This window comes from Oryctolagus cuniculus, chromosome 5 (assembly GCF_051225735.1).
Source record: "Oryctolagus cuniculus isolate XC-2025 breed Fujian yellow rabbit chromosome 5, ASM5122573v1, whole genome shotgun sequence".
NCBI classification, from domain to species: Eukaryota; Metazoa; Chordata; class Mammalia; order Lagomorpha; family Leporidae; genus Oryctolagus; species Oryctolagus cuniculus.
This window is the reverse complement of record NC_142871.1, coordinates 146,636,321-146,780,499: the sequence shown is the minus strand read 5'-3', so window position 1 is coordinate 146,780,499 and position 144,179 is coordinate 146,636,321. Positions and strand designations below refer to the sequence as shown.

The following is a 144,179-nucleotide window of genomic DNA, read 5'->3' as shown; positions in this document are numbered from 1 at the left end:
GAGAGGGAAGCTGAGAGCCAGGAACTCACTCCAGGTTTCCCACATGGGTAGCAAAAACCCAATTACCTGAACCATCAACTCTGCCTCCAAGGGTCTGCATTAGCAGGAGGCTAAAATCAGGTGCCAGAACCAGGTATGGAACTCACACCCTCTCATTTAGGATATGGGCATTTACTTTATAGTTGTGTAGCATTTTACTAGCACAAATGTATTTCCCATACATCAGTTCATTTTACTGATCAACAACCATATGTGGTATTATTTCCTGATTTAATTGCATAGACAACTGAAGCTTAAGGTATTAAGTCGATTTGTCCTAAATCAGAAAAGTAGTAGCAAGTTCTGGACTTGGATATTTTCTTCTAAGTCTATTGATTTCTTCTATCACAGTCATCTTTGCCACTTGTAACCAGAGTAACCTTAAATTCTTCAGTTTTCTGGGACCATTCTCAGCAAATGAATCTGAAATATTCTCAGTGAATTTCAATAAAATTGCTGGATGCCCTAAATCCCATACTCTGAGAAATTTGTTTCCCAAATACTCCAAGATTGAGTAGGGCTTTCCCTTTAGATTGCAGCTGTATTTTCCTATTTCTACAACCTTAAAACTCTGCTGTGCTTTATGGCTCATCTACCCAAGTCCTTCTTCTGGGGTGTGGATGGATAACTGATTTCTCACCATCAGAATGGAGTGCAACCGACAGGTGCCTCTGCCAGGAATGATCCATAGACACTCACATGTCTGCATCACCATGCTCTTTCTTCCTTGCAAAAGTTGGAATGCCACATGTTGGTAACCAAATCTTGAGGATGGAAGAGTTCATGAATAATCAAGTGGAGAAGAGCCTGGCTCTAAACTGATACAGTAGGTCATTATGCAAAGAGAAATAAAATCCTATATGTCTTAAATCACTGCATTAGTATCACCTTACCTCTTCTCATTTAACCTTTCTAATCAAATATACTAATTGAAGTGGCTACGTAACCATAAGTAAAGGTAAAATTACCGAAGATAAATCTAGGCTTACTTTAGCCCAGCCAGCTTTTTAAATACTTTTTTGTATTCCTAGTGTGCTCTGTAGGATGCTGTAGAATGTTGGAGAAAAGCATAAGCTCAGGGCCAGATAGAGTTGCATTCAAGAGTGGGTTCCATATTTTTAGTGTGTGCTGTTGGAGAAGAGGCTTAACCTCTAACCCCAAATTTCATTATCACCTAACAAGGTATCTTCTGAGAATTAAATATGATAATACATGTAAGCTATTAGATCTAGGTTTTCTGCATATATTTGGCACATAACATGATCAATAGACATTAGTTATTGTATTAGTCATGGAATGCAAGTTTTAGGCTTGCCTATGATAAAGAAATATATATATAAAAATATATATATACATACAAATATATATATATATATACATACAGTGAAATATTTCCAATAGGAGCAGAGCAGAGGCCTGATTCTCAGAAATCTCTCCTGTAATGTGGAAGATGTGGTTCCATCATTTATGTACTAGTTTCTCCCAGATTATGAAGTCTTTTGAACTGTGTTTCTACCACTGCACATCCTCTTCTAATCCCAAGAACTTTTGTTTCCAGCCCTGATACATTATCCATAGTAGGCCTTCAAGATTCTTAACTCAGTTATAATAAGGTAGGAATTGGACATTGACTTGGTCACCCCTTCATTTTCCAGCTCTAACAGGTAGGATACAAATTTGGGGGCCAGCACTGTGGCATAGTAGGCTAAGCCTCTGCCTGTGCCGGCATCTCATGTGGACACCAGTTTGTGTCCTGGCTGCTTCTCTCTCTCTCTCTCTCTCTTTTTTTTTTTTTTTTTTGACAGGCAGAGTGGACAGTGAGAGAGAGACAGAGACAGAGAGAAAGGTCTTCCTTTTCCGTTGGTTCACCCCACAATGGCCAGCACGCTGTGGCCAGTGCACTGCGCTGATCCAAAGCCCGGAGCCAAGTGCTTCTCCTGGTCTCCCATGCGGGTGCAGGACCCAAGCACTTGGGCCATCCTCCACTGCACTCCCGGGCCACAGCAGAGAGCTGGACTGGAAGAGGCGCAACCGGGACAGAATCCGGCACCCTGATCGGGACTAGAACCCGGTGTGCCAGCGCCCCAGGTGGAGGATTAGCCTATTGAGCCACGGCGCCAGCCCTGGCTGCTTCTCTTATAATCCAGCTCTCTGCTGGTGGCCTGGGAAAGCAGTAGAAGATGGCCCAAGTGCTTGGGTTCCTGCACCCATGTGCAAGACCCTGAAGAAGCTCCTGTCTCCTGGCTTCGGATTGCTGCAGCTATGGCCTTTGTAGACATTTGGGGAGTCAACCACCAGATGGAAGATCTTTCTGTCTCTCCTTCTCTCTGTAGCTCTACCTCTCAAATAAATAAATAAATATTTTAAAAACAAAGATGAGAATTTTGGTGGAGGAGGGAAATTGACATAATTCATGGTCAGAAGACACAAATGTGGAAGATGCAATTGTTATATGATGAACCAAATAAGGATACAATTCATTTCCTTAAAACTTTTTAATCCTGAAAATGTGTTTACAATGTTTATTTTGCATTTTGTATAGTAAATGCTAAAAAACACAAAAATTAAATAACCACAGATCATCTTACCACTCATTGTTAGTGTTTTGGTTTAACTACTTCCACTCTCTTTTCAATCTCCTCCTCTCTATCTGCCTCATTTTGTCTTTATCTCCTTTTCCTCCCAGATTATGTTCATATCATTCAGTTTTGTGTTTTTTCTGTTTCACTGAATATCATGTAAGAAACATTTTTTCACTCAAGAACATTTTTAGGATCCAATTTCCATTTCTACTATTATGCTGCAGTTGCCATTTAAATTTGCAATGAGAGTCAGAAGTTCTGAATTCTTAAATTTTCTTTTGTGGCAGCCCTTCTGCAGCTGTTGTGAGAAATATTGCTTTTGTCAAAATTCTCAGCTCCCATCACCTGGCCGTCTCTTACTCTACCAAGCTAGCAGTGCTACTAGCAAGATGGAGAACCCGTGCCAGTCACTGGTGTTTAACCTCAGGGATGTTCTCTGGATGATACAAGGAGTGCTCGTCATCAGTAGTGGACAGATTTTTAGCTTCCCCTTCAAATGCTCATATAACACACACTTTTATGTCTTATGTTTTCAGCTACCTTTTACTTTTCTTGCAGGTATCATGGTTAAAAGATAGGTGTTAACATCAAAAATACTGGAAAAAAACTGAAGGTAATATTAGAAAAAAGTCGCAGAACAGAGAAAAGACAGAATACAAACTCATAACCAGACCGAATTTTGTTCAGAAAAAATAAGTTCACAGATGTTGATCAACTGCCATCATGCTCACAAACGGAACGTATGGCAGAGGCCCGACCCCAGCAGGCTTGGCCCTTTTGTATCTTAGGTGGGCTAGGGGTGAGGGTGGGGAGCAATAGGCAGAGATGTGCTTCTCCATATTGGTTCTTCAGGTTTGGCCCACTGGCTTCCAAACCTGGGAAAGAATGTTGGGGGTGGGGTGGGGAAGAATACAGGGTGTGAGATGGAACTGATCTCTTGAAAGAAGGCTGGGGTAACAAGAAACCTAAAATGGCTGAGGCTTATGTCCTTGTTCCACCAAGTAACGTTATCGAAAAAGGGCAATAATGAACTCCTCATATAAACTGTGACTTATGCATTCTCTGGGGAGATGGGATGTGAATTAGTCCCTAGAAATGTCCGGAACCACAAATGGGATCATTTTTGCAACATGGAGAACTTCGAAGTTCTTTGGGGACATTGAATGTTTTGAGCTAAATGTGAAAATATTTACCTTATGAAAGATGAGTGAGGCAACTATTATGTTGCAGCTCAGAGGTGCAGGGTGAGGGTGGAAAGGAAAAGGATTTTGTATTTGTAGTCCATCCCTTCTCTTCCTCTCCCCATCAAACATGCCAACAGCACTTAGTGGATTCATAACACTGAATTGTTAACTGAATTTGTAGGAGGGGCTCTGGAGGGGGCAGATGAAAACCAAGGGATTCCATTAGAAATTGTCTCTGCTACCTCATTAATCTCTTAGAGCAAGTAATACAGGCAGAACTGAGGTCTCCAAAGAATATTATCTTTTGTGGGGTTATAGCAAATTAAAGAAATAAATTAGTCATCAGCCCAGCAGGGAAGTACTTGAAATACTGGGTTTTGTAATTTTTATTGCTGTACTGACATTAAAATAATAGAGTGGCCTTTTCATGAAATAAGAGCATATATATCTCAAGTGTATACACATTTCATGTTTATTTTGTATCTATACATGCAATCATGTACATGTAAAAAGCTGAAGTAGTTTTGTCATTTTTTTGTTATTAGCCTTCGTGTATTCTGAAAGTTCCTTTTAGGCTTCTAATCATAAAACTTGGGTCTTCCACTTATTAATTCCAAATAAAAAAATAAAATTCAGGATAGAGTAGAAGTGGAAACTTGGTGTTGTTTTACAAGGAAATAAAGGATGCACACTCCACAAAGACTTTGATTGCAATACACAGAGAGATGTGTGTAACACAGTTGAGAGCTGAGAGTTTGTGGCATGTGGTAAGATAGGTGAGTTGCTATAGTGGAGAAGTCACATCTGCTGGGGCATATGCTACGTCATGTCTGACCTGCTGTGTGGTACCCTTGGTCTTCAGTAACATCTCAGCAAAGTACCCCTTCCTTAATAGTGAAGACACAAATAGGCTAGATTCTTAAAATCAGAAGAAAGAAACGAATGGTAGAAGTGATATCAACTTTGCTCTGCCATTTTTTTAAAGAAGTCTCTGAATTTACCATTTAAAAGTGTCTGAATGTGTGTGTTTTTCTTAATTAAATAATAAAGATGACTGCCATTGCCATGGGAAAATGGCAGAGAAATTATTGTCACCTCTGTTCTTTGTCTCACATAGAAGAAGCATTTCCAAGCAGACAGCAAAGAGATTTAAAAGTATTTATTAGAGTCCAAGGCCTCCAGCCAGAGAGGCATGGAGGGGGGCTTCCAAGAGAGGAATAAACCCAAAGGGACTGGTGGCAGTGGACTTTTTAGGTATAATTTTGAAGTAAAAAATAATTTGACAATCAGATTGGCATTCAGTTACCAGGCAGGGACAAAAACCATCAGAAGACCTCGTTTACAATTCTCCATCCTGTCTGGCTTGCTAAGAGTCGGATAGGTAACTTGTTTTCACAATAAGCTGTGAGCTCCAGAAGAGCTCCCTTAAAAAATTTAAGCATTAAGGCTTCAAAAAAACTTAAGCTTTTTTTTTTTTTTAAAGAATAACTTTAAAAGTATGTGGTGGGCCGGCGCCGCGGCTCACTAGGCTAATGCTCTGCCTTGAGGCGCCGGCACACCGGGTTCTAGTCCCGGTCGGGGCACCAGATTCTGTCCCGGTTGCCCCTCTTCCAGGCCAGCTCTCTGCTGTGGCCAGGGAGTGCAGTGGAGGATGGCCCAAGTGCTTGGGCCCTGCACCCCATGGGAGACCAGGAGAAGCTCCTGGCTCCTGCCATCGGATCAGCGCGGTGCGCAGGCTGCGGTGCGCCGGCTGCAGTGCGCCGGCCACGGCAGCCATTGGAGGGTGAACCAACGGCAAAGGAAGACCTTTCTCTCTGTCTCTCTCTCTCACTGTCAATGGACAGTGCTTGTCAAAAAAAAAAAAAAAAAAAAAGTGGTGGTGAGGAGGGTCTTTGATCTAGCAGGTAGGCTACTGGTTAGGATTCCTCCAACCCAAATCCCAAATCAGAGTGTCTGGGTTCAAGTCCCTGCTGCAGCTCTGGATTCCAGCTTCCTTCTAAGGTGGACCTTGGAAGCAGTAGTGGTGGCTCAAACACTTGTGTTCCTGTCACCACGTGGGAGACCTGGATTGAGTAGTTGGTTCCCGACTTTAGTTATGCGTGTACCAGGCTTTTGGGAAGTGAACCAGTGGATAGGAACTCACTCTCTCTGTTTCTCTCTCTCTCTCTCTCTCTCCCCCTCTCTCTTTCCCTCTCTCCCTCTCTCTCTCTCTCTCTCTCTCTCATACTCTGATCCTTCTCTGTGCCTCTTTCAAAAACAATGAACAAGGTCTAGCATCATGGTGCAGCAGGTTAAACAGCCATCTTCAATGCTGGCAGCCCACATGAGTGCTGTTTTGGGTCCTGTATGTACTGCGTCTGATCTGGCTCCCTGCTAGTGAGCCTGGGAAAGCAGCAGAAGATGGTCCAAGTGCTTAGGCCCCTGCACTCATGTCAGAAAACCCAGAGGAAGCTTCTGGTTCCTGGCTTCCAACTGACCCATCTCTGGCTGCTACGGCCAGCAGAAGGAAGATCTCTCTCTCTTTCTCTCTCTCTCTCTCTCTATCTCCTTCCCTCTTCATAACTCTTTCAAAAAACAAAGATTTTTAAATGCATAGTTTAGATGTCTCCTCTGTATTTGTAATCTGTCCTGTTTCACTATCAGAAACTTCACCATGCTTATCTGTTTCATATACTATATCTTAACCATACTTAGTGATATTCTATGAATAGCTATCATGCAGTTACAGTTTCTCCATATCTAGATAAGTGAAAAGCTGTTGAGTGGAACTCACCAAATATCTACCATTCAACAATATAAAATGAATAGAGTAGCAAGACTATAAGTTGTAGAGTTAGCAAAAAACCTACAATTGAATCCTACTCTGTTTTTTTTTTTTTTTAAGATTTTATTTTTATTTATTTGACAGGTAGAGATACAGAGAGAGGGAGACAGAAAGAAAGGTCTTTCATCCACTGGTTCATTTCCCAAATGACCACAATGGCCTGAGCTGAGCAGACTCGAAGCCAGGAGCCAGGAGCTTCATCTGGGTCTCCCACATGGGTTCAGGGGCCCAAGCACTTGGGCCATCTTCTACTGCTTTCTCAAGCTATTAGCAGAGAGCTGGATCAGAAATGGAGCAGCTGGGACTCAAACCAGTGCCCATGTGGGATGCTGGTGCCACAGGTGGAGACTTAGCCCACTATGCCACAGCACCAGCCCCCCTACTCTGTTTCTTATTAGTTATTGATGCCTGGTCAAATCGCTTAACCATCTTGTACCTCAGTTTACCCAGTGGTAAAATGGAGATAATGATGAATATGAGGATTAATTGAATAATACATGTAAAGTGACTTACATAAAATAGTCCCGGGTAGATTTTCAGGGACTAATCAAGCATGCTCAGTACTGCAGTGGTCTGGAGTTCCATGGCTGTTCAAACTTGGAGAAGCAGTGTGAGGCAAAATTATCCCCAGTGACTTTGGTTCCATTAGCTTTTAAGAGGAGAAGCCAATTATAATGCCAGCAGTATAATAATCACTTCAGTTCTTTTTGTCCTTCATAATATGTTTGCTGAGCCATACAACAATAGAAAACTAGAAGCTCGTGCTGTCTGGGGCAGAGCTCTAAATGATTGCTTAGTGTCCCCAGAAGCAGGAAGATGATTGCATGAAAATAACTTGTGTTCCCTAATTTCCATGCATGCACATATAAAACAAAATCAATTTTCATTGAGTGCTGAATAAAGCAATGTGGACAACTTCCTTTGTCATGTTAATATCTTTCCTTCTTCACTAGGTAGCTCCTTATGCTAGAAACTCCCTATGGGAAGAGGTAGCAATTTACGCTTACTGTACAATGGTAGCGTCTAAAAAGTCCCTAAACCTAGAGTCAGATAGTCTTAGACTGTCATAGCTGAAGGCAATCTGCCTTCCACTCAGGAGACCTACTCCATAGCTTCTCTGGTGGGTTGGTTTCTTAGAAAAATGAAACACTGGGGCCAGTGCTGTGGTGTAGTGGGTAGAGCTCCCATCTGTGGCACCAGCATTCCTGTATGGGTGCCGGTTGGAGTCCCGGCTTCTCCACTTCTGCTCCCTACTCATGCACCTGGGAAAGCAACAGAGGATGTTCTATGTGACCCTGCACTGACTTGGAAGACCTGGAAGAAGCTCCTGGCTCCTGTCTTTGGACTGGCTCAGCTTCAGATATTGAAGCCATTTGAGAAGTGAACAAGTGGATGGAAGATCTCTCTGTGTGTGTGTGTGTGTGTGTGTGTGAGACTCCCTCTATCCAACTCTGCCTTTCAAATAAATATATACCTTTGAAAAAATGCAACATGATGTAGATCTCATGCTGAGTATCTCTAGTTATTAGAAAGTACTTTCCTATGCTGAGCCAAATATTTATTTGCATATAATTGTTATCCACATGCCTATCATTTCTCTGCAGAAATACTGATGAGCAAGAGAGGCTAAGGCCAATAGGAAATGCTAAGCACATGTGAAGAATACTGTCAGCAGCACTAAGATGGGTTACTGGCACCAAATTCAGGGAAACAAAGCATGTTATGCTGTGTTTGTCTCCTTTGTGTTGAAATGCAACTTGTTCTAATCACAGCTAATGCAATGGGCACTTTTCTTTCAGCCAATACTTGACTGGAGAAATCATTCATGTCTTGTGTCCTATCTTGTATTACTTGCTTTTGCCTGCAATAAGAGAAATCCAACTAAGAATGATTCAAGACAATAATTTTCACCTAGAACAAGAACTGTGGAAGCAGACAATCCACTCTGTCATGTTAGTATGCTGAACTTTTATGGTATTGGTACATGATGACCATCCTATCAAGGAAGGAAGGTGTGGGGAAGGAGAGTTGACTGCCATATCTGTCCTTTTATTGAATTAGTAAAAGTTTTCCCAGGAATCCTCAGACATTCTCTTGTATCTCCTTGACCAAGCAATGTGTTGCCTGTCAAACGTAGGGCAAAAGACATGAAAAATGAATACCTAGCGGAGGCAGGTTAAGAGGAAGGGGTTGGAGGGGGTGAGTTAGTGAGTAAGAAGGATCTGCCCCACATTTGAAAGTCTATCTCTGATCGCATCATTCAAGTATGCTGTCCTTCATCTGAACTTGCAAACCACTTACAGTCTGCATACAGATAAGGTCTTGCCTTCTTGGCAATAGTAGAATATGGTTCTCTTGTGTTCCCAACTGATTATATATCTGGGTCATCTCTTCAGGAGCTGGAAATAGGTTTAAAAATATCTTAAAATGGTGTGAAATTGCAAAATTTTCCAAGAGCTTCCAACCACATTTTATTATTTGCTTTTCTGCAGGGCAAGGACTTTTACTTCCATTTTACAGAGAATTTGAAACTCAAAGAGATTATATGATTTACCCAGTTTGGCATGATTTATGCCCAACACCAGAACTTATGTCTTCTGACTTTTAAATCAGTGTTTCCTCAATGATTCTAGATTATGATTTTTACACACAGACACACACACACACATAACCATAAACAACTAAATATATTTACAATGTTGTTACCTAAGTATGTACAGTTACACAATTGATATAAAAGAGCAGGGTCTACTTGGAGTAGTCTTATCTAAAACACTCCTAAAATCTATTCATAGAGGATGTGTAGCATGATAATTTAAGTTAATATCCAAACTGAAAAGAATTAGCTATCAATATTCCTTTCAGAACAATGGTAAGCTGGAAAGTTGTTTGGCAAATAAGGATTCAGTATCTACTACGTAAAGGAAACACTGGTATTGCAGCACTTGGAACTTATTAAGAGGTAAGAATCTAGAGAAAATAATACAGAATATACCTAAAATCATCAGAAAATGTTTTTTTCCTGAATATAACACTATTGAAATGACATAGTTTAATGGCATTGTGGCTATTTTAAAATTTACTTTATATTTGTGAAGTTGACTACCCTTTTATTTGATTATTATTTATAGCCCTTGTCTATTTTCCTGTTAGACTATGGTCTTTTTACTTTTTATTTGTTGAGCTCTTTATTTAGTGGAATGTTAAGCTTTTGACTATAATGTAAACTGAAAACATGTTATATAAAAAAAATAGTCAAACAAAAAAGGGTAAGGTTCATATGAAGTTGCTTCTTTGGCAATGAGGAAGTGATAAATTTCACTTTTTTTTTTTTTTTTGACAGGCAGAGTTAGACAATGAGAGAGAGAGAGACAGAGAGAAAGGTCTTCCTTCCATTGGTTCACCCCCAAAACGGCCGTTACTGCCGGTGCACTACACCAATCCGAAGCCAGGTGCCTCCTCCTGGTCTCCCATGTGGGTACAGGGCCCAAGCACTTGGTCCATCCTCCACTGCCCTCCCGGGCCACAGCAGAGAGCTGGTCTGGAAGAGGAGCAACCGGGACTAGAACCCAGTGCCCCATCTGGAACTAGAACCCGGGGTATAGGCACTGCAGGCAGAGGATTAGCCTAGTGAGCCATGGTGCTGGCCTAAACTTCACTTTTATAAAACTGTTCTATCATTATTTTCTTTGTATTAAGAAGTTAAAAAATGTAGGATGGAGCAGACATGGACTTTGAGGGAATGGTAGGAGAAGCTCACTTTATGAGGAAGAGTTTTACTATGGACCTGATTTTTTTCTCTTCTTCTTCCCTCCTTTATTCACTTCTGCTATCTGTCATCTCTTCTCCATAATTATGGTGTGCACAATGTTCCATGTATCATGAAGGAACTGAGCTCTAAAGAACACCCCTAAACAGCTTATCAGCTATCAAGGAAGACAATGAATGAACAATAGATTGACAAATGCCATAAATAGGGTTTCATGTGATACACTCAGGGAAGATAAGGGGAGTCTTCAAAAAGTTCCTGAAAAAATGCATATTGTAGAATAATACTATAAATGGATTTCAAAATTTTTTTCAGCAAACTAAACTTTTTTTAATTCAAGAGGTAGACATACACACACACACAGAGAGAGAGAGAGAGAGAGAGAGAGAGAGAGAGAGGGAGGGAGTCCATCTGATGATTCAGTTCCCAAATAGCTGGCCTGGCCAAAGCTGGGCTGGGGCTGGAACCAAGAGCCTGTTAACTCAGTCCAGGTATCCCATATGAGTGCCAGGGACCTAACTACTTGAGCCTTCACTGCTTTTGCTGAAAGCCTACATTATCAGAAAACTGGAGGCAGGAACTAGAACCCAGAATCAAGCCCATGTACTTCGACATGAAGGGTCTTAACCAGTGTCATGACTGCTAGGCCAAACATCTATGCTTGTATTCATTTTTTAGTTCCATTTTTCTATGAACTTTTTGAGGTCACCTCACATAAGATGACTTGAGAAAAAAAGATGTATGCTGGTAGAAAAGAATTAACAGATGTAAGAGTCCAAGACTATCGTCTTGGATTTTTTAAATGTAATTATTTAAGAGGTCGGAGAGAGGGATAGAAAGAGAATTCCCACTCACTGGTTACTCCCCAGATGCTGCATCAGTCAGGTGCCAGTCAGACCTGCAAAATCAATTCAGGGGTCTTACTGTCATCATCACTGCCTCCTAGGGTCTGCATTAGCAAGAAGCTGGACTCAGGGGCTAGAGCCAGAAATTGAACACAGAACCGCCCTAGTTGTGGAATGCAGGCATCCTAACCAGCAGCCAAAGACCCACCCTAACTCCATGTTTGATGTTTGACCACTGACAGCTTTTTAAGTTACAGTCCTCTCTTGTCTTCCTTCTGCCTCTCCTCTGGGAAAGCTGATAATAAATCTCAGATACCCCCGGTGCCTGCAAAACTTTCAAACACATAAGTCCCTGCCCTCATAGGAAAGCAGGAAAGAAAACGTTTACCCCAGTTCCACCTCCTAACCACAATAAAACACAAGCCAGTCTCCTGTCTCATCATCCAACCTACTGTCATTCAGACCAATGTGGGAAGCCTGCCAGGCCATCCGCAGAAAGCCTCATTATGAGGACAGTAAATCTTTTCATATTCTCTTGGTGTGTATGTGGCATCACCAGTCTTGACATCTGAATCAAATGTTAAATGGTCTTAATGTCTGCAGAATGGCCATGACAGCAGCTTTATTGAGGTATAATTTACACACCATAAAATTTACCCATGCTAAGTGTATAATTCAATGATTTTTAGTAAACTTGCAGAGTTGGACCACCATCACCAAAATGAATTTTAGAACATCTTTATCATCCTAAAAGATCCCTGTGCATGTTTGCAGTCAATCTCTTCTCCTCCTCCAGTCCCAAGCAACCACTAATCTGTAGATTTTCTTTCTCTGGAATATTCATATCAGTGGATCCATGCAAATGTAGTGTTTTGTGCTTAGCTTTTTCACTCAGCATAATGTTCTGGAGATTATCTCATGTTGTTGCATTTATCCAGAATCCATGTATTTTCATTATTGGATGGTATTCCATTGTAGAGATATACCACATTTTGTTTGCCCATTCAGGAGATGTGGGGGATGTTTGTATTGTTTGTATCCATTGGCTATTATGATTAATGATACCCTGAACATTCATAGGCAAATCTTCACAAGGCCGTGTGCTCTAGTTTCTCTTGGATAGATACCAATGGGTGAAATTGCAGAATCATTTTGTTTAATATTATGCTTATCAAATAGGTTATATTAGTTTATATGGTATATATTATGTTATATAAATGCATATTTAATATAATTATATTATATTAGTCTATTTATATTCATATAAGCTAAACTTATGCTTAACTTTTTAAGACACTGCTTCACTTGGGTATGTTATGAAAAGAGAAAAAGACCAACCTTTTAAGCATAACAGTGCACAGATTCATCCAAATGCTCAAATTCAACTTTCTAGTTATTTGTCTGTTTAGGAAAATCACCTGAAGGTGACTTTGAAGCCCAGAGATAATCCTTGTTTTAAGGTTGAAAGTTTTGGAGAGGACCCAGCCATCTTAATCAATTGTTGACTGAGAAGCATGTGGCATAAATCCAATTACTATGCTTCAAAGTAGTGCATCTGAACTAAGTCCTGCAAGAGGCCAATTTGCTTGAAGGCTTGTGAGTCATGTCCTTAGTTTGGATATTATTACCTCTCTTAAAATGAAGGCAGGTATAAATGAGCTAACTGAAAGAAGAAGGGAGGAGGCACTGTGGCTTAGACTGGACAGCTCTGTGGCCTACATAGGATGTAAGATTTTTCAAGGTAGGGATCAGTCCACATGGCCGCTTGTGGGACCTGGAAAGAGAAAGCTGTTGTGCAGAGGAAAGACTCTATCAAAGCTAAACTCATGTAAAGAGGTTAATATTCTGGGTCCTGCCACTTTTTTGTACCTCTTTTCTGTGATTATGCAAAGCAATTTAACTCATAGGTTTAGTCTGAGAACTGGTGATATTTGTGGAGATGTTTTAAGCAGTAAAGTATATATAAGACATCATTCTTATCTTAAAATGTAAATCATACATTATGAGTCCTAAATCAATCATATGTAAGTCAATATCATCTATAAGCAGTCACAAAGAGTTGGGCAAATTTATAGTACGCATGAGAGCAGAACTACAGCTGCATATATTTGATTTAAAAGCGGTTGCTTGAACAACTACTGGGGGAGAGGGGAAAATTTAGATTTTCATAGTGAGTAGTCCAGGGTAAGAGGTTTGCTTTTGTCATGTGTTTGTACACTGGCAGTACAGAAACTACTTGACAAATGCTAAGTATATTTGTTTTCATTAGGCAGACTTTCTGGCCTGCTGTCTGTTTTACTGTTTCATATACTAGGTGCAAGAAAAAAAATGCAGAAGCGAAATGTTATCATAACCAAATCTTTCAATAATCTGTTAAACTACTTGATCTGGAATGATCTCTGTGAGCAAAGCACATGCTAGCAAAGGAAAACATAAATTCAATATATGCTTTTGGGATTTCACATTTAAAGCAATTGATTTATTGTTCTGAGATGACACACACAAAATTTTTCTATCTAATTCTAAATAAACACAGGAAAAATTGTGTTTGAGAATGTTAATTTTATTTATTTTTAAAGATGTATTTATTAATTTGAAATGCAGAGTGATGGAGAGATGGAGAGAGAGAGAGAGAAAAAAAAAAAACTCTGTGCACTGGTTCACTCATGAAATGGCAGCTACAGCGAGCTAGGCCAGGCAGAAGCTGGGAGCCAGGAATTCTCTCTGAGTCTCCCATGGGTAGCAGGAACTCGGGCACTTAGGCCATCATCTGATGTTTTCCAGGGTGTGCATTAGCAGGGAGCTGGATCAAAAGCAATGGAGTAGCAAGGACTTGAACCACGTAGTCTGATAAGGGATACCAGCATCCCATGCAGCTGCCCAAACTGCTGAACCACTTCTGAAAAAATGTGAAGATGTAAAATTTTGAGCAAGTGATGACAGAATTTCCAAGAGACACTGCAGTTTCCTGTGTAAATACTGATGTGAACAAAAATAGGTTTTCTTGATATTCATGCTCAATGCTATTTTCTTTAGAGAATAAGATTTGGTTAAACTGGGAACAAAGGAGAAGGTCAGAATGAGAGAAGTGAAAGATACATTTCAAAGACTATCATCACAATATTGAAAGCCTTGTTTTGTTCCAAAATACTTTTAGTACCAATGCCCATATAAATGATGCTGGGATCATTATTATGAAATATATAAACCTGATGAGGTATTTTCATTATTATTGCTGCACATAAATTTGTATTAAGTTTAATATCTTGTGATACCAAGCCATGTCCTTAGATCTTGATAAAACATTGATCCTTGTTAAACAAATGACATAGTGAATTATTTTGGAGAGAGATTTTAAGAAATGGATGAGACCCAGATTATGGTCTTAGTGAGTTTATGAATTATGATGTCTTACATCAACAATAATAAAGAAATAACTGCAAGAGCTTCTGAGAAGTTTCAAAAGATTGATGGCTTTAAAAGAAATGAGTTTCTCACCCGCACTATTTTTCATTCTCCTCTCCGGCTTTCCCCTTACTCAGCGGCTGCTTTCTCCTCCATCTTTTTCCTTGTACCCCCCTCATTGATCTGCTGCACCCCAGCTCCTCCCAGACATGCTCTCAGCTTTTGCTGCTCTTTTTCCCTCTATTTCTGAGACTAAAACAACTAGATTCTGTGTCAGACTCAGTGATGGCCAGTAGTTATTAGAGGCCTCTGGATCTATTTAAAAGTCTCGATCTTCTCTTTATTGACCTGACTAGTTTCAACTTTACACTTTGCTTCGTTACATGTAAATCGAGTTATTAAAATAAAACTAACAGAAACATTTTTCTTTTTGGTTCTTCCTTTCTTTCTCTCTTCCCTCCTCCCTCCATGCTTCTCTCTCCTCCTTTCCTTTCCTGTTCCTCCCTCTCCTCCCTTTCCCCTTCCTCCTTTGCACCATTGCTTGCTTCTGCCTGGTCTCAAGTTGGGTGAAGTGATTCTTTAGTATCTATTAGTTTTCATTTCCAGCCCTTCACTAAGGTCTTTTCTTTGGAGTTTTACTCTATCCTAGGGCTTTGGGTAAACGTCAGAAGTCCCTACAGTGTCCACATGGAGTTCTGATAGCTAACAGATGCTCCTGGTGACACAGCTGTTTATCTCTAAGGGAGCAGAAGAGATGACTAGTTTGTATATCCAGCCAGGGTGCTAGACAGGGGAATGAGTCAAATAAAGAAGGCAATGGTTCTCCAGGCACTAAAGTGGTTCCAAAATTCTGAGAAGTCCTTTTAACTTTTCTTTAGTGGGTACAGCACATGAACCTTGACAAGGTTATATATACTAAAGACTGGAGTACAAGGTGCAGATGAGATGGGTTGAGGCTCATGAAAATTCCTTCCAACTGTACTCAGTGTAATCAGACAAAACAGATTATAACATTACTTAGAAATAATATTTGTCAAAAATATGACTTCTTTTTAAAACATGCCTTCTGAAATGATAAGAAGGAAAATAGATCTTGCTAAGCTTTTAGGTCACTTAATCAATATGATTCCAAGACAATACAAAAAGGTTAAAATTATGTTTAGATTTTTGTTATGTTTTGTGAAAAAAGGAAGGAGCTTCACTCAGTTCTACTCAAATCTTCAAGAAAATAAAAAAGGTTATTTCCTGAACAAGGAACACAGAGATACCAGCATCATCACCTCCAATTAGCCACATGAATCCATTTTCTCTAACCACAGCCTTGCACATGCTGGGCAGCCTCCTTTGCATGCATGCATTGCAGTGGACAGGGATAGAGTCAAGCAGTTGGGTTTCCACATGTGCATGTGGGATCACAGGCAAATACCTTGGTAAATCTCAGACCTAACATTTTTAAGAGGTGTGTGTCAGGGGAGAATAATGGATTGAGCTGCTACTTGCAACAGTGACATTCCATATGGGCCCTAGTTTGAGTACTGGCTGTTGCACTTTAGATCCTGCTCCCTGCTAACCTGTCTAGGAAGGCAGCAGAGGGCAGTCCAAATACTTGAACTCATGCAGCCTTGTGGGAGGCTCAGATGAAACTCCTGGCTCCTAGCTTCATCCTGACGCAGTCCTGGCTGTTGCAGTCATTTGGGCAATGAACCAGCAGGTGGAACATTTCTCAGTCTCTCCCTCTCCCTTTGTAACTCTGCTTTTCAATAAAGAAAATAAACCTTTAAAAGAGAGAGAGAGAATGGGAAGAAAGGAAAAAGAGAGAGAGAGATTAAGGGAAAGAAAAAGGGAGAGATTATAATTTCATAATCACTGATTTTTGAGCAATGTGGAAAAGATAATACATAGGTAATCCGTCTGTTTATACCTATATGCTCAATTGAGTTTTTATTGTTATGATATTAATGGCAAAATTTAAACGAAATATACAAAACATGTAATTTATTTGTGGACTTTGATATATTTGGGGAGAACAAAAGATATTGAGGGTAGTGCAGCTGAATGGGAAAGCATGGACATTGTATATCATAGGAACTTCTAAGAGGAGGTGCTGATTACCAGTTTGATGCAATAGAGAGAGCAAAACTCAGGGTGGAGAAAATCCTTCACCAAAAGGACTTGTTAATATCAGAACATGTGCTTCAGAGCCACACTCCACTAACTGCTCTCTGATTTATGTGCTTTGGCATTGGAGAATGTGTTCTATCTGCTGCACAGCTTCTTGGTGGGGGTAGAATTCTCTTTCAGGCTGTTTCATTTTAGGTGATCTGTATCCAACTTTCTTAGCCTAATTCACATCCAACAGCTTTTCCATAACAAGACTAACACAATGCTAATTTTAGCTGGACAAGTATAATAGCCATTTATGGTTTGGCATTACAGTTGGCCCGGGAAAAGAAATTGAAAATGAATTCAAGAAGATTGAATGTGTCCCAACACGTTTTTTTCTACATAAGGAGCAAATCTACTATGTAATAGTCTACAAGGAAAAAATAATCTTTCCAGATCTATAAATTAAGGATTTTATTTAATGATATCATTTGGTGCATAGCTGAAGTTGTTAAAATTTATTTAACATTTATAATAATGCCATGGAACTTACAGTATAAAGAAAGAAAATGAGGTTTGGAGTTTAAACTGAATTTCAAATCCAACTCTTTAAATTCTTAATGGCCCAACTACTATCCATCCTACCTTTTTCCTTCACATAATAATACATTATTCATACAGTTGTAGCAAAGATTAAACAGTTGAAAACACAGAAAATGCTCAGAACAATACTTATGGTAGTGTAGACATACAATCATGTTATAAACAGTAATTCCATTTTGTTTCCTAAGAATCAAGCTTTTTTTTTTTTAGATTGTCATTACCTCTTCTTTCTTTCAACGGCTCAGCTAGAGAGCTATGGTTCCTAATGGGGTCATGTTAAAATGATAAGCTCTATGAAGACATCTCATCTTAGTGTCTAAGGTGACTAAATCTATCTAATTCCATGTCTTAATCTTAGTAAAAGCTATTACATAAAACTTTCAGTTTCTGTTCTACAACTCACCAATGAAACTTAAACACATAAAATTTGACTGAATTTATTTTTGGTTTCCTAGACAATGGGACTGGCAGAATCAAAATAAATATTTGCTATTTTTTACTGTCTTTTCTCTCCCTATCTAAGCCTACAACTTGTGCATCAGAAATCAAGCTAAGTTCAAAGATGTGGCTCTTGGCAGCTCAATCGAGGATGGTGAGAGGTCTAAGCCCACTCTAGACCTGTACTAGTCCATTTTCTGTTGCTATAACAAAATGCTGGAGGTTGATTACTTTATAAATTTAAGATGGTTTATTTACCTCACAGTTTTAGAGGTTGAAAGTCCAAGATCAAGAAGACACATCAGTCTGTGTGTTGGTGAAGCACCCTCTGGCTCTGTCACAACGTGATAGAGAAGCAGAAAGGAAAATGGCTATGTAAAGAAAGAGCCAGACGCAAGGGGTGGCCTGCAGCCATGGGAACTCAGTCAATCTCTTCCAAGGACATCACTCCCAATGAACTAATCACATCCCACTATACTCCACTTCTTAAAGGCTCCGTAACCTACCACCCGTGCCACACTGGTGACCAAGCTTTTGGCATGTGAACCCTTCAGGGATACACTCAAACTGTATCCAAACCATAACAAGACCCACAGATGAAGACAGGAATGCATAGCTTTAGAAAGGCCTCAATCTTCATTTTGCTAACACTCTTCTTTCTGTCCTTTTTTTGTTTGTTTGTTTGTTTTTTCTGGTCTTTTTCTTATAGTAACATTTTTATGGTGTTTGATATAGCAGCTACATTAAACCCATTTTCAACTTATAGTATTTTCTTTTCTTTTTAAAGATCTGTCTTTGTTTGAAAGGCAGAGAGACACAAAGAGAAAGAAAGAAAGATCTACCATCAGCTGGTTTATTCCTTGAAAGGCCACCAATAGTCGGGCCTGTGCCAGGCTGAAGCCAGCAGCCAGAAACTTCATCTGGATATCCCACCTAGATGGTAGGGGTTCATGTGCTTGGGCCTTCTGCTGCTGCCTTCCCTCGCACATTAGCAGGGAGTGGAATCCAAAGTAGAGCTAGCATTAGGAATCAAAGTGGCACTCTGCTATGAGATACTACAGTGACTTAACCCAATGTTCCACAAGGCCTGCCCTGCTTATGGACATGTAATCCCATCATAAGCCAAAGAGTATCTGTTCTTTTCACAGCATATACTCCGTTTAGCTGTCAGAATGAGCCGTTTAGAAGGATAACTTAGATCTGAATGCACAGGACATCTCATTATATTTAGAAAAAGGTCTAAAGTTGAAGGTTCTGAGGCCCTGCACAATCTGACCTTTAGCGATCACTTGGCTATGAAAATCTAATTCTTTTTTATCCCCTCTGCACCAGCCACACTGCCTCCAGAGTGAAGTCAATGGCTTACACTAGTGGCTACCAACGAAGTTGATTGATTCGAGACATGTTGAATGAAGGACAGACAGATCTTTCTGGCAGATTAAGTGGGAGAGTGTAAGAAAAAGAGGAGTAGAGAAGTCTTTTAAATCACAATGGAGACTAAATGAATGTTGACTCTTTCGACAAGTACTGTCAAACAAAAATTACTGGATAAGGTATCACAAGTGAATATGTGGCAGCGATCAATTGTGCTTGCACTAGGTTATCGGCCCATGGTAAGATCAGGATGTAGTGTTCTCATCGTCACCTGTGAGGGAGCAGTCCTCCAAGTTTTGTAGATTGTAGTACTGCTTATCTTTGGAAGAGGTGCTACTAGCAAATTCGTGTTTTACTCAAGCACTTTCAATATTTCCTTAAGTTGGTTCCGAGGCCACAGCCAATGTACTACTCGTCTAAAAATTCAAGCTCACTTCATTTTCTGGAGGTAGGACCTGGAAATCTTCAATTCAAAATGCTCCTTATGACAAAGATTTATAGAAAAGTTTTGATAAAACACTGTATCTGCTGTAAAACTGATACATGCAAGCATTTGTTTATTTCATTTTTGTTCTTTTGTTTTTTTTTTTAAATTTTAACTCTCAAATATAAGGGAGAACATGTGATATTTGTCTTTCTCTGTCAGCTTATATCACTAGTTTTAATGATCTGTGACTATTTTAAAATTCACTATATGTAAGCAAATTGACATTTTTCATTTGATTAATTTTATAACCCTTGTTTATATTCCTGCTGAACTGTGGTCTTTATTTGTTGAACTCTTTATTTAGTGGGGCAATAAGCCTTTGACTATAATGTAAATTTAAAATATGTTATCTCAAAAATTAAAATAGGAATGGAAAAATGCTCCTAGTGAACCTTATAGATTTCAAGTGTGGGCATCACTACTTTAGCAGATTTCTTTGGAATATCTGTACTTAGTTTTTTCTATTAAAAGTTGAACTTGCAGTGCCTTCATGCCATCTTTTTTTTTAAAGATTTATTTTATTTGAAAGGCAGAATTACAGACAGAAAGAGGGATAGGCAAAGGTCTTTCCTGCTGGTTCACTCCCCAGATGGCTGCAATGGCTGGAGATGTGTCAGTCTGAAGCCAGGATACAGGAACTTTGTCTGGGTCTCCCACATGGGTGCAGAGGCCCAAGTACTTGGTCCATCTTCCACTGCTTTCCCAGGCCGTAGCAGAGAACTAGACAAGAAGCGGAGCAGCCCGGACACAAACCAGTACACATATGGCACCTCAGGTGGAGGCTAATCTTATTATGCCACAGCGCCGGCCCCTCAGGCCATCTAAATGGAGAAACAGCATTTCTCCAATGCACAAGACAACAAACGTTGAACTGGGATGCCTGGAGGTGAAGAAGGAGACTGAATTCCCTGTGGGAAATGGATGATTTTTCAGATCCTGCAGGAAGCCTGTTGATTCACTGGGAGAAGCGATTTGGAGCTTCAGAGGCCGCATCTTCAGACATTGCTGCTTTAGGTGGATAAACTATGTTCCTGGAAATTCTGTGTCAGGGCTCTCAGCATCTCTCCTCTGCAACACGAGTACTGTCTGGCCAGCTGTAACTTACACTGTCTTCCATATATGTAATTACAAAGTGGAATGCCAGGTACTGGAAAGCGTAAGATAAAGCAATAAAGCCAGAAGTCCCATCACATCTACTCTGTTTTTCTTTTCTATACTTCATAAAGTTCTAGGAATATTTTAGAGTTTCTTTCATATGTTGTATTCAAAACCAAAAAACGTTTTAAACTTTCTACCTGAAATTTAAAATTCAATACAAATCTTTCACTGGTTTAAAGTATCAGGGAGGCAGGTCCTGGTCACCCCCATTTCAGTCCTTACTTGGGGACTTAACGCACTCAGAAATTTGAATTCAATTTACGGCATTCTCATGAAAAAGAGCGTGGGTTTCTGAGCCGGGTGATGGGGGTGACATTGAATACACGATTGTGTAGCACTTTAAAGAAGTTTCTTTTTATTAGCTACTTCATAATCACATTAACTTAGGCTGAAAATTTGAACTAATTCTTTCCCTAGAGGCCTGCATGGTAATAATTGTAGAAATCTGTGAAAAAGGATAAATACAATTCAATAATTATATTGATAAATAAAATGAAAATCAACTAATTGTGTCATTCACTCAGATGCTCGCCTCGGCTGTTGCCGGCTTTCTGCTTCACTGGCTGCTAAACTTTTTCTGTCACACTTCAATAAATTTAATTGTGCAGAATAAATGAGCTAATTTTTGAAGTCACAGGCTCTGTTTGCAAGATAAGGGTGGTGATTTATTGACCTCTCCCAGCTCTGCAAGTGCGTCACCCTCCTTCTCTGCTGACAACTTGGCATCCAATGTCCCATCCCCGCTCTGTTCAGGCTCCCTCCTGCTCCTGCTGTGTCCTCTCCCAGCCTCCCCCTGCCTCTCCCATCGTCTTTCTTTAAAATTGCTTGCTGCCCATCTTAACAGTCCAGCAGGTTCTCCCTTCCCATTGGCTGCTGAAGAAAATTCTGAGGTTTTGTAGTATTTCTTCATCGGGTGGTTATGTTTCAATTTCTGCAGCTAGCAGAACCCACCATTCAGAAGTGGTGCCCCAGATTGTGAACATGTACCTCTCAACACGCCAAAGCGAGACCCAGCCCATCTGTAGGTGTGACATTGACAATGGGAGACAACATCTCTTACGCTGACAATAGTTTCTTGGGACAGGCACACTGAGGGTGCAACCAATCAATTTCTGATGAAACGCAGTTTTTAAAAGCCAGGCTGCTTCCTGCATGCTAAGGTGAGATATGATAATTTAAAATATAACCATTCAAAATGCTGAGACTTATTTGAATAAGCAAAATACAGTCTGTAATATAGAGGATATGCCTTAAGCCAAATGCCTGAGGATCTGAAGTAGATTTTACATATCATCTCTCCTGCCTTGTGACCAGCTTATTTTTTTTAAAGATTTATTTTATATTATTTGAAAGACAGAGTTACAGAGAGTTAGAGAGACAGAGGTCATCCATCCACTGGTTCACTCCCCAGATGGCCACAATGGCTGGAGCTGCGCCAATCCAAAGCCAGGAACCAAGAGCCAGGAGCTTCTTCTGGGTCTCCCATGCAGGTGCAGAGGCCCAAGGACTTGGGCCATCTTCTGCTTTCCCAGGCCACAGCAGAGAGCTGGGTCAGAAGAGGAGCACCTGGGACTAGAACCAGCACCCACCCATATGGGATGATAGCACTTCAGGCCAGGGTTTTAACCTGCTGCGCCACAGCACCGGCCCCATGTCCAGCTTATATTAATGATTTATTATTTCACATATTAGCCCGATACTTTTTTAAAGATATATTTATCTATCTAAAAGGCAGAGTTACAGAGAGGGAGAGATAGATAGACAGAGATTCCATGCTCTGGTTCACTCCCCAAATGGCTGCGACAGGGCTGGGCCAGAATGAAGCCAGGAGCCAGGGATTTCCTCTGTGTCTCCCACATGGGTACAGGGGCCCAAGCACTTGGGTCATCCTCTGCTGTCCTCCCAGTGCACCAGCATGGAGCTGGATCAGAAGTGGAGCAGCCAAGACTCGAACCAGCATCCATATGGGATGCTGACATTGCAGATGGCAGCATTACCTGCTGCACCACAATGCCAGCCCCTAGCCCCATACTTTTAATACACAGCAAAGAGCTTATGTCATTTATACTTTCCTACAGTATTCAGCTTCTAGTGCAATGCCTAGAATTAGTAGATTTCAAGCTTGGGAATCACTGCTATAGCAGATTTCTTTGGAATGCCTGTACTTAGTTTTGTCTATTAAAAGTTGAGCTTGCAGTATCTTCATGCCATCTTAACATAGAAACACCATCTCTCTGATGAACAAGACAAAAACATTTAACTGAGAGCCCTGGAGGTAGAAAAGTATACTGAGTTCCTTGTAGAAGTCCCTTTAAAATAAAATTTATTTATGTATTTATTTGAAAAGCAGAGTTACAGAGAGAGAGAGAGAGAGAGAGAGAGAATCTTCCACCTGCTGATTCACTCCCCAAATGCCCACCACAGGCCAGGGCTGAGCCAGGCTGAAGCCAGGATCTTGGAACTCCATCTGGGTCTCCCACATAGGTACAGGGGCCCAAACACTTGGGTCTCCTGCTGCTGCTTTCCCAGGCACATTAGCAGGGAGCTGGATTGAAAGTGGAGCAGCCAGGACTTGAAGTAGTATCCATATGGGATGCCAGCATCATAGATTACAATTTAACCTGCTGTACCATAGCTGCAGCCCCAATAAATAATTCATGATAGTACACAGTAATTTACTGATGGATGGCCCTCACTGGTATAAAAGCCATCATGTTAAAGGAATACATGTGGATATATTTCAGTCGCATGCAATTTATGGTGCCAATTTAGGGTTTAGAAGAATCTGCTGAAAGGAGAGCAGAAAAGTCACTCTATTTTTAATAGAGATTCAGCAAATAGAGATTTGCTGGAAACTGCAAATCATCACCAGGCATCTGCTAAGGTTTGAATGTGCTTTGTCCCCCACAAAGTTTCAAAGTGGTAAGAACTCAGTCCCAATGTAATAGTATGGAGGGGTGTTGGAACCTTTAAGATGTGGGTCATGGCAGGAAACTAGGTCACAGGGTGCTCAACTCCTGGAAACAGTTGTTAAAAGGTGAGGCTACCCATCAGTTTGGCTTTCTCTGTATGTACCACACACATTCCCATCCTATGATGCCAGAGCATGAAAAACTTGTCAGGTGTGGCCATACGAGCATGGATTCTCAGCCTCTGAAATCATGAACCAAGATAAATCTCTTTTCCTTATTAAGGACCAGCCTCAGGTATTTTGTTATCATAACATGAAATAGACCAAGACAGCATCTAAATTTGTAAATAAAGAAAATAGGGCCTGTAGCATTGTCTAGTCAAACGGCTACTGAAGAAGTCCCACAGATAGGCTCCCAACAGGTCTGTCAAAAAGCAGCCCAGAGTAGGTTCTGTGGTCTACCTCTCTTGGCATCAAGAAAAGGGGGAGGTTCTTTGTACCATGGTTTCACTCCCATGATTAGGGCAGTGCAGAGTTCTGATGTCATTTGTTCTCATCTAATTCTGCCTCAAGGCAGTTTTCAATGAGGTAAGTAAAAATGATGTGTGGGACAATTACTTGGCTCTCAGGAACATAAAAATAAATAAAAATGTATTATGATTTTTTTTACTTCACATGCACTTCTCTCCTTTTATATTCTGTTTTAAAAAATTTGGAAAGCAGAGTTACAGAAAGGGGGGAGGCAGGAAGGAGAGAAAAAAAGAGAGAAAGAGAGAGAGACAGAAAGAGAGAGAGACAGAAAGAGAGAGAGAGAGAGCCCTTCCACCTGCTGGTTCACTCCCCAAATGACCGCAATGGCTGGGGCTGCACCAGGCTGGAGCCAAGAGCCAGGAACTTCATCCATTCTCCCACATCAGTGGCAGGGGCCCAAACCTTGGTCCATCTTCTGCTGCTTTCCCAGGCACTTTAGAAGAGAGCTAGATGAGAAGTGGAACATCTTGGGCTGCCCATATGTGATGCTGGAGCTGCAAGCAGCAGTTTAACCCACTGTGCTGCAGCACCAGCCCCCAAAATCTCCTTTTAGTTTCAAATCTTGTGCTAACCTGTCTTTTCTCCTCCAAATCAGTGTGATCTCTTTGAAGCTGAGGTCTTGGCTTGGGTAATGGAGGAGCTGGCTGAAGAGCTCTCTCCGAGGACCTAAGGTGATGGCATTGTCCAGAGTTTCTAGGTGTTTGCCTGCAGGAAGTCATACAGTCAGTGACAACCAGCACGGACTCATCAGGTTGGGGAAGATCTTCCATGCACTGGAGGAGGTTCTTGACGCTGTCGTTATCATGGCTATTGCCACACCAGTCATCTGATGACACCACCTTTGAAGAGCCATTGAGTAGGTATTAGTTTTTAGTTACTTGCTGTCTCCATAAAGGGTAGAGGTAATCCCTTCTTTTATTGACCATCTTCCATTTTCTTCCTGTGAAAATAGCCACTGCAAAGCAGAGATGGAAGAACCACTAGGTCTTTTCTACACGGCTTTGCTCATTGCTGCCAAAGTGTTTATTGAATCTCTAACTAAAACCACTTGTGCTCTTGAACTTTCCTCGTGGAAAAAAAAAACATAAGCAATTATTGTTTCTTTCTCAGAGGCACACAAAGAGGGATTACCACAGGAAATGCAAAGAGGCTTGGAAGATGAGCGTGCGTTGAGATAGAAGCTGGAAGCCCACTTAGCTAACAGCCTCCACGGGACCTGGCACAGACACGGGCAAATGACAGTTAAACACTACAGAGCCCCCTTGTGAAAGGGAGAATTTGGCATTCATTCCCTCAGCCCCGAGTGCCTGGGAATTCTGCAAACCGTTGCCTGTGGCAGTGACACTGATTTGTATCTGGTATGAACTTCAATGAAAACATGAATTGAACTCATTACTTGAGGAAGGAAACTGCCAAATTTAACAGGATGAAATTCCAGCAGGGTGTAAGGTTTTATGGGGCTGCAGTGGAATACCTCATAGGAAGGTTTCCAGTTCATAAAACACTTTGAAAACATGCTCAGCCCTTTTAAGTTGAGGGGACATTATCATTTCTATCTAAGGCATTTCTCTGCAAATTGAACTCAAATATCCTTTGGGCTGACTACGCAGAGAACAGAAGAAAGGAGTGCAAGAAACTTGGACTAAAGATTACCTCCCTGAAAGGTTCTCTTCAGGAGGATTTAGGTGACATCGGAAAACAGCACGTCAGTGGACTGCAGCCAGCTCCATATGGCTTGCCTTGGTTTTCACAGGTATTTAATTAATTCAACAAATATTTATTGAGTTTGTGTCAGACGTAGGGTACTGTTCTGGGTATTGGAGGGAGGTACAGTGGTTGGTTCAATGTATCCACTCCCATGACGTAAACGTCTTAGAAGGAAAAACAAACAATAAATAAATGAACAGAAGATGTAAAAGAGTCAGGCAATGAGCACTGCTACTAAGAAGGAAGGGACAGAAGATGATGGGACTGTGGGATGACCTATTAGATGGTGCACTGCACAAAGACACTCTGGGGACATTTGGACGTTTGGACAGAAGCTCAAATGAAACGACCTACTGTTGAATCCAGAAGACAGACCTACATGTTGGATCCGGGAGATAATAAACTAGTAAAAGGGCTAGAAAGCTAGTTAAGTTGAAAGATACCCAGTTTAAAAAAATCCTAAAACTTTTTTCCCAGAACAGCACTTCTAGTCACCTTTTATATAGAGTTTTGGATATTTTCTTGGGATTTTTTGGCATGTGTACTGTGGTAACTAATACGTTCTCTGAAGTGTTGGGTGTCTGACTTTGTTTCATTTGATAGCAAGTAACAGAAGCTGCAGAGTTTGACATCTAGAAATGTAAAGGTATTGTATACCTTTCATTCTGGGCAGAAAATTGCAGAAAACAAGTAGGTAGGAATCCAAGAAAAACATCACCTAAGTGAGTTCTCCTTTTGGTTTTCTATGTGTATCTTTCCATTGCTTTCACAGCAGCTCTGCTAAAAAAGTATCTTTGCAAACTTCATTTCGTTTTCCTGCAACAGATGCAATAAGTCATGGTAAAACGTTTTCCTCTTCTGTCAGGTGCAAACTTCACATTTGGCAAGTATGAAATCTTTGACATATTCTGATAAGCAATGGAGATTTTAACTTGGCCAACATCAACATACACACCAACAATTACCCCACACATGCAACACTTGCACAGAACAAATTGATTATGAGGATGTTTGCCAGCCTGACTGCAAATGGTTTGTTTAGAATTATAGAATGAGAAAAATACACAGTAAATACTAACACCATGATAATGATTGACTTTTGTCCTCAAACTATTGATTAACTTAGATAGCAAGATCATACCACATGCTGAAAATATTTCTATGTCTTGGAAGTATTTCTTATCTAAACTAAACCTCACTCTTATTTCTAAAATGAGAATTATTTGAGGGAAGTGATAGCTCCGTGGTTAAGACATGACTTGAATGAATGGTTTGCATCCCCTATCAAAGTGCCTGGGTTCCCATAGAAAGAAATAGTGATAACTCAAGCACTTGGGTCCCACCCAACTGTCTGGAAGAGATCTGCCCAGCTTACTTCCAGGTACAAATATTCTCCTGAGCAACTGCCCCAACTTCTCTAACCCTCAATTTCATCTTCTGCAAAATGGGTCCACTTCAGTGAATTATTTTGGGTTATATTTATAAAGCATTTATTCAAATAGCTAACACTCAATAAGGGTTGCAATGAAATAATTCCAAATATTTTATAACAAATATTTAAATTTCACAATTAATGTAATTTGCTTCTTGAACAGTTAACATGGGCTATGGTGATTATTCAATATCTTCTCAGAAACACTGAGCAGAACTCCTGAATAATAACCATCACTATCACTTTGAAGATGTCTAACCTACCCTTTCCCCTGAGACCATCTTTTAATATCGATCTATCTACCTATATCAATTTGTCTGTCATCTGTCTATTTGAGATGCAGAAAGACAGAGACAGACAGAGTGACCCCATCTGCTGGTTTACTTTCCAAAGACTCTAGAGAGCCAGGATGAGCTAGGACATAGTCAGGAGCCAAGAAATGGAATTTAATGATAGTGTCCCCCTTAGAATTAAATCGTCTCAACTGACTTGATGTGAATTTTGTCTTTTAAATAAAAAAGTACAAAATCTACTTTCTGAGTTGGCTACAAGGCCCTGATTAAAGCAAACAATGATCATTTCCCGAAGTAGGAAAGAACAGCATAGTCTGAAACATGACTTGGAAGAAAATCCCAAATTCTTTACTTGTTTCATTCTACAAGGATGAAAGTAGTATTCTGAGGGATGGTGATAGTAGGGAGTTAATCTGATTCCACTTTGGAATCTTCAATTGACTGTGCATAGGCATGTATATAAGCACATCACACAAACAACCTTCCTGGAATCTGAGTGGAATTTATCTAAGTATCTACATCCCTGGGAGTCTGTAGATTGTAAATGTTGTTTAAAGAGAAAGAAGAATTCTCAGGTCAGTGATTGTGATGTCAGCTAGTGTTGAGAAGATAAAAATAAGTACAATGATGATCTGTTTTGAGAATTATAACCTGTTAAATTCTAATAATTTATAATAGCCCTTTTTTTTTAAAGATGACTGGAAGAGTTGGATTTATTGGAAAGCAAAAATATGGTGCACACTCAGATGTGAGTACAGGCAACCTCAAGAGAGACATTTACCCTTAGCCAGGCATCCTTTTACACGGTAGGGGTGGGGTCTGAGGCAGGGTCTTATTGAAGATTCAAAGAGGACAGGATTTGGGGTGGAGCTGCAGCACACATGGTAGTCTCCAGGAAGATGTCATGGTATCTGGAGTGTGAAGAAAAGTGAGGCTCAGCTGCTTGATAAAGGATGGGGGTGCCAAGCCTTCAGCCTTATTGAGTTAGCTTGGAGGATGATGGGATTTGGACAATGCACGTAGTTGGATGTTGGCAGTTCTTAGCTCCTTGCCCCTTCCTGACTCCTGCCTTGCCTACATCATTCTTCTCTCAGAGACTTTTGCCACTCATTACTTTTTTCTCAATGTATTCATGCAGAAGAATGCTACTACTATCTCTAAGTAGACTTATAATTATACCAAACCAACACAGTAATTTGCTGAGTACTTACCATGTGTCACAGACACATAATAGTCACTTTAACCTACAACTATTTAATTTAATACTTTCACCAACCCAGAAACACAGTATTACTATCTCTGTATGTAAAAATTCTGAAGGCCCAAAATGCTTAAGTAGCTCAGAGAAGATCAATTAAATAGTCAGACAAAAACCCTGTCTATGAACCAGGTCTTCTGATGTACAAACGTTATAGTCAACATACTGCCTTCCACATAAGAATTTGTAAGTATAATTTAATCATCATGCCTAGTGCTTTCTTCATTATTCCTTTAACATATTAAGTATCAAGAGCTCAGCTGCCATTGGTCAATGGAAGCTTTAAGATTTAAGGTTTATTTGATCCATGTATAAGGCCTTTGCTCAGTAACCTTTTGTTGAATAAATATTAGGAAAATAATTGTTCAATGAATTATTACTTAAGCATCTATAATTAACTATCCAATGCCCAAATCTCTCAATATTCGATGTCTATTTTTTTAAAGATTCATTTATTTATTTGAAAGGTATATAGAGAGAAAAGGTGAGAGAGAGAGAGCTTCCATCAGCTGATTTACTCCCCAAATGGCTGCAATAGCTGGAGCTGGGCCAATACAAAGCCCGGAACCAGGAGCTTCTTCCAGTTGTCCCACGTGGGTACAGGGGCCCAAGCACTTGGGCCATCTTCTGCTGCTTTCCCAGGAGTATCAGCAGGAAGCTGGATGGGAAGTGTAGCAGCCAGGATTTGAACTGGCACTCATGCAGGATGCCAGCACTGCAAGCTACCCCACAGCACTGGCTCCATCCTTCAGTATTTATTAAAGCTAAGCGGCAGTGAGAGCTTAAAATTAGCACCCAAGCAGAGCTTCTCCACCCCCAGAGTGCAAATCTTCCTACCAGTTGTCCATTCTTTGTAAGGACAGGTTATGTAATTTGCAAGGCTTAGTGCCCACATGTGGGGCTCCTTGCCAAAAAGTCCCAAGACTTTTCAGGCAGCAAGGGCAGAGTTTTAAACCGAGGTTTGGATCTTTCTGAGCAAGCGGCCCCTTGCAATTACACTGGTTGCAGGCACATGTACAACACCACTTCCATCTGAGGAGGGGGCTGTTCACTTTCGTACACTCCAAATGTACTCCAAAGAAGTAGAGCTTGGTGAAGCTCATTGATTCAGCATCACCAATTAAAAAAAAAGCTAAAAGAGAGCATATAAAAGCAGTTTAGCAAGAAATGAAAACCAACTGGAAGTCTGGAATCAGATTAATCTGCTAGAGATAGATGAAGAAAGCAGACTTGCTCTTCTTTTCGTGACCTTTGAGGGCAATGAAGAAGGTGCTGCTACAAACACCTCGCTGATTGATTCTTTTCTTTTTTTTAGATTAATTTATTTGAAAGGCAGAGTTACAGAGAGAGAGGGACACACACACACACACACGCACACACAGATTCCATCCTCTGCTTCACTCCCCAAATGGCCACAACTGTCAGATCTGGACTAGGCTAAAGCCAGGAGCTAGGAGCCTCTTCCAGGTCTCCCACATGGGAGGCAGGGGCCCAAGCTCTTGGGCTGTCTTCTGCTACTTTCCCCAGGCTATTATCCAGGAGCTGGACCAGAAGTAGAGCAGCCATGATTCAAATCAGCGTCCACATGGGATGCCGGCATTTCAGGTGACAGCTTAACGAGCTATGCCACAAGGCTAGCCCCAGAGTAAATTATTATCTTTGTTAGTGTTTGTTGCTTACCTCCTCTCTTATTCCCAGAGATGAGGCTGGCATTCCTGCATTATCTATCCCTGGATAGATGATGTCTACAATTGAACTTTTTGGGGTTTTATGGTAATGAATCTTTATCATTGTTTTAATTAAGACAAATCATCTAGATTTAGGAGACGGGGACTGTGTCTTTCCTATTCATTGTTATTTTCCCAGCACCAATTACACACCTGCCATATAATAAGTGCTCAATAAACATTCACTGAATGACTAAAACATTGAATTGTTGAAAAGAGGTGGAAGGGGAAGTAGTTAAGTTTGTCTCTCTGACAAAAAAGTATGGCAGTGAATAAAATGGTAGAAGGGTTATCTCTAGTCACAGAACTCTGCAAAACACCAAAGCCGTAATACCAGCTGCTTTTATCATAATCTAGTGACAGCAATACTATCTGCACATCCATGTATCTTATTAGTTTGCTCTTTTTTATTTTGGCTTTGCCACAGAGAATTGCTTCTGCAATAACTAAAGTCAATGAAGACAGTACGAGGGCTGCAAAAGTTTCCCAGTTGATTCTGTCAACTGAAGTGTTGTTATTGTGCTGCTTTTGAGTTAGTCTCAAAGCTAAGATCAAATCAAGGTTTGCATGCATGCATGTGCTTCTCTCTCTCTGACACAGACACACACACACACACCAGGGCATTATCTGAGGTGACATTTGGAACATGGAACAGATAACATGTCCTTTGTCAAACTGCAGAATGCACCATGGTAGATCAGAAAAGCAAACAGGCAAGCCCAGCGAACCTTGGAGACCTCAAAAAGCCACCAACATACAGCAAAGATTGAAGTGGATTTGTTTCTCCTCTTCCCCTCACATTCAGTCCAATAGCAACTAATCCTAGGGAACTAAAAATATACGAGGTGTACAGTAACTCCCTTCTTTGGCTCTTTCTATAATGTATACAAATCTGACTGATAAAAGGCTCAATTCACTCAGCAGAGAGCTGGCTTCTGTCTAATGGAATTTCACCATAGAATTTTCGCCGAGAGAGCCTTTGGAGCCTTTCTATCTCCCATCCTTCTCTGTGGGAGACACAGCCTCATGAATCCGAGCGATAGCAATGAGCAGTCTGGGACATGTTGGTCGCTGTGTCTGCAGGCATCTGACAGGAGGGGATCTGATTGTGGCAATGTGTTTGGGAAGTCTGGCTTTCTCCCTCAAAGCCCTCTTTATTCTAAGGTTACCTGGCATTGCATAAGAGCTGAGCAGACGAATTACATTTCTTCTATTCATTCTTGCAGAGAGGTGAAACTCCTCTCTCAGCAGGCAACGTTTGTTGCTGATTTGCCCTACCCAAGGGCAGTCTGTTGGCCACCTGATAGCCAGGCAAGACAGCAGTGAGGTTTTACATTTTTATTTATATCTGGACTCTTGAATTCTTTCAGAATTGTCCAAATTAAGTTTAGGACCTGCGTTTGTATAGTCAAACTGATTTCCATGGTACTATTCTATATGGTACCTTGCATTCCTCTGTCTTCAAAAGAACTTGCATGTGGGATGACCAGAGAATCAGGTGCTTCTGATATTTTGTGGATTTAATTTCTCAACTCTCAGATTTCAGTTTGGAGATATATGGATAACTGTCTTGTTATCTTTGAAGCCATTGACTTAATAACCACTTTATAATTTCTATGTGCCACTCACATTGCTCAGTACTGTTGCCTTTCACTTTGATTTGTTGCTGCAATGGGTAGGTTGAAATTCAAATTTCTTGAAGTGAAATTATGTTTCAGGAAAAAAAATCAGGAAATAGTTTCTTTTCTTTTTAAATATTTATTTATTTGGGAGGCACAGTTACAGAGAGAGAGAGACAGAAAGAGATCTTCCATCCACTGATTCACTCTCGAAATGGCTACAATGGCCAGGTCCAGGCCAGGCCAAATCCAGGAACCAGGAGCTTCTTCTGGGTCTCCTACGTGAGTGCAGGGGCCCAAGCACTTGGGCCATCTTCTGCTGCTTTCCCAGGCCATCAACAGGGAGCTGGGTCAGAAGTGGGGCAGTCTTGAACAGGTGCCCACATGGGGTTCCAGCATTGCAGATGGTGGCTTAACTCACTGTGCTTCAGCTCCAGCCCTGAGAAAGATTTTCAGACTTAATTCCAGTCAGTTGGTCTGGCAAATCTTTGTTGTACCAAGTATAAACGTTCTCATGGATAGGAATTCAGTGCAGTGGTTAGGTTGCCTCTTGAGATGTCTGCGTGCTATATCTGAGTATGCTGTTGGAGTCCTGGCTCATCCACTTCTCCATCCAGGTATCCCATGTGGATGGCTGGGCCCAAGGACTTGGATCATTTTCTTCTGCTGCTTTCCCAGGCACATTAGCAAGGAGCTGCATCAGAAGTGAAGCCGCCAGAACTTGAACCCATGTTCCCATATGGGATGCCAGAGTTAACCCACTGCATCACAATGTTGGTACCTCATCCACTTCTAATTCAGCTTCCTGTTTATATGTACACTGTAAAGCAGCAGATAAAGGCCCAAGTACTTGGATCCCTGCCACCCAAGGGAAAGACCTGATAGAATTCCAGGTTCCTTGCTTTGGCCTGGCTTAGCCCTGGCTGTTGTAAGCATTTGAGGAGTGAACCAACAAATAGAAGATCTTTCTCTCTCTCTTTGTCTCTCTCTTGCTCTCTCTGCCTTTCAAATAAGTGAACATTAAAAAAATTTAAAAATTGTATAGATTTGATAACAGCTGTAATTAAGCACTTAGGTTAGAAAGTAGGGCTGTTATAGTTAAGAAATCATGGGATGAGGAGAGGAGATGACAGCTAGGCAAGTGGAGAGAATGAGAAAGAGAGGAATAGAGAGGAAGATTGTGAGAGAGGAAAGGGGACAGGCGGAAGGGGAGGAAGGGGGAAGGTACAGAGAATGGGGAAAAAGAAAGAGAAGGGAGAGGAGGGAAGAAGGAAAAGAAGGCATGGAATTAGGTCCACAGGACAAAAACTTTCAAGGTGACATTTGTCCAAATGATTCTAGATTGGGTTATTAAAATAATGCTTGAAAACACTCAAAGCATTTAAACTGGAAGTGTGTCTGGGCATGACACTGCCTTTTATTCATATCACTCTAAGTTAGGGACAACAATAGCTAGGGAACAAACATACTGTGTGTGCTGTGTGTCTGTGGAGGGATGCCATGGTGTCTCCCCCTTGGCCCTGTCCTGTTCCAAGCCTTGACAATCAAGGAATGAGAATCTGATAATAGCAACGCGATTAAGAGGACAGATTCTGGAGTCCAAATGGTTCTGAACCTTGCCTCTGCCTTTGATAATCTGTGACCTCAGGCAATTTACTTAATATTTTCAGTACCTCAATTTCTCCATCTGTAAAATGTGAATTCTCATGGTATCTATTTTAGCATTTATCACGGATATTAACTGATTTCAGATAAATGAAAATTTATTTGAAAAATGAAAGTGGGGCCATTGCTGTGGTGTAGTGGGTAAAGCCACTTCTTGTGGCACCAAAATCCTATGTGGGTGCAAGTTTAAGTCCTAGCTGCTCCACTTCTGATCCAGCTCCCTGCTATGCACCTGAGAAAACAGAAGATGGTCTAAGTACTTGGGCCCTACCACCCACATGGGAGATCCAGAAGAACTCCTTGTTCCTGGCTTCAGATCAGTCCAGCTTTGGCTATTGTGGCCATTTGGAGAGTGGACCAGCAGGTAGAAGATCTCTCTTTCTCTCTCTCTCTCTCTCTAACTCTGCCTTTCAAATAAATAAATAAATATTTTAAATGCCTATAATGTATAGAACAAGGACTGCTATATGAAGTGCACAAAGCATAATCTGATATAAATAATGATAATAAATAAAAGATACACTTATCATTAAATTTATTGAAGAGCAGGAGGTAGAATGGTGTTGTGAGATACCAACTAATATAATAAACCGACACTAACAAGCTGGAATTTAAAACAGAGAAATGTGGGACTGCTGTTGTGGCTCAATAGCTTAAGCCACTGCCTTCAATACTGGCATTCTGGGAAAGATTGCTAGTTCAAGTCCAGCTTGCTCCACTTCCAATCCAGCTCTCTGCTAATGTCCTTTAGAAATCAGCGAAAGATGGCCAAATACTCCAGGACGGAGTTCCTTGCTCCTGGCTTCAGCCTGGCTCAGCCCTGGCTATTCCGACCATTTGAGGAATAAACCAGTGGATGGAAGATAGAACTATTTCTCTCTCTCTCTAAAAAAACAATAGTAATAACAATAAAACGCCCAGATAAACATGAACTCCCTCCCCTCAAAGCCAACTGAATTATTGTTGATTTCCAAATCAAATAAGTAATTTATTCATTTATTGGTCCGTAAGCACCAACCAGGTACCAGCCAAAATAAAATGTGTTAAGAGAAAGACAAAGAGGGAGATTGAATCTGAAGCTACATCAGTGGGATCAATGGTAATATGTTTTCCGAACTAAGTATTCTGTTCCCCTGGTCAATCACATCTTGAATACTGGATCCAATGTGAGTTGCAGAATTCCAGGAGAGACACTGGCAAATGGTGAGTGTCTGAAGAATGAGAACCAGGTAGCAAGGGCATTTGTTATTGTAACATTTATGAAAGGGTGAGGAAGCTGGGACGTGTGGACTGGAAAGGGTAGGCTAACAACAGCGTTGCTAGAACAGTTTAAGTTTATGGCTGTTGTTCCAGCATAATTGCAAATTGCATTCTGTTTCACTCTCAAAAGTCCCCTAGCTTGGACAATAAAACTACACTCTCTCTAATGATGGCTTTCAAACATTTTAAGAGCTGGTTTGAAGAGGATGAATTATACTTATTCCTCAAATAACTCTCGTACTTACATGTAACAGCAATGTCACTTGAAGTATCTTAAGCAAGCAAAAGGAGTTGGCTCCCATAACCACAATGTGGGAAAGAAAGAGGAAGTGGCCATAGAGAGGACTAGAAGCAGTCTCTTTTCTCTCTCTCTCTCTCTCTCTCTCTCTCTCTCTCTCTCCCCCCCCCTCCTCCCTACTGTTAGAAAAGACTTCATATTCATTTACGGCTGCACAGTTTAGTGGATTGTCATCCATCAAGCTTAGTACACAGAGAGAAAAGGAGGTTCTTTATGTTCAGCTCAGCTTAAAAAGTACTTTGAAATGACTTTGCCCCCTGTGTGCTTGGGTCATAGACAAGTTAAGAGGCAGAGTAGGGAGATATACAGGGACACTAAAAAAATCAAAATCAATATAATCTGCCGTCAGCTACTGAAAGCCAAAGACTCCAGCCCAATGCAAACTTAGCCCCATGAAGATGAGTTTCTGATCACAGAAGGTATTAATTAATTAGCAGGTGGGTGATGTGTTATATGGAAGGATACATGTTTTAGGTTGATAATTTGACTAGAAAGTTTTATATATAAATACTATACCAAGATGGTTTACTTCCATAGATATTCCTCTTTTTTGAATAATTAATTAGAGAGAATCCAAGTGTCAGGTATAAGAAATGAAATGATCATTACTTTAAAAAAATTTCATGGTGGGGCCAGTGCTATGGCATAGCAGGTAAAGCCACCACCTGTGGTGCCAGAATTCCCTATGCACACTGGTTTGAGTCCCGAATGCTTTGCTTTCAATCCGGCTCCCTGATAATGTGCCTGGAAAAAGCAGTGGAAGATGACCCAAGTGCTTGGACTCCTGTACCCCTATGGGAGACCCAGAAGAAACTCCTGGCTCTAGGCTTCGGATCGGCCCAGCTCCAGCCATTGCAGAGTGAACCAAATGTCGGAATATCTCTCTCTTTGCCTCTCCCTCCCTTTCTCTGTAACTCTGCATTTCAAATAAATCTTAAATACATACATAAATAAATTAAAAAATTGCATAGTATCCCAAAGAACCCAATGATGCCTAGGAAAGTACTGAAATTCACCAGAGCTACATAAGAATTTTTTCCTATTTTATTTGTAAGAGAAAAATCTTTCATCTAGCAGTTCATTCCCCAAATTCCTACAACAGCTGGGTTGGGTGAGACCAAAGGCAAGAGCCAGAAACTCCATCTGGGTGCACGGAAGATTTGATGAGATCTTTCCCCATGTAGTCTTCAGTCTGATATCAAAGATACAAAGCAGGGAGACATAACAGAAGTCTTTAATGCCTGTTCAGGAAGTCATAACAAAGTACTACAGACTGCATAATTAAATAACAAAAATTTATTTCCTTGGAGTCCTGAGGCTGGGAGTCAGATCAAAGTATTAGCAGGGTTGGTTTGTTCTGAAGCATCTCTCAGTGGGCATGTAGACATCATCTTCTCTCTGTGTCTTCTTTTGGTTCTCCCTCTGTCTTCATCTCTTCTTTTTTTTCATAACTACCAGTTTTTAAAGATTGATTGGTTGATTTTTTATTCAGGGTAACTGGTGGAAATAGAGATAGAGATAGATAAAGAGATGATAGAGGTAGAGACAGAGACAGAGGCGGAGACAGAGAGATCTTCCCTTCATTGCTTCACTTCCCAAATGCCTTCAGTACCAAGGGCTGGGCCAGGCTAAAGTCAGGAGACAGGAACTCCATCTGGGACTTGGATCAAGTTGAGGTGACAGAACTGACCTCATTGGGTGGTTTATGCTTTATAGATGAATGGGTATCTCCTAATTCAACTCTGAGATAGAATCCAAAATTACCATGAGTGGTTGGCAGGAACCCTTTTACTTGGACCATATTCTGCTGCCTCCAAGGTGTCTCAGCAGGAAGTTGGATCAGAAGCACAGAATTGGAGGAACTCAAACTAGGCACTTGAATATGGGTTATGTGTCCTAAGTGGTGGTTTAACCCACTGTACCACACACTCGATCTCCCTAATCTTTTCTTATAGGGACAGCAGTCCATACTGGGCTAGGTTCCACCTATATTACCCCATTTTAGCTTAATTAACTCTGCAAAGACCCCATCTCCAAATGCAGTCACATTCTGAGGAATTGGGCTTAGGACTTCAACATATGAATCATAGGGGACATAGTGCAGCCCCTAGCATATGCAGTCACCTTGTCAGATTTCTTCCTCATATTTCTTGTACTTTGCTTTGAGTCCATGTGTTTTTCCTATTCCTTCTTCTGTGGAGACGGAGGAGATCCCCAAATGGTTTCCTTTCATGAGTTTGCAGGAAGTGACTTAATTCACTTCTCAACCTCTCCCTTGGCTAACTATGTGTGTCCAGCTTCCAGTGAGGACAACTGTAACGTGATTTGCAAGGGCTGCCTTCCTGGTTATGGTGCCCAAGCTCGTACTTGTTTCTCATCTGTTAAAGCCACATCACAGCTTCCACATCATCTCATGGCTCACGATGACTCTTAACTTGATTGCTCTCTGTCTTCTTTTCTATTCTACATTATTCCACTTGAAAATTTAAACATATACTGTTCTTGAGTTTCTTGTGCAACCAGCCACTCATGGTAATTTTAAATTCTATCTCAGAGTTGAATTAGGAGACATCCATTCATCCATAAGCATAAACCACCCAGTGAGGTCAGTTCTGTCACTTCAACTTGATCCAAGAGTCTACTGAGGCCCAGGACAGTTAAGTACATTGTTAAGGTTACACATGCAGAAGGTGCCAAAGTTTGTATTGTTAACATAGTGTGTCCACACTTCAGTTTCAGAGTTTACGAACTTTCCAGTTGATCTTGTGGTATCAGTAGTTCCTTGCCCATTCCATATTTTAACCATTCCCCAATCTTTTAGAATTAATATCCTGAGGTCATCTTTCCTCTATTGCTCACCATGGTTGATTGTTTCCCCATGAACATTTTCAGTTTGCATCCTGTTTATTTTACTACCAACATGAAGTTCAGGCTCTCTTCCTTTCACCTGTTGCCTTTTTGTCTTTTAGTTGATCTCTCTCTTCACTAATCCACTTATATTTCTGAGGGTTCCCCCTCTCCCATCAGTCTGTTGCCTTTCCATTGCCTAAGGAAGAATGTAGGACTGATTGATAGCCCTTCATAATCCAAATGCTGTGAGTTCTTGCTCAGTTTCAAAATTCACATTAACCCACAATGTGCCTATATTTGAAAAGAAGGCCTTTAAGGAGGGGACAGAGGTTAAATGAGGTCATTAGAAGGGAGCCTGTATTTAGTAAGGCTAGTATCCTAAGCAAGAGTAGGAGCTATATGAGAACACAGTAAGAATGTGCCTTCTGCAAGCCAGGGAGAGAGATCTCAGGAGAAACCTGCTCTCAGATTAGCCTCCTAACCTCCAGGACTCCGAGAAATCAATCTGTAGTTTAAAAACATTCTTCCCCAATCACGAGCCTTTTTGCCATAATTCCATTTTCCCTGTAGCAACAAATTCCACCTCCCTGAATGTCAGATCTAAGGTGGCCCGTGCTACCTACACCTTGTTTATGGCTCTGCAGGGCACTGAAATATTCGTTTCTGGGAGAGAATTGCTTTGGGAATGGCGAAGGGATTTTTTTGTTGTTGTTCCTTTCAATTTTAGGGTTAAGATTCTTTGTCTGTCAAAGGGATAAGTGTGCTGTAAAAGGGTGGAAATGAAGCCTCATGCCCGGCCTTTCTTTCTTTCTTTCTCTAACTGAAATACTGAATGCTTAAGGACCTCAGCATCTCTAGGTGTGTGTAGTTAAAGAAGTTTATCAGGAGCTTATTACCTCTTTCCTCAAGGGCAGGGAATCAAATGCACTTTCCACTTCTCAGCCCTAACAAAGGAACCCAACCATTAACATAGCAAAGCTTCATGTTTGCATTTTTCAACAGCTGACATTTGTACCTTTTGGAGGAAAGTGAAGGGCATCTCATTGCTTCCTAGTTTAAATCAGCCAGGAAATAATGGGGATGATAGGGAAGCAGGACTAATTTCCTTTGTCTCCTATTCAGCAGATAATGGTGGTCTGCGGTGGGGTGCTAAAGGCCAGGCAGCTGCAGTGACCTGAAGATGACTTCATTCTTGGGAGGTTTATCAGAGGCTCCTGTCAGTCAAACTCATGCTGGGAGATTGGGGAATGGCCATCTGGCTGGCTGCTCATCAGCCAGGAGAGAGCAGAGTAAGGAGGTGAGAAACCGCTGTGGCTTCAGCCAGGTGCAAAGGTGATGCGTTTGGAGGAGGAGGGTTTAGTGCCTCCTGGGCACGCATGCATAAGAGAAGGGGGTGGGGATGCGGGCTTGGTTGGAAGAGGAAGAAAGACAGGGAAGCTGGGACAAAGACTTTTATTTAAGCCCGCGGGATCATCTTGCATCGATTTTGAGTGGGAAGACTGAAGGTCACTCATGCTGCTAACCATGCGGAGAAACCTCTGAATTGTTTCCTTGGCTGTGGCAGAGAAAGGGAGTAAGTGGCTCCCAGCAGGGAACTGATTTAATTTAAAGCACAGCATTTCTGTTCTGAAGCCAGAATTCTTTCATCCTAGCCATGTTGATTACAAGCACTAACAAGGTATTACAAGAAGCACTACCGGGATTCTTCCCCTCTCCCTCCACTCCAAGTCAACTGCTGGTGAGCCAGGAGGTCTCCAGGACACAGGCTAGGTCTCCCCACAGGCAGAGACTCAAAAAGCCTTTCCTGCTACTTCCCCTCTCGTGGCCTCTGTCACCCAGGTTTGGGTCTGCTTCTAGGTGAGAATTTTCCACCAGCAATTTACCCAGCCGTGGGAAGGAAACATGGGTTTTTACCCTGTGACCCAACAAGGAGGCTTTCACATCTCAAAGATCCGTGAGGACAAAGGCTTTCCTTTCTATCTTTATCTTCATGATAATTAAATCTACATCATATAAAATGGACCATTCTGTCTATTTTTAGCACCAGGGTTTAGTGGTGTGAACCCCACCATCAGTACCGTCTATCTCTAGAACATCTTCATCGCTGTAGACAGAAACCCTGGACTTACTTAATGGTCCAGCCACATTTTCCACTCTCTCCAGTCCCTGGCAACTATAATCTGACCCTCTGTGAATTTGTCCGCTCCATGTACTCTAAGGTATATGAGTGGAAATATACAGTACTTGTCCTTCTGTGACTGGCTTATTTGACTAAGCAAAATGTTTTTTTTTTAAACATTTTTAAAATTTATTTATTTGAAAGAGTTACACAGAGAGAGAAGAGGCAGAGAGAGAGAGAGAGAGAGAGAGAGATTGAGAAGAGAGAGAGAGATCTTCCAACTGCTGGTTCACTCCCCAGATGGCCGCAACAGCCAGGAGCTGTTCTTCATTTTCTTATGAAGACTTCCATGTCACATAAAATTTGTATCGAATAAATTCATATGCTTTTCTTTCATCAGTCTGTTTCTTGTTATAGGGCCACAGCCATAAAGTCTAGCAACAAATGAGGAAAAGAAATCTTTCCCTCCCTACGCGACCCTCTTGTTTTGGTGCCTAACATAAAATTAGGCCAATTGCCCACACATAACTATTTTTTGGTAGATACTGATAAAGAGAGAGAGAGAAAAGGATCGACAGGCCAATAATTTAGCTTCTGTCAACACAATTTCATTTCCCACTGCCCTTTCAGGAAAGTGGAACTGTAATTCTGGTTGGTTTCAAACTACTGAAAGTGGAAAGAGACAATCACCTAAGGAGAGCATGGAAGGAAACTAACAGAGGGGCAAAGCTGGAAATATTCTCATTTTATTAAAAATAATTTTCACCACAGAAACCTAAAATATGCAGAAGTGGATTAGTTTGGTGAGCATCCCATGAGCCTCTGAGCCAACATAATTAGTCACTGAGATGTGACCAGTGTTCTTGTACTGACTGTCCACATACTGGCTTCCCCAGCCCTGGGTGATTTTTATTTTTCCCCTAATTTTTTTATTTAAAAATTTTATACTAACAGAAATTTACTGAAAATGTGTAAAGAACAATTCCATTAGCTAAAACCTTCAGTTGTTAGCATTTTTCTACTTCTGCTTTATTTTTACTATCTTTTATGTTTGGGAATCAAAAAGAAACATTGGTTTCTTCAAATGCGATTCATCTACCTGATGAGAGAGTTCTTGCTAATTTTTTCAACGAGGATATTAAAACCAAAAAAAAAAAAAAAACAAAAAAAAACAAAGAAACTCTTCTCTTTGTTTTCAAATTCCCCACACTGTATACCAGAAGCATTAGTCTAAAGGCCTTCTACTTGTCATACCCAGCATTTTATACAAGGGCCTGTGAACTTGCCACCATACAGCATACCATCAGGGTTGTATGTCACAGAGGTCACAAAACACCATCAAAACAGTGCTAACAAGGCAAACTAAGGAGGCTGGGAGCAAGCAATGAGAGTATGTTTTCCCATAACCACTAGGATGCCCTTGTCTCCAACAGGGCAGATTCAGAGGAATAGTACTTAAAAACCAAGAGTGTGGAATCAAGAGTTTGCACTGAGCTACTTATGAAAACCATGTACTTGGACACTTTTCTTTTTTTAAAACAAAGTTTGCTTAACTAAGCCGTGGATTATCTAGAGTGATTTTATTTTATATTTGCTTTGAACTTACACTGTCAGACTTTCTGTCTCTACATCTCTTCCTGGAAAGCTTCTGGGAAAGATACACACTTCCTTTGACTTGTCCTGGGACGCTGCAGTGGCTTCTTAGTATTCTTTGACATACTGTGTTTTATAGTCTTCTGGCGCTAATTTAAAGATGCATGTAGCACAACGTTCTCATATTCAGGTTGACTTGGCTAAAAGATTTCCTACAGAGAAGGAGGTTGTGATGAGCTGAATATTTAGCAAATACAATTGGTCCTCTATGAGCATAGGTACAATATCTGTGTATTCAACCAATCATGGATCAAAAATGTAGAGTGTCTATAGATAATGATAATCTATGGTTTATTTTTCAAGAACAAGCTAGAAGAAATAATTTCAATGTTTTCACTATAAAGAAATGATAAATGTCTGAAGAGATAGATATATTTACCCTTATTAAAAATCACACAATGTGTTGAAGTGAAATGGACACTATGAGAAACGGTGACTTGATCAGCATAGCCCTGACTGTTAATGAACAACTTAATACATTATCCCTCTTAGTAGTTTTTTTTGTCTGTTCTACTTAATATGACTGGTTTAATTCTGTAATTAATACACAGTTATTCTTAAGTGTTGAAATTTAACTGAAATGTGATCCCTGTTAAACATAAGAGTGGGGATAAGAGAGGGAAGAGATGTACAATTTGGGACATGCTCAAGCTGACTTGCCCCAAATGGTAGAGTTAGAAACATACCAGGGGACTCCAATTCAATCCCATCAGGTGGCATGTACCAATGCCATCTCACTAGTCCAAGTGATCAATTTCAGTTCACAATTGATCATAATGAAAGGACTAAGAGTCAAAGGGAGCACATAAACAAGTCTAGTACCTGCTAATACTAACCGCTAGAATAAATAAAGGGGAGAGTGATCCAACATGGGGAGCGAGATACTCAGCAGACTCATAGAATGGTGGATGTCCTAAACAGCACTCTGGCCTCAGAATCAGCCCTAAAGGCATTCGGATCTGGCTGAAAAGCCCATGAGAGTATTTCAGGCATGGAAAGCCAAAACACTCTGGCAAAAAAAAAAAAAAAAAAAAAAAAAAAAAAAAAAAAAAAACCTAAATGAAAGATCTCTGTGAGTGAGATCCCAGTGGAAAGAACAGGTCTTCAAAGAAGGAGGTACCTTTCTCTGAAGGGAGGAGAGAACCTCCACTTTGACTATGACCTTGTCATAGAACTCAAGGGGCTTCCATAGCCTTGGAAACTCATGACTGGTGCATAGGGAGATTACTGATGCCATAAACAGGAGTGTCAATTTGTAAATTCAACAACAGGAGTCACTGTGCACTTACTCCTCATGTTGGATCTCTGTCCTTAATGTGCTGTACATTGAGGCTTAATGCTATAACGAGTACTCAAACAGTATATTTCACTTTGTGTTTCTGTGGGGGTGCAAACTGTTGAAATCTTTACTTAATGCATACTAAACTGATCTTCTGTTAAAAAAAAAAAAAGAAGAAATTAGCAATTCCCAACTTGACTCTCACTGGGATTAAACATGACAATAGGTCTGATCTGATTTCATCATCATTTTAAAAAATCATCTATTATTTTTCACTTTATGTTTCTGTGTGGGAGCAAACTGTTGAAATCTTTACTTAATGTATGCTAAACTGATCTTCTGTATATAAAGAGAATTGAAAATGAATCTTCATGTGAATGGAAGGGGAGAGGGAGTGGGAAAGGGGAGGGATGTTATGGGGGGAAGCCATTGTAATCCATAAGCCGTACTTTGGAAATTTATATCCATTAAATAAAAATAAAAGTAAAAAAAAAAAGAAATGAAGGGATTTTACAATCTGTAAATTAAAGTAAGAAGAAGAATTTAAAAAAAGACAAAAAAAATCACACAATGTATATTTGCATCAAAACATTGCATGGCACCCCATAAACATGCATAATTATTATATATCAGATAAAATTTAAAAATATTGTGGTGGACATTTGACACAGGAGATAATAAGACCTTGTTTGGGATTCCTGTGTCTAATATGGGAGCATAACCAGAGTCCCAGCTCTGCTTGTGATTCCAGCTTCTTGCTAATAGGCAACCTTGGAGGCAGCAGGTGATGGCTCAAGAAGTAAGGCCCCTGCTACCCACGTTGGAGACCTGAATTGATTTCCCAGCTCCTTAGGGCCTGGCCCAATCCTTGGGCGTTTAGGGGGTGAACCAGTGAACGGGAGCTTTCTGTCTTTATTCCTATATCTGCCTGCATTTCTGACTTTTAAAATATATATATATATATTTTAAAAAATACCACCTTGCTGCTCTTTGATCTTGGCTGCTGTATTGTCATCCATACTGAAAGACTGGGACCCTTGGGGCCATGTGGACAAGCACTGGAAGCACTCAGGAGATTTGGGTGATGCTGGTGGTGTGCATTATCACAGGACCAATTTTGAGAAATACTACCTGTGTTCTTCGGGGATAGTTTATACAAGGCATCACCACTTCAATAGGCACCAGAATTTCTGCCCGATCATCAGCCTTCATGAATTGTAGACCCAGGTCAGTGAGCAGGCACCAGTAAGTGCTGGCACAATAAAAGACTGGAGCTGCTCGCATGATTGACATGATGTGATTGGGCTACTACAAAGCTCTAGGGAAGAAGCATGTCATTGAGAAGGTTCAATTCTCCTGCAGAAGAGCTGTGAAGACTAAGGGAATTTGTCACAGGGACAGTCTGTGTCTGGTGGCTTGTAGGTTCATTAAATGCTAAAAAATGTTTTTAAAAAGTTATATTACTGGAGCCGGCGCTGTGGTGCAGTGGGTTAATGCCCTGGCCTGAAACGCCAGTATCCCATATGGGTGCCAGTTCTAGTCCTGCTGCTCCTCTTCCGATCCAGCTGTCTGCTATGGCCTGGGAAAGCAGTAGAGGATGAGAGGATGGCCCAAATCCTTGGGCCCCTGCACTCATGTGGGAAACTCGGAAGAAGCTCTTGGCTCCTGGCTTTGGATTAGCGCATCCCCGGCTGTTGTGGCCATCTGAGAAGTGAACCAGTGGATGGAAGACCCCCCTCCCCGCCACCTCTCCTTCTCTCTCTGTGTAACTATGACTTTAAAATAAATAAATAAATAAATAAATCTTAAAATTTTTTTTAACTTCCTTTGTATCTAGTCTGTTTCATTCCTTTCTTTTTCTTTTAACTTTTATTTAACGAATATAAATTTCCAAAGTACAACTTATGGATTACAATGGCTTCCCCCCAATACCGTCCCTCCCACCCACCACCCTCCCCTTTCCCACTCCCTCTCCCCTTCCATTCACATCAAGATTCGTTTTCGATTATCTTAATATACAGAAGATCAGCTTAGTATACATTAAGTAAGGATTTCAACAGTTTGCTCCCACACAGAAACATAAAGTGAAAAATAATAGATGATTTTTTAAATGATGATGAAATCAGATCAGACCTATTGTCATGTTTAATCCCAGTGAGAGTCAAGTTGGGAATTGATAATTTCTTCTTTTTTTTTTTTTTTAACAGAAGATCAGTTTAGTATGCATTAAGTAAAGATTTCAACAGTTTGCACCCCCACAGAAACACAAAGTGAAATATACTGTTTGAGTACTCGTTATAGCATTAAGCCTCAATGTACAGCACATTAAGGACAGAGATCCAACATGAGGAGTAAGTGCACAGTGACTCCTGTTGTTGAATTTACAAATTGACACTCCTGTTTATGGCATCAGTAATCTCCCTATGCACCAGTCATGAGTTTCCAAGGCTATGGAAGCCCCTTGAGTTCTCCGACTCTTATCTTGTTTAGACAAGGTCATAGTCAAAGTGGAGGTTCTCTCCTCCCTTCAGAGAAAGGTACCTCCTTCTTTGAAGACCTGTTCTTTCCACTGGAATCTCACTCACAGAGATCTTTTTGCCAGAGTGTCTTGTCTTTCCATGCCTGAAATACTCTCATGGGCTTTTCAGCCAGATCGGAATGCCTTTAGGGCTGATTCTGAGGCCAGAGTGCTGTTTAGGACATCTGCCATTCTATGAGTCTGCTGAGTATCTCGCTTCCCATGTTGGATCACTCTCCCCTTTATTTATTCTAGCGGTTAGTGTTAGCAGGTACTAGACTTGTTTATGTGCTCCCTTTGACTCTTAGTCCTTTCAATATGATCAATTGTGAACTGAAATTGATCACTTGGACTAGTGAGATGGCACTGGTACATGCCACCTTGATGGGATTGAATTGGAATCCCCTGGTATGTTTCTAACTCTACCATTTGGGGCAAGACTAACTCTACCATTTGGATGGAAGACCCCCCCCCACACCTCTCCTTCTCTCTCTGTGTAACTATGACTTTAAAATAAATAAATAAATCTTAAAAAATTTTTTAAAAAGTTATATTGCTGATACAGTATGTTGGTAGACTTATGATAATGGCGTCTATACTAAACATATACAAATTTCTTTTTCTCGTCATTATTTCCTAAACAGAACAGTGGAAGAACTGTTTACAAGGCATGCATATTGTATGAGGTATAATAAGTAATCTAGAGACCATTTAATGTATACAGAAGAATGTGAGTAGTTCACATGCAAATATGGGTATTATACCAGCCCTTTTATATAAAGAACTTGAGCATTCATGTCCTATATAAAAGATAACCATATAGGTCATAGGAAGCGGGACAGGCAAAATTGCCTTACAGAACTGGGAGTTAGTCTCTATCTTTCCTTTATCTGTTTTGGATTCTCCCCCACCCCCAGCAATGCTAGAGCTGAGTGCATCCCAGGGGCACACTCCTAGCCTGTCTTATCTTCCTCTTCCATAGGAAATTCCTTACTGATTTCTCTTCCATGATAAGTTTTTTCTGTTCCACGTCCCATTCTCCTCCAGTGTTAACCCTGGAAAGTAATGGTAATACATAATTATTGAATAAATGATCTCCAATAGGCCACTGATGGCTTAGCCACATTCTAAATTGTAATAGAACTGTAGGTGATATACTACTTTAATCTGAAGACATCAGTGTGGTTTAGTAATAGAAACTTTAAAAAAAGGTATTCTGTAAGACAATCACTACAGACAATGAGGGACTCAAAATATCACTAAACAGCTGCCATGGGATCCTTTTATAGTATTCTAGCACCAAGCTGGATCTCAGAGACCAAGGCCAAGTTCATCACACAGGGAGTTGTATGCCTAACTATGAAGAGCGCAGCCATTAAAATGGAATGTAAGATGTGGTGTCATTATCATGTTCTTCCCGGGTGCTAGCAGTCCTCCAGCTTTATTCTTCAGCATCCCATCCTTACACTACATGGAGTACCCTGGCTCTTGATTTTAATGGTGGGGATTAGCAGGATAATCAGTGTCATTGGCCTTTCCTGTCCTGGGTATCCTGTCCCAAAGGGGATCTCTGGCTCAATACTCTATTATAACTGGGGTTAGTTGTCATTCAGATAGATAACATGAGATTAACCAAATGCTAAGGGCCTAAATACAGCAGCAAATGATGCCAAGGACTGGAAAGTAGTAATGTGAACCTAAATATAAATATAAAAGTTTAAGGGGCCGGCGCTATGGCACAGTGGGCTAATGCCTTGGCCTGAAACGCTGACATCCCATATGGGTGCCGGTTTGAGCCCCAGCTGCTCCACTTCCAATCCAGCTCTCTGCTATGGCCTGGGACAGCAGTGGAAGATGGCCCAAGTCCTTCGGCCCCTGCACCCACATGGGAGACCCGGAAGAAGCTTCTGGCTCCTGGCTTCAGATCAGTGCAGCTCCGGCCATTGTAGCCATGTGGGGAATGAACCATCGGGTGGAAGACCTCTCTCTCTCTCTCTCTCTCTCTCTGCCTCTCTTCTCTCTTGTAACTCTGACTTTCAAATAAATAAATGAATAAATAAATCTTCAAAATATATATAAAAGTTTAAGCTGCAGTAGAAATGCAGATATCACTGCACAAAATCCAATTCAAACTCTGAAGTCAATAATCAGGCCTGTGAGGAAGATCTGGAAAGCAGGTTCCTAAAAGATTTCATAAATGTCAAAATCAGCAGAAAAATAAAACCACTGTGGGACCTATGGAAAAGACAAGAAACCAATGTTTTATTTTATTTATTTTTTTTTTTGATTTATGTATTTACATTTATTCGTGAGGTAGAGAGAGAGAAACACCCCCATCTCATTGGTTCACTCCTCAATTACTGTAGTTGGCCAGGCCAAAGCTGGAGCTGAGAATCCAATCCAAGACTCCTACATGGGTGGCAAGTACCCAATTACTTGAGCCATTGCCTCCTCCTCCCAGGGTGCATGTTAACAGGAAACTGGTTCTGGGAGTGGAGCTGGGACTCAAACCCAGATACTCAGACTTGAGATGTGGGTGGTTTTGTTTTTTGTTTTTTTTTTTGTTTGTTTGTTTTGTTTTGTTTTTGACAGGCAGAGTGGACAGTGAGAAAGAGAGACAGAGAGAAAGGTCTTCCTTTGCCGTTGGTTCACCCTCCAATGGCCGCCGCGGCCGGTGTGCTGCGGCCGGTGCACCGCGCTGATCCAAAGGCAGGAGCCAGGTGCTTCTACTGGTCTCCCATGGGGTGCAGGGCCCAAGCACTTGGGCCATCCTCCACTGCACTCCCTGGCCATAGCAGAGAGCTGGCCTGGAAGAGGGGCAACCAGGACAGAATCTGGCACCCCGACCGGGACTAGAACCCGATGTGCCGGCGCCACAAGGCGGAGGATTAGCTTAGTGAGCCGTGGCGCCGGCCATGAGATGTGAGTGTCTTAACCTCTATGGCAAATGCCCACTCTGAAATCCAACTGTGAATAAGCCTGACTACCATTTTGAGAATGGGCCTCCTGCCCAAGGAGCTCTTACTTTCTGCTCTCTCTGAGTTAAAGTTGAACCTGGAATTTGGTAAAAACGTGTGTTTGCATGCACTTGTTCAGTTAAATAATCTTAGTTGCTATGCTGGAAGCAAAGGGGTATGGGTATGATAGGGATACAGGCTTCTCTAAACAAATTCAAAGGAACAGATACAGAGATGAGGAATGTGTGCCTTATAGCCTGCTTCTGTGATAGGGTCTGGCTTTCAACCATCTCTGAAACTGTACATAATGGGTGAGAAATAATTTCTGCACTACAGACTTTCTCTTCTAATTAAGTTCTCTGACCTCAGTTACCCTGAGTCTCCTTCCTGGACTGGGTCTTTCTGGGCCCCAGGAGCAGCCTTATCAGAAGAATCTGCCAGAGACATGTCAGACCCGTCTTTTTTGTGAGTTGGTGCTGCTAGTCTCATGCAGGGTAAATCCTAGGAAGCACAAAGGGTCTGGGGATTCAGCAGTTGCCTTGGTTTCCAAGTAACGTCTCCATCTTCAGTTGATTCTAAAGCAACAGTCTGTTTCACTTGAAAAGGGAACACATGCTGCGTTCTCTTCTCAGCTTATAAATTATGCTGTATTAACACTGGCACCAGTTTCATTTTCCCTGTGTAAGCAAGAGGCAGCACAGGATGGGAGGGGGGTTGGAAGGGCAAGCTGCCAGGCCCTGCCACAGCCTCCTGAGCAGGTCTTTGAGTGCTGGGAGGTGCTCATGCTAACTTTAAGGCTGAGTTCCCCAACACCTATCTCCAGTGACTGGTTATTATGTCTCAGATTCTATTAGAAATCATGTGTGGGGGTTATGATACTGTATTTCAAAATTTCTTTGATTCATATAATTACTCTGTGAATGGGTTCACATACTTATTTCACTAATGTTTTTATTGGCCAACTAGACATTTATAGATCTTCTGTTTCCTGCAAGGTACTTTGGTCCCAAATTAAAGTTCCCATTGCCAAAGTTGCCCATGAAGAGCTCAGTCTGAATGAATTTATCAATAATTCCAGGTGGCCAATGTGAGAAGTGCAACACAGAGTAAATTTTAAGTGAAGATTGGGTACCAGGAAGATCAGGTAGCAGGATATTTATCTGTAGGTTATCTTTTTGCTGCCTCATCATTCAAGATCATGGCCAACACCCCTATACCAAAATACAGATTAACAAAGGAAAAGCATAGCAAATTTATGTCATCAAACTTTTATGTGTCTCCAGACTGCAGGCCTGAAGACTTGGGGTGAACTATTTATTTTTAGGCTTAGGTTTGATGAAGCATACAAGGCTGTAGAGAAAAAGAGAACAAGAGAGGAAGGAGGAGAAGGGTGGGAGTGTAAGCGGGAGAGAGGGTGGAGTGGGAAGTATCACTGTGTTCCTAAATCTGTATTTATTAAATACATGATGAAGTTTGCATATCTTAAATAAAATAATAGAAAAAGAAACATGATTGAGCAGAAAGTGTATGATCTCACAGTAATAGACCAGTAGGAAAACCCAAAACCCAACAATATTGTTCCTGCTGTATCTGAGCAACAGTCTTTCCTTTAGGTATGGGGAAGGATCCCTTGGTGTAGACAAAGGGAAAGAATGTTTGTGGCCCAGTGTCTACACATCCAATCTCTTCTGATCACAGGCCTGGTTAGTATTTCAATGGGAGCAAAAGAAAGGCTATCTTGGATGAATTTCTAAACAACTGACTCAGCCAACCTTGAAGCTCACCCTATGCTTAGAAGTCTTTTTATATACAGTCATGTAAACAGAATGGGGGGGCTTATGATCTTCCTTCAGACATGCTAGTAAGAAAATGTCTTCATGATGAGCTCTAAAACAGAATAGCAGGAGAAGAGCAGAGTAATATTTTTAGACTTTAAGGCTTGCTTTGGGAAAAGGGGTTCCAGTTTCTATGACTCCCTTTGTTAAAGAGAAATTCCAGTTTCTATGACTAGCCTTGTGGGGAGAAATGGGTGCAGGAGACATGAGGGTGGTAACTTTGCTTCTGAGTCCTTCACTTTGGGGTATTTGAGGACAGATGAAGGTAGGACTTTGATCATGGTGGTGGGTAGTACAGGAAAAACAAACATAGTGGGAGCTGAAGAGAAGGGTTGAGTGTCATAGGGAGGAAAGGGAAAAGAGGATGTAAGAGTAGAAAAGGAGTGGTGTTGAAGTGCAGCCACCACATCTCATATTGGTGTGCCTGGGTTTGGATCCTGCCTCTACTCTGATCCAGTTCCTGAGAATGTGCTCCTTGGGAGGCAGCATATGATAGCTGATGGCTCAAGTACTTGGGTCCCTGCATCCACATGGGAGACCTGGATTGCATTCTGGTCTCCTAGCACTGGTCTGGCCCAGCCTCTCACTCTTGTGGGCATTTGGAGAGTGAGCCCCCAGATGGAAAATCGCTCTCTTTCTCTCCTCTGTCACTCTGCCTTTCAAATAAGTAAATGAACTTTAAAAAAAAAAAAAAAGTAGAAAACAACATTTAGAAAAAAAAAACCTTATTTGCCACTGTTTTGTTTTAGAACAGATTTATATAGCCACACACTTGTAGAACAAGGAAGCCCTTTGAAACAAGGTCAGAGCTTGTAAACACAAAATTCACTGTATTAAAATCAGTTTTAAAAATTAGAATTCTCCTTTAGAATCATAAAAGCAGGAGTTGGAATTGTGGCTTAGCAAGTTAAGCCACTGACTGCAAAGCTGGCATCACATACGGTGCTAGTTCATGTCTCAGCTGCTCCATTTCTAGTCTTGCTCACTCCTAACATGCCTGGGAAAGTAACAGAAGATGGTTCAAGTACTTGGGCTCCTGCACCAAATGGGAGACCTGGAAGCAGCTCCTGACTCCTGGCTTCTGCGTGGCCCAGACCTGGCTATTGTGGCCATTTGGGGAGTAAACCAGCAGATGGAAGACTTTTCTCTTTGTCAATCTTTCTCTCTCTCTGTAACTCTGCCTTTCAAATAAATAAATAAATCTAAAAAAAATCAGAAAAGTAGAACTCTAGTTTTAGGAGTCTATCTGAAATGTGGAGTTCATTAGAAACTCTTCTAGGAGAGAATTCTTTAATCTTTTTACAGGTGGAACACTGTCAGTTAAGAGTGCCTGTTTCACGTAGTGGAAATCTAACTCAAACAGGCTTACCAATGGAGAGATTACTATATGTAAGAAGGCTTCTAAACATAGGGTGAGCTTCAAGGTTGGCTGAGTCAGCTGTTTAGAAGTTCATCCAGGATAGCCTTTCCTTTCCTCCCATTGAAGTATTAGCCAGGCCTGCAATCAGAAGAGATTGGACGTGTAGACACTGGGCCATCCTTTGTCTACACTAAGGATGCCTGTGTATCCCAAGAATGATTCTCTTAATGGTCATCTGATAACTGTAATTTTCCCTTGTTCATACCTGGTGGGGGAAAGAGTTTCTCTCTAACACAAAATTAATTTCCTTTCATTTGGGTCTCAATGGGCCAACCAGGTTCACATGCCTGTGAGGAAATGGGACTTCTGATTGCCTTCTGCTGGACTCCTAAAGCAGCTGCTAAAAGGCTTAATGGGATTATAGGATTGGCTTGAAGACCAATCACCAACTGGAATCAAAGCCTTATAGTACAGAAGGAGAGTTTAATAGAGAATGGGAAGGAATAGTTAGGAAGTCAATCTAATGTCCGCACCCTAATTAGTGAAGTGGCTATGATTAAGGTCAGAGTGGAGAGCAGAGAGCTCCCCTCCATCCCACCTCCAAGCCCTACCTCTCGTTCTCTTTACCTCTTCACACTCTACTTTGTACTTTTGGGGATCTTACAGTATTCCGGTCTGAAAAGTACTGTCTGAGCAAGGACAGGGTCACCCTAAGAAATTGTGTGGTTGTGAAGACAGAGCAACTCAGCCTTTCCCAAGGCTTAGAAATTCTGAGCTTATGTCAAAGGGTGTCTCATCAGATGCTCTTTCACTTTGAGTCTGTTAAATAAACTTTTTCTCATCTGTGCAAGGAAAGGTAACCCACAATAATGGTTTGGAACTACCCGGCATACACAAAAACCTAGCCTGAATCTCCTGGTTAATCATTTCTGCTTTTAAAAAGAAGAGATATTTAAGAATCCAAACAGAATCTTACATACATCGAAGTATATTCTGTTCTTCATATGAATGGAAAGCTTTTTTATTTGATTGCTTTTTTAATATTTAAATTTGTCAAAGGAATAAAAGAAGAAAAATTAGTTGGGCTTGAGTTTTGACACAATTTTGAGAAATTAGCTATACTTCTTTGAAATCATGTTTTATAAGTACAGTCACGATTTGGAGTGTCCCAGAAATTATATACTGGCAGCTTCACACCAAGAATTTTGCTTTTTGGTAAATTTTTCTGATATGCACATTGCAAATACTCAGTTTGGACCATTTCACTGTTAATACAGATTTTCTTTATGAAATGCCTTGTTCTTTTACTTCCTGAGAAATCACACAATTGAGCGCTAGGAGGAATTAAGTACAGTCAGTTTTAATGCCATGAATCAGTGCTGTTATTCTTTTGCCTACGCACCCTATTTGTTGGTTCCTACAATCAGACTTGTCTTGGACTACTCATTCTGATTGGAGATGTATTGGAGACCATTTGGTCTTTACTCTCAAGTGAATTCCATGCCCTGACGCCTATACTCTTGGATTGGATAGTGAACCTGCATCCACATTTCCCAGGCATCCTTGGAGCTTTCTTCCAGATAACATAACAGAGACGCTAGAGAGAGATTGGAGGATCGGAGGGAAGGAGATGCCAGATTATTCCCTTGCTTCTCTCTGCCTAGTGAGGTCTCCTCCTCGTCTCATAGCTTCAGCTCCCACCAGAGAGCTCCTCCTTTAAATTCCCCACTCCCACCAGGCAGACATGCGGTAGTCCAGCTTCCACCTGCTGGCATACTTGTGTGAATAATTAGTTTTAGTTCTCTGAAAATTGTGTTTGAAAATCCTTTTCATGGATTTCAGCTGTGAGGTCCCAATGCACATGTATGGGCAGCTGAAATCAGCATTGTTGTCCTGCCAGCCCTATCAGTGGTAGTAACTTAGTCGCTGCTCGTCTTCCCTCATTGCCTTTTTAGCTCTTCTGCTGCCTTTGAAAACAAACATTTTCTCCACTAGTTCATCCTTCCTGTTGAATTATCTGGCATGGGTTGTGTTTTCTTAGTTGATGCCTAACTATTGCTGTAGAGGAATATTTTTTTTGATATCCCACATGCCACTGCAAGACCTACACATAATGCCAATATTCTTTGAAAGAGAAAGAAAGGAACTCCTTGCTAATGGTTTTTAATTCTCTTTTGTTTCCTTTATGAGAAATTTAAAATTTCTATTTGCAGACTATATGTTTGCACTGATGCATATCCACATATTTGGCTGGTGAGTAAGTTTGTAAAGAATTGAAGCTCTCAGTATATCAAATAAGCAGTGAGCCTACCAATATGGTACAAGCAATAGTACATTGAGTTTTTCATGTTCCTTTATTTTAGTTTGGCATCAATGTCTTCCTCTTGTTAAATAGTGTGTGTTTTTCAATGTCAGTACTGCCAGAGGATTTTTTTAATCCAATTTTAAGTTGTTAAAACTGATCACGTTTTCCATTTAAAATACTAATACACTTTAAATTTATTAATAATTTATAGATTGTGAACAAAGATACATTAAACTAAAGGAAGATGGTAGTTAGTGCTAACCAGCCTGAAGCTCTGGTGTAAGATCCCCAGATGATCTCAAGTCAAATTGTTACCGGAGAAAGCAAGGGTTCTTGTCTTCACACAAGAAAGAATTCAGGCGTGAGACAGAGAGTAAGTGGAAAGCATCATAGCAAGGTTTATTAGGATAGGGACATCCATAAGAACGAATGGGCACCTCTCCAGACAGGACCTGAGAGAGAGAGCCCAGTTGCTCAGACTGAGGGAGAGTGAGGTTACATGGTTGAGTGGAGAGAATACACCCGGGCAGGCCAGGTGCTGACTCAGCAGAGAGGCAGAGGGCTGAGTGCGCAGTCCGGTTGAGGCCGGGGTTTTTAAGGGGATGGGTCTTGCCTTCCCACCTCTTCTCATCCTGGAACAAAGGACTTTTTGGATGTAAATATGAAAAATTCATTTCTGAGTTTCCCCTCTGAAGCTATCAGACAAGGGGAAGGATGGAGGGACAGGACACGGAAGTGCAGATACTGGGCTGCACCTGGAAGATTATCAGGATGACTCTGAGATGCAGATGCTGGACCTGGATGTCAATGTCTTAGGCCTTTGTCACACACACATAAGCTCATTTCTGACTTCCTACCTAACAAAATCACATGAAGCACAAGCAGACAATTGGGGCAGAGACAGACTCACTCTGGAGTCAGTCATCTTGAGCACAAAGGTGATTTTTTGAGGTCTGGTCTATGCTAATCACCACGTCCACCACTGGCAGGGAGTAGAATGTGCACCACTCAGAGATGGGCTTTAACTTCTATTTATTTTTATTTATTTGAAAGAGAGAGAGAAAGAAGAAGAGGAGAGGGAGAGGATGAGAGGAGGAGAGGGGGGCAGAGAGAGAGGGAGAGAAAGAGAGAGAGAAATATTTTATCCTATCTACAAGTTCATTCTCCAAATGCCCATACAGCTGGGGCTGGACCAGGCCCAAGCCAGGACCCTGGAACTGCATCCAGGTCTCCCACGTGGGTGGCAGGAACCCAAGTACTGCTGCGTCTCAGGTGCACATTAGTAGGAAACTGGATGGGAAGTGGAACTTGGACTTGGACCCAGGCACTCCTGAAATACTGGATGGGGGCATCCCACGTTCTCGCTTAACTGCTGTACAACACTCACTTCTCCAGGGGTTCTGATTGCACACAATTCCTTTGATCTTTTCAACAGAAAATGCTGAAGGGTGCTATAAAAACAATAACGTGTAAGTTCTGTTTTTTGAAAGAACAGATTAGTTATGTAATTTTTTTAATGAAAGAGAATTCAGAGTTTCCATTTTTGTCTTAGGGAGATCAGGAAAAATCTTGCTTTAGACAATTTTGCACAGAGGTGCCAACAAAATGCAAAAAGCCAAGGTTGGTGGGATATGAAGATAATTCCTCACTGCTTGCTCAAAAGCAAAACAAAACAAAAGAAAAAGAAAAAACCCAAACCCTCTAGAGCAAACAACAAACACACAAAAACCAAATTAAGCAGAAGTATAAGCATTCGTTGTGCTCCTACACCAAATAACAGAAAAATCTGTATTTTGTCTCTTTTTCCATCCTTGTTTTTCAAGGTATAGTAGAAAGAATTTTTTTTCTTGAATATGCTTTCAAATCCCCAGGGACTTTATAATTTATCAAGAAAGACACATTCTTCCTAATGAAAGGTTACTGACCTTCATGAATGTGACAGTTCAATTACAGCCCATTCATATGCAGAGTAGCGTTGATAAAGGAGTTGGGAACTGTGACTAGCATAGCAAAAAAAGCAAAAATGTCTAGGAAATTATTATTAGGTTTTTTTTATTTTAATTGTGAAGCAAGAATAATAAATAAGATTGCCCAGGTACCCGATGCTTTTCTTCTGGGGCCCAGCGGCCCATTTGATTTGTTTCAATGGAAATGCTGGCTCTTTCTGTTTTCTTTTCTCTTCCTAATATTTCTGCCTTTTTAATCCTCTAAACTGCTAAACCTAACAAATCAGAAAGCCCTTGGGGTTCTGAAACGCAGGGTTTCCATTTTTCCCCCCTTTTCCCTTTGACTGGCAGGGCAAGCTGGAACGTGTCTTGATGTTATTTTAAGTGCTTGACTACTATTTAGACGCTGAAATGGATGGAGCCATGAGGGGAGTATAAGGATTCTCAGCCACCCACAGGCACACACTCCCCCCACGCTGGCGCTGGCGGGAGATGGCTCCTCCAGGACAGGGAATGAGGAAGCAGGGTTCTGGCCAGACTCCCTGGAGCCAGGCTTGAGCCAGACTTGAGTGACACCTGCAAGCTGCTGTTGGCTGAACTCCCCCAGGTGTGGGAAGACGATCTGATTGCCACTTCATAAATCAGCAGAGAATGTCACTCAGCCATCACTCTCTGGAAAACCCAGATCCGAGATCTTTCTCAGCAACTGCTAGAAGACATTCCCCACCAAAACTACATCTAAAAAAAAAAAATTAGATGTATGACAGAAAAGGCATCAAACTGTAAATTCCTTTATGGGCTGTAGCCAATATAAATATTTTAAGCAATTTTGAAGTATAAGCATTATTTTCATTTTTAAGACTTTACCTTGGAAATTAATATTAGCCACATGTGTGTGGTGAATGGTAAACTTGACTGAGAGAGCTGAGAAAATATACGTGTTCCCAACACCCACCGTGCTGCTTGGCACATAGTAATCATTCAGTATTTGTGGACTTGATTTCTTTTCTACTCCTTCATTTTTGGGTAAGCTGTGTGACCTATCAGTTATTCCTTTAAGATATTCACCCTGTCCCAATTTGCCCTCATCAGCAATCTTCTTTGTCCACTACTTTGGGCCAAGTATTTGCTTTCAAATCACTTTCAGTCACATTGCAGTCTTGAAAGCAAATTAAACACAGAATCAAGAATGCATGATCAATTATACTTAAAGTTCTACATTAGCTTTTTTTTTTCCTCGAACTTCACTTCTATTTATATATCTTATTTATTCTTTTTTAAAAGATGCCTTATTCATTATTTTTTAAAAAGATTTGTTTATTTATTAGAGAGGTAGAGTTACAGAGAGAGGGCGAGATAGAGAGAAAGGACTTCCATCCACTGGTTCACTCCTCAAATGGCTGCAATGGCTGGAGCTGGGCTAATCAGAAGCCAGGAGCAAGGAGCTTCTGTGGGTCTCCCATGTGGGTGCAGGGGCCCAAGCACTTGGGCTATCTGCAGCTGCTTTCCCAGGCCACAGCAGAGAGCTAGACCAGAAGAGGAGCAGCCAGGACATGAACTGGTGTCCATGTGGGATGCCGGTGCCACAGGTGGAGACTTAGCCTACCTCTCCACAGTGCTGGCCCTATCTGATTCATTCTTGCACAACCTGAAGGACATAGCGATGCAGCAAAACATGGTCAATGTAAATTTCTTTCTATCAATATTTTTCTACACCTCAGATCTAGTCAGATTCAGAACTCCTATATGTCTTCTAAATACCCTTTCCTACTTTATTGTTTCTTTTTACATCAACCAGAACCACCATATAATTACTAACAAACTTTTTGAGCAAATATTAAGCACTCACTAGATATTAAATTATGGTTTTTATATTTCATGGATGAAAAACTGAGGGTCAGGCAGATAGCAAATGGTAGAGAAAGCCCTCAGATCCTGGTATGCCTGGCTGCAAAATCTCTTCACCTAATTATTTCACTAATAAATCACTGTAGATACTTAGCAAGAATTAACAGGAAATCTAACCAAAACAAGGTTAAATAATACATTTTTATTATCTCATATATGAATGAAATAGAGATCTGTCTTCTAACTCAGATATTCTTTCTTTTGCCTCCCTGAGTCTGTTGTCAAGGCTTTCCACATTTTTTATCTGATCTATTGAATTCGTCATTTCTAATATTTCATTTTGATTTCTCTTTAAATTCTCAATTTCATGGGGAAAATATTCATTCATGTCATGTATGGATTTCTTTGTTTTTTTTGGAATTTTTTTAAGATTTATTTATTTGTAACAAATAAATAAAATAGAGTTACAGAGCAAGAGAGAGCAGAGGGAGATTCAGAGAGAGGTCTTCCATCTGCTGGCTCACAGCTGGAGCTATGTGGATCTGAAGCCAGGAGCCAAGAGCTTCTTTTGGGTCTCCCACATGGGTTCATGGGCACAAGCACTTGGACCATCTTCTGCTTTCCTAGGACATTAACACAGAGCTGGATCAAAAGAGGAGCAGTCGGGACTCGAACTGGTGCCCATATGGGATGCCAGCACTGCAGGCGGTGGCTTATCCGCTGTGCCACAATGCCGGCCCGGTATGAATCTCTTTAATTCATGGATTTGCTTCTGATTACTTCTTAGTAATTCTAAAATCAATTTTTAAAGTTCCATTTCCAATATTTCTTCAGTCTCTTCATCGTCACATTGTGGTATTGAAATGCTGCTGTGTTCCTTGGTTTGGGACGTCATGTCGTCTTCCTTATTCTTGCTTTTGGAATTTCTGTGTTTATTTTTAGGCACTTGTGGAGATACTTGTTGGTTTGATTTTTTTTTCCCTCTGATGGTTTTTATCTTTGAACTCTATGGCTTAGTGGAGTGACTGCTCTTGCAGTCATTACCCAGAGGCATATGCTGGGTGTGGCCAGGGAGTTCTGTTCAATGCTCCAGGGTAAGGACAGTGTCCAAGGTGACACCCAAGTTGGGCATGGTAAATCTCTCTCTTTCTCGCTCTCTCTCTCTCTTTTTTTTTTTTTTTTTTTTATCAGAGGGGAGGGTTTGATTAGCTCTGTTGGCATAGAATCACACTCACCTCATCTCCTCCAAGGTGACCAATGCCTGGACACTAGCCCCAGTGGGTTCAATATTCATCCAGAAACACACAAAGAATTTGTACAGTCCTCAGTGTGAGCATGGATCCTGCAGTAATGACCCACCCAACACAATCAGTGAGCCCCGATTGTGTGGAGCTGCCCTCAGCAACTGCCCAGAGTCCCAGTCACACCCTGTGCTTCCCACACAGCCACAGTGTGCTCACAGTCCCAGCACACAAGGCTCCCACAGTCACAGGTACCCAGGCCCCTGTAAATGCGCCCAGCCAGACCCAGGTGTCTCCTGATTGCTGTGTGGCATACACAAGCTGGCACAGCTGTTACCTATGTCCAAAATGGCAGCTGCACTCTTCTCAGCTAGTTACAGGATGACTTTGTCAGGTGGGCAAGGAGAGAGAAACATGCCTTTCTTCCCCCTTCTAGGTTGGCAGGTCCCTCACAGGGCCCCAAGCCAGAATCATGCCAGGACCTCCCGCAGATTTATCACCGGTGGCTTGGGCTGCTGCAGTCTGGTCTCACCTTATCCTCCAAAGCTGGTGCTGAGGCTCCTAGCTGCTGGGGTCCTGTGTTCTCCCCATATCCACCCCTCCACGTAGTTCCACAGCATCCCTCTAACTTGCATGGAGTTTCCACTGCAGTTTTCTCCATAACTCTTCCCTGCGATTTCACTCTCTCCACTTTTTTAAACTATCTTCCCCTAGACTAGAGCAGTAAGCTCCCTCTCTATTCCACCATCTTGGAATCTTCAACTTATTTTTTTTTTTTTAATTTTTTTTTGACAGGCAGAGTGGACAGTGAGAGAGAGAGAGATAGAGAGAAAGGTCTTCCTTTTGCCATTGGTTCATCCTCCAATGGCCGCCACGGCCGGTGCGCTGCAGCCGGCGCACCGTGCTGATCCGATGGCAGGAGCCAGGTGCTTCTCCTGGTCTCCCATGGGGTGCAGGGCCAAAGCACTTGGGCCATCCTCCACTGCACTCCTGGGCCACAGCAGAGAGCTGGCCTGGAAGAGGGGCAACCGGGACAGAATCCGGTGTGCCGGCGCCACAAGGTGGAGGATTAGCCTAGTGAGCCACAGCAGGAATCTTCAACTTATTTTTAAATTCCATTTTCCATTAACCTTTGAAGTACACTGGCATATGTGTATATATCATGTATATCTCACATATTCCATGTAGGGTGGTTCTAGTCTAGTGTTAGACAATTCATTAGTTTTATAATAGCATAGAGGATCCAGATTCTCTCTATTTGCTTTCCTCCTAACTGCTGCCCTTAGATTTAGTGATCCATCATGGTTGTATGATAGCTGTGATCGCTTCAACATCACAGTCTTATATTTCAGTGTCAAAGGTCAAGATATGGTTTAAAAAATCCTTTATTTTCTTCTGGGCACTTATTAGAAGCTAGGAAATCCTTTTCTGAAGCCATTCCAGCAGTTTTACCCTCACATCTCATTAGCCAGAGATGAGTCTCATGGCCCTTGCTAAACACATCATTGATAACGAAATGAAATGACCACAATTGGTTAGATAAATCAAACTTTATTGGGGCTAGGGCTCTCATTTCCCCAAGGATATGGCTGCTGAGAAAAAAAAAAATATGAGTGTCTGAACAAATTTTGGTTTATTTAAGATAGTTGGAGAATAGCTGTGGGTAGGCAATTGATAGAGTTACTTATAAGAATACCACCACACATCAGCAGGGATTAAGGAGCAAGCAAGTGAAACATCCCAGAACGTTGGAAATCAGTGCAGGAAGAGAGAAGAGTAACTTTGTGTAGAGCAGGTGTCTGGTAACTGCTGATGACAGAAAATGAATAAAACACAATTCACACCGAAGCTGATCTGACACATTTAATGATTGGTGTTGTTTCACTGAAGTGCAGGTCAAAATTTTGTAGTCCACATAAATACCTGTAATTAGCACCACTTTTTGACAGACCTGTGTAGTTTTTAATCTTCTGTTAATTAACTAGTTTAAGGATCAGTATCGGTGATTCTTTGCATTCATCTTATAAACATGGGGCCTCCATCATATATTCAGACAAGTGCTGGGTGATTCCCCAACATATGCTGTAGCCCATGAATCCTCTGGCCTTTCCTACTCACTGAGTGTGCCCAGGAATGGGCTTCCCTGTGTTTCCTCACTGAAGTCTCCAGGGGTAGGTAGAAAACAGAACTTATCAGGATATATGAAAGTTGCTGACTGATTCTTTTCAGATCTGCAAGAAAAGTCTTCAGAAAGCATGACCATGAGTAACTGGTAGCATATCTTTGTCCCCATTTTGATAAGAAGGGAGGGACTAGAAAGCACAGTGAAATGGTGTAAGAAGCTTCTATCACAGGTAATGGAAGTAGCACTAGACAATGATTGGGAAACTCAGTTCTTTGCCTAAATAATTTAATGCTTAAACATTAGTTTCTAGGGCAGCTGTTGTAGCTCAGCGGGTTAAGCTGCTGCTTCCGATGCCAGCATCCCATATTGTGGAGTGCTTGGTTCAAGTACCAACTCTGCTCCCAAGTACAGCTTCCTGCTGATATGCAGCCCGGGAGGCTAATGGCTCACATAGTTAAGTCTCTGCCACCTCTGTGAGAGACCTGAATTGAGTTCCTGGCTCTCAGCTGCTGCCTGGCCCGGTCCAGCTGTTGCAGACAACATGGAGTAAACTAGCAAATGGAGGACACTCTCTCTCTCTCTGCCTCTCTCTCTCCCTCCTCCCTACCTTTTTCCTAAAGTAAATAAATAAATACATTTTAAAAAGGCTCTATTAACTTCTAAAATGTGTGTTAGTTTCTTGCAAAAAAGGTAAATCATTTTATGCTACACGTCTTGCTTTGTTATTGGAACCCTGCTCCCAAAGTACTTTAAGTTAGTACAAAGAAAACTGAAATCAAATATGACTGTATTATTTTGTATTATTGTTATTTTAAAAAATATGTATTTATTTTATTTATTTGAAAGGCAGAGTGACAGAGACTGATCTTTTAACTCCTGGATCACTCCCCAAGTATCTATAACAGCTAGTTCTGGGCCAGGCCAAAGCCAGGATGCAGGAACTCCATCCATCCTGGTCTCCCACATGGGTGGCAGGGACCCAAGCGTGTGAGCCATCCTCCACTCACTTCCCAGGCACATTAGCAGGAAGCTGGATTGGAAGCAGAGCAGCCAAGACTTGAACTGGCACTCTGATATGGGATATCGGCATTGCAAGCAGCGGCTTAACCCACTGTGCAACACCAGTCCCATTATTTTTTTAAAAAAAGATTTATTTATTTTCTTGAGAAGTAGAGTTATAGACAGAGAAAGGGAGGGACAGAGAGAAAGGTCTTCCATTTGCTTATGCACTGCCCATATGGCCACAATGGAGCTGAGCCAATCCAAAGCCAGAAGCCAGGAGCTTCTTAAGGGTCTCCCATGTGGGTGCAGGAGCCCAAGCACTTAGGCCATCTTCCACTGCTTTCCCAGGCCATTGGCAGAGAGCTGGATTGGAACAGGAGCAGCTGGGACATGAACCGGTGCCCATATAGGATGCCGGTTTGACAGGCGGAGGATTAACCTACTATACCACAGCGCTGCCTGCTCCATTTTTAACTCATCATCATCATCATCATCATCATCATCATCATCTGTCAGTGTCATAAGAAGTTTTGTTCCTTTGGTGCAATATTATTAGAATTGTCAGCAAATAGCAATCTCTGAGGAATGGCCCTCCTTGCCTTGCTTCTGAGAATGTAACTTCCAGAGAATTGCTGACTTCCCAAGATTAGAGTCTTCTTGTTGACTTAAATTCTCTGATAGACCTTTCTGGTCACTTGAGATGGGGCCACACTTGTCCTGGAGAGTATTAGCATGAACCAGCCCAAGTAGCTTGACCCACACGCCCTGGTGTGTGTTACCATTCTGCTGCCTTCCTCTCCTACTCCATGTGCTACACTAAACTTTTCACTGTTCTCCCTTTTCATTGACTTACTGACAATAAGTACGGTGAAGACCAGTGGGTACTAGTCCAGCTCACACTGCTGAACAATAGTGCTACTGGTGTCACATATGTGGTACCAGGGGACCTCTGCTGTCATCACCACCTATGCCTTGCCCCAGCCCACTGCAGCCTTGGCTTGTTCTCAGATACATGACAGTTTTACTGTCCTGGAAAGAAAGGTAAAAACTATATCCATGTTGTAACTGGATTCTGCCAGTCTTTGCATCTTCCTCTTGTCCCATCATGTTGCGGGATGTACTGAGAAAAGGACTCTTAAATGGCAAGTGTTTCTTTTGATGCTGCCCCCTCTTTCACTCTGATTGGAAGGGTGTAAGGTGATAATTCTAGCCTGCCTCAAACAAGAGCTCAACAACATTCATTCTTGTTTTGCATAAGCTAATTCAAGCTGGGGAATATAGTGTTATGGAGCAGATCTGGAACAACTACTTGAAGCTTGACTTTCAACACCAGGGTATTGGGTGCCTAGCCAAGTGTTTTTGCCACTCAGAAGGAGGGTTAGCTCCTTCTCACCTATACTCGGCCCTTATGTTCCGGGATCTATCCAGACTATGGGGCCATTCAACCAAGGTCAGCACTTACTCTGAGTGGTTCTCAAGTGCTACAATTTATATTCACCTTCTTTATTCATGTGATTTAAGCTAGGGAACTAATATATAAGCATGTAAATTTCTCTAGGAAAGTTAAGCCCAAGAGCATATTCCCCCCATCTTTACATTTTCCTACTGTTAGAATGTATGCTATTTTAGATCTCTATTGTGGAAAATCTGAAAGGACCAAATAATCATAAAATTTTGATAAAAACATATGCAAGAAGGAAAAAAAGGAGATATGTTATTAAATATTTGTTAATTTTCACACATTTACTGATCATAGTTTGAAATGTTTTGCTTGGTCTTACTTGATTTTTACTAAAATATTCAGTCTAATTGGAAGAAGATACGGTTCCTGTACCCAACCTCTATGTATGCTTTGCAAAATTAATTAGAAACTGGCTAGTGTGACTTGGTGAAACCAGGTTATATTTGCTGAACTTGAGATGGGAAATTTTCTTTTGTTTCTTTTAAGCAAGATTCAGGTGGTTCAATAAATGCCACTTAACTGGGGCAGGCTTGATCAGGGAAGTTGCTGAATTGGGAAACCAATTAAGTCTAATGATAATTAGCATGCACTGTTGCTTAATTGGGATAGGTGGTCCATTGAATCGGTATCACTGTAGGTAATTAAATGATGCTCTTGGAGGATAAGAGATAGAGTCTTCTTGATGCATTCATGACTGAAGGCAATTTATTTCCTCTTTTCATCATGCTATTGCTCATTGAGGAAAACTCAATTTCTAAATGATGTCTTCAAAAGCTCTATGTGTTTTGAAAGGATCTCTGTATTCATGTATACATATATATCTACATATCTGTATATATATGCATATATATACATATTCCAACAGTTCATGGAAAATTGGATTAAAATAAGTTTATTTTAGTGAGAAATATTTTTGAGATGTGTGCGTCCATACCTGCAGAGTGTCTTCCAGTATCTGGCATTGTTTGATTTCAGGACTCCCTGTCCAGGAGGCTGTAGTACTTGTACTTGCATGTAACCCACACATATCCTCCTGTATCCTCTAGGTAATTTCTGGATATCTTATAATACATAATAAAATGTAAATGCTATGAAAATAGTTGTCTTACTGTATTGTGTAGGGAACAATAGCAAGAACAAAAGTCTACACATTTTCAATACATGGTTTCTTAGAAATTTTTTTAGAAATATTTTCAATCCACTGTTAGTTGATTCCATGTATGTAGAACTGGGTGGTAAGGAGGACTGAATATATCCATATCTATATCTATATCTATATCTATATCTATATCTATATCTATATACATTTCCTCTGAATAGATGGATGAGGGTTATACACTTTGAAAATGGAAACGCTGAGATCGAGTTTTAGTGACTACCTCAAAGTTGTCACCTTTTAATGACTGAGCCTGGGTAAGAACATGGGATACAGAATTCCTCCCTAGGGACTGAGCACAGGCGTGTTCATCACTTGGCAGCTAGCTGCTCAGAGGGGCTGAGGGGACAGTGGGGCCGCTTTGCTGGGGAGTACAGGGACTTGGCTACAGCGTTGCCACTGCTATACAGAGATAAGACCCTGGTCTTTCTGGGCTATGGATTCTTTTATTAAATAAAGATGTGCAATGAAATAATCACTAAGACACCATCCAACTGTAAACACAAAAGTGTCTCAATTCCATATTTTTATTTAAAATTTGTTACTAGGGATAAAATAACTCATTTTTATTATTTGACCAGGTCACTGGCAAATAGCAATGGTAATTTCTGGCTTCACATTTGAAAAAACTCATATTGTGCAAGATTTACCTGGGTTTTTCTGAGGGAGGGGACTGAAATAAGTGGGGAGGGTATTTGTGGGATGACTTTTGTTCATGCTATAAAAAAGCATAAATTCAAGCAGGGGTAAAGAAAATTAAAGAGATACACTACAATCTGGAGAGCCTGAAAAATATATGGAAATGAAGTAGTAAAAGAATGCAGAAGAAAATGAGATACATAGGGCTGTGTGAAAGAGGAAAGCGGAGGTGAGCCAGGGGTGTAGAACACTGGCTCCAAGGAATCAGGCAGGACAACGGTGGACTGACCTTGAACCTGGGCTTTGGGAAACTGCAGTGGCTAATAAGGCTGGCAGATGTATCCTAATGGCTAAGACAAGACATCATTGGTAGCTGTTAGTAGAATCTACTCCGGCCGGCGCCGCGGCTCACTAGGCTAATCCTCTGCCTTGCGGTGCCGGCACAACGGGTTCTAGTCCTGGTCGGGGCGCCGGATTCTGTCCCGGTTGCCCCTCTTCCAGGCCAGCTCTCTGCTGTGGCCAGGGAGTGCAATGGAGGATGGCCCAAGTGCTTGGGCCCCGCACCCCATGGGAGACCAGGATAAGTACCTGGCTCCTGCCTTTGGATCAGCGCGGTGCGCTGGCTGCGGCAGCCATTGGAGGGTGAACCAACGGCAAAGGAAGACCTTTCTCTCTGTCTCTCTCTCTCACTGTCTACTCTGCCTGTCAAAAAAAAAAAAAAAAAAAAAAAAAGAATCTACTCCGATGTACTTTGACTTCTATATGAATTTAAGGTATTGGATCAAAAACTTTCATGTATATTTTTCCTGTAAAAATCAGCATAATATGAAACATTTGGACCAAAATACTCAATCATAGAAGATATGTGATGGTTAAGTAATGTGCAAATATCAAGACTATCTTAGTTCTTTTTTTCTTCTTAATTTGTCTCTCCAGGCTTGCTCCCTCTAAGTAACATCACCGACAATTCTATATCGCTGATGACTCATAGCAGTGTTTGGAATACAATCCAGATTTGCAGAGTCCTATATTGGCTTTTGACCTTGCAGCCTGCTTTAAATGCCTCATTAACCTGCTGGCTGTAAATTCTGTTTATTTTTAAATCATAGTCTAGGTAAATATCATAGACCAATATGTATATACACATATACAGATATAGACAAAGTGAAGATTTATTTCATCTTTTAAAAATAAAATAATAAGCATCTGAAATGTGTTTACTTTTAAAAACTTATTTTGCTTCACATATTAGTCACAGTTTAAAGCCATTGAAAGGGAACATTCAGTTGCTTTTCTCTTTATTCCTGGCTTGTAAAAAGTCAGTGAAACAGTTCCAATTACAATTCAAAAGAATGAATATGACTTATTGAGAAAACGAATCAGCATACAAAAGACTACAAAATTGCCAGTGGATTGCCTCAAGTCCAGAAGCCACTGCTCTGCTGGAGAAGTTACCAAGGATCATGCATCTGATAGGAACCCGATGACTGGCCTTGACTGGAGATGCCATCTGTCCCAGGCTCCTTTACGTCATTTGCCTACTTCTTTTATATTTTGTAAATGTGAAATCCACTTCTGGCATTAACTGGGTTTATCTTGCTTTGTATTATTTTATTTCTCATATGGTTCTTGAATAACATGTCTTTGGTGGGTAGACTTGGTGAACTCTTTTTTTATTAAGAAAAAAAGAAAAACTATCCATCCAGAATGAACAGCCCTCATGTAAGTAAATCAAGGTTATCTCGTTTAAGTGTGCTGATCATTGCCGCTTGCGAAGTGCAGTCAGGCGCACCGGAAACAGAACTTTGGGGCAACTACAATAAACTCCCCAGCCAAGCTCCTTCACCAGGGGGACACATCAGTTCACTGCAGCGCCAGCTAAGATGAACTTTATACTCTGAATGCTTTACTGCTTGATTAAAAATGTGCTCATGCTGAAAGGCAGATGGCCGATGGGGTTTATAATAAGGTACAAATACACAGAGAGATTTATTGGAGGCACTTTATGTAACCGTTTTGCAGGAATATGATTTTGTTTGAGGAGTTATTAGGGGCCGGAATGACAACTTCTCTGCAGCTCCCTGGTAAGTTTTCTGAGTCAGTTCATGTGGAAATCAAATTGCACCTGAGCAAACATTGAAGGGTGTAGCAAAAGGAAGGAATAGCTTTCATTTTGCAACCACAAATATTACAATAGCCTATGCACATAGTTTAGGGAAACATTTTTTTCTTATGTGAAGTCACTTTGCATGAAATTGCAGGCTAAATTTTGCTGGTGTGGCTAATCAGAGTTACTCTCTCATAGCAATCGCCTCTAGGAGAATTAGGATGTAACTGCTCACAGGAAAATAAATGGGAAAAAGAGCTTCCCTGTCTTGCTACCTAATCATATTAGTGGTATCCTTTTATACCATGATGTTTTGTAGAAAAACACAATCTAGAAAATAATAAAAAAAAAAGGCACTCCACATTTTACTTGAAAATAGGTGGTAATCATAACATAGGGACAATATTTAAAAATGGATAGCAAAAATAATAGCTACATGTAATGTTCCAGATGCTATTCTAAGAGCTGTATGTGTTTACATGCTGTAATCCTCCCAACATGTCTATGAGTTAGGTACAATAATTGTGTCATGATATCTCTAAAGAAACTGAGGCACAGAGATTCAGTATCTCATCTAATACTACGCAGGCATTGTGGTATAATTAGGATCCAACTGGGGGGCAGAGTTACTTTGAAGACTTTCTCTTGAGCCTTGTATACAAGATACACCTCCTTAGATCTAGTTACCATCAAAGATGGCTGAGGTGCCAGAGTTGATCAAGCCATTAGTACTGCCCATTCTATCTCAAAGTAAGCTTCAAAAAACAGAAAACAATACCAGCATGTTCTGTCTGAGAGTGAGATTCCCTAAGTGAGCTAATGTATTTGTCCATTTTCTTTTGCTATAGCAAAAATACCAGAGGCTAGGTACTTTAAAAAGAAAACAGGTTTATTTAGTTCACAATTTCAAAGGTTCAGAGCATGGTACTAGCATATGCTTAACTCTGGTGAGGGCCTTCTGGTTGACAACTTGGTGGAGTTAGTGCAAGAGGGAGGAGAGATCACACAGCAAGATAGTGAAATTCATAGACTATGCTCCTTCTTTTATAGAATCCACTTTCGTGGGGAGTAACTGGGGTCCTTTGAGAATTCCTTAATTGCTTTTGAGGGCAGTGATCTGTGAGCCAATTCCATTCCATTAGATTTCACCTCTTAAAATCCCATCACCTGAACACGGCCACATTGGGGAAAAGATTTCCAGCACACGAAACTCTGGGGACAGTCTCAAACTGAATTCAAACCACAGGAACTAATATCCTTCCATTTTTGCAGAGAGTACTAGAGTGGGTGAAATACGTTAACTTTTGGAGTAAACACACCAACTCTTGTTACCAAATTATCTGTGCTTATTTTTTTTTTTTTTTTTTTTTTTTGACAGGCAGAGTGGATAGTGAGAGAGAGAGACAGAGAGAAAGGTCTTCCTTTGCCATTGGTTCACCCTCCAATGGCCGCCACGGCTGGCGCACTGCACTGATCCAAAAGCAGGAGCCAGGTGATTCTCCTGGTCTCCCATGGGGTGCGGGGCCCAAGCACTTGGGCCATCCTCCACTGCACTCCCGGGCCACAGCAGAGAGCTGGCCTGGAAGAGGGGCAACCGGGACAGAATCCGGCGCCCCGACCAGGACTAGAACCCGCCGGCGCCGCAAGGCAGAGGATTAGCCTAGTGAGCCGCGGCGCCGGCCTATCTGTGCCTATTTTACACCTATAAAATGATGGTCAAAATAATTGCCTAAGATTCCTTTTTTTTTTTTTTGCAGAATGAACAAACATGAATTTGTTCTTAGCTAAACAGCAAAAAAAAAAAATAATAATTGAAAGCAGGGACTTAAATGAATATTTTATTCATAGCAGCATTTCTAATAGCCAAGAGATGGAAACATCCCATGTGTCCAAAATTTTACACCTGTAAAAACTATTTCTTCTTTCACTTATTTTTCATTTTTATCTATTTAATTGGCACATGTTACCATATCTAATATGCACCCAGCCAATGCTGACTGGCACTATTAATTAAAGCATTTGAGCAAAGAACATCAGCTAGATCTAGGAATTCCAACTTATTCTTCATTTCTTTTTTTTCCCTCATGCATTGGTAGTTTCCTTTTTTTTTTTTTTTATTTTTTTTTAATCTTTTTTCCCCTCCTTTCCTTTTTTCCTTTGGGGATCATTAAGGTGAAAGCTCTTTGCAGAATACTCTTTTGAAAGATTTATTTATTTGAAAGGCAGAGTTAGAGACAGAGAGATAGAGAGAGAGAGAGATCTTCCATCTGCTGGTTCACTCCCCAAATGGCAGGTACAGTCAGCGCACTGCGCCAATCCAAAGCCAGGAGCCAGGTGCTTCTCCTGGTCTCCCATGTGGGTGCAGGGCCCAAGCATTTGGGCCATCCTCCACTGCCTTCCCGGGCCACAGCAGAGAGCTGGACTGGAAGAGGGGCAACTGGGACAGACTCCAGCACCCCAACCAGGACTAGAACCCAGAGTACCGGCGCTGCAGGGGGAGGATTTACCTAGTGAGCCGCGGTGCTGGCCAAGGGATGGCATTTTCAAACATTACCTTGGATCATAACTAAGTCAGTCTGTAAAAAGCCGTCCCATCTATCTACTTTTAGATTTGAACAACATATTTTTTAGCCAAATATTAGCTCTGCTTTGAAGTCTGCTAAGAATCTGCTAAGGAAATGGCATTCTGGAATGATGGCCTTTACAGGATACAGTGATGTGTTGTGCTTGTGGGTTAAAGGAGTGTTGAGGGTACAGAGAGACATGGGATTTAATCCCATCTGTTTTTCTTGGGCAAATCATTTATTGTCTCTGAGCTCCAGCCCCCCTGGGTTTGAAACCTGTCCCATAGATTGCTGTATGTGTTGTTATAATGTTCAAAGTGCTCGGCACTGCTCAGCCTGTGGTCCCCAGAAATGCACTCTTAGGGAACGCAGTGTCGCATACCAGATTCTTCTGCTGGTTTATATGAACATGATTCTGATGCACTGTGTTCTTTGAGAACCAGCTTTGCACAATTCTGACATTTAAAGGAATTGACACAAAGCAGATGTGATGATTATTGTTACATGGCAAGGTCTTTGTGCCAGGCACTGAGACAGAGAGAGAAAAGCAACTTAAATGTTTTTAGCTAGAAAAGCTCAAGTGCCAAGTATGAAAAGAATTGCCTGAGATTATCATTTGTTGTAACCTTACCCCTCTCCTGTACTTGACTATACGGAAATGCTTGGGGAAGGATTGTCTTTAATTTTTAATATTGAATTATAGCAAATATACAAAATATGAAACTTAGTATTTTAATGATTTTTAGATGCATGGTTCAGTGGCATTAAGTACATTACATTGTTATGCTACCATCACCACCATCCATCTCCATAACATTTTCATCTTCCCAAACTGTAACTGTATCCATTTAACACCAACTCCCCACTCCCTCGTTCCCCCCAGCTGTGTCATCACTATTCTTCTGTCTATGAATCTGACTACTCTGTCTTTATGTATGTGGAAACATCCTCTATTTATCCTTTAGATTGCTTTATGTACTTAGCATAAGATCTTCGAACTTCATCCATCTTGTTCCATGTGTCAAAATTTCCTTCTTTTCAATGATGAATAACATTCTATTATTTGTATATTACATTTTTTGTTTGTATCAGTCAAAGGATACTTGGACTGTTTCCATCCCTTGGCTATTGTGAGAAACACTGCTGTGAACATGGGTATAAAAATATGTATTCAAGTCCCTGCTTTCAATTATTTTGTGTATATATCCAGAAGAAGAATTGCTGGATCACATGGAAATTATATATTTAACATTTTTGACAAATCATCAAACTATTTTCTGTAGTAACTGTGCCATTCTCCATTCCCACCAGCAATGCACATGGGTTTCAATTTCTCCACACCTTTTCCAATGTCTGTTACTTCCTATTTGTAAGTAAAAAACAATAGCTATCTTGTCGGTACGAGATTTCATTGTAGTTTTGATTTGCTTTTCTCTGCTGATTAGTGATATTGAGCATCTTTGCATGTTCAGTGGTCCATTGCATGTTTCCTTTGGAGCAATGCGCGTTTAAATTATTTGTCCATTTTAAAACCAGATGAGGGGGGCGGGCTCTGTGGCTTAGAAGGTTAAGCTTCTAACTGCAGTGCTGGCATCCCATATGGGTGTTGGCTCCAGTCCTGGCTGCTCCATTTCCAATCCAGCTCCCTGCTGCTGCACCTGAAAAAGCAGCAGAAGATGGCCCAAGTCCTTGGGATCCTGCACCCACATGGGAGATCCACAAGAAGCTCCTGGCTCCTGGCTCTAGCGTGGCCCAGCCCCAGCCACTCAGGCCATTTTGGGGAATGAAGCAGCAAAAGATTACATCACTCTTTCTCCTTCTCTCTCTGTATCTCTGCCTTTCAAATAAAAAAAAATGAGTAGTGACAAAAAGAAAAAACTAGATTGGCTGTTTTTTAGCAGCTGAGTTGTAGAAGTTCTTTATACACTCTGCATGTACCATTCCTGCTTAACTATAAGATACACAATTTGCATATATTCTCTTCTGTTCTATAGATTAACTTTTCATTCTGTTGATAGTGTCCTTAGATGTGCAAAAGCCTTGAATTTTGGCAAAATTTAGTTTATTAAAATTTTCTTTTGTTGCTTGGCTTTGATGTCATATCTAAGACATTCTCCCAAATTCAATTATATAACGGTTTTCTTGTGTATTTTCTTCCAAGAGTTATATACTTTTAGCTCTGACTTATATGTCTTTGATCCATTTTGGGTTAATACCCGTATATGGCTTAATGTAAGTGGTCAATTTCATTCTTTCCCATGATGGTCAGTTTTCCCAATTCCATTTGTTGAAAGAATTTTTTCCTTTAGGTTTTCCACTCGCTTGTGGAAAATCATTTGGCTACATATGTGAAGGGTTATTTCTGGACTTTATTTCACTCCGTTGCTTTACGAGTCTGTTTTTATGCCAGTTATGCACTGTTTCGAGTACTGTAATGATTTAGTGAACTTGCTAATCAGGAAGGATGAGACCCTCAAATTTGCTCTTCATTTTCAATTGTTTTTTTTGGTTCTTGGGGGTCCCTTGACATTTCATATGAATTCTAGGATGACTCTTCCATTTTTGCAAAATCAAAGTTGGGATTTTGATAGGGATTCTGATGAATCTGCAGATTGTATTAGGTATTATTGTTATCTTAAAATATCAAGCCTTTCGGTCTATGAACATGAGGTGTTTTTCTGCTTATTTATAGTTTTAATTTCTATCAGCAACATTTTTGAGTTGTCACTGTGTTGCTGTTTCACCTCCTTGGATATACTTATCTTAAATAATTGATTCTTCTTCATGCTACTAAAAATGGAACTGTTTTATTTTTTTCCTTTTTTTTTTTTTTTGGCTGTTTACTTTTACACTATAGAAATGCCACTGATTTTTGTGTGTTGATTTTTATTTCTGCTGTTTTTTTTTTCTTACTAGTTCTAGTATTTCTCTTTTTTCTCCCTCTGTCTCTCCCCCCATCCCCATTGTGATCCAAGGATTTTCCACATATAAGATAATGTTTTCTGTGAACAGAGTCGTTTTTACTTCCTCCTCTCCAATTTGAATGACTTTGTTTCTTTTTCTTGCTTAATTCTTCTGAGTAGCACTTCCAGGGCTGTGTTCAATAAAAGTGGCAAAATCAGGCATTGTTGCCTTATTCCTGAAGTTGGAGAAAAGCTCTCATTGTCTTTCTTGATCACAGTGTTATCTGTGAACTTTTCAAATAGTTCTTTACTATTTTGAGATTGATTCCTTCTATTTCTAGTTTATTGAGTGTATTAACATGAAAAGGTGTTGAATTTTGTAAAATGCCATTTCCTAGCAACTGAAAGTCCTGTATTTTTTCTCTCATTATGTTAATGTGGTATATTCTATCATCAATTTTTAAATGGTGTGCCATTCTTGCATTCCAATAATAAATCCCATCTGACCCTGGTGTATAATCATTTAAATATACATTTGTATTCAGTTTACTACTATTTTGTGGAGGATTTATGAATCATTATTGATTGGGGAGATTGTCCTGTAGTTTACTTTTCTTTTACCATCTGTTTGGTTTTGGTGTCAGAATGAACTAGAAAGTTTCCCCACCTCAATTTTTTAGCGTAGCACTCCTCTGGTAAAGGATGCTGTTAAATCTTATTTGAATGGTTGGAAGAATTCACCAGTTAAGCCATCTTGTCCTGTATTTTTCTTTGTGGGAAAGTTTTTAATTCCTGCTTCAATATCTTTACTAGATATAGGTCTATCCAGATTTCCTATTCCTTCATGATTCAGTCTTGTAGGTTAAGTGTTTCCAAAAATGTATCCACTTTAAGGTATCAGTTGTTCACATGCATAGTTCATAGTACTCTCATAATTTTTTTTATTTCTGTTCAATATGTAGCAATGTCCTCCTTTTTTTTATTTTTTGACAGGCAGAGTGGACAGTGAGAGAGAGAGAGACAGAGAGAAAGGTCATCCTTTGCCGTTGGTTCACCCTCCAATGGCCGCCGCGGCCGGCGCGCTGCGGCCGGCGCACCGCGCTGATCCGATGGCAGGAACCAGGAGCCAGGTGCTTTTCCTGGTCTCCCATGGGGTGCAGGGCCCAAGCACTTGGGCCATCCTCTACTGCACTCCCTGGCCACAGCAGAGAGCTGGCCTGGAAGAGGGGCAACCGGGACAGAATCTGGCGCCCCGACCGGGACTAGAACCCGGCGTGCCGGCGCCGCTAGGCAGAGGATTAGCCTAGTGAGCCGCGGCGCCTGCCAGTGTCCTCCTTTTTGTTTACTATTTTATATCTGCTTTCTTCTTTCTTAGCTTAACAAATGGTTACTCGTTTTATTGACCTTTTTGAAGACTCACTTCTTTTTTGGTGATTTTCTCTGTTATTGAGTTGGTTTTAAAGAAAGCACCAGGCTCCTATTTCCAGAGACCTTGCATTAATTTAATGTGAGATGGGGTCTGAACACAAATATTTTCTAAAAGCTTCCTAGGTAATTTTAATGTGCAGTCACTGATACACAAGAAATTCTTTATTGCGGATATACATAGTGGCATTAGCTAATTCGATATCTATGCTTTTGATATGGAAATTCTTGTGCAAGATGATGCAAAATATTGTCATGTTATATAGAGTGTTATATAGAGTGGGTCAGTACAAAGATAATAATTGTGAAATTTAATGCTGTCTTCCTCTATTTCCCATCATTTTCTTCTCAGGGATCTTGTCCTCTTGTATATGATGACTACTTATTTACATTATAACAGTGCTCTTATAATATTCATCATGGGCTAAGTATTGTATTTTTTTCAATGTTTATTTTCATCTACTTGAAAGGTGGAGTGACAGACAAGAAAGACTAAGACAGAGAGAGAAAGAGAGAGAGATGGGATGGGGAGAGAAAGAGAGAGAGAGAGTGAGAGAGAGCGCAACAGAGAGTCTTCTCTCCACTGATTAACTCTTCAAATGGTTGCAATAGCTAGGGCTGGACCAGGTTGAAGCCAGGAGCCAGGAACTCCATCTGAGTATCCCATATGGGTCGCAGGGACACCAGCACTTGAGTTGTCTCCCAGGATGTATTAATAAGAAGTCAAATGGGAAACAGAGCAGCCATGACCTGAACTGGTACTTTGATAAGGGCTGTAGGTATCTCCAGAGGCAGCTTTACCCACCACACCACAATTCCTATTGTGAATATAGTATTGAATAAGCAAAATATAGAGTTAACTCCTTTACTCAGAAAGTTGATGAGAGGGAAGAGAATCAAACACATACACATTAAATTGATTTATAAAACTTTCATTCCTAATACTTGAATTCACTTCTGAAATTTACTTCCTATTGCTTTCATAGTCCCAGCAATACCAAGATAAAAATTGTAGAAGTTCCAACTTCTACATAACTTCTACATTTTATCTAAGACATCAATAATTTTAAAGTGTGATAATTTTTAACATTTTAATAGATTCACCCTAAAGCACTACTGATAATTTTACTAATTGTAAAATGCATCCTAGTTTGAGAGACGTTACAATGTGCAAAAAAGGGCATCTTTGGATCACAGAAATATACAATTTACTCTTTTCCTGAGCAAAAGTGAAAATTGATAGGGAGAAGATAATGTGAGACATCCTAAGGTCTATGTAATATAGGGATTATGAACTGATGTGGGTATCTTTGTCAAAGGTTAATGAAAGGCTGATTATGTATCAATTTATTTAGAATCATAGAATTTTACTGTAAGAATCAAGGGACATAAAAGATGAGTTCTTGCTATTTCTTCCAGTTCTTTGACTATAAATTCAATATAACTTTAGGCTCAAGAGTTCACTAGCTAAAGCTAGACATGTGCTTTCAATAGAAGGGGCAGTGAAGCCATGTCTGTTCCTCCAGATACGTGCTCTTGCCAGGCAGTATCTGTCTTGTCCAGGTTGGAATGAAGCCAGTGCATCTCAGTCCAAGTCTCTGCCTCCCATAGGCTGAAAAAAAGGAAAAGAAGTGTAGCATCTGGGTTAGATGAACTAGACCACGGATCTGAATCCGCCCACATGCTGGGAAACCTGCAGAAGAAATTGCAGTGCCGTGGCCCCTCCTGTATTATTTGTGAACTTGGCAGGTCACAGGAGGGAATTCAGAGTAAAAGACAAGCACTTTTAAAAGCCTCAGGAGAATTCCAAAAGATCAGAAGAGTACCCAATCCAAACAAACGTGGTGACCTGCCAAGGAAGGGTGGCAATGATTCAAGATGGAAACTCAGGTCAAGAGACTATAGAAAACAAGGAAAACAAACCCAATCTTTTCCTCCTCATACTTTCTCCTATAACATGTATCTTGTGGAGGTTTTAAAAAGTTTTCTCATATAATATCCACCTTCACCACGTTTTCTTCTCCTTCGAAAATGTAAGAGGATCCTTTAAATAGAACCTGATATGACAACTCCAAGATAGACAAAGGATTACATTAAAGAAACAGCCAGTTGCTTTTCAATAGTTATGGGTGGAAAAGGAATACGCTGGGAAAACATCCCTGCATTAGGAAGGCTTAGCTACTTGTAGCATCCTCTTTTATTATTACATTGTCTTCTTCTCTTGGGCATGGGACCACATTATTAATCCCCAACTCTTGATCTTTAGATGAGGAGATGGCAATAGTGACCAACGTGCATTCTGTTCAAGTCCTTACAAATTATCTACCAGCTGCTATCTTCCAAACACATACAAACTCATACTTCCATATGCAACCTTTTGGTTTTGCTCTTGAGTAATGGAATGTGATCCCTTTTATTCATATAACCATAACATGCACAAAAATGAACCCAAAGACAATCTCTCCAGAGGTTTCTCTGCAAGGAAAAATTTCCCTGTCATTCTCCAGATGCATCAGAATAGGAAATTAGTTCACAGGAGAGGGAACTGGCATGGTACTTAAGATACTGATTGGGATGCTCACATTCCATATTGAAGCACCTGTGTTCAAGTCTTGGCATTTCTTCCAATTCCAACTTCCTGCTAATATAGACCTTGGGAGGCAGCAAGTGATGGCCCAAGTAGTTCTTCTCTGCCATCTACGTAGGAGACCTAGATTGTGTTCCTTGCTCCTGGCTTTGACCTGCCCCAGCCCCAGCCATTGCAGTCATTTAGGGGAGTCAACCAGCAAATGGGCACTCTCTCTGTCTTTGATTCTTTCTTCTTATGTCTTTCTGAGTCTTAAATAAATAAATTAATCAAAAAGTAGAATTCAGCTACAGACTTCTGAAGAGGGAGCTTGGACAGGTTTCTTCACTACTCAGACTCTACAGGCCTTCCTCACTTGGCCTTTGATTCTTCCTTGAGATGGTTAATTTTAGGTGTCAGCTACTTGACTGCACTAAGCTTTCCCTGGAGCACTGGTAGATGATTTGTCTGCGTGTGTCTGTGAGGGTGTTTCCAGAGGAGATAGGCACATGAGTCAGTGGACAAAGTTGGGGAAAATCCACCCTGAATGTGGGAGGCTCCCATGCAGTCAGTTGGGACCTTGGGTTGAACACAAACACCATTTCTGTTCTCTTCCGCAGCTGGAATACTTTCCTGCCCTTGGGAATCCAAACTTCAGGCTCTTTGGCCAATGGGTACCAGTACTTAGACCAGTGGATTCCCATCCTGGGTTCTTGACCTCCAGCCTCGGATTGAAAGTTATACCCTTGGCTCTTCTGGTTCCGAGACCTGCAGACTTGGACTAAGCCAGGCTACAAGAATTCTAAGGTTTCCCACTTGTTTTGCATCTTCTTAGCCTCCATAATCACAAGACCCACTTCCTTTGATGAATTCCTTCTCATACGTTTGTATCTAAACTTTTGGTTCTTTCTGGAGGTCCCTGACTAATATGGAAATTGGTCCTGAAAGGTGGGGTTACTGCTGTCTGTTGCTATCACAAATACTTGAATATGTGGACGCGGTTTTGGAACAGGGTAAAGGGAAGAGGCTAGAAGACTATGAAGGAACAGGCTATCAGACGTTTAGATTGCTGAAAGTGGCGTGTTAAAGTTGATTCTGATGAGGATTTAGGAAAAGAGAGTAGTAGGAAAAGTCTAAACCTTCTTAGAGATTACCGAAGTGATTGTGATTAGAAAGTTGGTGGAAACAGAGACAGTAAAAACCATTAGGATGAGTCTCAGCAAACCATGGGGAACAAAGTATTGGAAACTGGAGTAAAAGCCATCCTGGTTATAAAGTTGCAGAGTGTGGCAGCTTTGTGTCCCTGCAGTGTGACCTTATGGAGGGCAGAACCTAAGGGTGAAGAGTGAGCATGTCTTGCTGAAGAATTATCCAAGAAACAAAGCCTTCAAGCTGTTGCATTGCTTTTAATCACGTACAAAAAGGAAATAAATTACTTAGAAACAGAGTTTAAATTGCAAGAGAAGCAACATGGAAAGATTCGGAAAATTCACAGCTAGACTTGTAAAGAAAGAAAAAGCATGTTTGGGGGCAAACACTAAGGGTGTGATTGAGAGGTCATTTGTTAAAAAGGGTCTCGTAGTTAGAAAAGGGCCAGGTGCTGTTCATTAAGACACTGGGGGAAAGACCCTGAAGGCATCACAGTGATCCTTAGGTCTGCCTCTCCCATCAAAGGCCCAGCACTCTGGGATGGCAGGGCAATTTTGGGGAAAGGACTTGCTTCCCACAGCCACTTGGGGCCTCTGCTCTGTGCATTCCAAAACATTGTTCCTTGGTTGCCCTAGCTTGGATGTAAGCAGGCCCAGGTGTGGTTTGGGTGGTCACACCAGTAGGTGCAATCAGTGATGGTGTTAAGTCTGCAGGCTTGCAGAATACAAAATACAAAAGCCACTTCCACCTAGATTTCAAAGGATGTCACAAAAACCCAGGAGCCTAGGCACGAAAGTACAGTAGGGACAGAGCTGACACAGACTCTTCCCTGGGGCCATGCAGTGGGAGCGGAATAGCTTGTGAGATCTCAGGACAGAAGCACTATCAGCATACACTTGCCAGCCTGGAGAAGGTACAAGCATGAGACTCCAGGCCCAGGAGCTGGTGTGAGCTGAGCCCAGGAAAGCCACAGGGGTGGGGATTTGGGGCTCCAACACCTAGCATGGCCAGAAGGCAACACATTGAATAAAGGACTACACCAGAGACATAAGATTTGAAATTGCTTTTTCGCTTGGGTTTTGGGATCATTTGCTTATTTCTTCTTATTCTCTCTGTGAGAATAGGAATGTCTATTCTATGCCTGTCCCATAATTGCAGTTTGGAAGTAGATAACATGTCTGCTGTCACGGGTCCACACTTGAAGAATTTGCTTTAACTATGCCTCCAGTCCCACCTATATCTAGTTCTGATGAGAATTTGGGTGTTGGCCTTTTGCATTGAGGACAAGAAGATGTTAAACTTTTGAAGCTGTTGGGGTAGAATGAATATATTTTGCATGTGAGAAGGACACAAGTTTGGGGGGATCCAGGAATAGAATGCTAGAGTTTGAATGTCCACTCTAGCACTCATGTTTAAATTTAACTGCTGCTGTAACAGTGTTGGGAGGTGTTTATGTCCTGAGGGCTCAGCTCTCTTGAATGGGTTAGTATTGTTATGGACAGAGCAGACTGGTCATCTTGAAAGTGAGTTAGTGATAAATTCTGATGCATTCCCAGTGTCCTTCCACTCTCTGGCTTGCTTTTGTCCTGTCTTGCTAGCAAGCTCTCTTGGTGTGTAATGACTTTTGCCATATTACAGTGTAACACAAAGGCCCTTGCCAGATGCCAGGGTCATCAGATTCTTAGACCTCCCTGCCTCCTGAACCGGGAGAGACTTCTTTCCTTACAGATCAGCCAGGCTGTGGGATTCTGTTCTAGCAACAGGAAACAGACCAAGGCACTCCCCGCATTCAAACATCAGAGCTCCTCTTTCTGCACACGTATCGGATCAGGGCTGCAAGTCCTTAGAGATGGATCAGGATCCAGAGGGAAGAACGATAGGGGTGTTCTCTAATTTGGGATATTGGCACCAAACAGGAGGTGGGAGGAGAGATAGCCGAAGCCTCAGGGCTGTCACACTACTTGGGATAAAGACACCTCATCACTACATTCTCTTATTTAGTGCATACATGTGTGTATGTAATTTAATACACACACATACTTTTGTCCTTGACTCCTTCTTCCTTTTATAATAACTTTTTCTCAGTAGCATGTGTTATTAGCTGACACCTTACAATTTTCTCTCTCTCCTGCAAGAATTTTTACTAGAGAATCTCCTTCTCCACTCTGAACACAGTGGCCTGCACAACGTGTGTCAGTAGGAACTCAATACATATCTACTGAACTTATATGCGTATCTGTTTATACACAAACCCACAAAGTACTAGGATGTTAACCATGGCTGTCATCTGAGATATTTGGGTGGCATCTAAAAGCATGTAAGATGTTTTGGCAATAATATTGCTCTTGTTTTATCTCTGCCTCAGAAATGTTCTCCAGCATGTTTTTGAATTTCTCTATTGCATGGCCATAAAGAAATTTTGTTCCCTTCTTTCCCATCACTCTTTCCTTCCTTCCTTTCTTCTTTTATTCACCTCATGATGAACCTTCTTTATTTGTAAAGCTGCTACAATCCCCTCGAGCATCAATTTCCCTTGCACAGGACATGCTTTCCTTCCACTGTTATAGAAGAGCAGTACTGTTGTAATGGTCTCAGGACTAAATGAGAGATTGTAAAACTGCCTAAAGTTCCTTTTTATTTTTTTATTTATTAACTTTTTGACAGGCAGAGTAGACAGTGAGAGAGAGAGATAGAGAGAAAGGTCTTCCTTTTCCGTTGGTTCACCCCACTATGGCCGCTGCGGCCGGCGCAATGCGGCCAGCGTGCTGCGATGATCCGAAGCCAGGAGCCAGGTGCTTCCTCCTGGTCTCCCATGCAGGTGCAGGGCCCAAGGACTTGGACCATCCTCCACTGCCTTCCCAGGCCACAGCAGAGAGCTGGACTGGAAGAGGAGCAACCAGGACAGAACCGGCGCCCCAACCGGGACTAGAACCGGGGGTGCTGGTGCCGCAGGCGGAGGATTAGCCTATTGAGCCGTGTTGCCGGCCCTAAAGTTCCCTTTTAAATGTATTAGGATGAAATCACGCTGCACAGAGGTTAAGATCAGGAATTCTCAAATCATAACACCTGACTTCAGTTTCCAGTTACATTATCAACAGTCTTGCAGTCTTGGACAAGTAATTTAACCTCCCAGTGCCTTGGTAACCGCTTTCCTGACATTCTAAGTAATCAAAAAGCTCGTGTGCCAAAAGCACTTTGAATACAATCTGCAAGGAACTCAATAAACATAAACTATTATTATCATCACCTACTTCCTGCCATCATTCCTACTTCTGAGGAACTGCTTTCCACCAGCTGCAAGAACATGTGGACTTTAAAGCTACACATTACTTTTATTTTTAATTTGTACATGATATATGCCAAGGAAACCTGGTTTTAGAGTTCAGCTGCCCCTTAAGCCCCCCTTTTTCCCTTTGTCCAGAAGATTTTGACAACTCTCTGGGAAAAACATTTTTTCTTCTTTTTGTACGGAATCTCATTCCTTGCTGTTTTAGAGTTCTACTTTCATAAGCCAGAACAATGAATCCCAATCTTTGATAACATCTATAGGACAACCACTCTTCTGAAATTCTCTTTTAAAGGTTACAATATTCCAAGCAGAAACGGGGAAACATTAAGCACATTTCTTTCCCTTCCTTGCCTTCCTCCCCTCCAGCCCCACCGCCTTCCTAGTGCCTTCAACTGATTGTTCACTCGTGACTGTGCTGGCTTTTCTATTTTTATTTATTTATTCTCATTTTATTTGAAAGATAGAGAGACAGACACAGAGAGACCTTCCACCTGCTGTTTCACTCTCCACACATCTGTAGGCCAAGGATGGATTGGACTAAAGGAGGCAGAAACTCAATCCCGTGTCTCTCATGGACCAAAGTTCTTGGGCCTTTACCTGCTGCCTCCCAAGGTGCGCATTGTCAGGAAGCCAGATCAGAGAGGAGGAGCTCGGACTGGAAGCAGGTGCTCTCCTATGGGATGCAGTCAACTCAAGCAGCAAAGCTCAACTGCTGTGTCAAATGCTTTCCCATGTGGACTCATCTTCTACAAATGCATACATTTCACCTTTACTTCGCTGTGTCACTCATTCCTTTGTGAATCTGCAGAACATGACTGTGCTTACCAGGATTGGTGACTCTCAGCAGATGGGTCTTCAGACCCACCTGCAGATCAGCTGAGGAGGAAACAGCCTGAAACAGGGAGATCCACGCTCTTTCCAGGATATCACCTGTGCAAGTTATTTAACTTACAAAGCACCAACTTATTTTTTCTTCTAAAGGATGAGAAATACATTTAAACTTGAAACTTTCTTTCAGTTAGGAAATACCTGACTCTAAGAAGACAGCACATAGACACCATTAAGCCACAGCAGCTCAACCTGCACTGAGCTCCGAACCTCACTGCAGGAATTTACAAAGACAGTTCATGTCTTTTTCATAGGGTTGATGGTGGGGTGGCTTGAATTGGCCATGCCTGGCAGTTGTACTTGCTTTTGGTGAAGTGCAGGTGGGGCTGTACCTGTAGCTCCTGTATGGAATGGTGTGTGTGAAATGGCTAAATGGTAAAGCCTTAAAAACCTAAGCTTCTGTACCAGAATGTTTCTGTAAAATCCTCCTCAGCTTAGAACAATACTTGTGCTAAGAAGGAACTGAAGTTCGTAATAAAGACGTTTCAGTTCATTAACAGCTATTTAACAATTACCAAGATTATTCTGGGCACTTGTTTCTGACTGGTGCACTTACAATTGGTTTAACTAGAATAGAGAACATTTTCAAAACATCATTTGTGTTTTGCCTTTGTGGCTCAGTAATGGAATAGACTTTATAAAGAATCCCTTCACTCCTCTTGTCTAGGTTGTGCTTTAAGAAAAGCTGTCCAGTTAGCCCTTACGAAGTGTGCTTCTCCTTTCCTGCCACAGAAACATAATTTGATCGGTGCTAAAAAAAAAAAAAAAAGGTTTTTTTTTCCCCCTTTAGAAATTGTGTGGGTTGCAAAATTCTCCATGCTGTCAGGTTTTTCATGACTAATAAATGTTACCTGCATCCAGTCTTCTAATTATCTCCAAGATTTTGAATTTTGGAGCCAATGATTTCATTATTTTACCATCTGCCAAATAATGTTTTTGGCAAGGTTAAGTAAAAAGAAAATAGGAAATGTGGATGAAAACTGGACTAATTATATATTAAACTTATATGTAAAACTGATACTGGGAGTTTTGCTTTAGCTAGCCTGAGGCTGCCTATGTTACTACTAGGTCCATAGTGACTTTGTTTCCTTGACCATTGAAATTGTCATTCACACCCTGGGACATTCTACAGTGGTTAACATTCAATTTATGGGAACAGTAGTTTATATTCAAATAACTTATAATTGCAAGTTATTCAAAATACCAAATTAATAAAGGAATACAAAACCAAACTAGTTTTCTATTTGCTGCAGAAATAATTTCTGCATTGAGACGGAAGGTGCTTTTTGTAGTCCCTATACATTTTTCTCCATCCATCACACAAGGCAATGTAAGCATACAAATTTTGGACTTCCCATATAGTTTCTGATACCTCACAGACTGAGTAAGCTGCATCTAAACAGAAAGACCACACGCACACTCTTTCACCTAAAGAAGACATTTAGACAGAAGTAGTCCACTTCTGTCTACACAGTAGGAATGCAACACCACCATTTGAATGGAGAAGCGAGGTGACAGTTTATCCTGTGCACTGTCCTGGAATGACTGGTACTGATTTATGCTCCTGCAATGCTTCAATGTCAGTACCTGGACTTGAACTCCAGTTCTCCCTCTTGCTATCTAGTCATTTCACTTCTGGTATTCAACCTTTCCTACGTGGCTCAGAGCCTGCCTATGTGAACTAGGGATACTACTAACATTTACTGCAGCAGGTAGATGCAAGGATTAAATGAATTAATAAGTGTAAGCACTATGAATAATGCCTGACATTTAGCAAACCCTTAGTCAATGTTATCTATATATCTTTATATAAAATTATTTGTATCACTTAATATAAAAAATTAAGAAAACTTTTTTTTTTTTTGACAGGCAGAGTGGACAGTGAGAGAGAGAGACAGAGAGAAAGGTCTTCCTTTGCCGTTGGTTCACCCTCCAATGGCCGCCACGGCTGGCGCACTGCACTGATCCAAAAGCAGGAGCCAGGTGCTTCTCCTGGTCTCCCATGGGTTGCAGGGCCCAAGCACTTGGGCCATCCTCCACTGCACTCCCTGGCCACAGCAGAGAGCTGGCCTGGAAGAGGGGCAACCGGGACAGAATCCGGCGCCCCGACCAGGACTAGAACCCGGTGTGCCGGCGCCACAAGGCGGAGGATTAGCCTAGTGAGCCGCGGCGCCGGCCAAGAAAACTTTTTAAACATATATATAGAGATATACATTGCAGCACTTAAAACTAGTAATTAACAGAAGCAATTATAGGTCACCAAATGTAAAAGCAAGACTAAGAGAAAGAATAAGGAACTAACTGTATAGCCATGTAGTTAAATATTAAATGAAGTATGTAAACATTTTAGTGCATGCAAACTCTAAGTTTTATAATATAAAACAATAGAATTATGACATAATCTTTTATATAAATATGATTTTGGTTATATAAAATAAACAAAGTGGCATAAAAATATAAAACATGTTAATAAAGATGATTATGAATTTTTTGCTCTTTTTCTAGAATACATATGACATTATGGAAACAAAAATTATATGTTAGTTTTTTTTAAAGATTTATTTATTTACTTGAAAGTCAGAGTTACATAGAGAGAGAAGGGAGGCAGAGAGAAAGAGAGAGAGCTCTTCCATCTGATGGTTCACTCTGAAATTGGCCGCAATGGCTGGAGCAATGCTGATCTGAAGCCAGGAGCCAGGAGCCTCCTCTGGGTCTCCCACATGGATGCAGGGCCCAAGCACATGGGCCATCTTTTGAAGCTTTTCCAGGCCACAGCAGAGAGCGGGATTGGAAGTGGAACAGCTGGGATTTGAACTGGCGCCCATATGGGATGCTGGCACTGCAGACAGCGACTTTTACCCACTGCACCATAACACCAGTCCCTGTTTTTTTTAAAGGATTTATTTATTTATTTGAGGTAGAGTTATAGACAGAGAGAGGAAGAGGCAGAGCGGTAGGTCTTCCATCTGCCAGTTCACTCCCCAAATGGCCGCAATGGCTGGAAGTGAGCCAATCTGAAGCTAGGAGCCAGGAACTTCCTTCAGATCTCCCATGGGGATGTAGGGATCCAAGCACTTGAGCCATCTTCCACTGCTTTCTCAGGCCAAAGCAGAGAGCTGGATTGGAAGAGGAGCAGCCAGGACAGGAACCAACGCCCAGACAGGAGCCGGCACTGCAGTCAGAGGCTTAGCCACAACACTGGCTCCTGTATGTTAGTTTTAAAGTGACTTATTTGCATGGATGAATTAGGACAAAGGAGAGATGGAGAGGAAATATAAAATATGAAAACTGAGTGAGGTCTTAAAGATGATCTGCTCTACCCTCTCTCCATTAATGTGGAGGTAACAGAAACTCTTACAGGCAAAGTCTCTCCTTCAGTGATCCAATCAGGGCATGAAGGAGTCGAGTTCCTATTGCAGTTTGGTGTGTTGAAATGAATGTGTTAAAGAGTACTTGTTTTTATATTATGTATATACAATGGACCCTTTAGAAATTGGAAATTCTTTTCTTTGGTGCTATATAGGAAGATAAACTCAGTTTTTGAAAGAAGATACTATTATGATGGAGCCTCTAGGACAATATTGATATTTTGTAGATACAGATTTTAATAGACTTAAAAGGAACAGAGAAACAATTTTAATGCGAGAGATACCATGATCAAGTAATATTTTGATGTTAGGGTGTGAAGTTATAATTGTACGGCTCTCAGTGGCTGACAGGAGAGAGTCAGTTGAGGCTGGGGGCATAGACCAATCAGTTGAGATTCTAAGATGAGATTTCTCAGAAGAAAATAGCAATAGCATGTATTTGAGTTTAAAAACTTTCTCTAATAGGTGCATAGCATCAATCTTTTTATATTGTTTTATTCAAGGCCAGTATTGGCTACATATACCTCATTTGTGACTGAAACATTATCACAGTATTACTTTTGCCTGTATTTTAGACCTAGCTTACCTTGATATATTGTTTCTTTGTATGTTACACTAATTCATTTCTGGCATAGGAAAGTACAGGTATTTATTATTGTAATTATTACCATTATTTCTGCCATTTTACTTTGTTTTCTATTTGATAAGGTGTCTTCTTATGATAGTTTCTATTTTCTTTTTTTTTTAAAGATTTATTTTATCTATTTGAAAGACAGAGTTATGAGAGAGGTAGAGCCAGAGAGTGAAAGAGAGAGAGAGAGAGAGAGAGAGAGGTCTTCCATCTGCTGGCTCACTCCCCAGATGGCCTCAGTGGCCAGAGCTGAGCTGATCCAAAACCAGGAGCCAGGAGCTTCTTCCAGGTCTCCTACATGGGTGCAGGGGCCCAAGCACTTGGGCCATCTTCCACTGCTTTATCAGGCCATAGCAGAGAGCCAGATCGGAAGTGGAGCAGCTGGGACTAGAATGGGTGCCCGTATGTGATGCTGGTACTGAAGACTGGGCCTTTAACCTGCTACACCATAGCACCAGCCCCAGTTTCTATTTTCCATTGAATAGATGGAATTATTCTCTACTTGCTTCAAAATTCTGAGTTCTCTCTCTCTCTCTCTCTCTCTCTCTATATATATATATATAGACAAGCAAGGCACTTGAATATCTTCTGTTTCTGCTCTGAACACTTCAATACTTCCTCCTACGCCCTGTCAATTTTGTAGAATTGTATTTGTTTTAAATTCTCATTTATTTATTTGAAAAGCAGAGAGAGAGAGAGAGAGAAAGAGAGAGAGAGAGAGAGGCTCTCCCACATGCTAGTTCACTCCCCAAATGCCCACATGCTGGACCAGGTTCATTCTCCCATGTGAGTAGCAGGCACTCAACTACTTAGCCATCTTCTGCTGCTTCCCAGGGTGTCCATTAGCTCGAAGCTGAAATTTGAAGCAGAACCAGGACTTAAACCCAGGCACTATGATATGGGATACACGCATCCCAAGCAGTGTCAATCACTACAGCAAATTCCCACAGCAATTTCCTACAATTTTAATATTAGCTTTTAAGGATTGACTTTTTTTAAAGATTTCATTTATAGGGCCAGTACTCTGGCGTAGCAGGTAATGCCACTGCCAGTAGTGCTGGCACCCCAGATAGGTGCCGGTTTGAGTCCCGGCTGTTCCTCTTCTGATCCAGATCTCTGCTATAGCCTGGGAAAGTAGTAGAAGATGGCCCAAGTCCTTGGGTCCCTGCACCCACATGAGAGACTCAGAGGAAGCTCCTGGCCCCTGGCTTCATACTGGCACATCTCCACCTGTTGCGGCCAGTTGGGGAGTGAACCAGTGGCTGGAAGACCTCTCTCTCTCTCTCTGTAGCTATGACTTTCAAATAAATAAATAAATCTTTTTAAAAAGATAAATAAATCTTTTAAAAAAGATTTATTTATTTGTTTGAAAGAGTTACAGAGAGAGAAGGCCACACACATGCACACACACACATTCCATTTGCTGGTTCATTCCCCAGTTAGACAAAGCCAAGAGCCAGGAGTTTCACCTGGGTCTCCCACATGGGTGCCAGGGGCCCAAGCACTCAGGCCAAACTGTGCTGCCATCCCAGGCGCATTAGCAGGGAGCTGGACTGGAAGTGGAGCAGCTGAGATGCCAACATCACAGACAGCCACTTAATCCACTATACTACAACACCGGCCTTGGCATAGACTTTTTAAAAAGATTCACTTACTTATTTATTTGAATGGCAGAGGTACAGAGAGAGAGAGAGAGAGAGAGAGAGAGAGAGATTCTATCCTCTGGTTCATTCTCCAGATGGCCAGGCTGAAGCCAGGAACCATGAACTCCATCCAAGTCCCCACATGGGTGCAGGGACCCAGGTGCTTGAGCCATCTTCCACTGTTTTTCCAGGCACATTAGCAGGGAGCTGGATTGGAAGAGGAGCAGCTGGGACTCAAACTGGACCTCTTATAGGATGCTGGCATCCCAGGTGGTGGTTTAATCTTCTATGCCACAACATCAGTCCCCTGAGGATTGGCTTTTACATATTTGTGCAGTCGTAAGCTTTGCAGGCAGTAGCTTTACCAGCTATGCCACAATGCCAGCCTTACCCAAGTTATATTTTAATAAAAGAATATGACAAGCTCTGAGGCTATTGCATAGTTCAGGGATTAGAAGAAAATGATCTGGACCATTCCAATATGTATTGCTATTGAATATCCAGTGGAAAGGTACCCGCAAGTAGATGAAAGAACACGTTTGGAGAACTCCCCCTAGGTCTGGCCACACTGCACACCTGATGTTCTCCCATTAGAAACTGTTTCCCATGTACTGGGTGTCACTCGCTTTCTCTTTTTCCCAAGGATTCTACTCAGATTTCTTGTTAGTTGCCATGGCATCTCCAATACTGGGTTGAAGAGAGAAAGGTAGAGTCTGGGATTGTTATTTGTTTATAAATAAATATTTTATAATGTATATATAAACTGTAAGTATGCTGAAATATTTCTTAAGCAGTCTAGGAATCTATAATTGAATTTGAGGGATATATAGAGATTTGTAATGAAATAAAAACTAGCATGAGTACTATAAGAAATTAACATAGAAACAAATTTTTAAATAACCTCAGTTTTGAAAAAAACAGTTAGATATAAAATATACGACCCTAAAATATATGACCCAGTAATAATAATAGTAATAATAGTAGTAATACACTAATGCTGAATATACATTAAAGCTTATATTCTACAGAGAAAATGCCTCATGCTGTAGATACTTACAGCATATTTTACCCGTACAATACCCACAGGAAACCTTATTATATTTTGAGAAGTAAAATTTTTACTAACAACACTATCATGTTGAATTGCTGCAAAAAAATTGTGAAACAATAATAAAAGGCTAAACCACCACCACCAACAGTTCAGAAAATAGCAAGCTTCTTAGAAATTAAAACTAATCTGCTAAACACCAGTGAGATCAAATTATAAATTAAAATGTTAGTTGTGTGTCAAGGCTGGCCAGAATGTTGGAAAATGGGCATGGATACATACTATTGTGTCGGCTGATACAGCCTATTGTGGAGTGCAATTTGAGAATACTTATCAAATTTAAACATGTACATACCCCTTGACCCAGGAAACCCACTCCCTGGAATCTATTATGAAGAAATATTTGCACATGCAGGCTGGGATCTGAGCACAAGACTGGATGGATGTTCACAGCCTTTAAAAATGTAATGCATGTTTATGTGAATAAAAACATTTTAAAGAATAAAGAGTCTGTTAGCTGCTGGTAATATTGGTAAACCTGTTTGAGGTAGAGCAGAGAAGAGAGGTTATTTATTTGTCGTTACATATTCTCTATTGCTCAAAATTCGATAATGGATAAAAATTAAACAAGGATAATGTATTCAGTAGGCACTAGGCTATTGTCTAATTGAGTTAAAATTTTAATGGGACTCTTTGAATTTAGAAGCCAGTGGTATATTCCAAATGTCAGAATAGCATTGGATTCTAGCTCAATAAATTTTCACAGAGTGAAAAATTGAACACTGTGCAACCACAATACAAGAAGCAGAACACTAGCTTCATCTCAGAAACCACCCAGGAATCTTCTCCCCATCTTTAAACCTTCTTTCCCTCCTCAAAATGTAAGCACAATAAATTACTTACCTATTCTACTGCCGATAAGCTTTGGGTTAGAAGAAATTTTTCTTTTTAAAGTCTTTGATGGGGGAGGGGAGGGCATGATTTTATCCTTACTATAGAAAGTTCTCCCCCAGCTTGCCATAATGTCAGCATCTTCCATAAGCATTGTGCCATCATCAAAATAATGTCAATATTGATACTATCCTGTTAACTAGAGACTTAACTGACTTTAAAAAATTAAATTGAAGAGGCTGGCACTGCGGCTCACTAGGCTAATTCTCCTGGCACCCCGGGTTCTAGTCCCGGTTGGGGCGCCGGATTCTGTTTTGGTTGCTCCTCTTCCAGGCCAGCTTTCTGCTATGACCTGGAAGTGCAGTGGAGGATGGCCCAAGTCCTTGTGCCCTGCATCCGCATGGGAGACCAGGAGAAGCACCTGGCTCCTGGCTTCGGATTAGCGCAGCGCGCCGGCCATAGCAGCCACTTGGGGGGTGAACTAACGGAAAAGGGAAGACCTTTCTCTCTGTCTCTCTCTCTCTCATTAACTCTGCCTGTCAAAAAAAATAATAAATAAATTGAAGAAAAAGTCTTTCAAATAAAAGAAAACACCCTACATTTAACTGTTTTAATGTTTTCCTGAGTACATTTGTCTTTATCAGTGTTCTTCATTGCTCCATATATATTTGAGTTAACGCACATCCTTTTATGTTGGGCTGCAGGATTTCAATTAGTATTTCTTGTAGGGAAGGTCTGTTGGTAACAAATTCTCTCAGCTTTTATTATCTGGCCTGATTTTTTCCTAATTTTTGAAGGTTTCTTTTTCTGGGTGTGGAAATTCTTGGTTGACAGTCATTTTATTTAGCAATTTGTCTATGTTGTACCAGAGCGTTCTGGCTTCCATGGTTTTTAATGAGGAATTAGGTGTTAATGTTATTGTACGTGGTTTGTTCCCATTCGTTCAATATTTCCTCTTTTACTTTAGTAGTTTGTGATGTAGCTAAATGTAAATCTGTATAAGTTATTCCTGCTTGGAATGTGTTGGGTTCTTTGGGTGTGTACATTCATGTCTTTCATTGAAATTAGGATTTTTTACCATTACTTCTTCAGATGTTATTTCTGTCCTTGTCACTTCTCTCCTTCAGGAGCTCCTATAATGCATATGCTGGTGATACTTGTTGATGTATCACAGGTCTCATAGTCCCTTTTCTGTTTCTAATCCTCAAACTGAATAATCTCAATTGACTTACCTTCAAATCTGTTGCTTCTTTCTTCTGCAACTTGCCGTGTGCTCTTGAACTCTGCTAGAGCATTTTAAATTTGAATTATTATATTTTTCAACTCAAGGTTTTTTTTTTAATTTCCAGTTCTCATGTTTTCTTTTTCTTTCTTTAGGCATTGTTTTTGTCTAATGAGCCCAATATCTGGCATTTATCAGACATATTACTTCCATATACTCTGTTCTCTCTTTTACCCTTTTTGTGCTAATATTTCTATTTCTATTTGTATTTATATTATGTCTATACCAGTTACAAATCCAATAATACATTACTATACTTATTATTTTACATTACTACATGCAATTTAAAGAATTCAGAAAAACAAAGGGAAGTGAATATATAGTAGGGTACCCCAAAAAGCTCATGAAAAATGGAATTATAAGATACATTTATTTTGAAACAAAAAGGTTTGATGCCCATGTATACAAGTATTTAAGAAGTTTATAATTACCTCATCACTTACTATTTGTATTTCTCTTGATTTCACTTTGTGAATATGCTTTAACATGTATTATCTTTTCTTTGATCTGATTCAATCTGGTCTTCCTATTGTGATGTAAAATACATTACATTTCTATAGACTCTAGGTCCACAAATACACATGCAACTATGTAGATATTGCTTATGGTTGCCTTTTACATCCTTAAGAGAAGAAAGAGAAGAAATATGCAATTATAGTATCTGATAATAATTATCTTTACTGGTACTTTATTTTTTAAGATTTAGTTTATTTATTTGAGAAGACAGAGTTAGAGAGAGGTAGAGCCAGAGAGAGAGAGAGAGGTCTTCTATCTGCTAGTTCATTCCCCAGATGGCTGCAACGACCAGAGCTGCACTGATCTGAAGCCAGGAGTCAGGAGCTTCTTCCAGGTCTCCCATACAGGTGCAGGGGCCCAAGGACTTGGGCCATCTTGTTCTGCTTTCTCAGGCCTTGGCAGAGAGCTGGATTGGAAGAGGAGCAGCTGGGACTAGAACCAGTGCCCTTATGGGATGCCGGCGCTTCCAGCCAGGGCTTTAACCCATTGTGCCACAGCTCCAGCCCCACCGGTACTCTTTGCATGTAAATTTGGTGTTACTTCCCTTCAGCCTGATGAGATTCCTTCAGTATGTCTTCAATTTGTGTGCCTGCAAAAAAGTCTTCCCGTTTTTGCTTATCTAACTATTCTTTTGTTTATCTAGCCATGTCTTGATTTCACCTCCTGTCCTGAAAGGTAGTGTTGCTGGATATAAGATTCTCAGTTGACAGTTCTATTTTTTTCCTCAGCATATGTCATCCCACTGCTTTCTGGCCTCCATTCTTTTTGTTGAAAAGTCTGTTGTTAATTTCATTGGATTCTCTTATACCTGATGAGTATGTTTCTCTCACTGTTTTCAAGATTTTCTTTTTGTCTCTCAATATTTTTTTTTTGACAGGCAGAGTGGACAGTGAGAAGAGAGACAGAGAGAGACAGAGAGAAAGGTCTTCCTTTTCCATTGGTTCACCCCCCAAATGGCTGCCACAGCCGGCGCACCATGCTGATCTGAAGCCAGGAGCCAGGTGCTTCCTCCTGGTCTCCCATGTGGGTGTAGGGCCCAAGGATTTGGGCCATCCTCCACTGCCTTCCCGGGCCACAGCAGAGAACTGGACTGGAAGAGGAGCAACTGGGACAGAATCCAGCGCCCCAATTGGGACTAGAACCTGGAGTGCCGGCGCTGCAGGGAGAGGATTAGCCTAGTGAGCCACGGCGCCGGCCTGTCTCTCAATATTTTCACTAGGGTGATTCAGGCTGCAGATCTGCATTTATCCTACTTGTAGTTTCCTGAGCTTATTCAACAATATAGGTTTATGTCTTTCACAAATTTCTTTAGTTTCATATGCATTATATTTTGCAAGTATTCTTTCTGTTTCTTGTTCTTCTTTGGCTGCTATTTCTTTTTAAAAAACATTTATTATTTCTTTTTATTTTATTTTCCTTTTAAAATATTTATTTGAAAGTTATAGTTACAGACACACACACATATATGTATATATATAAATATTAAGAGAGAGAGAGGATCAATATATGTATATACATAGTATCAAAAACAGTTTATTAATGCCAACGGTCTCAGTGGGAATCATTTCCTGAGACTGGGCCCTGAGCCTAGGTTTCTTAGAATATTGATAAGTCTATCAGCATCATACATTAACATTACAGCATTGGTGGGTTTAAATTGCAGCCTGCATGACTTAAGACCACTTATGGGGTACTAGTCTGGGTGACTTAAGACCACAGTTTCAATGGTTGGTGGTTCTGGTATGCTTATTAAAGAGATACTTCCATTTCCTGGTTCACTCCCAAGGCCGGAACCACCATGCCTGGGCCAGAATAAAGCCAAGAGCCTGGAATTCCATCAGGTTCTCACACATTGAGTAGCAGTGGTCCAAGTACTTGGGCCATCTTCCTCTGCTTTCCCAGGCGCATTAGCAGGAAGCTGGATTGGAAGTAGAGCAGCAGGGACTTGAACACAAACACATACAGGATACTGGCATCAAAGGCAGCAGCTTAACTCCCTACACCACAATGCCTGCCCCTACTTCCACTATGTTCATTACACACGCATTGATGTGCTTCTGTCTCATCTTCCTCTGAAGCTCTGCTCATATTTTTTCATTCTTTTTCCCCTCGCATCTTCAGATTGGTTCATTTCTACTGATCTATCTTTGAGTTCACTAATTCTTTGTTAGCTATAATTTTCTACTATGTCCCTTTAGTGAGTTTTTCATTTCAGCTATTGTATTATTCAATGATATAATCTCTATTTGGTCCTTTTTGATAACTTCTATATTTTTATTGATCTCTATGAGATATTACCATCATGCATTCCTTTTACTCTTAAAGCATGTTTTCTGTTTGTTCTTTAAACATATTCATCCTAGCTGTTTTGAAGGCTTTGTGTGAAAAAATATGACACCTGGGCCTTCCTAAAGGTAGTATGTCTGGCCTTCTACCCCCCTCTCCCATATCTGTGAATTACAGTTTCCTATGTTTTTGCATGCTTTGTAAGTTTTATTGAAATGCAGACATGTATATAAAATATTGCTGTAACTCTGGATACTGATATCATTTGTTATTTTTGCATATTACTTAGAGACTTTGCTGGATTATTCAGTGATGTCTATTATTACCACAGTGTGCATCTCTGTTGTTGTTTCTTGGAAACCACAGCTTTGGGCATTGGTACAATGACTGTCCTGCTCTGACCCCAGGAGGGCTAGTCCTCTCTGTACTAAAATTCTAGCTTGCCTGCCTTTTATTATTATTATTCTTATAGAGGACCAGCCTCATTTTAATTTCCAATCATCAAAATATCCATTGCTTTTGACAACATACATAGACTTAAAATTCCCCACATTTGTTTTTCAAATAAAGTCATTCTGTCTTGATAAAGCTATAATACTTTTAGTTTTTTTGGAGTTGCTTTTTCTACTGTGCCAGTGCTGCAGACCTGGGTGTGAGGACAATGACCTCTTTTTCAGAGTGACTATTGCTCTATGAATTAGGTGTTGGGTGGTAGCCATTGGTCTTCTATGCTTGCCTCTCCATGTGTGAAATGCACATTCTTCCATCAATGTGAGGCTAGAGTGATTTGGGCCTAAAATTTTGAGATTACTACATCTGTGGTGGGATTTTTCCTTTTTTTTTTTTTTTCTTTTTGACAGGCAGAGTGGACAGTGAGAGATAGATAGACAGAGAGAAAGGTCTTCCTTTTTTCCGTTGGTTCACCCTCCAATGGCCGCTGTGGCTGGCGCGCTGCGGCCGGCACACCACGCTGATCCGAAGCCAGGAGCCAGGTGCTTCTTCTGGTCTCCCATGCGGGTGCAGGGCCCAAGCACTTGGGCCATCCTCCACTGCACTCCCTGGCCACAGCAGAGAGCTGGCCTGGAAGAGGGGCAACCGGGACAGAATCCGGTGCCCCGACCGGGACTAGAACCCGGTGCGCCGGCGCCACAGGCGGAAGATTACCCTAGTGAGCCGCGGTGCTGGCCGGGGTTTTTCCTTTAAAAACAAATGTTTCAGGAAGTCTCAGGCATTTTAGCTACACTTGCTGGGAATACAGATCCTACAAAACAATGCTAGAGGTATATATGAAACCCTGTGGCCGGTTACTCCTTGGGGAAACAATAGCTCTAAGCTGGCATCTATGAGAAGAAGAAACTCTAGGTGCTGGACCCATTCTACCTGAAAAAGAGATTTCACCTCATCTCACAGAGCTCAGGGAAAGCAGGGAGCAATGGACCAAATTCCAGATTTTTTTTCTATCAAGATTAAGATTTGTTAGATTTTCTTGAATAAATACCTATCCACTTTCTGTAGTATTCTATGACAAAATCCGAAGATGGTTTTCATTAAAACTATAGTAGCAGATAATTCTTAACAATTTGAATGACAAAGATTTAAAACGAAGTTTGACAAAACACCATATTTTCAGTAAAACTGATACACACTGGCATTTCCTTATTTTTTTTTTTTTTTTTGCTTTTTAAAAAATTGTATATTCCACATATCAGGGAGATAATTTTAACCCGATTATGACATCATTATGGAGAGGATGCAAGGAATCCTTCATGCTACCATTCTAGAACTTCTTAATCTTTTACCTGGAGAGATTAAATGGAATTTATACTATTTCTTCCTCAACTATTCACTTGTAGCATACTCCAGTGAAACCACATGGTATTAGAGATTTAAAATTGAAAGTCTTTAATTAGAAATCAATTCCTTTAATAGATGTGACTATCCAAGTTATTTCTTCCTGAGTAAATTTTATAACTGTGTATCTTCCAAATTTTGGTTAATTTCATTTAAATTGCTAAATTCATAGGCATTAAATAGTTTATAACATATCTTTCTATTTGCTCAATGCCCATGGTATCTGTAGTTATTTCTCATTTTTGATTCCTAATATCAACCATTTTTTTGTTATTGTTTCTTGGTTATTCTCACTAGGGTTTCGTGAATTTTTCTCAAAGGGACATAAATTGTTTTCACTTATTTTCTCCATAATTCTGTTTTCAATTTCACTGATATCTGCACCTTTAAAAATCATATTTTCCCACTTAATTAAATCTGTTCTTTACACTCTTAAGATGGAAGCTTATATTATTAACATGAGATCTCTTCTCTTTTTAAAATTTATTTTTATTTATTTGAAAGGCAGATAGAGAATGAGAGATCTTCCGTCTGCCAGCTTACTCTCCTGAGGCCTGTACCAGCTACATCAGTGTTAGACCAAAGTCAAGAACTTTGAACTCAAAGTTGTTGGCAGAAATCCAGCCACTTGGGCCATATCCTGCTGCCTCCCGGGATGCACATTAGCAGGAAGTTGGAATCACAAACAGCTGGTACTTGAATCTAGTCACTCTGCCATTGGGATGTGAGCATCTCAGGTGACGTCTTAACCGCTGGGCAAAATGCCTACCCCCTTCCTTCTTTTTAATATAGAAATTTTTATGTGATGCTTCCTTCCAAGGTTCTGCACTAATAGCATCACACTTTTGTTAAGATGTATTTTTAGGATGTTTTGTCAGTTCAATATATTTAAAATTTCCCTTTGAGATTTTCTCTTTAATTTATGGGTTATTTTGAAGTGTTCTTTCAATAAAAATACTTGGGATTTTTCCCATTATTTTTCTTTCATTGATTTGTAGCATAATTCCTTTATGGTATGAAAATGTGTGACTTCCATTGTTTCATATTTTAAAAATTATTAAATCTTATTATTTCACTGTTTCATGTGTATTCTATTTTTGTTTCAGTTTGTATAAATGTCCTGTAAGTGCCAGCTATGTCAAATAGTTGATGGTGGCTTCCACTATTCTATAATCTTATTGATTTTCTATCTAATTGATTTATGTATTACTAAAAGAGGAATATAAACATCCAACCATAACTGTGGATTTGTTAGCTTCTCCTTTCAATTCTGTAAATTGTTTCTTCATATATTTTGAAATTCTGTTGTTAGGTAGATAACATTAACATTCCTAAACTTCTTGGAGAATTGGCCTCTTTTTTCAATAGATGGTGTGCCTCTTTATCCCCAGTAGTACTCCTTGATATGGAATCTAGTTTGTCTGATATTAATACAATCACTTAGTCTTTCTTTTCATTGATATTTGTATATTATATGTCATATATATGGCATTTGTATATTATAATGTTTCATCCTCTTAACTGTGACACACACAGATACACACTCACACACATACACACACTACTTTGTATTTAGGATTCTTTGTAAACAGCATGAACCTTGGTCATTTATCCAATCTAAAAATTTCTTTTTTTAAACCAGTATATGGTATAATTATCATTTAGGAATAAACTGTGGATACAGTTGGATTACAATTTACTAATTTTATAGCTTTTTGATCTAGTTTTTGTTGATTTTTCCACTTTTCTTGTTTTTTTTTTTTTTTTGTGTGTGTGTGTGTGATTTTATTTGTCTCCTCTTTTGATGCATTATTTATACCTTTAAAGAAATGCTCAGTGGTAGCTCTAGGTTTACAAAATACATCTTTAATCACTCAATGTCTATATTTAAATAAGACCGTATCTTTTCATTTACTGTAGAGAAACTTACATAACACCATATTCCAAATTGCCCTTTTAATCCATTTTTTTGCTGTTGGCAAACATGTACTTTTCTACGCACTTTAAAGGGTATATATTCCTACTATCTATGGTTTAGACAATAACCTTTTAGAATAATTAAAAATAAAAAAGTTTCATGTTGCTTCAAGTTTTAGCAGTTTTCTTTGTGTAAATGCAAGTTTCTGTTACTATATGCTTTTGCCTAAAGAACTTTAGTCTGTGTGTCTTGAGTAAATCTCTATCAAAATCCTACAGTTTATTTATATATCTTTTTATTTTTGAAGATTTTATTTACTTATTTGAGAGGCAGAATACAGACAGAGAGAGGGAGAGATAGAGAGAAAAGTCTTCCATACATTGGTTCACTCCTCAAATGGTCGCAATGGCCGGAGCTGGGCCGATCTGAAGCCAGGAGCCAGTAGCTTCTTCCAAGTCTCCCATGCGGGTGCAGCAGTCCAAGCACTTGCAACATCTTCTACATCTTCTACGGCTTTCCCAGGCAGTGGCAGAGAGCTGGATCAGAATAGGAGTAGCCAGGACTCTAACTGGCGCCCATGTGGGATGCTGGCGCCACAGATGAAGACTTAGCCCACTATGCCACAGTGCCGGCCCCTACAGTTCATTTTTTAATGTTAAGATCTGATGCCAATTTTTAAACATATTTTTGGCAGAGAAGTCTGTGTTGAACTGTTTTAAAGTTTAAAAATGTCACTACATTGTTTCCTAGTATATGGTTTCTGACTAAAAGTGCTTTAATTTTTATCTTTATTCTTGCTTAGGTAGTGTGTTTCTTCTCTGATTTCAAGATACTGTTTTTTAAAAAAGGTCAAATATAATATACTTAATGTGATGTGATGTGAAGTGCTTGTGAATGTGTGTTTTCTGTCTGTTTTTTTCCTATTTGCTGCTGCTTGAGATTCCTGTGTGTAAAGCTTTGAAGTCTGTCGTTTACTTTTTAAAACCCTTCATTTTTTTCCTTTACCCTTTTATCTTCTCTAGCTCTTGTTTCCTTCTGAGATTCCAATTACATGTAAGTTAGACCATTTGATATGGTCTAAGTGCTCTCTCTTTAAGTCTCTATAATTTCTAGGAATTTACCTTCAAAGTCTCTGAATCTTTACTCGTGTAAATTGTGAATCCTGTCCTCCTTTTCCAATACATATGTTGTAGACTCAACCATCAGTACCTTATAATGTGACTGCATTTGTTTTAAAATGAAGTTATGAGACTGGACCCCAAGCAAATTTGATTGGTGTCATTAGGAAGAGGAGATTGGGACACAGACACAACAGAGAAGACACAAGGAGTAGACAGCCAACTACAACCGAGAGGCCTCAGAGGAAATCTGCACAGGTGACTCCATGATACCTTAGCAGAAAACAAATTTGTGGCCGGCGCCACGGCTCACTAGGCTAATCCTCCGCCTTGCGGCAGCAGCATACCAGGTTCTAGTCCCGGTCGGGGCGCCGGATTCTGTCCCGGTTGCCCCTCTTCCAGGCCAGCTCTCTGCTGTGGCCAGGGAGTGCAGTGGAGGATGGCCCAAGTGCTTGGGCCCTGCACCCCATGGGAGACCAGGATAAGTACCTGGCTCCTGCCATCGGATCAGCGCAGTATGCCGGCCGCAGCGCGCTGGCCGCGGCAGCCATTGGAGGGTGAACCAACGGCAAAGGAAGACCTTTCTCTCTGTCTCTCTCTCTCACTGTCCACTCTGCCTGTCAAAAAATAAATAAATAAATAAATAAATAAATAAATAAATAAAACAAATTTGTGTTGTTGAAGCCACCCAGTACACAGTATTTTGACATGACATCCCTAGCAAACTAATATACTGTGGCTCTGAGGCCTCCTAACAAACCTATTTAGGTTGTTCTTTGCCTCTATTACCATGTTTTTCTTATTGTCATATAGAAAATAGTATTTTATCACCTTTCATATAAAATAATTCTATTAGGCTATTTTTTTTCTCAGTGGGCAGTCAAACTAAACAACAACAAAAAGAAGCTCTTCCCATTTCTTTATTTTGTCAGTGATATAGAACAGAAATATAATGGAATTATCCATCAAAAGTGTTCATTACCAATAGTCTTTGGGCTGTTCAGCAAAAGTCTAGATCTCATTCCAGTTATATGGCAGAATCGCATTTTCTAAGCCACTTGATGTCAGTCACATGGCATTAACTTTATTTGGAAAATAGAATTTGAGTAGAAGTTCTAAGAGACAGCTTGAAATTGTTCACACTCTCTCCTTCCCTCCACCAGGGGAACTGGCTCCCTTCCATGTGGTATCAGGGTTCCTGGTCTGGGGCCTGGGGCAAAGAAAGGTAAAACTGATGTCAAATCAACTCAAATGGACATATGGTTGGAGCAAGGAAAAGGTTTTGATATTATGAGACACTGATATTTTAAATGTGCTTGTCACCTCACTGATATTTATAGATTATGATCAATACTATGGCAGCTCTCAAATACAGTGGTATCTATATCTCTGTTGACATCTGGACCACCCCTGGGTGTGAAATGCACAGGCCACGTTACATAATGCATTATCAACATCCCATCGTATTTCTATTGTGGAAAAAACACATACAAATTCATATAAAGATTTCATGTTTTACTCAGGGATGGAAAAAACTAGAAACAGATCTGGCACCAACTTTATACAATGAATTTTCCAATTTATTAGATTTTTCCAATTTATTAGATTTTTCTTTCATGTAGAGTCCTTTAGTCCACATATGTTTTTAAAGATTTATTACTTTGAAAGGCAGAGTTACAGAGAGGCAGAGGCAGAGAGAGAGAGAGAGAGAGAGAGGTCTTCTATCTGCGTGTTCACCCCGCAGATGGCTGTAATGGCCGGAGCTGTGCTGATCCCAAGCCCGGGGCCAGAAGCTCCTTCCATGTCTCCCATGCAGGTGCAGGGGCCCAAGGACTTGGGCCGTCTTCTACAGCTTTCCCAGGCCATAGCAGAGACCTGGATTGGAAGAGGAATTGGGACTCAAACTGGTGCCTATATGGGATGCTGGCACTGCAGATGGTGGCTTACCCACTAAGCCACAGTGCTGGCCCCTAGTCCATGTTTTTATATTCAAAAGTATTTCAAAGCTTTTGCTCTTCCTCCTCCACTTAATAAATAATTCCCCATCCCATGGATCCCTTTGGAATAGCTTTTTAGACTATTGCTATTTTAAATTATATTCCTAATCATGTTAGATTAATAGGTATATGTCATTCCACTATTAACATATCTAATGGAATACATGTTTACACACACACAGATACACACACACACGAAGCAATCTTCAACATGTCTACGGAAGATGCATATAATGAAAGAATTCACGCATAGATGTCAAAATTTTTGGCAACAAATTAAACTTATCGTTTAGTTTCATTTTCCATGAACTTTTTGAAGTATCCCTATGTGTGTGCACACACACAGACACACATGCCCACATCTTCTTCTGTATATCTACTCTGTGAATAGTGCTGTAAACTTTTGTTTTCCAAAGTACTTTTATATACCTTTAGTTTGACATACAGTCACTGCAATTTCCCTTTAAAAATACGTATCTTATGGTAAGTCATATATTCTACTTCGTGGAGAAACTGTTTAATATATTTACTAAAACGATTGATAGTTGAATCATGAGAAGGAAAAGTGGCTTTGTAAGAAGGCAGAAGGCTTGGCATTTCCAATTCGCTAAAGCAGCAACAAAGGAGTCCGTGCACCCTGTTCTGACTGCTTAAGGAAACTAGACAAAAGCCCTGGGGAGGGGGGACTCTGACTGGCAGTGCAGGCTGACAACGAATGCAACCCTCTCTCACTAGTGATTAATCTTCAGGCGATCTTATCACCAGCCCGAACTGGAAGGGTTGCTAAGGGTACCTTATAGGGAAGAAAAACCAGGGGTTGAGTTCTGGGCACCCGGATGTTTGATTCTTTCAGGTACTTTGCTCACTTGGTGATACCATTTCGAGAGGGATCTTGTTTAGTTTTTCTATCAGTATTTCCCCTCACACTTCAGTAAAATGTAAAATAAACTTACTGCCTGCCAAAGGCAAGTGTAGAAGTAAACAGTGCTGGAAAGAGCAAAGACAGAGGGCTGCAATGGAAGCCATGGGGAGGAATGAGATCGAATGTCCCCTAAGCCTTTAGATAATCCCCTTTTAAATAACTTATAAAAGCAGACTAAAACATTCAGGGGAAAAATGATTTTTAAAATATTATAAAGCAAAGAGGCCAGCAGTGAAAATGTGGCATGGAATGTTCTGAGGCTGCTTCTTCCCTCTTGCTTTCAAAGCTATTTTGGCTTGGTTTCAGGTTCCAGGATATGGCTCAAAGGGACCTCTGTCTTTTGGAAACTGTCTCTGTGCCAAGAAACGTTGGTCCAGAATTGCCTCTGGGAACCTGGCTTGGTTCTGGGGAGTTGGCATTGACTTGAGACTAGAGAAAGAAAGCCTATTGTTTCCATGCTAAACCTTCTTCCTCTTCCTCAAAGGGTTCTCTTTCCACTTTCTTCAGTTAGAGGATAGCCTCAGGTAGATGGAATGCAACTGGTAAGACAGAATGGTAAGTGAGGAAGGATTTTCCTGATGAAAATTCATAGGGAAGAATGCAAGCTAACTTCATTTAAGCCTCCAAAGAGTTCTTGAAATTTCTGTACCTGTAATATCCCTTCAACCATTGCTCCTGTCAACATTTAATTTTCTTTTTATCCCATGTCCTACGGTTCTTACAGTCTCCACATTTGTGTTGATTCTCTAGATACAGATTTTTAAATTTCAGGATTGTTATTAGAGATTTCCAATGCTCACTGTCTCATAATAATATTGCATTTGCCTTTTGGAGTTTGCATCTATTGATGAAATAAATGTGAATAAAATGTAGAAGAAAAACAATTATTGCATATTCTATGAGGATATTAGCCACAATAATTGGAGAGGTGAAAGAAGGTGGGTTCATTTCTAGTTTGTCTCATCAATGTTCATTCAAGGTCAAAGCTTATCAGTAAATGTGCACAAACCCACACAATGAGAGAACATTCTTATTGGCAGTATAATGTAAAGCAACCAGAAAGAAAACGTTGATAAAGTAAGGTGGAGAAAGGAAGGATATCAGAAGACAATACAGGCACATTTTCATTATTGTGCATCTTGAGGAATAAGTATATATTCTACAAAGAAATGTGCGTATGTCAGACAAAGTAGAGATGAAAAAAACACAGATTATGAATCATATATGACCCAAGGTCTGTTTTGGTATTGCCTACAAAACAGGAATGATTTTTACATTATTTAATTTTATTTATTTGAAATAGGGGGAGAGAGAGAGAGAGAGAGAGAGAGAGAGAGAGAATCTTCCACACACTGGTTCATTCTCCAAATGCCCAGAATAAGTAGGGCTGGGCCAGGCCAAAATCAAGAGCTGGTAAAATCGATCCAGGCCTCTTCTGTAGGTGATAGGGGCCAGATCACTTGACCCATCATCTGCTGCCTTCCTGGCTGCACATTGGCAGGAAGCTGGAATTGAGAGTAGACTTGAGACTAGAACTCAGGCACTCAGGTATGGGATGTGGGTGTCTTAACTGCTGTGCTGAAGGTCTGTTTTTTCATTTTTAATGGTCAAAAATAAATAAAAAATGGACATGAAAATAATATTAAGTTCAATATGCAAGATCCATATAAGGGTTTATTGGAACACAGTCGTATGCACTCATTCATATATTATGTATGGCTGTCATGTTAGAAAGGAAGAGTTGATTAGTTGTGTCAGAAACCCTATAGCTTATATTTTATAATTTTAGTGAACATGAAATACAACAGATTTAATATTTAAAGACAAAAACTGTTTGGTTTTAAAATAGCAAATAATTAGCTAATTTGATCAAGACAAAGGATTTAAACTGGAATTCAAAACAATGAAACACACAAACAGTAAACAGGAAACCAGCAGTACAAGAACAGAGGAAATTAAAAATTCATAAGAAGACTAAATTGAAAAACCTAAGACAAAATTTATTTTGTCAATAAAATATTTAAAACAATATCATTTACTCAAATGACATCTCACAAAATATACAATCTAAATAGAACTATTTCAATGGAAACAATCAATAAATTATCAAAGTATCACTCCAGTAAAGCAGCAGATTTAGATATTTACATGGTGGGGGGAATTCAAAGCTTTTAAAAGTAAATAATATCAATATCATTTAAACTTGTTCCTCAGAACAGGAAACAAAAGAAAATCTCCACACTTGTTTTGGGAAGAGTATATAAAAGTGATAATGAAACCTATAATGATAATGCACTCACAAATAAAATTATTGGCTATTCTCAGTTATAAATAACATAAGCATTCTAAGAAAAATTTTAGTAAATATAGTGCAAGAACATATAAAACAATAATTATTTTGACAGAGGAATTTATTCTAAGAGTACAATTCTGAGGGAAATGCAAATCTAAATTAGAATGAGATATCACCTCACATACATTAAAATGATGCTTAAAAACAAAATAAACAAGTGTTGGAAAGGATGAATAATAAAAGGATCCTTAAATGTTACAGGTTAAAATGCACATTTTATATTATATTATTATTATTTTATATGATATATATTATATATTATTATAATATATAATATTATTATATATAATATATAATATATATTATATATTATGTTTATATTATTATATATTATAATATTATATATAATATTATTATATTATATTATTTATATTATAGAACACAGTATGAGAGTTCCTCAAAAAAATATGATCTCATTTAAAATCTAATTTGAAGAAAATGAAATCAAAATCTTAAAGAAATCTCTACACTTTCATTACATTGATTTTATCATTATGCACAATAGCCAAGATATGGAATCAATCTAATGTCCATCAAGGGTTGAATAAATTTTAAAAAATGGGGGCCATTACAGAATATTATTCATCCTGAAAAGTAAGGAAATCCTGAAAGCTCAAGTAGTTGGGTCCTTGCCACCTACATGGAAGTCCTGAATTGAGATCCTGGTTCCTCATTGCTTCTGCCTTGCCCAGTCCCTGTTATTGCAGGCATTGGGGCATTCTCTCTCTCTCTCTCTCTCCTCTCTCTATTTCTCCCTTCTCTCTCTTTGCCTTTCAAATAAGTTAAACAAATATACAAATAAATTTTAAAAAATAAGGAAATCCTGCCATTTGTAATAACATGGATGAACTTGAAGGACACTATGCTAAGTGGAATAAACCAGACATAGGGCAAAATTACTATATGAGCCTGTTTGTGTGAAGAGTGGTAAAAGTCTAACTTGTGGAAGCAGAGAGTGAAATGGTGGCCGCCAGAGTCTGAGGGGAGGGGGTGCACAGGAAAGGGGATGTATTTATCAAAAAGTATAAGATATGACTCTACAAGTTGAATAAACTAGAGGTCTACTGTGCAGCAGTACAATGCGATTGTACATTAAAAATCTGCTGAGGGTAGATTTTTATGTTACATTTTTATCACACACACAGACAGATACAAATAAATAGAGAGGGTTGGAGGAAACCTTTGGTGGGGATGGATGTGGTCATGGCTTTGGCTGTGGGGCTGGCTTCCCAGGTGTAGCCTTGTCTCCAAAGCCATCAAGTTGTATACACAGAATCTGTACAGCTCTTTGTGTGCCAACCATACCTCAGTGAAGTGGTTTAAAAATAAAAGAAGAACAAGAAAGTTCATCATGAGGGCACCTGTTAATATGTAAGGTATAATGTTGGGGAAATAGGAGTCATTTCCCTATACACTGTGAAGTCATTTGACAAAGCGTAACAGACATTTTTACAAACGCATTCAGTTAAGTAAAGATGATGGACGCTTCTTAAACACAGTCAACACTTATTTATTTCAGTACAGATATCAGCATCATGCTTCGTGGAGTGATATTAGAGGCATTCCTACCACAATCAACATCAAGATATCTCTATTCTCCCACAAATTTCTGGCATTAAGAATCAATACACCAAGACAACGCAAAAGAAACATGGAAGCATCAACATTGGGTTGATGTTGGTTGATGTTGGTGATGATTAGGTGTACATTTGAAAACCCGAGAGAATCAGCTGAAACACTGCAAAGAGTGGCAGAATTTGGGGAAGCCATGGATGCAAGCACTAACAGAAAATAATAAATTTATGATGTACAAAGAGCAAGCAGTTATGATGCATGGTGTGGAAAAACCATTTCAAACAACAAAAACAAGCCAAGCAATATCTCTAGTAAAAAACGTAATAAAATGTACAAACCCACATGTATAAAAATTAAAACAAATTAATGGTGTTATTCCACCTACATCAAAAAAAAAGCCTCATGTGTAAAAGGAGTAACAACTCCAAATGAAAACAATTCTTTTCTAATATTAAAGTCCTAAAAATAGTCCTATTTTAACCAATAATGTGAAATCTAAATTGTCAGAGAAAATAGAGAAGAAATTTCTGTGAGCCAAAGCAAAAAAGAAAACAACTAAGAACAACATAAGGTAAGTCAAAGACAAATATACATTGGAGGGAAAAGAAATGTGATTCATATTATAGACAAAGGCTATTTTTTCCTTAACATATAGATGGCTTTTTTAAATCTAGTAAATACTTTATTTCCATTTGATTATATTTAAATTGCTTCTCCTGCTTGCCTTTGCCTTTTCAGACACCTTTCATTTTTTTAAAACATTACATCATTATTTTTTGAGAAAATAATTTTAATTTACCGTATAGTCAATGACTCATTGGTGCCACTAAATAAAGGTTGCAACAAATAAAAAAGTAAAAAAGCATATAGTCCAGAAGGAAAATAGGCAGAAGGTATACACGATAATCAGAGGAAAAAGTGTTCAACTTTGATCTTATAAATTTAAAATATTCACAAAATTATTAAAATTATAGTAGTGTATAATTTCTATCAATTTGTTTGACAAATATTTAAATGAAGTTTGACAAAACACTCTATTTGCATCAATACTGATACAGCTAAGCATAGCTTCTTCAAGTCGATAGTAAAAGAAACAATTGAGTAGAAAAAATATGAATAGAGCATTCACAGACAAAAAGTTTATAAAACTCTTAAACAACCAAACAAAACCAAAAAACTCTTAAACGTGAGAAAGGACCAAGCTCCTTTGCTGCATGGATATATCTTTACCTAGCAGGTTAATTCACACTCCCCCTTTAGAACCCTCACTTTTGAAGCTAGGGGAACTACACACTCTTACACATCGCTGATGGAAGCATCATTGCCACAGAGCATCCTAACCCTTATGCAGCTGCAAGAATCCTAGTCTCTTAGAATTCCTCAGTTTGACCCTCTAGCCACAAGTCATCTTTTATCAGGCTCCAAATAATTTCTAGTTATCTTGAGTGTTATTTGATTGTTTTATTTACTGTGGATGTTATGATATGAAAAAGCTGGAGAAATGGTACAACTGCTGTGCTACAGAAGGCAAATTGATGGTACTCATGAAAGTTTTATGTTCATATAACTTTTCATTCATTCACAATTTGAGAATTAATCCTGTAAATTTACCTGCACATGTGTTAAATGAAACATGCTCAAGTTTATGCAGTGTATTAATATTTTAATAAGAAAATATTGGATGCAACCCAAACACTCATCAGAACAGGGATTATACAAATTACGATAATCTAAACAATGAGACAGTATAAAGTGACACTAAAAAAAAATGAGAAACCATATGCTGATCTGGAAAGAAATCCAAGACAATAATTAATCGAATAAAACAGAAGAGTGCAGAACAATGTATGGGGTGTGTTAACTTTGCTCTAAAAATGGAGGGAACTGGCCGGCGCTGCGGCTCACTGGGCTAATCCTCCGCCTTGCGGCGCCAGCACACCAGGTTCTAGTCCCGGTCGGGTCACCAGATTCTGTCCCGGTTGCCCCTCTTCCAGGCCAGCTCTCTGCTGTGGCCAGGGAGTGCAGTGGAGGATGGCCCAAGTGCTTGGGCCCTGCACCCCATGAGAGACCAGGATAAGTACCTGGCTCCTGCCATCGGATCAGCGTGGTGCGCCGGCAACAGCGTGCCGGCCGCGGCGGCCATTGGAGGGTGAACCAACGGCAAAGGAAGACCTTTCTTTCTGTCTCTCTCTCTCTCACTGTCCACTGTGCCTGTAAAAAAAAAAAAAAAAAAGGGATGGAACTAATAAATATTCATACTTGCTTTCATATGCATTGCATATACAAAACAGATAGCACTTCCCTGGATTGGATGATGTGGCTGGGGATTGCTAAATGTGGAGCAGAGGTAGGAGCTGGACATATTGCTGGGTCTATTTCTGTATTAAGTTGTTTTTACATTTTTAAAGATTTATTTACGTATTTACTCAAAAGGCAGAGGGAGAGGGAGGAAGGGAAAGACAAAGAGAGAAATCTTCTATCTGCTGGTTCACTCCCCAAATGCCTGCCACAACCGAGGCTTTTCCAGGTTAAAGGCAGGAGCCAGAAACTCCATCTGGGTCTCCTAAGTGGTTGGCAGGAAACCAAGTACTTGGACCATAATCTAATGCCTTCCCAGGCTCATCAGCAGGGAGATGAATCAGAAGCGAAACTTCTGGGACTGGAACCAGCACTCTGATACGGGATACTGGTGTCTCAAGCAGTATCTTAACCCACTTCATGACACTGGTCTGCTTTTAATTTTTGAATCATATAAATGTGCTACCATATAAAAAGTGCTGAAATAAAAACAATGCAGTGACAAGTGTTTCCAAAAGAACAGTTTAGGGTAAGCGGTACAATTGAAGATAGAAGCCCATTATGTTGAATTTCAGAGGCAAATGAAGATATATTGAATCCCTTATACATACCTGGTCATGAGGTAGTATATGTTTAGTGAATGTGGTTAAAAACAAGTCCACCGTCCCCCTCATGTGCCCCTTCCCACCGCAATGTCACTCCCTACACTGATGGTTTTAGATTAGCAGATGGTCTGTGTCTGAATTTTTCATTTTCCCATCAGTCAGTTTCAAAGCAGCCGTATTTTGGTATTAATTTGGACTTTTAAAGAAAGCTAGCACCGGTCTCTTGGAATAGAATATTCTGAGCCAAATTGTTACTCTAAGGTAATTGGGCATGGCGACCCCAGCCTCGGGGGAACCTGCAATGCGTGGGTCCAGATACCACCTTCAGAACTATGTTTTCACTACTACTTAATCTTCTCTTGGGAAAAGAGAGATGGTAACATGACCACCCTCTGGATACCTGTGGGAGTCAGTTCAGGTGGAATGTTTAAGAGGAGAGTGTGTGCCACTTAGAACATGCTCTGGTTACTTTCTCCTTCTGTTGGGCAGCTCTTGCATTGGTCTCTCAGACCCCAGACACTTAGAGAACTCTAAACACCTCAAGAGGCACAACTCCTAATTTTCTCTTCACCTGCAGTTAAGTGGACAGTATTACTTGTCACCTGCTGCTTTTTAAGTTGAAGAGCAACCATCAGCCAAATACATTGTCTGAAATGTATTCAATCAAAGGTTAACTAACAGGAAACCTTAAAATAACAGATTGTCTCCTCATTTTCAATCAGTGCAGTGTAGGGACCAACAGCAGAGGCCTTGGCGCTAGATGATTGCATCTCACATCGCGGATCCATGAATTTCTTACAACCCTGTGCTGGTTTTTCTCCATCATCCCAGTGCTTACCTCCGGCGAGATGCTGCTTGTGCATGACTGGGCAGATAAATGATAGGTGCTATTTAAAAGGGTGCTGTTTTTATTTCTTTTAACAGATAATCATGACCACCTCAGAGACCTCTAGTACACAGTAACTAAGAAAAGGGAAAAAAATTACAATACAAAAATAAATTCCCAGAATTAATGACTACTATTCATGCCCAAGGAATGAAGGAATTTCATTTTTTTTTTTTTTTGGAAACTTCCATCTCATCCATCGACAGATTCCATTCCAGAGCTATAAAGTTCAGGATTGGTATCAATTTTTAACTTCAGAGGTTCATTATACTCTCTTCAAACTCCATATAACATCAATTGCATTTTATGCCTTAGATCTTGGCTCTTAGAGGAATACTCTCTTTTTTATAAATAGCACAAGGTCACATGTTACAAAAGCCTTAAAATTCACAGGAGATACCCTTGTGAGGGGCTGCAGCTGTCCCAGATTTTACTGATGAAAGCTTTGCTTCTTTCTCTTGCCCCAGTAAAGTTTTCATTTGGTAAAATTTTATTTTACTATAATAATAATTCAAATTAAGTTCAGAAATGTAACTTTATTACACACTACCTCTTTTGCTGTCTCCAAACCTCCTGCTAAAAGGCCTTTATACAATTTGCCAAAAGCTGATATTCCTAAACTGCCTACCTGCTGTTCAAATTCTGCACCTCTGGATAAATGTAGAGCCCACGATGATAACTTCTTTGAGTGGTGCATTAAGTGGAATTCTGCTGTCCTAGCCATATCCCTGGAGTCCTGGGTATCTGATTATGGACTTCTGTGGTATTAGGTGCTACTTTGTTTCAGTTTCAATCTGTTCCAAGTCCTTGGGGAGACCATAATGATGAATTGTTACCTCTAAAAAACAATATTTAGTAATCTACTGTAGCAATGCAAACCTCAGGTTATTAAATGAATCATAGTGGATAGACCATCTGTCATGTTATAAACTGTTTTGATCAAAATTATTTGTGTCTGAGCGATTATAACAACCCACATAGTATAATACAAAGTCTTGTATCTCAATAGAGCCACATAATGTATGTATATATATAAATCATATGATATATATAACATTAGAAATATAAATATGCAAATATGAGTTTATAAAACATATGTGAATTTACTTCTATAGAAAATGCATATTGTGAAAAAATAATGCATGGATTTCAAAAAAACTTACACCCAAATAATCTTGATTAATTTTTCCATGAACTTTTTTAAGTCCTCTTTCATGTATCACTAAGGTCAAAATCACCAGTAATGACCTCTCAAAGTGTAGATATTGCATATTTTCTTTTTGAGTTCAGGTGTCAAATTTGAGGAAGGGAAGTCAGTTAAAAGCTTCATTTTACCCTAGTAAGAATGTGAAAATATTTTTAAAAATTATTTTCAGAACCTGGTTACACCCTTTGGAAGACACTCATCCTAGCACTTAATTCTTTTTTTTGTTTTTGTTTTTGTCTTTGTTTTTTGTTTTTTGACAGGCAGATTCTGGCAGTGAGAGAGAGAGAGAGAGACAGAGAGAAAGGTCTTCCTTTTTCCATTGGTTCACCCCCCACGTAGCTGCTATGGCCGGTGTGCTGCAGCCGGCGTGCTGCGCTGATCCGAAGCCAGGAGCCAGGTGCTTCCTCCTGGTCTTCCTTGAGGGTGCAGGGCCCAAGGACTTGGGCCATCCTCCACTGCCTTCCCTGGCCACAGCAGAGAGCTGAACTGGAAGAAGAGCAACCAGGGCAGAATCTGGCACCCCGACAGGGACTAGAACCCAGGGTGCTGGTGCCGCAGGTGAAGGATTAGCCTAGTGAGCAGCGGCGCCGGCTCATCCTAGCACTTTAAAGGTATATTTATTTGCTTGAGGCAAAGATAATGATTCAGACATGCTCACAGAATCAACTACCTGGATAACAATAGTGGTAGCAGGGAACTTGCAAAGAAAGGCTGTATAACTTTTCTACCAAATGCACTTTATAATGAGAAGATCTAACTGGGATTTCTTGACTCAACCCCCTTTCATTATTGTTTCAATTATCAGGGATTCTGGAGGGGAGTTCCATGTCAGGTGGAATGGATCATCTTAGAATCACAATAAGCCATATATTCTGGAGTATAGAGAAGCGCCTCTTGTTTAAATCATATGGTATCAGTGAGTAGAACTGGTTCTAGCGCAACACTCATAAACACTCAAGTTGGGATTTTTTTACTCTCACTTATGCTCAACTGGATTTTATTAAACCAAGAACTATCTCCATTTTTCTACACTCACACATCCCACAACAGATGTTGTATATTTGATGAAAGCAAAGACTGTGACTTATCTTTATATTTCTGTCAATGCCTATGTACTGAATCCCATATACAAGATTCCTAATAACTACTGGATGGCTGTATACATGGCTTCTTTTAAAAGTTTTTTCTGAAGCCAGTGTTTTAGTGCCGTGAGCTAAGCTGCTACCTGTAATGCTGGCATCCAGCCATCCCATATCAGAGTGCTGATTGGAGCCCTAGCTGCTCTACATCAGATCCAACTACATGCTGATGTGCCTGGGAAGGCAGTGAAGCACGGTCCAAGTTCTGTGGTCCCTGCCATGATGTGGGAAATCTGCATGGAGTTCAAGGTGCCTGGCTTCAACCTGGACCAAGCTGGGCCATTGTGGCCATTTATGAAGTGAACTAATGGATGGAAAATCTTTCTCTGTCTCTCTCTCTCTCTGTCACTCCCCCTTTTGAGTAAATAAATAAATATTTAAAATAAAATAATTCTTCTGGATAACTCATATAATTAAAGGAATATCCTAATTGCAAATAGATATCTTATTTGCAAATCAATATTTGTACTATTTTTTTTCTCTCCTATATTTTCTTTTTTCTTTTTAACTTTTATTTAATGAATATAAATTTCCAAAGTACAGTTTATGGATTACAATGGCTTCCCCCCCATAACGTCCCTCCCACCCGCAACCCTCCCCTTTCCCACTCCCTCTCCCCTTCCATTCACATCAAGATTCATTTTCGATTCTCTTTATATACAGAAGATCAGTTTAGCATACATTAAGTAAAGATTTCAACAGTTTGCTCCCACACAGAAACATAAAGTGAAAAATACTGTTTGAGTACTAGTTATAGCATTAAGCCTCAATGTACAGCACACTAAGGACAAAGATCCTACATGAGGAGTAAGTGCACAGTGACTCCTGTTGTTGACTTAACAAATTGACACTCTTGTTTATGGCATCAGTAATCACCCTAGGCTCTTGTCATGAGCTGCCAAGGCTATGGAAGCCCCCTGAGTTCACTGACTCTGATCATATTTAGACAAGGCCATGGTCAAAGTGGAAGTTCTCTCCTCCCTTCAGAGAAAGGTACCTCCTTCTTTGATGACCCATTCTTTCCACTGGGAACTCACTCACAGAGATCTTTCATTTAGGTGTTTGTTTTTTGTTTTTTTTTGTTTGTTTGTTTTTTTTTTTTTTTTTTTTTTTTTTTTTTTTTTTTCCCAGAGTGTCTTGGCTTTCCATGCCTGAAATACTCTCATGGGTTTTTTCAGTCGGATCTGCATGCCTTAAGGGCTGATTCTGAGGCCAGAGTGCTGTTTAGGACATCTGCCATTCTATGAGTCTGCTGTGTATCTCACTTCCCATGTTGGATCGTTCTCTCCCTTTTTTATTCTATCAGCTAGTATTAGCAGGCACTAGTCTTTTTTATGTGATCCCTTTGGTTCTTAGTCCTATCATTATGATCAATTGTGAACAGAAATTGATCACCTGGACTAGTGAGATGGCATTGGTACATGCCACCTTGATGGGATTGAATTCGAATCCCCTGGTATGTTTCTAACTCTACCGTTTGAGGTAAGTCAGCTTGAGCATGTCCCAAATTGCACATCTCTTCCCTCTCTTATTCCCACTCTTATATTTAACAGCAATCACTTTTCAGTTAAGTTTCAGCACTTAAGAAGAATTGTGTATTAATTACAATATTTGTACTATTTTTAAAAATCCTGAGATGCATAGAACAACTGGAGTTTGCCTTTTCCTCTCTTCACTCTCTTGGCTTGACTAATTACTAACCAACTTTAAGATCTTGCTTTAAATGTAATTTTCCTTATAGTTTCTACCAAATTTCCCACACCCAGACCTTCCAGGCTCCCAAAACCTATCCATCTCCTTTGTAAAATTTCTTAGAATTCTGATAGAGCTAATTGTAGGATTGATTATAAACTGTGTATCTTCTTCACAAGAATGGAAGCTCTGTGAAGACAAGGACAATATTTTCCTGTTTTCTCACTGTCAGTACATGAAGAAATACACAAGAAATCAGTAAACACACAAAGAAGAAAATGCCACATGGTAACAGGTACTTCAAGAAAATACAGGGCTCTGTGGCACAAAATGATGAATGGCAGAATTTTAGATGTGGTATTCATGACAAAAATAATAGCTAACAATGTTGAAACAACTGCTCTGCACTAGGCAACTAGATGGTCATTTTAAATGCTTGAGTTCATCTGTTCCCTACCAAGGCTCCTAGGAATTAGGTTTTGTTCTTGGCCCAAGGAAGTGGAGATTTAGAGTGATCACATAGTCGAGATCTAACAGTCTATCTGTGGTTGTGTCTCCATCATAGTATTGACCACAGTGTAATTTCTCCTTTAATTCTCTGTCTTCCCTAAAATACCCTGCTTCATGATGGCTGGGCCAAAGACTTCAAGGAGTTTCCATTTTACACATTTGAATCACACAACATTTTTGTTAAATGAACAAATGTATGAGTCAAGAATTTTTTAAAAGACCAAGGAGAAAGCTCATTGTAAGAGAAAAGGACATTTTACTCTGAAAAATTCATGGAAAAAAATACATATACCTCATAAAAGGAGCGGAAAATGATTCTGCAACATCTGCTCATCTTTTCAATATGACAGGGAAAAAGTATGAAATATGAATAGAAGGTTACCAAAAGTAATACATTAATGAAGCATTAAGATGAATCATAGATTAAATAAAAGAGTTGGTTGGTTTTATTAAAAACCTTAAAGGAAATTTCACATACAGTAACAAACTTAAAATATTAATTGGAGGATTTCAAAACATTAATGGGGAAATTTAACAAACCACTCTCAAGTTTTATCAATTTAAGTACCTGAAAATTAAACAAGCCAATAGAACATTTGAATATGTAATATAGTTAATAAATTCAGCACAATAGCATAGAAGAACTTTGTAAAGGAAAAGCTATAAAATCTATGAAAGATAGTGAGAAAGCTAATAAATAGTAGTAAATGATAAGTCATGTGTCACTGTAAAATGTGAATATTATAAATGTATCAATTATTCTATGTCACGTTTGTGGATTAAAATGCTTTCCAAATGAGATTTAAATATATATATGTTTAGAGCTTTGAAAAATATTTTAAGGTTTTATTGAATACAAGTTTTAATGTTAGAAAAACTGTGAGTAGAGAAGACATAAGAGAATAATGATATTAGATATTTATATAAATGTTAAAGCTATGGCAATTTAATCAATATAGCGCAGAGACCAAAGGAGAGATAAAAGAGCCATACAGTATTGTAGTTAAGAATCATGGGATCATGGATGCAGGTTTCTCAAAATCCTAGGTTTAGATACTTCTGACTCCAGCTCTTTCATGTAAACAGCTTGGGAAGTCATCACTTCCATCTTTACAACAAGAAAATAACTGAAAAAAATTATTGATTTTCCTTTTTAAAATGTTTTTCAATTTTTATTCATCTGAGAGAGAGAGAGAGAGAGAGAGGTCTTCTATCTGCTGGTTCACTCCCCAAATGCCTGCAACAGCTGGGGCTGGGTTTGGCTGCAGCCAGGAACCAAGAACGCATTCCAGGTCTCCTATGTGGATGAGAGGGACTCTGGTACTAGATCTATCATTTGCTGTCTTCCAGGTGCATCAGCAGGAAGCTGGACAGGAAACAGAGGCAGGATTTGATCCCTCACACTTAGATATGGGATATAGCATCCCAAGGAGCTGGTATTACGGAGTTGAAATAACAGGGTAAACCACCACCTGAAATCAATAGAGACAGGTGAATATGCAGTATCACTGTCAAGATAAGCCAACCCAGGATAAAAGAAACTAGAGCTTTTAGCTGGAAAGAACATTTAAATGATAGTTTTAATGAATCTCTAGGGACTGAGTGTGGATTAATTTAAGAGTGAGAAACTGGGGACAAAATCTTAGGAGACCCATGATGCTTTAACTTCCAGGGATCTACCAGGTTTTCAAGGTTTGAAGAGATAAAAAATTTCCCCTCATGTCTTGGGTTGGAAAAAAGTAACCATGTCAATAACACACATATTCTCCCTAAGAAATCCCTGTTCTCCAAGAGTAGCCAGAGTCCTACCGACCTGGAAGAAGAGCAATTATTTAACTTCATCCATTTCTAACTTTCTTTTCTAGTACCTAGAAAAGGAGCAGGGAAAGGCTAAAAACACCCTGGAAGCCATGACCTGGGACTTAGGCACACAGAGAGACTGAGAGCTTATCAGAAGCTTATATAACATTTCCCCCTTCCCACACCTTACTGTCACATTAACAAGACATCAGTAAAAAAACACAAAGGTATCCAACTAGTAGAGCTGCAAAATGTGGATCCTATTTAAGGACTTCATGGGGAAAGACAAAGGCATTAGGAAGGAAACAGAAAAAGAACACACGAGGAAACTCAGTGATAAAAATGAAAACAAAATGCAAGAGGAAACTGAAGCCACCAGCAATTACAGCAACAACAAATATTCAATTTGGTCCAGATCCAAGTCAGATTAAAACAAAATCTCATACTATACACCAACTTATCCTTATCATTCTCATTATGCAATATAGAATGCCTGGATTTTAACACAAAATTATAGAGCATAATGAAAAGCAAAAAAAAAAAAAACATTGAAGAGACAAAACAAGCTCAAAACAAGATTCAGATATGAAGAGATTTTGAAAGTATTAGATGGAAATATGTTGAGGGCTCTAATGGAAAAGGTAGGCAGCATGTAAACACAGAAAAGTAGTGTAAGCACAGATGAAAATCTACAACAAATCAAAAGGAAATGCTAGAATTCAAAAACACTGTAACAGAAATGAAAACAGAGGTGAGCATGGTTAAGTTGTATCTCGGAAGGTGTGCATTCCACATTGGTATAATTAATGTACAGCCTTGGCTCCAACTTCTGACTCCAGATTATTGCTAATGTCACTCTTGGAAGCAGCAGGTGGTACCCCAAAAAGTTGAGTCAATGCCACCCATTTGGGAGACCCGGATTGAGTTCCAGCCTCCTCAAATTCTGTTTTAGGCATTAGGAGAGTGAACCAGTAGATGGGAGATTTAGTTGCCTCTCTGTTTCTCTTTGTTCCCAATAAATTAAATAAAAAGAGAAAAACTGTGAGGTTTCTTTAAGGAAACAAAAAAATGAAAAAATTTTTGATGGGTTGATGATTAGATTGGGTGTGGTCAAAGAAAATATCAATTAATTGGAAGATGTGTCAGTAGAATCTTCCCAAACTTAAATACAAAGAAAAAAATGATAAAAAAAAAGACCAGCATATCAAAAATTGCAAAATAGTTTAATGTAAATGTAATTGAAATACCAAAAAAAACTAAAACAACTGATGGAACAGAAGAAAAATTTGAAGTAATAATGTCTTGAGAATTTTTCCAATACATGTAATATCACAATCCAAGAAGCTCAGAAAACAATCAAAAAATTGTAAAAATACACTCTTGGGCATATCATATTCAAACTGCAGAAAACTAAAGACAAAGAGAAAACCTTAAAAGAAATCAAAGGAGGGAAAAAAGTCTCTTATCTTTTGAGGAACAAGATATAAAAAGAGAACAAATTATATCAGGAGTGAAAGAAGGGTCATTGCTACAGATATGAAGGACAGTATAGCATAGCTTTGGCCACAGTGGCCATTTTGGGGGTTAACCAATGGAAGGAAGACCTTTTTCTCTGTCTCTCTCTCTCTCTCACTGTGTAACTCTACCTGTCAAATAAAAAAAAAAAGAAACTAATTCTTTTAAAGGTAAATAATGTATATTTATTATGAAGAACTTAAGCAATTCAGGAAAAAAAGGACAAATCTGTAAACTTCCACACCCCCTCTACTACACCATTAACTAAAGATAGGGAAAAAATAGACAACTAACAACCTATTGGTATGATTTTTAAAAAAATAACAGTGCCAACTTTTAACAATGCCAATTGTTGACAAGGAGCAAGTAGAAATCTCATACATTTATGGCATGGTACAAATTGTACAACCACTTTGAGAAATAGTTCAACTGTTTGGCATTAAGTGAAAGAACATGCACTCTACATAGAATGCCAAAAGCCATTTTAAGCTATTTGTCCAAAAGAAATAGAAATAAATGCTTGCACTTTAGTCTGTGTGTGAATGTTATAGCAGCTGTATTCATAGTCCTGAAAACTGGATGAGCCGGCGCCGTGGCTCAATAGGCTAATCCTCCACCTTGCGGCGCCGGCACACCGGGTTCTAGTCCCGGTTGGGGCGCCGGATTCTGTCCCGGTTGCCCCTCTTCCAGGCCAGCTCTCTGCTATGGCCAGGGAGTGCAGTGGAGGATGGCCCAGGTGCTTGGGCCCTGCACCCCATGGGAGACCAGGAAAAGCACCTGGCTCCTGGCTCCTGCCAGGATCAGCGCGGTGCGCCGGCTGCAGCGGCGGCCATTGGAGGGTGAACCAGCGGCAAAGGAAGACCTTTCTCTCTGTCTCTCTCTCTCACTGTCCACTCTGCCTGTCAAAAAAAAAAAAAAAAAAAAAAAAAAAAAAAAAAAAAAAAAAAAAAAAACTGGGAACAATACAAAATTCCTCAGATGCCAAATGATGAGATAAACAAATTATGGTATCCATACAATAGAATACACACAGCCATAAAGAGGAACAACTGAAGGCCGCCACGTGGGTGCATCTCAAAAGCATTTTGTTAAATACAAAAGTCAGATTCCATCACGCTATTTGATTCAACTTCTGTGACACTCAGTGAAAGGTGAACCTATAGAGAGAAACCTTCTCAGTGTTTTCCCAGAGGGTTACAGTGAGGACAGACTACAAAGAGGCCTCAAAAGTTTTTGAAATGATGGAAATATTTTTGACCATAATCATGGTGGTTATTAACTGACCATACACTTGTTAAAATCCATAGAGTTTTGGCCAGCGCCGCTGCTCACTAGGCTAATCCTCCGCCTGCAGCGCCGACACTCCGGGTTCTAGTCCTGGTCGGGGCGCTAGATTCTGTTCCGGTTGCTCCTCTTCCAGTCCAGCTCTCTGCTGTGGCCAGGGAAGGCAGTGGAGGATGGCCCAGGTACTTGGGCCCTGCACCCACATGGGAGACAAGGAGGAAGCACCTGGCTCCTGGCTTCGGATCGGCACAGCGCGCCGGCAGCAATGCACTGGCCGTAGCAGCTACTTGGGGGGTGAACCAACGGAAAAAGGAAGACCTTTCTCTCTGTCTCTCTCTCTCTCACTGTCTAACTCTGCCTGTCAAAAATAAATAAATAAATAAAATCCATAGAGTTTCATTTTATATCCTGCTACTTTACCAAACTCTTCTGTGAGTTCCAATAGTCTCTTAGTAGAGTTCTTTGGATTCCCTAAATAAAGAATCATATCATCTGCAAAGAGGGATAGTTTGACTTTTTCCTTCCCAGTTTGTATCCCTTTAATTTCTTTTTCTTGTCTAATAACTCTGGCTAAAACTTCCAGAACTATATTGAATAGGAATGGTGAGAGTGGGCATCCCTGTCTGGTGCCAGATCTCTGTGGAAATGCTTCCAACTTTTCCCCATTCAATAAGATGCTGGCCGTGGGTTTTTCATAAATTGCTTTAATTGTATTGAGGAATGCTCCTTATATATCCAATTTACTTAGAGTTTTCATCATGAAAGGGTGTTGCATTTTATCAAATGCTTTCTCTGCATCTATTGGGATAATCATATGGTTACCTAAAATGGGTGAATTTTGCATCTAAAATATGCTCAATGAAACAGAGATCAAGATGTCAATATACTTTTGTGCCACATAATTTATTATTAAGTAAGTTTTACTCAATTTTGCTTGGACTTACTTTTTTTTTTTAATTTATTTGACAGATAGCATTAGACAGTGAGAGAGAGAGACAGAGAGAAAGGTCTTCCTTCTGTTGGTTCACCCCCCAAATGGCCGCCACGGCCGGCACTGTGCCGATCCGAAGCCAGGAGCCAGGTGCTTCCTCCTTGTCTCCCCTACACGTGCAGGGGTCCAAGCACTTGGGCCATCCTCCACTGCCCTCCCAGGTCACAGCAGAGAGCTAGACTGGAAGAGAAGAAACCAGGACTAGAACCCAGTGCCCATATGGGATTGACCAAGGAGTCACAGCGTAGTCTCCTTGGACTTAATTATAGAAGGAAAACAAATTGAGGTGCAATCAAGAAAAGCTGAAATGCTACTCACTTTCCATATCACAGATTTATCATTTGTTAAGGATAAGATAAAACTATGAAAAGTTATAATATTGTTTTTAATCAGGCTGTTTTCATTGAATACATGTAGATTAACTCCTACTACAAAGATAGATTTTAACACTTGAAGCATTCTCCCCATCTTCTCCTGTTTCTCCTCCTGATCTTGTTGATTGTTTTATGTTGTCAAAGTTTATTCTGCTTACATTCTGTTTCATAAAGATAAACTGCACACATTTTTGGGTTAATTTGAAATAATTCTAAGACAATTCTATGCAATCAAGCTCCAAACCATATCTATAGATTTCAAAGTAATTTCAAAATTTATTTAATTTATGTCATTATATGGGTTTTTTCTTTTTTTTTTTTCAATTTCATTGTGAGCACATTAGGAATGGGATTCACAGTTGTAATCCATGAGTTCCCTTAACTCTTAACATTATTAAATATCTGCCTAGTGTATTTACATTTGAAAGACATCATCAAGGGGTTTAATTTTCTTTGTCATAGTTTCTTTCACTAAGAACATTCAACTTCCATCATTGAATGTGTCTAAGGAGAAATTTTCTCTTTTTTTCTCTCTTAGAAATGGTTTCATTTTTTTGTCAGCACTTCTGTGGTATTCCTCATTTTTCCATAAAGTTCAATATGCCAGATGTGTCTTGATATATAGTGTGCTCTTTTAGCTTGGAAATAAAGTATTTCATGTCAAGAAAAATTTCCCTTACCACCTTTGAGTGTTAATTGGCTGAGATTTTAAATGTATGGATGTCAAACATGTAGCATCAGTCTTACCTGTCTTTCACTTTTATTAGCTTGTCTCTGGTGCTTTAATCTCTACATTTTCCATGAGACTTCACTGTGTTTATTGCAAACCATTTTCTCTTTGCAGTTATCAGTTATGTATGTCATGTTTCTTTCTGTTTTCAATTTATTATTAGTTCTTTAACAGTATGATTCATGTCTTCACTTTGTTTCCTTAGGCATATAGTCTTCCTTCTTTTTAATTATGGATTTATTAATTGTGTCCTTGGGATGCTTTTTTTTAAATTGCACAAAGCATATATATGGAATTACATCATGTGGAGAAATATTCTGAGGTAATTTGCAATCTATCTTAGGATACTTGGTTGCTTATGAGGCACTATTAAATGTCTAGTACTAAAGTTCACTCCATTTAATTAAGGTTACATTTACTTGACTATAGTGGGATAGCTGTAGAGTCTATATATCTCCCCCAGATTCATACAAGGCCCTAGACCCTAGCGTCCTTCAGAAAGACAACTTCATAGACTTTTCCCATTTCGTTGTTTCTCCCAAGCAGGTTTTCACCACTTTTAGGAGGAAAAGTATGGAAGGGAATCTCTCTAGATTGGGTGTTTGGTAAGAAAACTGAAGGTTCGGTTAACTCATCAATGCAATGCTTGTGGGTGATGATATTGATTATTTGAGCCAAGGTCTTTTGTACTGTGCATCTCTCTCAAGCTCCTGATTTCCTTTCCTTGTTTTTTACTACCTGACATTTATGAACTTTCTGACATTTATGACCAGAATGGCTTGCAGTAAGTGAGGTCTGTCTATGTAAGTAGATTCCTACATTCCTACTTCCAAGACGCCACCATTGCATTGGATGCTGCTCTCCAAGCCAAGGATTCCTGTCTCTTGAAACACACAGGCAGAACAGCGTGAGCTGTGCTGCTGTTTCAGATGCAAATTATGAGCTCCAGGTTTAAAGAGTCTTTCTTCAACAAGGCTTTGAAGTCAGCACCAGGACTCCTGCTAACAAATCTGCTCAGTTACTATGTTACAAAATAATTTTTAATGAAAGGTAAAGAGGCACTCTGAGAAGGATGCTTCATTGTGCTGATACTTACATGCCTTGGGGAGAGTGAGCACTCTGTGAGAAATGCTCTTCCTTCTAGGAATGTGTCCACACCTTATTCCCAGTTCACTGCACCTGCAGCACAGTAGTCAGATAATTTCTCAGATATGTCCTTCTTTTATTATTTTGACATGATTGTTGGCAAAGTACTTGACTTTCAGTGTTGGGTCAAGCCTCACAGTCAAATTCTGGCAGCTGCTTTTGCCCATAGTTGTTGGAGAGGTCCAACAGCCTTGTCACAAATCTAGAGGTCAATTGCTTGTTTGCACGAGGATCCTGTGGAGGTGCTGGGCCTTGAAGATTAATCTTGCAGAAAATGCAAAAACCCTGAAGATTACACAATGGTCTAATATTATACAGTACAAGCACTCGTCTGTACTTGATAACACAATGATTTTTTTTTCTGGAGACTTACAAAGACCTATGACAAAAAAAATAACAAAATAATTTTCTTTAATCTCATCTCAGCCCAGGGTGTTTTTCTATTTGGCCTAAAAATAAAATAAAAAAAAAACTTATAATTCTTGGAATGGGAAAGTCACATTTTTGGCTTGTTTTACATATGGAACAAGCCAAATGTAAGAGGGAACTTGTAATTAGATTTGAAATCTCAAATACATTTGAAGGGAGAACTATTATCCTACATCATTGCCCTTCTCCCCAAAGCAGACTGAGGCAATAAAAATTGCAGAAAATTGATTGATGTACTTTAAAAATTTCAAAGTTGTAAGAAAAGTTCATGATCATCTCTAGGAAGCACTCAATATTTGTCCAACTTCTTGTTGGTTATAGGAGTTCTAGAGCTGTGGGAAGGAGAACATAGAAGCAGCAGGCCATAGAGCTGCTAAGGTGAGTGAATGTTCCTTCCTGTCCCTCAGCCTTCCACCCACCTCGTAACCACCTGGTATCCTTCTCCCTGGCTTCCAAAGAGTGATTGCTCTGGTCAGCAAGATAAGGAAATGCAATTCCTTGGTCAGCCCCTTGCTGTTAACCAAGTTGAAGACGGATGGAAAGTGAGAGGAGAGGAGATAAGAAAAGAGTGCTTTAGTTAAGTCCATGCTAAACTGTGCAGGCTTCTATCTAACTTACAGATTATATCCTCTTGCTTCCTTGGGAAAATACAACCTCATTTCTTTGCATTGTGCTCAGTCTGTGAACTTGAAGATACTGGGAGTGCAACTTCCAACCAGAGAAGATTCTAGAAGAAGGCTCTTCTCTGCACCAAATATGTGAGCTTCAGTCTCTAGAACATGTTGTATTCACTGGCATCCTGGTGCGGTTGCACCAGAGTAAGGCAGCATCCTGGTCAAGGTAATACAACAGCAGAGCGCTGAGCTGGGTCTGCATATGGAATTTTGTTGAGGAATAGTAGGGTGAGTTCTTATTGCTCTAAAAAGAAAAAGATGCTTTTCAGTCACTTCAGAGCTGTAGAAAAAAAACTATGTAAAGACAACAGCCTGAATACAAAAAAGCAATTATCTTTTATTCATTCACATTCCATTTTGTAAGAGAAAAATTATATGCTGTTGGGCTTGGTACCCTTTTACACATTCAAAAATCAATCAATCAAATAAATTAGGTACTTTGGAATTTTACAGCCAATGCCAAGGACATGCCATAGGGGTTGCTTATGAATTCAGAACTGTTTTTTTCTAAAATATATTGTGTTAAAACATTGCAAAATTATTTTAGGCAATATAAAATAATAAAAATTAATGTCGAAGGAGAAATAATAGCAATTAGGCCGGGGTTTCCTTTGGAAGGGGAAAATTTCATGCAAAGTTTGGCCCTACTACATTTCAAATGTGGTATTGGGATTTCATTTTCAGAAAAGACTTCAATCAGAGTGAAGTCTGCCGAAGCCCCTGGGTGGCCCTGGAGCTCAGTGTGGGGGTAAGTCTTTGCCACATGCTTCCTGATTGCAGTTCATTACTCAGAGTCAATCTCGCTTCCTCAGGCATTTCTAAGGATGGTCCCTGCACTAAAACTCAGAGCCAGTGTAACATGGGCTTAGCAACCAACGCGAAGGCAATGTTTATGCCCCTGTGACTTGTGAACCTTTCCAATTATTTGAGATGCAACTATTCTTTTGTGAATTAATTGTGATTGGCAGATATTTTCACATATATTTTAACCCACATATTTATGTTACTTCATACACTTTCTGTATTTGTTAACACTTTTTTGTGCTCTTCTAATGCAAAGCCCAAAATATATAAACGGAAACACGTTACAATGCTGAAATAATTGCCACCTTTGCAAGAATAAACAGATTATGGGGCCAGTGTTGCGACCCAGCAGGTTAAGTCACTGCTTGCAATAGCTGGCACCTCATATAAGAGTGTTGGTATGAGTCCTGACTGCTTTGCTTCAGTTACAGCTTCCTGCTAACGCACCTGGGAAAGCAAAGGATGATGCGCCAAGCCCTTGGTACCATGTCACCCACTGTCGCTCCCCGTCTTCGTGGAGGAACGACACAGGACCCTGCGCTGTTCTTCTGTCTGCTCGGCCCTCCCCGGGTTTGCTGCTGGTTCTTCCCGGGTTGGCTACTGGTCCTTCCCGGGTTGGCTGCTGGTCCTTCCCGGGTTGGCTACCATCCCTTCCACCTCTGTGGAAGGGCGGTTCCCCCTGGCCACTTTCCCCACTTCCGCAGGGGAGCGGCACACCGCCGGCCAGCTCTCTCGGGGGCTGCACAGGTGTTCCCCTTAGATGCTCCCCTTAGATGTTCCTGGTGCATGTTGTCTCTCTCCTCCTTTATAGTCCTCTTCCACCAATCCCAACTCTGCTACCCACACGCCGAGTACACTGCTCTCCTCCAATCAGGAGCAGGTCCCACAGTTTATTGGTTGAACTGGAGGCAGCTGTGTAGAAGCTGTTTCCCTTCTCAGTGCCATATTGTGGGAAAGCAGATGCATAGAATAAGTCTTAATTCCAGTAACTTAGTCTAGTCCGAGTTGCTCCCAGTTGCTCCCCACAACCCACGTGGGAGACCATGATGGAGTTCTTTGTGGCCATTTGGGGAGTGAACCAGGAGATGAAAGATTCTCTCTCCCTCTCTCCATATCTCTTTCTTCCTGTCTGGCTTTCAAATAAAGAAGTACATAAATAAATCTTTAAAATAAAAGAATAAACTGATTATATTAATATCAATTTTAGTCAAAACAGCATTTTGGTCATATTCTATTTTCTTTTTTAAAAAATTAGCCCCTGTGTGGTTTCAAATGGGAATTATCCTTATTATGCATATGACTATTCATAATTGATACGTTCCTAACTCTTTCTGGTAACAAAGTTTATCTTATGCTCACATGATCTAAGTATTTACTATAGTCATGTCTTCCTTGTTATTTGGTGAGCAACGTTTTGATCATTGAAAAATGTTTCTGGATTCTGTATGGACAGAGTACAAGTATTCTCTGTGTTAATAGAAATAAGGCCATTTTGGTTGTGGAAAAATAGCTATAGAAAAAGAGAAGAGAGAGCAAGAATCCAAAGGAGGGCAAAGGAAAATCTAGTATCATGTTGGACCAAGGATTCCAAGGTGAGGCGACCATGAACGTTTCCTGGAGACAAAATCTGTAAGATTGGCCACGGATTATAAGGAGTAAATAGCTCTCTTAACTGTTTGCAATGCAGCAGCACCGGGCAGGGCCTGTCCTGCAGTAATAACTGTGCTCTCGGAGCTTTAGCTCTGGGAACTAAAGTCATCTGGCTTTTTCCAATAATAAGATAGAACATTAAAAGGAAGAGGAAATTCATAAGGTCAATTGTAGAGACTGAGAATAGAAGCAGGATACAAAACCAGGTGAATAGGAGAAACATGAGCTCCCTACACAATCTTCAGGAAAGGTGGCCAGGATACTGGGTTTCCCATTCTACATGAGATTGTGGTTTGAGTCAATTTTCCTTACATATTAAAGTTCTTAAATGCCTTGAGAAGACCTGAAAAGTTGATATGCGGGTCATGTTACGTCAAAATTCTGAACAAAGGGTAGGCATTTGGTGGTAGGTCAAGCTGCAGCTTAGGACTTCCAAATTCCATATTGGATGCTGGGATGAAGTTCTGTCTCTATTTCTGATTCAAATCCTGCCAAATACTTAGGTTCCTGCCACCCATGCGGCAGACCTGGAAAGAGTCCCAGGATATCAGCTTCTGCCTGTTCCACCCTGGGCTGTTGGGGACATTTAGGGAGTGAACCAAGAGATGAAAGATCTGGCTCTTTGTCTCTCCCTCTCTATTTATCATTCTCCCTTTCAAATGAATACATAGATCTTTTAAAATTTTCCGACAGAATTCCATTCCAGGGAAATATGTAAATTTGTAATGGCAAGGAGATTCTCATACTAATCTGGATCAGAGTGCACTGCATGAAGGAACTCCATGGCAAAGACTGAAGTCCGAGGCAAATGAAAGGGAGAAGTTGTTATTCAAGCTCTGGGACCAGTTTGCTCCAATGAATGTCATTATGTACTCATTAAAATTTGAGGATGTACAGGAATCCTACCTTCCTTCCATTTTGCTTTTGCTAAACCTAAAGTGCCCATTACTTAGGAATATGAAATACTTGGTTTTTGGTTAAATTATGTTCCTATTACTGCCATGTTTTGCCTTTTGTGAGTCCTGCTCACATAAGACTATTAGCCATGTGACAGAGGACAGACACATTACTAACCTATCTAAGTCTTAGTATCCTCATCTACAAAATGTTATACTAACATTACAATCAAATAACTATTGGTAGTATTAGATGTGAAAAGTACATAATCAGGACTTCTGGTTTAGCAATGACATGTAATACATTTTCATCTACTTCCTTTTTTACCCAGGAATCATGAGTAAAATTCTCCAAGGCCATGTACTAGCTAAATATCAATCACCACAGCTGGGGATGGGAAGTGAGGGCCAGGGATGAGGAAGGGGAGAGCAACCGTGAGTAGTTCACATGTCCTAGACTATGGCTTGGCTTGGAGGGGTTTGAAAACAAGAAAAGTCTGAGATGTTCAGGCTAAATAATTAAAAGCTATGGGTCTAACCATGAATCCCAGAAAGCCATTTTTGAAGTGAACCAGCAGGTGGAAGATTCTTTCTCTTTCTCTCATTTGTGTGTGTGTGTGTGTGTGTGTCTCCCTCTCTCTACGTAACTCTACCTTACAAATAAATAAATACATGTTTAAAAACATGAGTAGGGGAAGTGTCCATAGGTTAGAAGCATAGAACCTGAGGAAAGCATCACAGGTAGTCCAATGTGGCTGCAGAAGACATGCTCCGACCATGCCAAGGTCATGGTGAGAGGTTGCAGGGATGGGGAATTTCTGAAGAATCCATAAATGTGCCCTGGGAAACAAAAGGTAGCAATTCTGTCTGCTGCATCCAGACAGTACCAGTGTCCAGTTCCCAGTTATCCCCAAAACTAACACCATTGTTGCTGTTACCACCTGCCTCCCTATCTTAGAGTGTGCAGTTCTTTTAAATTAAATCTACATCATGGATTCCTTCAGTCATGGTCCCAATAAGAAACAGATGGCACTCTCAAAACAGTATAATTGGAGAAGGGTTTATTTACAACAGGGCTGTTTACAAAGATGTGGGTGGAGAAGAACCACAAGAGAGCAACGTAAGCCTGCGGCTGGTAACAGCTGTATAGTGAAAACTCCAGTAAAAGCAAGGGAGAGTGCCATGACTGGGACTCTGAGCAGAGAGTTATGCAGAATAAACTGCTATGGGGCACAGCCAGCTAGAGGCAACCTCTCAGGCTGGATGCCAGAAGAATAAATCCCCTAACACGACCTTTCCTAACTTGATCTGACCACGGGCTCCAGAGTGAAGCCAGAAGACACTGAAACTCATTTATGTAAATCTATAGAGGTAAGCCAACAATATTTAGTAGCATTACAAACTTTCACTATGTGGTATTTCATCATCCTATTTAGATGGTTTGCAACTTCTATTACAACTTCCTTTATCCAAAGATTATTTATAAATAAATATCTAAATTTTCAGATATGTAACTTTTTGGCTATCTTTTTGTAATTAATTGTGTCAATTTTTCTGGTATTAAAGTCTGAAAATATAATTATTATATAATTTTTATTATTGTTGAGTCTTTTGTAACCTAACAAAACTTTAGTATGAACATATTTGATATGTGGTAAGTAAGACTATATAATTTATAAGCATTGATTACAGATATGTGTATTAAATCCAGCTTATTAATTCATTCAAATATTTGTATATTCTGGCTTTTTTCTTTATTTTTATGATTTTATTTAGATAAACTCAATATTTCTCCTTGTATCTTATTTACTTTTATTGTTCAGGAAAATATTTTATTTACAAACAGATAGTTGAAACTGACTTGACCAATTTTATTTATTTATAGACTTATTTTATTTATTTGAAAGGCAAAGTGACAGAGAGAGAGGAAGAGACAGAGAAAAAGAAGAGAGAGATCTTCCATCTGTATGTTCACTCTCTTAATGGCAGCAAAGGCCAGAGCTGAGCCTGTCTAAAGCCAGGATTCAAGAACTTTTTCCAGGTCTCCCACATGGATGGCAGGGCCCAAGCATTTGGGCATTTGGGTCATCTTCCACTGGTTTCCCAGGCACATTAGCAGAGAGCTGGATTGGGATTGGAGCAGCTGGAACTTGAACTGGCACCCATATGGGATGCTGGCTTTTCAGGTTGTGGCTTTACCTAATATGCCAAAATGCTGGCCCTTCAATGTTTTTCTAAAATTTTTATTTCACTTTCATTTTTTCTAATAGCTTGGCTGTTGTTGAAACTCTAAATTCAAAGTTATTTTATCCTAGCTCTTGGATAAATAGATAAATATCATTCCCTTCTTCCCCTTTTTTGGTATCTTCATGCAATTTTTTGTATGATTATGTAAGTAATCTGCTCTAAGTAATTACTCTGTTGATTTTAATATGTTTTAAGAGTTTTCTTTTATAAGTTCTATCATGTTTTGATACAGAATTTTATTTTAATATTTTGCAGTGTTGTCTACTCTCAATGCCAGAAAAATATCATCCATTTTTTAAAAATGATGCATCTGTCCCATTTTTCTTTTTTTTATAGAAAACCTATTCTTTCAATTTTGATTTCACTCATTCTATATCCATCATCTATGTCTTTTGAATTCTCTGATATTTGTTATTATTAGCTAGTATATTCTGTGTAGTTTCTTCATGTTTATCTTCTATTTCACTAATTCTCTCTGTAGTTATTTTTTCCTGTTATTTATCCTGTTCATTTACTTCTTTTTCAATGACCAATAACTTAATTTGGATATTTTATAAATTTGCTTTTGCCCCCATGGGATCATATTCTTCCATTATAGTTTTTATTTTCTCTTTTGTCTGTAATCATCACATTTAATATACTTATTTTATGATCTCTTTTAAATATTCTATTATCACATGTTCTAGTTTTCCTGTTCATTTCTGCTCTTTCTCATGATTGATCAATGACTTGGGTGATTGGGTTTTATTGCATCTTCCTTGGAACTCATTTTTCCATTGAAGCCTCCTTTCTTGATGGTGCTCTTATAGAAAAAATGTTTTCTTCTTTCATGGGATATATCTTCAATTAAGATAAATCTTTAGGTACTTGCTATTTGTGATTCTTGGATTAAGTTGGTAGTAAAAATTCAGATCTTGTTTCTCTACCACTGTCTCAGGATAGACTTTTTCTAGCCTGGTTTTCATAGAGGGAGCAAATCTTCCAGACTCATCTTTATGCAGACCCCTCAAATATGGGTCTTTATCTTAAATGAGCTCAAGGCCATATCTCTCTTTCCAACATGGACATTACAGTGCTAATAGCTAGATATTTGGTGTATATTCTCATGTAATGTAATGACCTCCTTAGCATTAGTCAGATGAGGCTCTGGCGTTGACTTTATTGCTTAACAGCATGAGGATTTTCCTTTCTTTTACTGAGATTTATTACACTAGAAACACTTTGTTATGCTATATCCTGTATTTCTGAGTGCTGAAAGAGAAGACAGGTGCACATTCCAACTTGAGCCACAGTAATACCTTCTCTTAATATATTTGACAACTTTGAGAGGAAGGGATATTTTTAATGTTCTTTATAAAGCCTCATGGAATACCTACAACATGCAATGTTCTAAATTCTGGGAATAAAGAGGTGACAAAGATGTAGTCCATGATCTCACTGACATATGAATAATCATTATAATTGCTATGACCTGAATGTTTGTGCTCTTTCAAACTTCATATGTTGAAGCCTAATCCCAAATGTGATGGTATTAGCAGATGGAGCACTTGGGAGGTGATTAGTTTATGTGGTTACTAACCTTTTTAGGGAGGCTTTGGAGAGCTGCTTTGCCACTTCTACTGTGTGAAGACTCACTTAGAAGGTGCCAATTATGAATCAGAAAGTTGACCCTTGCTGGACACCAAATATGTTGGAACCTTGACCTTGGAGTACTCAGCCTCCAGAACTGTGGGAAACATTTATGTTGTTTCTAAGCCAACCAGTCTATGGCATTCTGCTATAGCAGCTTGAAAGGATTTAGATAGCAATTAAAGGTGAGAATTTCTAAAATAGAGATATGAATAAAATGATGCTAGAGTACATAAGAAAGCATTTGCTCCTTCTTTTTCTTTGAGGGCAGAATTGACGTTCCAAGTGCTGACAATGACTTTCCTGATCTCAAGAAGGCATTGAAAACAAAACCAGGATACACGATCTAGTTTATAATCCAAAATCTCATGGTTTTTTTTTTTTTTTTTTTTTTTTTTTTTTACAGGCAGAGTGGACAGTGAGAGAGAGAGACAGAGAGAAATGTCTTCCTTTGCCGTTGGTTCACCCTCCAATGGCTGCCACGGCCAGCGCACGGCGCTGATCCGAAGCCAGGAGTCAGGTGCTTCTCCTGGTCTCCCATGGAGTACAGGGCCCAAGGACTTGGGCCATCCTCCACTGCACTCCCTGGCCACAGCAGAGAGCTGGCCTGGAAGAGGGGCAACTGGGACAGAATCTGGCGCCCCAACCAGGACTAGAACCCAGGGTGCCAGCACCGCAAGGTGGAGGATTAGCCTAGTGAGCCACGGTGCCGGCCAGATCTCATGGTTTTTAAAAGTAGAAATGGCTACAACAGTATCAATATAAGGGTGACATCATTACAGTGAAAGAATCAACTTAGTGTGCTGGTTGTGTATCAGATTTGTGATGAGTAGCCGTTTAGTAATGAAATAATCTTCACAGGATCTCATAGCCCTTAGCCTCTCTCCATTTAAGAATTTATATCTACCTATAATCTATCTATCTATCTATCTATCTATCTATCTATCTATCTATCTATCTATCATGTATCTATTTATCTTGAAGCCAGAGCTGTCTCTTGCTTCTGCTGCCTAGGACCTGTGACAGAGAACTCAAGAGCTAAATGCAGAGAAGTTGTAAATCAGAAGTTGGGGCTCCAAAAAGTCTGAGATCATAGAAAACAGCAGAAAATAAGGCCAAGTAAAATAAGAATTTAATTTCAGAGTAGAAGCATGACAGAGTTTTATACTAAGAAGAAGAAATGGAGACAATATCAGGGACACTTGAAGCTCACAAAGCAGGGACATCACGTTGAAACCAACTCAAGAACAGCCCCTAGCCCCTAGCCTCCTGCAGTTCCCTCCTATTGAACAGCTACACTTTTCAGAGACCTTGCCTTAATTTCTCACCCAGTTGTAGCCTACAAATTTTTCTTTCTTTTTTTCTTTTCTTTTTTTTTTTTTTTGACAGGCAGAGTGGACAGTGAGAGAGAGACAGAGAGAAAGGTCTTCCTTTGCCGTTGGTTCACCCTCCAATGGCCGCTGCGGCCAGCGCGCTGCGGCCGGCGTACCGCGCTGATCCGATGGCAGGAGCCAGGTACTTATCCTGGTCTCCTATGGGGTGCAGGGCCCAAGCACCTGGGCCATCCTCCACTGCACTCCCTGGCCACAGCAGAGAGCTGGCCTGGAAGAGGGGCAACCGGGACAGAATCCGGTGCCCCGACCGGGACTAGAACCCGGTGTGCTGGCACCGCAAGGCGGAGGATTAGCCTAGTGAGCTGCTGCACCGGCCGCCTTCAAATTTTTCAAGAACATTTTTTATTAAAAATTTTTTTTCTCTTTTAGTGCCAATTTTCTCATGTATGTATGTGTGTGATTTTGATATGGCAAATGAAAGCCACTGAGTGTTTCATCTGATATTAATCTGAAGCAAATGCAAAAACAGAGGGTCAAGCAGATTTGCTACCATGGTGATGTTTTATAGCTAATTTGATTGATTGAATAGGAAGAAATGTTAGGAAAATCTTAAGTATTCACTTGGGCTGATGTGTCTGATGGCTCCTATCAATGTAGTGCCCTGTTCATTTCAAAAAATAATACATGTATAGAAAAAAGTCTGCCTTGGGGGTCTGTAGCTATCTGTATGACCAAACTCAGTTCAATAGTTCAACTTTGGCTGATTGTCAAGTTTCAAAAACTTGCCCACTGATGTTGTTTATGGGGTTCTCAAAGAATTTTAGTTTTCTTAACATTTCCAGTCCCCACTGTTGAATACAACTCTATCAGCTAATAATTTATCTGTTGACAGTTATACGAGATAGGAATGTAGATCAAAGAAGAGGAGTTTTTCAGAAAAAGACAAAATAAGACACTGAAAGGAGAAGCAATGGGCATTATGTTTTATATCCACCATGACTTGTGTGTACTGAGTTCATGTCTTCAGCTCAGCTCTCTCATTTACTCCAGGTATATGTACTCCACTTACTGGACACTCTATCTGCTGGGTAGTACATATTTTCTTCCAACTCAGTACGTCCAGAATTGAATTTATTACCTTGTTACACATCCCCATATGTCTTTTCTTCTCGTATTCCTTAAATGAAAGAATGACAACACCATTTAAACAATCACCAAAGCTAGAAATTCAAGCACTATCTTGACTCCTAAGTTGTCATTTCCAAACACCATACCATGATATGACAATTCGTTATAATTTTGGGTTACCTCCTATATGTTAGTCTATGTAGATGCTACACATACATGGTCTTGTTTAATGTAAACAACTCTGTGCAACCTATTATTGTCTCTTTTCCAAATAAGGAAATAGACTCAGAAAGATTAAGTAACATACTTATGGTCAAACAAGCAATACATAATGCATTAACTTTAGTTTCCTGAATATACCTCAAGTGACTGCCTGAAACATTTCTTCTCCACCTCTTTTTTCAAAATACCCATTTCTTTCTTTTTTGAAATTATACAATGAATCTTCTGAGAGTGAAGACCGATCCATTTTCTTGCCATCAAAGCACTAGGCCAAAGCATGCAGCAGTTGCAAAGTATTAGTTTAATGAATGAGTGAATATGAAACATTAGTCTGTGGCAATGGAAATTAATAATGAAAAAAACAGTTTGGAGATTCTTCAGAAAACCAAAACTAGAATTACAGCACCATTCAATTGAGCAATTCCACTTCTGAACACGTGTCCAAAGGAATGCAAATCAGTATGCTATAGAGATATCTGCACTTCTTTATTCACTGTAGGATTTCTCATGATAGCTAAGATAAAGAAGCAAACTAGGTGTCCATCAACAGACAAATGGAGAATGAAAATGTACCTATACACAGTGGAATGCCATCAGCTTTAAAAGAGTCAGGATTCCTGCCATTTGCAATATGGATGAACCTAGGGCACAAGATGGTCTGTGGAATAATACAAACACAGGCAAATGCAGCATGATCTCATTCATATGTGGAGTCTAAAAATGTTCAAGTCATGAATGTTGAGAATGATAGTTACCACAGAGGCAGTGCTATGTATTGGAACCAAAGGGATGCTGATCAAAGGGTACAAAGTTGCAATTTCACAGGAAGAATAAACTTTAGTAATCTTTTGCACAGAATGGGTGACTAAAATAATAATGTACTGTATATTTTTAAATAGCTGAAATAGTAGATTTTAAATGTTTTCATCACTAAAAACTGTAAGTTACTGGATTTGTTAACTACCCTGATTTAACAATTTTTCATTGTCAATATATCATAACATCACATGAATACATGTTTATTAAATAAGCATAAGTTATGAATAAAATAGTGAGAAAAGTTGAAAAGGTTAAGGAAAAGAAACAAAAATTCTGTTGATCTTTGAATTAATGCATCAAGCTGACCCTTGAATGATTTCCTTTGTCTATAACCATTCTTTGTCTTTTAAGACATGCTATATTAATTATTGTGTGTCCAACTCATTTCCATCTTCCCAAGGCTTTCCACTTATAAAGAGAAAATCCAAGTATTTACCATGTTGACTTAGCAAAGCAAAGCAGAATATTTTGCTTTTTTCTGCGTAAAAACCTAGAAGGGACATTTTTATATATATATACACATATGTGTGTGTGTGTGTATAAACTTTGAAGGGACATAGCTTTCTTGTTTATCCCTTAGCAGTGGTGCCATTTCATAGGACTATGGAGTGTCCAGTGTTCAAAATGGAACTTAGAGATGATTTTTTTAAATCTTAGAGGACACTTATTCCTAGAAAGGTTCAGCAATTTATGCAAGTCCCTGGTGTGGTCAAGCCTGTTTGGTTTACTCTGCCTCTTTCCATCACGTAGCCTTTTTGGGGGTGAGGTTGCTCTCCATTTGGAAAGATAGCCACATCTGCTTATCTGGGTACTATTGACCTGTTCTGGACACTAATGAGGGCTTCAACATTGCTCCCCACTTCTTCAGGGTCAGTCAAAAAGCTGACTACAGGATTAGAAGACTCTCCTATTACCTGGTATCCTAACCTCAAAACAACCAGCGGAGTGACCAGTCACACACACTGACAAGTAATACACTGAAGGAAATTGCCAATTCTATCACTAGTCCAGGATTCGTAGCTCAGCTGTGACATCTGGGGAAAGTGTCTGTGGTGTCCTGTACCGAACTCACATCTGGAGTCTAGACCGAGTGGCTCGCTCTTTGGTGCTCCCAGCCCTTCACAGCTCCTGCCCTGATGTCTCTGAGACTCTCCCTTTACCTCCTTTTTGTTTTTTCTCTAAAGCTTCTTTTCAATCTTTATCACTTTCTGGTTTCTTTTTTCTTCACTTTTCTTCTTTTTCTCTTCTCAAAGAAATTTGGGCATAAATTTATCCAAATATTCATGGTAGACATCTTAGAAAAAAGATCCTTGCAATGGAATCCGTTCTCTTCAAATAAAATCCTATGAGGAACACCAGTGTGGAAAAACACGTTAAAAAAAAAAAAAAACTTTTCCAGTTAATATGGGAGGGGCAAAGAATAACTTTCCAAGCATCAGGAATCCCTAATGGGGAGTTCCTTCAGTAAATAATTGAAAACACCTGGTCTGGGGGTTGGTGTTGTGGCACAGTGGGTTAAGCCACTGCCTGGGATGCTGTCATCCCATATTGAGCCCTGGCTGCTCCACTTCTGGTCCAGCTCTCTGACAATGCTCCTGAGAAAGCAGTGGAAAATGGCCCAAGTACCTGGGTTCTTGCCTTCCATGTGGGAGACCCAGATGAAGTTCCAGGCTACTAGCTTCTTCCTGGACCACCACAGGCCATTGGGTCTACTTGGGAAGTGGACCAGAAGGTACAAGACCTTTCTCTCTGTCATTCCCCTCTTCTCTCTATTACTCTGCTTTTCAAAATAAACAAATATTTAAACAATGAAAATCTCTCATTTGGTGATTTTTTGCAGTCTCTTCTATTTGATAGATGCAGTAAAAACAATTTTCCATATTCTGTTTGTACCTATGCATTCCATCAGCCACTCGCAGCTAAGGATTACGGATAGTTGGGGGCCAAAATGATTTGCCTTGTAGGCATTAAGACAGTGGATACACATGATACTTCATGCTTTCTCCCCTTGTACCAGTGACAAAAGAAGCTTTCTTTTTCATAGGGTGCAAAAGTGAGATGGACCATTATTCAGCCCAGATTCCTGGATGATGCTGTGGAGCAGAAATTTCTTGTCTTGTCTTGTCTTGTCTTGTCTTTTCTTAAGATTTATTTTATTTATTTGAAAGACAGAGTCATAGAGAGGTAGAGACAGAGAGAGAGGTCTTCCATCCACTTGTTCACTCCCCAGATGGCCACAATCCAAAGCCGGAGCTCTGCCAATCCAAAGCCAGGAGCTTCTTCTGGGTCTCCCATGCGGGTGCAGGGGCCCAAGGACTTGGGGCATCTTCTAATGCTTTCCCAGGCCACAGCAGAGAGCTGGATCGGAAGAGGAGCAGCCAGGACTAGAACCGGCGCCCATATGGGATGCCAGTGCTTCAGGTCAGGGCGTTAACCCGCTGCGCCACAGCTCCGGCCCCAAGAGCAGAGGTTTCTGTTCGTACCTCAAAAGCTATATGCTGTGATTGAAAAAATAACCCATTGTTGTGTTAATCTGTTGGGATTTGGAGGTTAATTTGCATGCTGGAATAAAGTCAACCTATTCTGATTAAGGCAGCAGTAGGGAAAATAAAATTAGAACAAGGTCAAATTGTCTTTCATGTTAAGTCTTCTTCAACCAAAGTGTACCTAATTCTTTCTACTGGGTTTACCATTAAACAAACCAGACACTTTCTAACCAATTTGGTAGAATGAAATTATGCAGAATAGAAGTCCTGAATAACATAATCAGAACATTTTGAATAACATCAATGTAGAATTCTTCCAATCAATACATTTTTTAAAACAAGATAGTTTCCCAGAATAGAAATTCACACATTTCTACAAGCGCTTATACCTTGGCAACAGAATGTTAAGGTATCTTTGGAAAACAGGATAATCAGAACAAGCTGGAGCAGAGGCTGTTTTCCTTTAGTAATGAAAGTACACATCCTTGAGGGCTTTCTTTGCTACCTCTCTCAGGGATATTGCCAGTTGTGGATTTTTAGTAATGAGTATAAATACTTTGACTCCTTAATGGGGGCTAGGAAATGTAGATAAGTCTGAAGCACATTTTCTATGCCGAAGCCCTAAGTTCACCAACAGGGTTGAGCTCCAGTTACTTGATGGGAAATGGACATAATTGTATACTCTTTATTGGCTGCCTTCCATTCCCCGTCCCACTCCCTTTTCCCTTATTAATTTTTCATGATACCATATCCCAATAAGCCAACTGCACTTGAATCATTACCTTAGTATTTTAGAGTAACTCTAATACGATAGCCCAATCACTTGACCCAACCACTCTGTCTTCCTCAGGTCCAAGTCTTATGTCTTAGAGATTTATAAATGACATGGATAAATTGGATGAATGGCAATTTCAGGCCAGTAGATTGACTTTTATTTTTAATGGGTATCTCAAGAGGGTTGAAAATTTTCAAAGGAAATTCAGCTGCATCTCCTGCTCTAGAAACATAGCTATGACTTTTGATGTGTTTTGACATTAAGGGGATTGCTAGAATCCATCTCCCAATTATTAAAAGAAAATATCATGAGAAAAGCTTTTCCATTTGTTCACACACACAACAACATTGTCACATGATCATTGTCTTTGAAGTGCAGTTGCCTGTTTACCGGGTCAATGTTTTCTAGATTATTGGGAGAGTATTGAACTATGAAGCTGACAAAGTTAATAGGCATAAAGAAAAGTTTTCAATGTGTTGAGGGGCCCAGTGTCAAAGACATTCGTGTCTTGGAAGTGTCTGAGTAAGTAAAATGGAAGCAGTGATGTTGATGGGCAGACAGTGTGATGTCTGACCTCATCATTTCAGGAGTGGCATGGCACCAGGCCATAACAAATAAAAGGTACCACCACAGAAGGAGATATTGGAAATAACAGAGATAAGGTGTCAAAAAAGTATGTCAGCTCAGGGTGGGGCTGTATTTTTAGTTCCTGTTAGTAATGAATTTAATGTTTCCAAATGTGTACTTTTCAGTCCATATTTTGATTGATTTCTTGGACATAGTACCACTGTCTATGCTGGCAATGCATCCCCCAACGCCCTCCCCTAAGATCCATTGCTCTATATTTTTGTTATATTTTTATTTCTTTCTTTATTTTTAATTTGTATGTATCTCATAAATACAACACTGTATACATAGTAATTCTTGCCACCGTACTCACCCTCCCATCCATTCTCCCCCACCTTCCTGTTTTCTCTCCTGTTTTATCCAAGAAAGAAAAATTAAAGAGAGAAAAAGAAAAAAAAAAGAATAAATAGAGTAAAGAAAAAAAAACTAAGAGAAATTTTCCTCAACAGTCTAATAAAGGGCTGATCTATGTTATTGCTTTTCAAAGGTGATTTCACTTTTTCCCCCCTTCCTCATTTCCCTTCCTTCCTCCCCCTTCTTTCCTCTTAGAATCTTAATTTTATTTAAGGAAAAATCTAGGGACTATACATCTTTTGTGAGCTCTTAGACACAACTATAACTTATGAGAGTTAATAATATCCTTGAGATATTCTTGAGAACAAATTTTACTATTAAGTTTCATGGTACCATTCTGTGGGGACAAAGGTCCTGTGTGAGAAGTTAGTGCAGTAACTCTTGTTTATTTAATAAATGACACAAATGACATCAAAATTGCCCAAGGATCTTCACATGATCTGCCTTGGCTATGGAAGCCTTTTGGATCCACTAGTTTGACAAGACCATAAGCAACGTGGAAGTCCTCTCTTCCCTTCAGAGAAAAATACATCCCTCTTTGGTGTCCCTTTCTTTCCACTGAGATCTCACCCATAGGGGTCCTTTATGTAGGACACCTTTTGCTGGAGTGTCTTGGCTTTCTATGCCTAATACACTCCACCTGGGTTTTCCAGCCATACCCGAGTACCTTAAGGGCAGATTCTGAGGTCAGGGTGCCACTTAAAGCAATTGTCATTCTATGAGTCTGCTCTATGGACTGCTTCCCATGTTGGAGGCTTCTCAACTTCATAATTCTGTAAACTACTGTTCCCATACACTTAGTCCTATTTATATGATCACTTGACCACTTGATCCTATCTATATGGTCAACTTACCACTTAATCTACCTATTTGGTCTTTATAAAACTTAAGCTGCTATTTTGATCAGCCATAGTAGAGTATGTAGGACTATACTGCTTTGAAGTTATGCCCTTCAAGCATTTCCGAATTTAGCTTTAGAATATTGGTAATTCTTCCCACTGTGCCCACCCTCCCACCCCACTTCCTCTTCCCTTTCTTACTCTCTCTCTTATTCTTTACTAAGATCTATTTTCTTTCTTTTTTAGAAAGATTTTATTTAATAAATATAAATTTCATAGGTACAGCTTTTGGAATATAGCAAATCTTTCCCCCATACCTACCCTCCTACTCCCACTCCCATCCCACTTCCTACTCACTCTCTCATTCCATTCTTCATTAAGATTTATTTTTAATTATATACAGAAGATAAACACTATACTAAGTAAAGATTGCAACAGTTTGCATGCACACAGACACACAAAGTATAAAGTACTGTTTGAAGACAAGTTTTACCATTATATCTCATAGTACAATGCATTAAGGACAGAGGTCCTACATGAGGAACTAGTGCACAGTGACTCCCGTTGTTGATTTAACAATTGATATTCTTATTTATGACATAACCCGAGGCTCTTGTCATGAGCTGCTAAGGCTATGGAAGCCTTTTGAGTCCACAAACTCTGACATTATTTAGACAAAGACATCAGCAAAGTGGAAGTGCTCTCCTCCCTTCAGAGAAAGTTACCTCCTTCTTTGATGGTCCCTTCTTTCCACTGAGATCTCACTCACAGAGAGCTTTCATGTAGGCCATTTTTTGCCACAGTGTCTTGGCTTTCCATGCCTGAAATGCTCCCATGGGCTTTTTAGCCAGATCAGAATGCCTTATGGGCTGATTCTGAGGCCAGAGTGCTGTTTAGGGCATTTGTCATTCTATGAGTCTGCTGTATGGCCTGCTTCCCATGTTGGATCCTTCTCTTCTTTTTAATTCTGTCTATTGTTACTAGCAGACACTTGGTCTTATTTATGTGATCCCTTTGACACTTATTCCCACCTTTATGATTAGTTACACACTTAAAATAATCACTTTAACCAGTAAGTTGCCATTGGTACCTGCCAACTTAATGGGATTTGGAGTTCCATGGCAAGTTTTAGCTTTACCCTTAGGTGTAAGTCCATGGGAATGTGTGCCAAACTGTACATCTCCTCCCTCTCTTATTCCCACTCTTATTTTTTACAGGAATCAATTTTCAATTGGATTTAAACACCTAAGAATAATTCTGTGTTAAATAAAGAGTTCAACCAATAGTATTAAGTAGAAAAAGAAAATACTAAAAAGAATAAAATAGTAAGCTGTTCCTCCACCATCAGGACAAGGGTGAATTAAATCATTGCTTCTCATAGTATAAGTTTTGCTTCTACAGGTTTTCTTTTAGGTGCTCAGTTGGCTGTCACAGATCAAGGAGAACATATATTTGTCCTTTGGGACTGGCTTATTTCACTCAGTATGATGATTTATAGATTTCTCCATTTTGTTGCAAATGACTGGGTTTCATTTTTTGTTGTTGTTGTTTTTACTGCTGTGTAGGATTTCATAGAGTACATATTCCATAATTTCTTTATCCAGTCTTCTGTTAATGGGCATTTAGGTTGAGTCCATGTCTTAGCTATTGTGAATTGAGCTGCAATAAACATGGAGGTGCGATAGCTTCTTTATTTGCCAATTTAATTTCCCTTGGATAAATTCCAAGTTGTGGGATGGCTGGGTCATATGGCAGGGCTATATTCATATTTCTGAGATATTGCTGAACGTTATTCCAATAGTGGCTTTACTAGTTTGCATTCCCACCAACAGTAAATTAGTGTACCTTTTTCCCCACATCCTCACCAGCATTTGTTGTTTGTTGATTTCTGTGTGAAAACAATTATAACCGGAGTGAGTTCAAACTTCATTGTGGTTTTGATTTGCATTTCTCTGATGACTAGTGATCCTGAGCATTTTTTCATGTGTCTGTTGGCTATTTGGATTTCCTCTTTTGAAAAATGTCTGTTAAGTCCTTGACCCATTTCTTAAGTGGGTTGTTTGTTTTTTTGTTTTTGAGTTTCTTGATCTCCATATATTTTGGTTATTAATCCTTTATCAGTTTATAGTTTGGGAATATTTCCTTCCATTTTGTTGATTGTCTCTTCAGTTGGCTGATTGTTTCCTTTGCAGTTTAGAAGCTTCTCAATTTGATGTAACCCCATTTGTCTATTTTGGATTTGATTGCCTGTGCCTCTGGGGTCTTTTCAAGAACTCTTTGTCTACGCCAATATCTTGTAGGGTTTCCCCAGTGTTCTCTAATAATTTGATGGTGTCAGGTCATAGGTTGGGGTCTTTAGTACATTTTGATTGGATTTTGGTGAAAGGTGTCACATAAAGGTATTGCTTCATGCTTCAGCATGCGATTTTTTTTTTTTTTTGACAGGCAGAGTTAGACAGTGAGAGAGAGAGAGACAGAGAGAAAAGTCTTCCTTCTGTAGGTTCACTCCTCAAATGGCCGCTATGAACGGTGCTCTGCACTGATCTGAAGCCAGGAGCCAGGTGCTTCCTCCTGGTCTCCCATGCAGGTGCAGGGCCCAAGGACCTGGGCCATCCTCCACTGCCTTCCCGGGCCACAGCAGAGAGCTGGACTGGAAGAGGAGCAACTGGGCAGAATCCGGCACCCCAACCAGGATTAGAACCTGGGGTGCCGGCACCGCAGGCAGAGGATTAGCCTAGTGAGCCACAGTGCCAGCTGATGATCCAGTTTTAATACAACCATTTCTTGAAGAGACTGTATCTGCTCCAGGGGTTGATTTTAGTTCTTTTGTTGAAGATTAGTTGGTTGTAGATCTTCGGTTTGATTTCAGGTGTTTCTATTCTGTTCCATTTGTCTATCCAACTGTTTTTGTACCAGTACCAGGCTGTTTTGATTACAACTGCCTTGTAGTATATCTTGAAATCTGGTATTGTGATGCCTCTGACTTTGTTTTTGTTGCATAGGATTGCTTTAGCTATTTGGGGTCTCCTGTGTTTCCATATGAATTTCAGCATCATTTTTTTTTCTATGTCTGAGAAGAATGTTTTTGGTATTTTGATTGTTATTGTGTTAAATCTGTAAATTACTTTCAGTAGTATGGACATTTTGATGATATTGATTCTTCCAATCCATGAACATGGAAGTTTTTCCATTTTTAATGTTTTGTAATTCTCATTGTAGAGATCTTTGACATCTTCGGTTAAATTTATTCCAAGGTATTTGATCTTTTTTAGTAGCTATTGATATTAGAAGCTCTTTCTCAGCTGTGGCATTGCCTGCATATACAAAGAATGTTGATGTTTGTGTGCTTATTTTATATCCTGCTACATTTCCAAATTCTTCTATGAGTTCCAGTAGTTTCCTAGTGGAGTCTTTTGGATCCACTATGTATAGGATTATGTCATCTGCAAAAAGCATTGCCCTCTACTTCTAGGAGCTTCTTTCATCTCTTTTCTCTTTCCCTATCCTTAGCAGATACCTCTTTAAAATGTTGACATTCCATAGTTGTAAGTCCTATGTTATTAATAATTCTCAGTCAGCATTTTTCTTTAGATGACTATATCTACTTCCACAGTGTTAGCTCCCATATGTATGCCTTATCTTCTGAGCTCCTTTAGTAAAGCTCTACTTGGATATTTCACAAACATCTTAAACCCAATATGATCAAAGCAGAATACTTCAACCTCCCTTCCCTCCTGAACCCTTGCAAAACAGTGTTTTTTCTAACTTTTTGTTCTATCTTAACAAACGAGAATAATGGCACCCTAGCTCTATGAATCAAATATTTTATAAGTTTTGCCTATGATGTATCCCCAGTTGAATGATGTCTAAAAAAGAGTAATTATTTGTGAAATACTTGAGAGTATTTTTATGCTTCTCATTTGTACCCTCTATAAACTCTATTTAAATACCAGATCTAGCTGTGGCTTTGATTGGTTGCTTGCTAAATTTCTATAATCATCAGAAATGTAAAATTTTGAAAGGAATACAATAATAAAAAATAAGTTTATTAGTAGCTGCAAAATTTGCTGTTAATATACAGATGCTCCTCAAGTTGTGATGGAATTATGTCCCCCCAAAGCCATCGAAAACAAAAAATATATGTAAAATTGCATTTAATACACATAGCCTACTGAGCATAAAAGTTCAGCCACAAAGCTCACTATAGAGTATAAGTAGTCTCATGGTGGCAGGGCTGACTGGGAGCTGCCCAACATCCTAAAAGATGACTGAATTACATATTGCTATCCCAGGAAAAGATCAAAATTCAAAATTCCAAGTAAAGTTTCACTTGGATGTGTTTGCTTTTGCATCATAAAGTTGAAAATTCTTAAATTAAACCATAGTTAACTGACAAATGTCTGCATATGACTCTCAATAGAAGGATAATTATTTTGTCTCATTTTTTAATTTGAGAGAGAGCCCAAGCTTCCATCTGTTAGTTCACCAAATGCCTACAAAGGCTAAGGCAAGGCAAGGCGGCAAGGCTAAAGCCAACAGCCAGGAACTCAATCTATGTCTCCATGTGGGTCACAACTACTTGATCCATTATCTGCTGCCTTCTCAGGGTCCACATTAGCAGGAAGTTGGAACCTGGAGCCACAGCTGGATCCAGGAATCAAACCCAAACACTTTGACATGGCATGGAGGCATCTTGATTGTTAGGCCAAAACCCGTCCCGTCAAATCCATAGTCATCATGTGACTGTACAATAAATTTAATGACTAAAGAACTTTGGATGTCTTGTGGAAAAGAATAATATATAACATCACATTTTAAAGCATTTACTCCTTAAAATATGGTATTTCTTTAGTTATACACTCAAATATAACCATACATATGCTTAACATATGAAGAAATGACTAAGAGAATATATAGAGAAATGTCAATACTAATTATCTCTAGATTAATGGGTGATTTTATTTTATTCTTTATACTCGTGGCTCTTTTCTA

At 39.9% G+C, this 144,179-nt stretch overlaps 1 long non-coding RNA gene across 1 annotated transcript; it reads left to right on the top strand.

Annotated features, from left to right (window-relative positions):
• Nucleotides 1-25,432: 25,432 nt before the first annotated feature.
• On the top strand, nt 25,433-128,428 carry LOC103352227 (uncharacterized). The gene is made up of 4 exons (XR_519730.5): nt 25,433-26,006; nt 123,025-123,081; nt 124,062-124,125; nt 124,607-128,428. It is a non-coding gene; the product is annotated as an uncharacterized LOC103352227 (long non-coding RNA).
• Nucleotides 128,429-144,179: the final 15,751 nt, after the last annotated feature.